The sequence below is a fragment of the Schistocerca americana genome, chromosome 1, assembly GCF_021461395.2.
Source record: "Schistocerca americana isolate TAMUIC-IGC-003095 chromosome 1, iqSchAmer2.1, whole genome shotgun sequence".
NCBI lineage: Eukaryota > Metazoa > Arthropoda > Insecta > Orthoptera > Acrididae > Schistocerca > Schistocerca americana.
In genome coordinates, this window is record NC_060119.1 from 876,384,492 (window position 1) to 876,528,670 (window position 144,179).

Consider the following 144,179-nt stretch of genomic DNA (forward strand, 5'->3'; position numbering starts at 1 on the left):
TCTAAGCAAAGAAGGGAAAGCAGAAAGGGGGAAGGAGTATATAGAGGATCTATACAAGGGCGATGTACTTGAGGACAATATTATGGAAATGGAAGAGGATGTAGATGAAGATGAAATGGGAGATATGAGTAATTCTTTGGTACTTGTTGGTGTTGGAAAGTCCTTTACTGCTGTGGTAAAACAGGGATCCGATTTGACACCTTCCTCACTTATTATATGCCCTAAATATTGTACTTGTGATTGGGCAAAGGCACACTTCTCCATTTTCACACTCATGTGGGCTCCTTTCAACCTTTCCAATAATTCCTTCAATCTCTCTGCGGTTTCCTTCATGGTCTCAGAAAAAATGATAATGTCGTCTAAATATACTAAACATGTTGTGGGTTTTAGTCTGCGCAGCAAGAAGTCTGCAAATCTCTGGAAAGTGGCGGGTGCATTCCTCAAATCAAATGGCATTCTTACAAATTCATATAGCCCCATAGGTACAACAAAAGCGTGCAACAGGTATCTGGTGATATCCAAAGCGCAAATAAAATGTGGTGAAAAACATACAGTTGCCAAGTCTGTCCAAGGTATCATCGATACGTGGTAGGGGATATGTGTCCGGAGTAGTTACTTGGTTCACCACCCTCATATCGACACATAGTTGATAGGCTTTCTCGCGATTTACTGACTTCTTCAGCACGACGACCATGGGAGACGCCCATGAGATTGAGGAAGGCTGGATAATTCCTTCTGCTAACTGATGCTGAATTGTATCTTCGACTGATGATTGCAAATGATACAGTAAACGATATGGCTTTTGCGCAATCGGCCGAGCTTCACTGGTTGGAATGTCATGCTAAAGAAAATCCGTAGCTGGTAGAAACTGCCTCTCTTCAAACAACCAAGAAAACTCTTCTAACTTTGGCTGTAACATCTTTTTCTCCTCAGTACATAAATGGCTTAACTTCTCTGATAACTGATTCCATAATGGCGATGCTACATAATGCACTTCTCTAACTGGAAATTTCTTTTTCTTCCGTCCCTTCTCGTCTTTACTTTGTTGAATCCTGGCTCGTCCTACTTCTTCCAAAATCTCTTGTCCACTGGCGACAATAGTACCTTTCGATATTATAACATCTTTCATGTCAAAATTATCTATACTCACAGGTATTGCAAAAGTTTTCTGTTTTCATTCTGGTCGACAAATACTTCTCTTAATATGAACTAGTTGACGATCTAACACATCATTCTGGATGAGTGGATCCACCAGAATGTCTGTCTTCGGCTGCTTCCGATTTTTGACATCAGTCCAAAGAATTTTTCCACTTCTGCCTCTTATCCTTGCAGGATCAGTGGTTCTTATTGCCCACATTCGCGGTTTTATGGGAGACTGTGAACGTCACTTTCGCTGTCCCCTGATAACGGTGCAGGAGGTCATTCCCTAATATGATGTCGAAATCGCATTTCTTTAGCCTCACTAGTTCCATCTCCTGACTGTAACTATTCTCATCTATTTGCAGGTTCACCACGCACGTAGCTGCAGGGACAATTGTTTCTTCTCCAAGACCACTAATGTGAAATCGGGGTGGCTGCAGCACCCTTCGATCATTTTTATCTACAAATAACACACTAACTTGTGCACCAGTATCAGTTAGAATCTTAACTAATTTGTTCCCGAGTGTGCCACTTGCACTAATATGTTCCACCTCTTTACTCACTCCAGTCCTCACCGGGTGTATTATTCTAGTCGGGGGCGAGGGTGGGTGGCTGAGCCTGCCGCCCGATCGTTTACCTGATCTGACCTCGCGCTGCGGCGGTGACCGCGCATCTGATAAGAAAATAGCGACTTTGTTGCGCAAACATTATTGAGATGGCCTACAGTCTGACAAATAGTGCAGAGAGGTATGCGACAGCACATTGCCATGTGGTTGGGCCTCCCACAACACTGACAAATTACTTCCTTTGCTAATACTGGTAATAGCTCCGGCGGACGCAGTGCGGCAGCGTAGAAGCACAATACATCTTTGCATATCATTGCCAAATGAACAGCATCAAACAGAGAGGCGGGAGAGGCCGCTTTAACTTCTCAACCAATTTGGGGGTCAATGCCACGAATAAACACATCATAGGCACGAGCTTCTGCTTCCGAGCACAAAATCCTATTCTCACTGGCGTTTTCGCCGAACTGGTAGGTAAGACAATATACAGCTCGTATGCAGTCTGCAAAAGCATCAAAATCCTCGTTAGGCTTCTGCCTAAGAGTTGATAACTGATCTCGGTAATATCCAATACCTCTGGTGTCGGAATAATGCGTAATTAAATCATGCATATCACGCAATTCGTCCACTGTCTCCATGAACATTCTTGCTTCCTGTGTCAATTTCAATCTGGCTACGTTGACCAATAGATCTTCCAGCCAGGCACAAGTACGACCCACATCACGAATATTCTGTACAGACATAACCACATTTTCATGGGACATTCCAGAAAATACGGAAATGAAAGAAGCCGCAGAAAAATTGCTTACACTTGCCATGTTTACTGAGGTTGTGGTAGTTGTATTAGTGACAAAATTAGTATTAGCTGTCACGGGTTGTACAGTTGTTACGGGTGTGGAACTAGCCACAGGTACAGAAGTTCGGATGGTGGCTTCCAGTGTCTGTTTCAAGACACGGTTTTGCTTGACTAACTCTTGATTTATATGAATAATTTGATCATTCTAGCATTGATAGCCTCGAGCAGCTGCCTCTCTGGGAGTATCCCATTCCATTGCTCGAGTTCCCATTGTCATGTTTACAAAATCAGGGGGCTCTAGTTACCATTAAATGAATGGTGCAGAAAAAAGAGGGGCCACAAAATAACCTAGTTCAGGGGCGGACACCCCGCGATGCTAAGGTTTGAAGCGACGCTGTGACTTATGTTGAAGTTGAGTCAGCACAACGTGCTGGCGGTGGCGACAGCGTGGTGAAGTGGTGGACAGCGGGTTCGTCGGCGCTGTAATTGATGCAGGCTGGCTGCTACTGGACTCACGGGCGGCGGCGGATGTGTTGGCGGCTAATGACCGTAGCTCGCCCGGCACTCATGCGGCGGTAGACGGCACGGCGACGTCCGTCTCGTGTCGCTGATTTTCTCGGACTAAAGCGGCAGCGTCACTGCAGCGTGCGCCCTGTGTGTTTCCACGAACACAGCCACGTACCGTGTGGTGTGAACGTGGCGGCTGACTGGCGCATTCTCTACGCACGAAATGCTCGGCGCTAAAATCGTAATGTAGTGGTAAGTCCCACCACGGCGTACCGCTCATTGTCCATAGAAAAGTGCTAATAATGTTATTACATAGGGCTAGTGCCAAGATACCCCCCCCCCCTTCGGAAGAATTTAAATTAACGACAAAGTCGCTATGGGAATGAATCCCGATTCTGACACCAGTTTGTGCAGGAATGGCTCTGCTAGGAGTGGCTAAGGCGTTGGGTGAATGTGTTGAACGAAGTTGTTCTGACACCTTTTCTTGAAATGAGGCAATTTATTGGCAGAGAAACCAACATGTGCGAATTCAAATGGGCAACATGAGTCAGGCCTGAGGAGGCGACGGTGAGCCAAGAAGTAGTGGTGGGCGAAATATAGTTCACAGGAAACTTAAGCGAAGTTAAAGAAAAATGGTGGCTACCATTCGGACAAGTCCAAATGGCGTGGCAGCTACAGAAACAAAGTCCTCGGCGCCGCAGCACCGGGAAGAGAAGATGATCTTCACAGTCACAGGGTGCGTGGCAGAGAGCGTTTTCGGCCGACAGGCGGCAGGGTACCTCCAGCACGGCCACGTGATTTCCTCTGTCCTGATTGGCCAGAAGCCGAGAAAACCGCGGGGGCGGCATGGAAAGTTCCGAAGTGTGGCTTGGTTAGCATCGCCTAAGCGGCGTTACCTCGTCAGCACACAAAGGAGGCACATGAACGAGATCGCCCACCACGGTGCTGACTTGCTGCTGCCAGACCATGGGACGAGAAAATTACAGTCAGCTGAAGCTACCGCCTAATGCTTGACTGTAACAAGAGAATGTAATAAACCTTTTGAATTAAAATAAAGATAGCCTTACATTAAATCCTAAAATTTGATCAGCACCATCTACTTTATCCATAAATAATTTTTATCACTTTGGTTAACAATCCTACTTAAAATTTTATCTGCTTTAATATGAATATTTACATTTTTCGAATGAATATATTTTTCTAAATTTTTCAAACTATATTGACCAACAGGAATTTCTATTGTTTCTCCATCAGAATAAAGTTCATTATTTTATGATTTAATATATTTCAGGTTAAAAAAGTTGAATAAAAGCAAACTAGTCAAAAGTTTTTGTAAGTTTTCCTTATTGGGACAGTTAACTGTTTTTTCAGAACACAAGAATTATCACTCAGTTAAAATAATATAATCATTTTTATTACTAAATATTATGTAAATAAATGACAGATTGGGAACCAAAAATAAGAATTCAGGAAAAGAAATCAATAAAATAAACATGGTAAACTTTTACCAAATTTTATTTCATGTGCACTTATAGGACCAAGTGGATGTGGAAAAACAGAATTAATGATTGATGATTACATTTTAGCAACAGGATGGTTAAAAAGGAAGAAATTGATCATTTGTATGTTTATTCAAAAGTTTAGATCAACAAAAATGTCTAGAATTTATAAAAAGAAAATTATTGTTAGTTTTATTAAAAACAATGATGAAATTATTCCATTAGATGAATGTGAAAATAATTCAGTTGTAATTTTTGATGCTTTAATTCTTGAAAATCAAGATATAGTTAGATAATATTAGACAAAGACATAAAGGAATAGATTCTTTTTATTTAAGTCAAGCATATTGAAAATTCCAAAACAATTAGTTAGAGATAATTTTAATTTTTTCAATATTTTTTGACACCATAATACAAATTCGAATCATATTCATCATGAATTTGTTGGTTGTGATCTAAAGTCTGATTAATTTAAAGAAATATGTGGTAATTGTTAAAAAATGGATAATTTCGGTTTTGTAACTATTGAAAAAATAAACATAAAATGTTGAACATTCTAACGGGGTCTTTTGGACAGCCGAGTAAAATGTTATTGAGTCCATTTGCTGTTAGGATGGGATGTGTGGGCGGTAGTTCCGGGTAGTGCAGAATGCGGAACACGGAAAACTTAGTTTTACCATTTATTAATAAAGGCAGTGCGACAACGCATTATGCGTGTCTGGTAACCCGTCTTCACTGTGTCAAGAGCGATACGTGCTCGCACTGGCTGGTCGCAGACTGACTGCTCTTCATAGCCGGTGGCTGCGTACACGCCACGGTGAGCATCTCAGATTGCATTTCCCATCAGCATTCCGCATGATAAGTGCGGCGACTCTGGTGCTGTCCACTACGGCCGTACAATTCTGCCATTACAACATGAACAATAAACATAAAACGTTGAACATAAATCATAAACATGAAAGTTAAATGTAGAACAGATATGATTATGACGTTTTTTAATCTTGATAAATTTTTCCAAAAGTGATGCAGAAATTGTTAAAAAAGCCAAACGAAATGAAAAAGTAAGAACAATTAAAAGAAGAGTTGAAGAAATGGAAAAAAAGAACAGAAAATGAAACATTTGCAATAAAAGATCAACCAGTTAACGATACAATTGAAAAGTTAACAAAGGAATTGAAGTATTAGGAAAAAAGTTTTGAAAGCAATTAAAGAAAATAGAGAAGTCGAAAAACAAATGGTTCCTTATAATCTACATTATTGAGAAAATTTTTATGATATTCTAACATTTAAACAATATGAAAGTTGACATGACAAAATATGACAGTTTGACAACAGTTTAATTGAATCCAAAATAAATAGTTTATTAGAGAATTATGAAAAAGAAAGAAAATTTAAAAACAAAGATTTAAAAAATATGAATATGACTGAAAGAATGTTACAGTTTGTTAATTATATTGAAGATAATGTTTTTGGATTTAGACCTGTTGGTCGATTTAAATTTGTTGGAAAATTACCAGTTAAAGTCAATGGTGATAAATTAAAAATCGATGATAAAGAATATGAGAGAACCAAATGATTTAATGAAACTTATAACTATGAAACAAATAACTATGGATGATTTAGGAAAAGAATTTGATTCTCTTGATTTACACAATTGCGCAAGAAGTTCATTTGATTCAAATGCTGTACATAATGAAAAAAATCTGATTAAAATATAATCAGATAAAGGTATTAAATATGATAGTTCAATAAGAATAATTTTGAAGAATATTTTAGTAGTTTTTCAGAAATCTTGGTGATTCATTTGATAAAGTTGGTGAAGGTTTATTAGGAAATACTCAGAAAAATCAATTGAATATATTTGGATGCATGATGTTAGAAATTTAGTTGATAGATTAACAGTAATTCATTGTGATGAATTAACAAGAATTAAAAAGTAACATAATGAAAAAGTTGGAATAATACAAATGTTAACTAATAAATATAGTGATTTTATTATTAATGATCCAAATGGAATTCCTTATTTAGTTAGATTTTTAATAGTTTATCACATACATTTTGGGAAAGTGATAAATATGGAAAAGTTTTAGTTAATACATTAATTAACAAATTACTATTTGAGATGCATCTTAAAGCCATCGATTTTGCTGCCTGGGAACCAAATTAGAAGAAAGATTAGATACAGGAGATCAAGGAATTAATCCACTAGATGAAGCATATAGAGAACATGATATTTCTTGTATAGAGTATACAGAATTAGATAAATGACATGAAGCTGATAAAAAATTTTATTAGCTGTGAAAGAAAGTATGCACGCAAATGAAGCTTCATTAGCGAAAAAAATATCTACAACTGCAGTTACAGGAACAATGTATAGAAAACGAAAAATTATGAATAGGTTTAAATGTTAATAAAAATGGATAGGGTTTATAAAAAAACCTTTATTATTTTAAGAACTATATAAACGAATAGTTTTTTGATTGATTATACACTGTTACCTAGTGGCAAAACTAAACTAAAATCAATTAAACTTACGCTCGATAATGAACAATTAAATAGTATTGAACCACTTTTAACTGATGTACAAAAACGAAAGGTAGAAAAACGACAAAACACTCCATACAAATACTTTCAGAAACGACTTCCTGACACTTAAATCTATACTCGATGTTAACAAATTTCTTACCATTATATAATCTATATGATACCTTCTAGTATCTCCAGGATCCTTCCATGTATACAACCTTCTTTTATGATTCTTGAACCAAGTGTTAGCTATGATTAAGTTATGCTCTGTGCAAAATTCTACCAGACGGCTTCCTCTTTTGTTTCTTACCCCCAATCCATATTCACCTACTATGTTTCCTTCTCTCACTTTTCCTGCTCTCAAATTCCAGTCACCCATGACTATTAAATTTTCGTCTCCCTTCACAACCTGAATAATTTCTTTTATCTCGTCACACATTTCATCAATTTCTGCATCATCTGCAGAGCTAGTTGACATATAAACTTGTACTACTGTAGTAGGCGTCTGCTTCATGTTTATCTTGGCCACAATAATGCATTCACTATGCTGTTCGTAGTAGCTTACCCACACTCCTATTTTTTTATTCATTATTAAACCTACTCCCGCATTACCCCTATTTGATTTTGTATTTATAACCCCGTATTCACCTAACCAAAAGTCTTGTACCTCCTGCCACTGAACTTCACTAATTCCCACTATATCTAACTTTAACCTATCCGTTTCCCTTTTTAAATTTTTTTCACGCTCCGATCGGTAGAACGCCAGTTTTCTTTCTCCTGATAATGACATCCTCTTGAGTAGTCCCCGCCCAGAGATCCGAATGGGGGACTGTTTTACCTCCAGAATATTTTACCCAAGAGGACGCCATCATCATTTAACCATACAGTAAAGCTGCATGCCCTCGGGAAAAATTACGGCTGTAGTTTCCTCTTGCTTTCAGCCGTTCACAGTACCAGCACACCAAGGCCGTTTTGGTTAGTGTTACAAGGCCAGATCAGTCAATCATCCAGACTGTTGCCCCTGCAACTACTGAAAAGGCTGCTGCCCCTCTTCAGGAACCACACGTTTGTCTGGCCTCTCAACAGATACCCCTCTATTGTGGTTGCACCTACGGTACGGCCATCTGTATCACTGAGGCACGCAAGCCCCCCCACCAACGGCAAGGTCCATGGTTCATGGGGGGGGGGGGAGAGTGGATTTGTTATTATAAAATTAAAGATATAAAATTTGCTTTACCTAAACAACCTGTTAACTGTTTCAGAAAATATAATCTTTACTACAATTTCGAAAGAATATAAGTTTCGATGAAGTAATTTGTGGACATTTGTGTTTATTTGTTTAGAATAATGTTCAGGGTGTAAATTTTTAGTTGACAAACCAGAATAACTCAGAGAAATGTGTAGAATCCAAAGTTGATTATTTTCGTGGGGGATATCTGCTGGTGCTAAAATTAGCTTGCCACACCAGCCCCCTGGGGGGAGGGGAGGCAACTTTAAAATTTCAAATGGAAACCCCCATTTTTTGTTGTAGAATCGGAGTCTACATAAAAAACTACATACATTTTGTCTTAAACCGTTGTTCTATTCTTGGTACTTGGCACTGTAATTCAAGAAAATCCGTGTTCTCATTTTTGCGTGGAAAATGGTTATGGATAAATAAAAAATACTTATTTACTTCGTACATTTTGATTCACTAGAACTAAAACTCTCTGTCTCTCCCCATAGGGTGGGGTTTGGGAGAGAGGTATTGGAGTTTTACTAATGTTGATCCAAATATTAATTTTTTCCGCAGATTTGGATAAGTTTTGTTTGTTTTGTGGTCATGAGGCCACACAACTTTTAATTATCAAACACATTATCTCAGTAGCTAACTAACTAACCAAACATCCCACTTACTAGCGAATGAACTCATTTAACTCACAGAGTAAACAAGTAAAAGACAAACTGGGGAAAAGCCTAACCCACTCGCTAACTAAAGATGAACGTATTCATGTTTAAGATTTGGTGGTCCTGAAAAGGAACGATTTGTTTCGTTTTATTGGTGATTACTTGCAAGTAAATGAATTTCGGGTGCTTGTCCGAAGCGTATACCCTCGCCTCTCACTTTTGGACTGCTTGTTGTCTGTAAATCCCTTGCATCCTACCGTTTTATGAAATCAAAAGTTCAAAGTGATGACCTTCAGCTTCAATTCATTTACTGACTCGTTCTGTAAATCCTTGAACACGTCTTGATAACATGTCTGGTGTAATTGCAGAACATGCATCCCTTATTCTGTGCATCGTGTTTTCGCGAATGGTAGGTGTTTCCTGATAAACGATATCTTCTAGATAACCCCATAAGAAAAAATCTGGCTTGGTAAGGTCAGACGATGTGCCTGGCCAATTCACAGGACCTGCCCTGCCGATCCAGCGAAAATAGCAAAGTCGATCTAGTACACTGTGTGCTACTAATGAATAATGGGCTGGACAACCATAATGTTAAAACCACATGTTTTGTCGATGTTCGATGCTCAAGTCTTCAAGTAGATCTGGCAGTTCATTTTCAAGTAGGTTACGATATTTGTTGCCATTCAAATTACCGTCGATAAAATGTGGACTGATCAGTTTATCGCCATTTATACCACACCAAACGCTAACTGACCAAGGTCGCTGATGGTTGACTTCTCGTATCCACTGTGGGTTCCAGTACTGCATGTTATGTCGATTAACATCGTCGTGGCTTTTGAATGTTGCCTCATCAGAGAAAAGTTAGACGGTTTTGGAAGTCATCGCCATGCAGTTCCTAATACATGGATACATGGTATGGATGAAATTTGTTGAGCTTCAGGATTTTCCAAACTCTCATGTGTGAAATTCCTGATTGCTCTGATATTTCTCTTGTGCTCGCATGTGGATTGTGCAACAGCAGCTAGGCCTGCCACTTGATTGTTTTCTCCACAAACAGTAGCTGCATGGGTTCTTTTTTTCTGGTTCACACTACCTTCTGCAGTAAATTGTTTAATAACTCGAACAAAAGAGGACCGTGATCGTACATGGCCAGGAAAACGCTGCACATAAAGCGCGACTGCATCTTCAAAATTTCTCCCACTTTCTTCATAAATGTACACCATCTCAATTTTTTCTTCCACAGAAAGATAATTCATAATGACATATTCCACCTATTTATCTCAAGAGAGGAAAGATAAGGGGCATGGAGAAAGGCAGGGTTAGAATTTCTACGAGCGAGAAGCGACCCTCTCGGCTTAATTCCACCTAGGAATACTAACTCCTCATCAACCGCAAAATGTAGCGAGCAAAAGCCACGAATGCAGTCACACAAGGTAATCAAACATAAGTCGTCCGAAATAAAATCGTTATAAACGATGTATTGCTGTCTGAATGCTCAGACGGCTAAAAGATACAGTGCGTTAATTACGATAATACTTATAATTTCTAAAGCCCAGTCTTATTACGAGAAAGGGCGAAGTTCTCGTCCCTGCGCTACCTACGGGCAGCACTCCGAAACATTGCACCGCTCATCAGGAAGGGCTGAATAAGAGCATCGATTATCGATCAGGGCTGAGTGGGTTATCGATTATCGTACATAATTCAAAAAATGTAAACGACGCAACAGCCGCGACATTCCGAAATAAAATAAAGATGTGAACAATGTTATTTAAGTCAATAAGTTTATGAACGTCGTTTTCTACGTTTTTCCACCCGAAACTAAAAGACTCAAATGAATCAAGCACCCCAGTTGTGAGGCTTCTCGACAAACAAGAGTGATTACTCCGAATCTAATAAAAAATTAGGTTTGTGAGTCAGGTAGTTTTTTAGTTGATGAGTTCACTCGTTGGTAAATAGGAAGACTGGTTAGTTAGTTAGCTAGTCAGATGATTTGTTTGATAATTAAAATTTGTGTGGTCTCATGATCACGAAACAAACAAAACTCATCCGAATCTGGGGAAAAATTAATATATGGGTCAGCATTTGTAAAACTCTAATTCCTCTCCCTCAAACCCCACCCTACGGGGAGAGGAAAAAGTTATAGTTTTAGCGAATCAAAATTTATGAAGTAAATAAATACTTTTTTATTTATCTGTAACCATTTTCCATGCAAAAATGAGAACATGGTTTTCTTGAATTACAGTGCCACCTACTAAGAATCAAAATAAATGATTAAGACTAATTGTACTTGTTGAATCCGATTCTGCAATAAAAAATGGGGGTTCCCATTTGAAATTTGAAATTTGCCTTCTGCCCCACCTCCAGGGGCTAGGGTGGTGGGAGAATTTTAGCACCAGCAGATGTCCCCCTCGAAAACAATCAGCTTAGGATTCTCCCCTTTTTTTCGTGTGAAGCTTATTTTTCGAGTTATTCTGGTTTGTCAACTTAAAATTTACACCCTGTATATGAATTATAAGTTTAATGATACTTTAAATTTGCTAGATGGGCATTTTTGGAAGCAAAGTCATTAACTATTTAGGAAAAATAAAAGATTGTCAATCATTATATCCAAAAATTAATAATAAATAAATTTCAGAAACCAAAAATATTTAATCCATCATCAAAGTTGTTATTGTTGTGGTCTTCAGTCTTGAGACTGGTTTGATGCAGCTCTCCATGCTACTCTATCCTGTGCAAGCTTCTTCATCTCCCAATACCTACTGCAGCCTAAATCCTTCTGAATCTGCTAAGTGTATTCATCTCTTGGTCTCCCTCTACGATTTTTACCCTCCACCCTACCCTCCAGTACTAAATTGGTGATCCCTTGATGCCTTAGACCATGTCCTACCAACCGATCCCTTCTTCTAGTCAAGTTGTGCCACAAACTCCTCTTCTCCCCAATTCTATTCAGTACTTCTTCATTAGTTATGTGATCTACCCATCTAATCTTCTGCATTCTTCTGCAGCACCACATTTCAAAAGCTTCTACTCTCTTCTTGTCTAAACTATTTATCGTCCATGTTTCACATCCATACATGGCTACACTCCATACAAATACTTTCAGAAAAGACTTCCTGACACTTAAATCTATACTGGATGTTAACAAATTTCTCTTCCTCAGAAACGCTTTCCCTGCCATAGCCAGTCTACATTTCATACCCTCTCTGCTTTGAAGATCATCCGTTATTTTGCTCCCCAAATAGCAAAACTCATCCACTAATTTAAGTGTCTCATTTCCTAATCTAATCACCTGACTTCATTTGGCTACAATCCATTACCCTCATTTTGCTTTTGTTGATGTTCATCTTATATTCTCCTTTCAAGATGCTGTCCATTCCGTTCAGCTGCTCTTCCAAGTCCTTTGCTGTCTCTGACAGAATTACAATGTCATCGGCGAACCTGAAAGTTTTTATTTCTTCTCCATGGATTTTAATACCTACTCCGAACTTTTCTTTTGTTTCCTTTACTGCTTGCTCAATATACAGATTGAATAGCATCGGGAAGAGGCTACAACCCTGTCTCACTCCCTTCCCAACCACTGCTTCCCTTTCATGTCCCTCGACTCTTATAACTGCCATCTGATTTCCGTACAAATTGTAAATAGCCCTTCGCTCCCTGTATTTTACCCCTGCCACCTTCAGAATTTGAAAGAGAGTATTCTAGTCAACATTGCCAAAAGCTTTCTCTAAGTCTATGAATGCTAGAGATGTAGGTTTGCCTTTCCTTAATACTCAAAGTAGCTCATGTAATTAAAAAATTTCAGAAAGCAATAAATGACATTTTTAAAGTAGCTCAATATTATATTGATTTCAAAAGTGGAAGAATAGTTAATGTTAACCATCCACTTGGTGATAGGGATGCAGATAGCGAACGATATTTGGAAACCACACTTTAAGAACCTATACAACAATATGCAGATATGTTAACTACATTTCAAAATTATTATTCCAAGAAAGATATTGAGAAACTTTTATCATATCTTCTTACAAAACCTGAATATACAAATATTTTAACTCAACTCAGTTATACAGGGTGTCCCAGCTATCTTGTTCATCCAAAATATCTCTGGAACAATAACAGCTATTGGAAAACGACTTTCACCGGTATCAATGTAGGGCTGGGGCCCATGAATGTACATATTTGGAAACGTTCTAAAACGAAAGCATATGTGTTTTTTAACACAAACTTATGTTTTTTTAAATCGACCTCCTATATTTTTTCTTCAGCAATCCATAGCATGACAAAGCACATACACAATGGCGTTGACTGCATCACAATATTCCCATTACATCCCGAGATATTAAGACGCGAAGTTTACGCTTGAAACACCTGACATGCGCTGCTAGCGCACGTCCTGAGGCTCAGGCGTGAACCCCATGCTGCCCGTATTCGCGATGTGATTGACATGCGTAATCACACTTCCATACCTATCAAGAGGTCCGAAACGAATAATATTGTCTGCTACCATCCTGCATTAACGACGTACATTCCAGCAGGCATTTATCCCACAGGCTAGGGGTGATGCGGTTCTGTAACATATCTGTGTACCGCAACGTTAGTCACAAAGTTAACTTCACTTATCGTTAATCCATTACTAAACAGGTAACGCCGCTCAACGTTAAAACTTTACTTTACTGTAGATCTAGCGCAAGTGACAGTTAATCATTCACTCGTAATAGTAAAATTCATGTTGATGGTTTTAGTGAAACGAGCAAGTGGACTAAAAGTTTTACCGTTGTTTAGGTAAAAATGTTTTGATTTGGGAAGTTCAGGTAGGACATAGAAGATGAATGTACACATGTTTAACCAATTAGTTTTATTATCACATAATTATCAATGTTATGTTTATCTAATGCGTTAAGTGACAAATTGTTGCAAACAAATATTTCTTAACATCACTGGGTAAAATGGCCCTTTGTAGAAACATCCACTGTGATACCAGCACTACATACTAAACATGGCGCTCACATCTCATGCTCAAAGTGATGCCCATTGGCTTGCATACGTAGGGTCACTCTGCGGATGAATGATGCCCTACTTCGTGCTACTGTTTCCTCTTTGATGGCTGTACAAGCATCAATAATGCGTTGCTTCATGTCCTCTGGTGTTTTTCGTTCATGTTGGTAAACAGCATCCTTCACTGCTCCTGAAAGAAAATAATCCAGCAGTGTAAGGTCCAGATATCGGGCAGGCCACATAACTGGGCCACCTCGTCCAATCCACCTACCAGGGAACTTACGGTTCAGAAGTCGTCGTGCTCGTAAGGCGTTATGTGCAGGGCATCCATCATGCTGATACCACATGACCATTCTCCGGTTCAGAGGTACGGTGTCCTAGAGAACAGGAAGATTGTGTCGCATAAATCTGGAGTATTGTCTGCCATTTTTGATGCCATTTATAAAGAAAGGTCCGATAATGGTATCTCCAATAATCCCGCACCAAACATTAACTTTCAACGGACGTTGATGCTCTACCTGACGGAGCCATTTTGGATTGTCTGCGGACCAATAATGCATATTCCTCATATTGACAATTCCTTTGTTGGAGAATGATGCCTCGTCAGTAAAGAGAACATCTGCAAAAAAATTTGGATTAGTCAGAAGTTTTTGCTGAGCCCACCGACAAAATGTTACCCTATTGCGGAAGTCATTTCCGTGAAGATCCTGGTGTAAATGAACATGGTAAGGATGAAATTTATGACGTTTAAGAATACGCTGTGCACTTGATTTCGACACACCAACTTCACGTTCAATTTGACGCGTGCTGATTTGAGGATTCACAGCTATGGTAGCGAGCACAGCAACTTCAGCACGTTCATCTGTGCGTGTTCTAGGACGATGTCGAGTCTTGGATTTAAGCTTCCCGTTTCACGTAGACGAGATGTGAGACAACCAAACATCTGGCGCGAAGGCAATGGCTTGTCAGGGAATCGTCTTCTGTACAGTCGTTCTGCCTGAACAGCATTTCGTCCACCTACAACAGGGTACAGTACAGGTATGTAGAGTAGGGTAGAAAACAGACATATTAACTTAATAATCATAATGTTCGCTAACAGTACTATCAACAAACAAGCAATCTCATAACGTATTTCCCGTCAACGTACATTCTCCATAGATCAACAGCATTTCTATCCTATCTTCATGTGTGTACATTATACTGTACAGTTTAAGTTCCACAACACAACGTTTATTCATAATGTGTACTACCTCTGTGCCATCACTAGATTACTCTGATGCACGACTACGCTAGCAAGCAGTGTACTGCACGCCAAAGCAACAACAAATGGGATGCTCGGAGGGTGGTGGAGTACAGGAGTTTGCATGGGTCGCAAATCATAAACAAGGCGAAGTGGTAACTGTGGCAGTAGTGGGAACTACGTTGGACACTTGACTAGGTAGAGCCAGGCCCTGCGCGACAGGCACAATGGGTCATATAACGCATTAGATAAACCTTATTTTGGGTGTGCAGGATAAATAAGACAACCTAACGGGTGTACACCGATCGGTACTGGTTCATATTGTGTATGTAGATACGGAAAAGGTGCAAGAGGGAAACCATTATGTGCTTATGAGAGTTGATGGCAGCAGACCGTATTATTCGTTTCGGACCTCTTCATAAATATGGAGGTGTGATTACACATATCAATCACATCGCGATTACGGGCAGCATGGGGTTCACGCCTGAGCCTCAGGACGTGCGCTAGCAGCGCATGTCGGGTGTTTCAAGCGTCAACTTCGCGTCTCAATATCTCGGGATGTAATGGGAATATTGCAATGCAATTAACGCCATTGTGTATGTGCTTTGTCATGCTATGGATTGCTGAAGAAAAAATATAGGAGGTCGATTTAAAAAAAACATAAGTTTGTGTTAAAAAACACATATGCTTTCGTTTTAGAATGTTTCCAAATATTGGGTGGACAAGATAGCTGGGACACCCTGTATATTAATAAACGGGAACTACGTAATTATTTTACAAAAATAAGATTAAAGATTTTTTCAGGAATAAATTTAATTCTGTACTTAAATGAGTTAAAGACCTTAATTTTATAAAGTATATGATGAACAAATTATTGAATTTACTTTTATGATGAGAGTTGAGAAAAAATGTATAATGTTGTTGGTGAAAACATAATCAAAGATTTAACATTTGATGACTTTGTTATTTGGATGAGTGTTGTAGATAAACTTTACAAAATGAAACCTTAGATTTTGGGAATCAAAATAATTCGCAGATGAAATTTTCTAACTGTTACATTAAAAGATTCTGTTGAAACTGCTCCAGGCAACCAGGGACTAATATAACTAATATAATAACATGGAACTAGAGGGCCTGAGGGGAGTTCTAAATCTGCTCCTGAGAAATATTATGGCCATTTACGACATTGGAGTATTTACAGAGACAATGGTAAAAGAGTACACAGAACTGAACATCACAGAATTTCACAATTTTTATGCCTTTGCGATACAGTGCAAGAGAAGAGGAAGACCAGTGGGCCACGTGTTATGCATCATTAAACCACAACTGGCCCGTTTCAAATTTCTACTAAGAGAAGAGAACATATTGGTTGTTACGACAAGGATTGGAGCTATAGTAGCAGTCTACTTTAACCCAGACCACACCGCAACAGACATAATACATAAGCTAGGGATGACCTTCGATTACACTAGATACAAGGACAAGATAATCATTGCAGGAGACCTGAATTGCGCGATAAATAGGCAAGATGGAAAATGCAAAGAAGTAATGGAACATCTAGTAAACGAGGCTTCACAGTATGCAACAGACAGGAGGACTGGACCTACACAGGACATAACAGATCCAGCTCAACAGATCTAATAATCACGAAGGGCATCAGAACAAACTACCCTGCCACTACAGTGAAAAAGAGAGAAGCAGTCATTCATAAGCACATTCCAGTATAAATAAATATATAAACGGTAGAACCATCAAATTAGAAGAAGGCGAAATGTAACTCTTGGCAAAGGGATAATTACAGAAAAACATAAGGTTGAAATAGCAATACAAGCAAGGAATATTGATGAGGCCGCCACATGGCTGAAATCAAATATAATAAATGGGGCCACCACACAAGACACAAATAGGAGAGTGAGGCCATTATTCGACAGAGATTGCTATGAGCAAAGAAAACTGATGCTAAAAACACTGCATAAAACTAGAGGACAAATGGCAAGCACAGCCACAGAAGAAAACCAACGAGAACAGAAGAAATTCAAGGACCTAATAAGAATGAAGAAAAAGCGATACCTGGAAGAAGAACGAAAGAAAATGGTAGAGGAGGCAGAAGAAGACCCATACCGAGTTCAGAGATCGAAAAGGCAATAAATACAGCCCAACATCCCCATGGAAACATAGAAAGACCACATAAGAAAATTAACCTGTTCAAAAGAAACAAGACCTACTTTCAAGACATCTAGGACCCCGGAGGCTGATGAGGTCCTCACCACAGATAAATTTGCGAGAGCGGTACAGAAAATGAGGAAAAACAGAGTACCAGGAGCAGATGGAATGAAAAAACAGACAGCACAATAATGCCTGCCGATATGGACCTCCCTTCTAAATAAACGTATAGAGCCGCGCGGGATTAGCCATGCGGTCTAGGCGCTGCAGTCATGGACTGTGCGGCTGGTCGCGGCAGAGGTTCCAGTTCTCCCTCGGGCATGGGTGTGTGTATTTGTCCTTAGGATAATTTAGGTTAAGTAGAGTGTAAGCTTAGGGACTGATGACCTTAGCAGTTAAGTCCCATAAGATTTCACACACATTTGAGCATTTTTAAATGTATAGAACTAGATAGCAAACCGAGCGAATGGAGAAAGTCAACAATCATACTACTATATAAGGGAAAAGGAGACACAAAGAACCCAAACGCATACAGAGGAACAGCATTGGAATCCACGCCACTGAAAGTCTTAACAGGAATCCTCACCAAAAGACTGGCAGAGAAGCTCGAACCCCTTCTACCACAGGAGTAGTTCGGTTTTAGGAAGGGACCACCCATGACCCTGGCAGTAGAAAACCTGTTGGAACAAATAAAACGGACGATAGGAAGACCTAAGGAAAAACTATATGTGGTTTTTGTTGACTACTCAAAAGCCTTCGACCTGGTCAACAGAAACGTTTTAACAGACAAATTGGAGGAACTAACTGGAAGAACGAGTACAACGACCCTGATCTCGAATATACTGGCAGAAAACCACATACAAATAGATGATGGAATAGGCATATTAGACTGGTTGCCACAGACGAACGGTATTCTCCAAGGCAATCCACTTAATCCTATCCTGTTTAACGTCATCAAGCGCGATGTCACAAAAGGAATGGCAGGAACAAGAACATATATGGCCATCGCAGTGACAGATAAAGACAAACTACAAGTAGCACACTAAGCGAATGGGCAGAGCGAAACGACATTAAGATAAACGAACAGAAGATGGAGTTGGTAGTGTTTAGGAAAGGAGGAAGACTCACTGAATCAGAGAACATCAAATTCAATGGAAAACCACTCAGGAGGGTTAAAAATTTCAGATATCTATTCATCACAATCCAATCAACAGGAAAAAATTTCAGACTACATATAAGATCTAGAGCGGTGATATGAATGAAACCAGAAACATCACACAACTATCAATCAGCACAGCTGTAGACCTGTTCAGGTTAAAGATACTATCTATTCGAACGTATGGCCTAGAATCAGTGGGAGAATACCTCACATACAAACGACTGGAAGAATTGGAGTGGGTAAAAGCTAGATACCTGAAGAGAATTTTAGGAGTCCCACAGAACTCAAGATCGAGTCTGGTGTATGAGGGAGACTTTCCTGAGAGATGATCTAAGATGCGAGCTCATACTCCCAGCTAGTGCCAACATCAAACGGCTTCTACGAGATCTACATAAGAAGAAAAACAACATACTGGAGGACTTCTATGCAACGTCTGCTAAGTAAGACATGACCTGGATGGAAGCTAACCAAGAAATGCGACATGTGATGTGACTGGTAACCCATGGTTTTCACCACAATGTGTGTTGCAACAAATTATTTCACAAAGCAAATGATGAGTGTTTGTGTGAGTTGTGCTTGGAATTTTTTGACCACTACCATATTATCAAATGCAGGAATAGACAGAAATCCATTGTAGGTTATAGCAAAGACAAGTAATGTGAACATAATCCTTTGAACAGCATGCATGTGTTTCCAATAAATAAATTTTCCAAATGTTTTACTTGTAATATTGTATATAAATGGAATTAGTCAACAAAACTTTAAACATGTTATTATTGAATATAATTTTCATTATGCTTATTGTTTCATTAAAGAAGATAGAGTTTATTTTGATATTCCAATAAAGGTTAACAAAAATGACTTAATGTCAAAATAATTTAAAAATTTTATATTTAAGTTGTCTGAATTGTATGATTTTGACAAATTTTGTTTATTTGATGCATATTAAAATTCTTATGAAAGTTACTTTAAATTTGATTATGAAAAACGTACTTGGAAATTTAGTTTTATACTCTACGAAGCATTTCTTAGTTTATTGCGATCTTCATTGAATTGTCCTCATGAATATTCTTCCAAAGTAATGAAATAATTTCGGTAGCAAACAATTCTTAAATTTTCTTTTATTGATATAATTTGCTGAATTTGGTACATAATTAAGTCCTTAAAGTTCTTCACAATTTGGATTCTACTTTTAATAATATCTACTTGATTTTGTGCATTTTTAAATTGTGTTCAAATAACATAATATTTGTTACTGAAATCATGTAACCTTAAAATAATAGAAGTTGGTCTCTCCCTAGTTAAGACCAACCTACAACCTTTGAGAAGGGCTTACAATACCTGAAAGGTTTCGAGAATACCGAGGTTTAACATCCACCAGCTGAGCGATGAGGATTTCGACTTCCAGACACCCTTGAGAAGAGCACGCAGAAACAAGCATGGCCTACTCTTCAAAAGGCTCTACTGGATGCAACTCATGAAACTATACCTGCTTCATCGAACAAAGGCAAGCACCCCTGGTGGACCACAGAATGTGATCATGCTATAGGGGAAAGGTGTAGAGCATGGATCAAGTGGAATCAGCCAAAAATGAGCCCAACCATCAGGCTTTCATGGTGCAGAAAAAACAACAGCGAACATTACCCACAAAACCAAGAGGAACTACAACAGGTCTCACATACTACACACAGAAGAAGACTTCAAGAAAAACAAATCAAGAGATCTCTACAAGAGACTCAAGAAACAGACTACTTCATACACAGCCCAAACCCGGTGTCTCAGAGGGCCAGATGGGAAACTCCAAATGAATAACAAGGACTGCACAAAATCCTTTGCACAACACTTCCAGAAACTCCTCAATGCAGAACAATTGAAAGAGAGACTTGCTTTCACTGAGCCTGCTGTCATTAACCAGGACTCTATACCACCCAAAAGGGAAGAAATAGAGAAGACCATGAAAGACCTGAAGAACAGCAAGACCCAGGTGAAGATGGTATAGTTGCATAAATGTGGAAGCATGTAGATGACCAGTCCCTGCAGTGTATCACCAAGGTAATACAGGAAATTTGGGGAACAAAGGTCTTGCCAGAGGAATAGACCTCACCAATGATCCATCTGCTACACAAGAAAGGAATTAAGATGGACCTCAACAACTACAGAGGCATCTCCCTGTTGCTTATAAGCTACAAGATCTTTTCTAAAGACCTGCAAAATAGAGTCACCAAACAGCTGGACTCCCAGTTAGGTGAATACCAGGCTGGTTTCCATGCAAGTAGGTCCTGCACAGAACAGATCCGAAAATTTCAAGACCATCATCTCTTATAGGAGCCAATTGTGACACCCCTGGGTAGCCATTATGGTAGACTTCCAAAAGGAATATGACTCAATAGAATGACAGACCCTCTTCTCCACCTTGTGGGAACTAGGGCTAGATGGGAAGACTACCAGAGTGATTCAAGCTACGCTGAATAACAGCACATCCAAAGTCAAGTTCAAGGGTGCAAGTTCCATGAGCTTTTCCATCCCAACAGCAGTCAGGCTGGGGGATGGTCTCTCTTGTATCCTCTTCAACTGTGTTCAGAAGAAAATAGTCATCTTTCACATTGTCCACCAGAAGCAGGACTGGAGCTTGGGTACAAGAAAGACAATCACAATGTACGCTGTCTAGCCTTTGCTGATGATCTCACCCTATTGGCCAACAGCATGGAGGAGACTACTCACCAACTACAGAGCCTCTACAGTATTGCAGCAAAAACCGACTTGAGAGTCAACATACATAAGACTGAGTTCATCACCAATATGAAGCAGGCTTCTTCTACAATCCCACTAGGAAACAATGCTATCTTTAAAGTTCCTGCAGTCAAGTACTTGGAAGAATGGATCTCAACAAGTGAGAGTGAAATCTTGACCACAGACACCAGATGCACCAAGTTAGAGAGGGCCTATAATTCCTCTAACAAGGGAACCTCCCCATCGCACCCCCTTCAGATTTAGTTATAAGTTGGCACAGTGGATAGGCCTTGAAAAACTGAACACATATCAATCGAGAAAACAGGAAGAAGTTGTGTGAAACCATGAAAAAAATAAGCAAAATATACAAACTGAGTAGTCCATGCTCAAGATATCCAACATCAAGGAGAATGTTACTGCAGGAGCGCCGTGGTCTCGTGGTTTGCGTCAGTAGCTGCGGAAGGGGAGGTCCTTGGTTCAAGTCCTTCCTCAAGTGAAAATTTTACTGTTTTTATTTTCGCATAGTTATTATCTGTCCGTTCGTTCATTGACGTCTCTGTTCATTGTAATTCGTTTACTGTTCACTGTAATAAATTTAGTGTCTCTGTTTTGCGGCCGCACCGCAAAACCGTACGATTAGTAGACGAAAGGATGTGCCTCTCCAATGGGAACCGGAAACACTTGATCGCAAGGTCATAGGTCAACCGATTCCTCCAGAGGAAAACACGTCTGATATATTCTATACGACACTGGTGACAGCATGTGCGTCACATGACAGGAATATGTTGACGACCCACCTAACTTGTACACTTGACGGATGGGTAAAAAGATTCTTCTACATTGCCCGATTTAGGTTTTCTTGTGGATATGATAATCACTCCCAAAAAAGTGATGAAAACGTAAGAGTTTGTCACATAAACTGAAAATAACAAAATTAAACTTTTCACTCGAAGGAAGACTTGAACTAAGTACCTGTCATTCCACAGCTGCTCACGCTAACCACGGGACCACTGCGACCCTGAACTCACACTGTCCTTGATGTTACATATCTTTTGCATGGACTACTTAGTTTGTATATTTTGCTTATTTTTTCATAGTTCCACACAACTTCTTCCTGTTTTCTCGATTGATCTGTGTTCAGTTTTTCAAGGCCTATCCACTGAGCCAACTTCTAAGTAAATCTGAGGGGGGTGTGATGGGGAGGTTCCCTCGTAAGAACATCTATACCATCTAGTACCTATCCAAGAACATAAAGCTGACGCACTACAACTCAGTAGTAAAACACTCTGCACTCTATGCCTCTGAGTGCCTCTTGATGAATCGAAAGGGCCCACTCGGGAAAATCCTGAGGAGAATACTAGGACCCATAAGAAAGGAAGACAGTACCTACAGAATCAGGCACAATAATGAGCTCTACGAACATCAGGAAGACATAGTCACATGTATGAGATAAAGCGACTGACCTTCTATGGGCACATGACCTGCCTGAATTAATGCAGGCTCACCAACAGGATCCACAAAGTGACAAGTAGGGGAAAGATGTCCAAAGCTAAGTGGATCACCTCTGTTAAATGAGACTTAGAGGAACTGCAGATCCCATTAAAGACAACAGAAATCAATACCGACAGGCCATCCTGCAGGGAGTCTTCCCACTGTCTCTCACAAACAACAAGTGTACAGGCACCACCAGACCTAAGGAGACGGATGAGACAAAACAGACTCACAGCCATAAGATGGAGAAATACTGAGCCAAGAAAGAGGAGAAGACACTCGCTGAGAGTTAAGATGAGCACTGTGATTCCTAGTAGGCCAAAACGAATTGATAAAAGAAGTTGGTCCTACATTTTCATCACTTAATTGAGGAACAAGATGAGGTAATGATGTATTTATTTCTTCCTTTCTTTTGTTTATTATTCCACCTGCATCACGTATTACTACTCTCAAACTTTCTATATTTTATATATTTTCTATTTTTTAACTTAGTTATTTGTTCTTTATACATTTCTTTTACTTCTTTCATAATTGTATATCCTCCATGTTTTCGAATTGATGGAAAACATCATGAGTAGCAAATTTTTGAAATTGTTTTACTGCTTCTTCTTTAGATTTTATAATCCAATAATAATTGACAAAAATGGTTGATTTTTCACTTCTTTTCAAAACCTCCAAATTGTAGTTTCCGAAATTTGCTAATGTTATGATATCTTCATAATCAAAATTGTTCCACTGCTTTATCTATTTTTTATATTCTAGAAGTTTAGCAACATATTTAGTTTTTAAACCTTGGATTATTTGTCATCAATAATTACTCACAGATTTTTGTTATTATAAAAAAGTTTATTATTTTTTGGATCCACAAGCGCCTTCACTTATATATAAAAACATTTAATACATTTTTAATTTTTTTAATTCAATAACTTTTTTGTATGAATGTAAAATGAATATAAAATGATTTGTCCATTGTACACTCAAGGAAAAGAAATTAATAAAGAAATTAAATAAGGAGACAAAATTTGTCTTCAAAATCTGATTGTAAAGGTAAAGAAAGAAACCAAAAGAACTTCTTCATAATTTGCATATTAAAACATTTATTTGAGAAAAATGTGAAAGGAAATTAAAAATTCATCCAAATGTTTTCGTAACTATGTTCATTCAGTAGATGAGAAATTACCTTTCAAACATCAAAAAGATAAATAAATAGTTTATGAAAAGATTGAATGTTTCTGTGGAAACTTTTATATACCAAGACATCAAAAATTACCATATCATGAAAGAATATTTAAAAATCAATTAATTCTTCATTTTTATTTAATCTCCTGTTTAATTCTTTTGAGAAACCATTTTTACCATCTTTTATTGTATTTGGATTTAATTTGTAATGATCATATGGTAATGTATTAAATCCATTTTGTTACACAATATGTTATTCATCAGTATACCTTAAAACAATTTTGTTTATTCGACTGTATGCAATTCATGTTTTAATGAATTAATCAAATTCATTTTACTATACTGATTTAATTTGTCAGTTAGATATATTTTATAATCATCGAAAGTAATTTCATTTTTCACAACTGATTTTTTAACTCCTTTAGATTTCTCTCTTTTTCGCCAACTTTATAAGCATACAGTTTCGATCTTAAACTAATGTGTTCTAACACAATATTCCCACAATTTTCATATTTCATTTTTCCTACGACTTTCTTATTTACTTGCAGAACATAATAAAAATTATCTTTTGGATAATTACTTGTATCAAATTCGTCTATCATTGATTTCATATCTTCATAAAAATTATCAATTCTTATATCATAAAAAAGCCATTAGCATGTACATAACACAAATCAATGTTTCCCCCATTTTTAGGTTTGACATCATAATGAAAATCATTCATTTTTATTTTCGAAATATAGAGAATACTCATTCCAATATAATTCGGTTTATGTAACAGTATTTTAATTTTCTTCAAATGAACTGAACTAAATTTTCTGTAAATTGAGTTGTATGTTCAAATTAAGGTTTTGAAATATAATTCTTATATTTTTTGAATTTGTTACATTTTAATATTTTGTTTATTTCTAAAATTTTCCCTTGTTTACCCAAATAATGAATTATTCATTAACTTGTTTCAACTTTTTTCAAAATCGTTAGTTGCTTTTTTTCTCATTTCTCTATTAAAATTAATATACTTCTTCAACCAACCTCATTGTTCAAATGATAATATTCCATGAATTTCCTTTATTTTTAATCCGAGATTTAAACACAGTATAAAATTCCTACTATATAAAACTTATTGTGACAGTACGTCACATAAATATTGACATTTTAGCAGTTGTAAATCGTAGTTTACGTATTTTATTAATATAATTAGTGTAAAAGATACAGTTAATGTTCTTGAAACAACTGATATGCAGCGATAGCATCTTTATTTAATGTCTCTGAAAATAAATAAGGATCGAAAGAGACGCGATTGTACAGCCGAGGAGGAAGGACGTATTTTGTGGTAGTCACACACTGTTTTGTTTCGCTATACGGAAGGCAGCCATTGAGAGGCTACATATATTTTATGCACGTTATTCATACTTATTGTTAAAATAAACTTGTTATTATTATTACAAAATAAATTTCTTTGTAATAGTTGTCACCTCAAATGCTCGCAGTGGCTAATTATTTGAAATAAGCATTTTTCAGTAATTTGCGCTGTGAGAAGCTCATCTTCCGATGCAGCCTCTGGGCGGCCATTACGCGCCGAACTATTAATTTATTTATCAAAGTGTTAACAGTAAATGTAAATGCGAGAGATTTCGTTGTATGAACCTTTTAAAATTGCAACAGATAATTAATTTACGTTAAAGTTCATGTTTTTAAACTATACAGATTTCATGACTTCAGTAAGTTTCATCTTGGCCACTCCATGGCAACAATCGAAATTCTCTCAAGCCTTGGTTTGCAATCAATAAACAGAAATTAACAAAATTACATTCAATTAAGTTAACAACAACTATATTTTAGTCATCATGTTCAAAATCTAAAGTTCGTACATGAATAACTGAGGCCCTTCAAGAACCCGTTTCATATTTACTTATGCACGTAAGTAAAAGTGATATCAAAAGACAATATCCTTGAGAGAAAGGAGCATGCTAATAAATTAAAAATCAAAAATATATAAAATATAAGTAATAATTTTTTGTATGTGACATAACAAATCCCAAACGGATGTCACAATAATTTTTGTTATTATTTAAATTCGTTGATAATTTACTTCCTCCTTCAGTTGCTAAAGGTAAATCTTTATGTAATTCATATAATTTTCTGGGAAATTCTAAATCAACTATTAAAATATTACCATATTTAGAATTATTTGACATTTAAAGTATTTTTTCAGAATCAAAAGATTTCGGTTCAATCCAACTGAAATTTTTTAATGTTAAAATTTGAGACATTGACCAGACATACTAATAATTTGCAACTAAATATGCAATATAATACGGTTGTGCTTTTAGCTCAATACTTTTTATATGTTTGTTATTTTATTATGCATATCTTTTAATTCTTATTCAAGAAATAAAATCACTTAATAATAGTATAATAAATGTAATTCAATTTTTGTCATTGTGACATAGAATACCAAGATAATATTGGAATTGTAAAATAACAACATGGATCAAGTTTATAATATTTAATACATATATCTCCAAAATATTCAACAATATCAGCTAAAATTAAAACGTCAGATTTTTATGTAATTTTGTACACATCTAAATTTTTAATATTGAATTTATTCCAAACTGTTTCTCCTCTGTTATAATCCTCAGCAGAAATATAATCTTGATCAAATTTTGAAAAAATAACATTCTTTTTCGAGTAATTTGGTTTCATGAAATTTTTCTTCAGAATACGTTTATTCTTAAGGATAAACTCATTTTAATCATTAAATATGATTGTTCAACTTCAAAAATTTTTGGTGTTTCTCTAACTAGTTCTCTTGTAAGATTCAGAGATAATTTGTGAAGCGATAAATGTATCCAAAATCTTAATCAGTCTTCAACATATTTACTAAAAGAAATATATTTTTGTTCATTTTTTCGAATTGTATCAATATCTTTATAATCAATGGCTAATTCTTTGACAAACAAGTGATCATCATAATTCGATAAATTATGAATAAATTTAGGATTCTGGTAATTAAGACTGCAACTCCACGATATTTTCCTGTTAAATGGCGATGACCTTTTCTTACTTTTCACCAACAGTATATTTTTGTCACAAATACAAGTTTCTGAAGTTATAAAATTGATTAAATCGTCTTTAGTCTTTTTCAAGGAATAATTTGTTAACATATTCTAGCAATTTCTCTTGCTTCTTCATTCAACATTTCAAAGATTTTTTGCTGCTTCTTTACCTGTACAAGTAATTTTTATAACTTCCATTAGAATATTTAACATAATAGGCAATTAAAACGTAATTTTGTTTCATAACTGCTACATCAATTTTTCAGGATTTGGTTGACCAAGTACAAATATCTTTTAATAAATATTCGAAATCTACATCAATTACTAAGTGTACACGCAATGAATTATTATTATTTTTAAATTCAATTATTGACCTTTTAAAGACATATTTATTTTTCTTCTTTATGTTCTTTACAATCGTTTTCATGAATGTACTCTCTTTCTTGTGAATAAAAATACCTTAAACATTGATGCTTGTGATTTAATCAATCTAGATAAAACTTTTATCCAACAATAATGTGCATATTTTATTCTCCAATTAAAAGAAGAGTTACATGTTTTTCTGTTTGTTTAGTGTATGGTAAAGAGGATATGCAATATTTTTTCCTTGTTCTTCGTTGTTTTCATATTCATATATTTCATTTCTTTTCAAATTTTGAAATATCTTATAGCTGAAGACGAGAATTAATTTTCTATTTCTCAAAAATTTCAACTTATTCTAATGCAAGATTTTTATGTTTACTAACTCTTTCTGCATCACATTCTACAGGATATAATGCCGACTTTATTGGGTAAAGAAAACACTTTTAATCGGCATTAATTACTGCTCTTTATCCTAAAATACTATTGGTAAATAAATATAAGAAGAATCAGAAATTGGATTGTTCATCATCATCATCATCATCATCATCATCCTCATCATTTAAGACTGATTGTGCCTTTCAGCATTCAGTCTGGAGCATAGTCCCCTTTATAAAATTCCTCCATGATCCCCTATTCCGTGCTAACATTGGTGCCTCTTCTGATGTTAAGCCTATTACTTCAAAATCATTCTTAACCGAATCCAGGTACCTTCTCCTTGGTCTGCCCCGACTCCTCCTACCCTCTACTGCTGAACCCATGAGTCTCTTGGGTAACCTTGCTTCTCCCATGCGTGTAACATGACCCCACCATCTAAGCCTGTTCGCCCTGACTGCTACATCTATAGAGTTCACTCCCAGTTTTTCTTTGATTTCCTCATTGTGGACACCCTCCTGCCATTGTTCCCATCTACTAGTACCCGCAATCATCCTAGCTACTTTCATATCCGTTACCTCAACCTTATTGATAAGGTACCTTGAATCCACCCAGCTTTCGCTCCCATACAACAAAGTTGGTCGAAAGATTGAACGGTGCACAGATAACTTAGTCTTGGTACTGACTTCCTTCTTGCCGAAGAGAGTAGATCGTAGCTGAGCACTCAGTGCATTAGCTTTGCTACACCTCGCTTCCAGTTCTTTCACTATGTTGCCATCCTGTGAGAATATGCATCCTAAGTACTTGAAACTGTCCAACTGTTCTAACATTGTTCCTCCTATTTGGCACTCAATCCGTTTACATCTCTTTCCCACTGACATTACTTTCGTTTTGGAGATGCTAATCTTCATACAGAAGTCTTTACATTTCTGATCTAGCTCTGAAATATTATTTTGCAAACTTTCAATCGAATCTGCCATCACAACTAAGTCATCCGCATATGCAAGACTGCTTATTTTGTGTTCACACATCTTAATCTCACCCAGCCAGTCTATTGTTTTCAACATATGATCCATATATAATATGAACAACAGTGGAGACAGGTTGCAGCCTTGTCTTACCCCTGAAACTACTCTGAACCATGAACTCAATTTACCGTCAACTCTAACTGCTGCCTGACTTTCCATGTAAAGACCTTTAATTGCTTGCAAAAGTTTGCGTCCTATTCCATAATCTCGTAGAACAGACAATAACTTCCTCCTAGGAACCCGGTCATATGCCTTTCCTAGATCTATAAAGCATAGATACAATTCCCTGTTCCATTCATAACACTTCTCCATTATTTGCCGTAAGCTAAAGATCTGGTCCTGACAACCTCTAAGAGGCCTAAACCCACACTGATTTTCACCCAATTGGTCCTCAACTAATACTCGCACTTTCCTTTCAACAATACCTGAGAAGATTTTACCCACAACGCTGATTAAAGAGATACCTCTGTAGTTGTTACAATCTTTTCTGTTTCCATGTTTAAAGATTGGTGTGATTACTGCTTTTGTCCAGTCTGATGGAACCTGTCCCAACTCCCAGGCCATTTCAATTATCCTGTGTAGCCATTTAAGACCTGACATTCCACTGTATTTGATGAGTTCCGACTTAATTTCATCCACCCCAGCTGCTTTATTGCACTGCAATCTATTGACCATTTTCACCACTTCCTCAAATGTGATCCTATTTCCATCCTCATTCCTATCCCATTGTACATCGAAATCTGAAACATTACTGATCGTATTTTCACCTACATTGAGCAACTCTTCAAAATATTCCCTCCATCTGCCCAAGGAATCCACAGGATTCACAAGCAGTTTTCCTGACCTGTCCAAAATACTTGTCATTTCCTTCTTACCTCAGTTTCGAAGACTGCTAATTACACTCCAGTATGGTTTTCCAGCAGCTTGACCCAAAGTCTCCAACCTGTTTCCAAAGTCTTCCCAAGATTTCTTCTTGGATGCTGCAATTATCTGTTTGGCTTTGTTTCTTTCTGTAACATAACTTTCTCTGTCTACCTGAGTTCTAGTATGTAGCCATTTTTGATACGCCTTCTTTTTCCTTTTACAGGCTGCCTTGACTGTGTCGTTCCACCAAGCTGTTTGCTTCATCCTACCTTTACACACTACTGCTCCAAGACATTCTTTAGCCACTTCTAGTACTGTGTCCTTGTACCTTGTCCATTCCTTTTCCAATGACTGTAATTGACTACATTCAACTAACTGGTACCTTTCTGAGATCATTGTTATGTACGTGTGCCTGATTTCCTTATCCTGAAGTTTCTCCACTCTTATCCTCCTACATATGGACGTGACCTCCTGCACTTTCGGTCTCACAATACCAAATTCGCTGCAGATTAAATAATGATCAGTGTCATCAAAGAATCCCCTGAATAGACGTGTGTCCCTCACAGCCTTCCTGAATTCCTGATCTGTTATTATATAGTCAATGACAGATCTGGTTCCCCTGCCTTCCCAAGTATACCGGTGAATGTTCTTATGTTTAAAAAAGGAGTTTGTGATTACTAAGCCCATACTGGCACAGAAATCCAAGAGTTGTTTCCCGTTCCTGTTGGCCTCCATATCCTCTCTAAATTTACCCATAACCTTTTCATACCCTTCTGTTCGATTTCCAATCCTGCCATTAAAATCGCCCATGAGCAGAACACTGTCCTTGTCGTTTAATCTAACAACTACATCACTGAGTGCATCATAAAAACTCTCCATCTTATCTTGATCTATCCCTTCACAATGCGAATATACTGACACAATCCTAATTTTCGTGCTAGGCACTGTCAAATCTATCCATATCAGTCGTTCGCTTACATACCTTATTGCAACTACGCTGGGTTCCATTTCTTTCCTGATGTAAAGCCCTACACCCCAATGTGCTATTCCTGCTTTGATTCCCGTCAGGTAGACCTTGTATTCTCCCACTTCCTCTTCCTTGTTTTGTTTTTATTAACATTTAATTCTAAACTATCTATATAAAATAAAGACCAACCAGATGATTTCTCTTTCATTTCTTCCATTTCAGTTAATAGTTCTATCATCGATTTTTGATAATAATCTTCTAAATCAGTTGTTCGTAATAAAACCTGTTTGGTTGGTTTAAAATTAAATTCTTGTATTTCTTCTTGTCTTTTAAAATTACAAAAATGTTTCACATTAACTTTAATTGCCCTTCTATGTTTTAAAATATTCTTTAATTCTGATTTAAAAATTCAACAATATTACCATTATCATTAATTCTGTAAGATATTATTCTCGGTTTGCAAGCAGAAACTTTTCCATAAATTCGCTTCTGTGATTTGAAAAAAACTTGATCATTTTGAAAATTGAAACCTAGCAAATTTTTCTGATAATTCTTTTGCTTATTTTCTTCATATTTATCTACCATAATTGTCTGAAAAAATTCTTATTATCATTATTAATATTTTTCTTCTTAACATTATTATAAATTTTTTCTCATTTAAATATTTTTTACTCAATCATTATCTCTAAAAATTTTATCTTCAGGTTTTCTGATCAATTAATTGAGTTTTTCTCAGTTTAGAATGTTTTTAATTGTTTGTTTTGCAGTTTTCATGCAGTTCTTTTATTCAGTTCATTGTTATTAACATTTTTATTAATATGTCAACAGTATTTACAATAAGATCGATTAATTTTTGTTTATCAATTTTGGAATAATTATTTAAATGTTTGATTTAAGCAACTGATCGAAGTTCTTGTAAAATTTTATATTTTAGTTCTACCTTTTTTATATCTTCATTTGTGTCTTTCCTATGAAAATAATTAATAAATACCAACAGGTCTTCTCTAGATACATTTCAATAACTATTTTCTTTACAATAATTTTTCTAAATCTTTCTAACTTAATCCATACTTTCCTTCACTATAATTTTCTAAGTACTAAAATATTTCAGTTTTGTTGATTATTTTTGTTTTCATTGTATTTATATAGAATGAAATTTGACTTTTATGTTAATTGAAACATTTTTAGTTAAAATGTAGCTTCCAGATTTAAGGTATGATGGTCCTTACTTATAAAGAATAAAATGTATTAGATTTGAAAATTTTAAATGAGAATCTGAATTTTTCGATGTAGGCAAATCAGTTTTGATGGTTCGTATTTGTAAAAAATGAAATTTCTCGGTTTTGAAAATTTTTAAATCAGAAAATGAGAATTTGCGTTTTTTGATATAGGCAAATGAGCTTTTTTGGTTGGGGTAATTGCGAAATTAGAATCTTGGTTTGCAAACTGGAATTTTTACTCAAAAATTCTCTTTGGTCCAGAATCGTCACAGATATACCACTAGTTCATGCGTATATTGAATGTAGACAGTGATGTAAGACTATAATGAACAATTCTGTTCCAGATATTGATTCTCTTAAGGGGGACAAACAATGTCGGAAATTCCATTGTAGTTTTTTTAACACTGACTACTTGTTTTTCAGTTTCGCATATAGTTGTCTCAGCTAAGTGAATAGAATATATACATATTTCAAAATAGGTTGTCCATACAGCTAAAAAGTTTGGGAGCCACAGCTCTAGAGTATGCATTGGTTACTGCATATGCTGTTGATTTATAGCGCTGCAGTAACAGAGGTTCTTTTTCAATTAAACTGTATTCGGTTTGTAGAGAGGGCCTAGTGAACCCCACAAAATTTACAACACTAATACCTTTGCTCGATTATATGGTTATGAATAACTCAATTTGTAGGGATTCGATTACCAAAGCGATTTTTTTTTCAATTACTTAATATGACTGTCACCGCCAGCAATACTTTGTGTGTATCACAGACTCAAAAATTTTACATTTTCCGATTCTGCACCCAGCTGCTACGTCTCACCTGCCTTCTCAAACATTAAGTTGATTTTTGAATTGGCAAAAGGCATCTGAATATGGTCTCCAACAGCTCCCAGTCTAGCATGACCATTCTTTCCTTTCATACTCTATTTCTGCTGTTCGTTTTTGATTTCGGGGCATTACTGTCAATCACAGACCATCAAAATATAAAAGGTGCAAGACCCATGTTACTGTGCACAAACAGAACGCAAGCAGTGCTCATGGTGGCCTGACAGTCCAACTTGAATATAAGAAAATATCTACTAAAAATAAAGTAGTATAATTTCCTTATTTTATGCACAAAAATTGGGACTTAAAAGTCCTGACAGGCTATAATGATCATAGGAGATATTATGAGTTGTTTAGTTGTATTTACAGAAAGACAAACAGTTAGCAGAATTTTTATATTTCAATGCAATGGTTGATATTAGAACTTGATTTCATTTCGTTCAGACATAAGAGAATCTTGTACATGTTACATTTGATGATTAGTCATAATTCAATATTATTATTGGAGAATGCTTTACAGCATCTGCTAGTTTTTTAAACACATTGGGCACTCCACTGACACTCAGCCTAATGTCACTTGACATAGAGAAACTCTTCCCTTTCCTCCTCATTGTCTTGTTCATGATGTTAGGTCAGTCCTTTTAAAATGTTGCTGAAGCATTTTTCTTTTCCCTGCCTTTCTTCCACTGCTGACATGATTTTTTCCCATCAACCCCTATGCAGCTTGTCTTCTGAAGTGCAGAACATTGATTTTTCATGCATGTTACACTGAATAACATATGCACTGGTGAATACAATGACAGCCTAGATTATTAAGTGCCACCATCAACCCTATACAAAATGAATGAAATTTTCACTCTGCAGCAGAGTGTGCACTGATATGAAACTTACTGGCAGATTAAAACTGTGTGCCATGCTGAGACTCGAACTTGGGGTCTTTGCCTTTCGCGGGCAAGTGCTCTACCATCTGGAAGCATTCTGGAAACATTCCCCAGGCTGTGGCTAAGCCATGTCTCCGCAATATCCTTTGTTACAGGAGTGCTAGTTCTTCAAGGCTCGCAGGAGAGCTTCTGTAAAGTTTGGAATGTAGGAGGCGTGGTACTGGCAGAAGTAAAGCTGTGAGGATGGGGCGTCAGTCGCGCTTGGCTAGCTCAGATGGTGGAGCACTTGGCCGCGAAAGGCAAAGACCCCGAGTTCGAGTCTCGGCCCGGCACACAGTTTCAATCTGCCAGGAAGTTGCAACTCTATACGATGTTCACAGTTGACCCACATAATCTACTCCCCCAGTAGCTTTTTTGCTATCTGTAAGTATACTAGATCAAGGAATATTTAACTTTCGACCATCCATTTGCTTTTTTTTTTTCATTTCCATGGTAATTAGAGGCAAGAGTTACTATTCTGCTGTCCTTCCACTTGAATACAGATATTCAAAAATTAGAAATTTTATTATCAAATTGGCCTCTTTTCAATTGCTTATCCTCAGCCATTTGAGGTGAGCCATTCTTTCCCTTCTAATTGTACAAAATGTGAGGATCTTATATGTTTTCAGCACTTCAGTCATATGGAAGTAAAGTAATTTCCAAAACATAAAACTGAATTTGTACCCATCATGTATTTCGAAAGCATTAGGCTTAATCCTTGACCCAACCCAAATACGAGTAATTCATCCTCACTTTATTCCTCCCTCTCCTGGTAAACAGCAGATTGTGATATGTAGCCTATTTGGTGCTACTCTGATGTCCCAAAATTAAAGTAACAAATGGATATTAGCAAGGTTGCATTTATTTTGCCACAAGACAGTGTAAACAGGTGGTAGAAAAACAGAAATAATGTAAAGAATATAGAATGTAAACAACTGCAACATACAGAAGTGTACACAAAAAGTTATTCATTTTTTCCAACTTAATGGATTTTCACATTCATTCTGACAACTCGTTAATGTCCTCAGTATGGAGTGTGACCACCTGTGGCAGCAATACAGGCCTGACAACGATGGGGCATGCTATGAATTATGTCATCAATATCATGTTGAGGCAATAACGCGCATTCTCCTGCAGAGCTGCTCGCAACTGTTGGAGATTATTTGGCAGATGCTGGCATGATGCAGCTCATCTCCCTAGTGCATCGCAGACATGTTGTGTGGGATCCAATGTACGGGATCCAAATCGAGAAAGCAACCAGGCCACGCCATGTGTGCAATATCTTCTGTTTCCAAGAAAACATCAACCACCTGCATTCAATGAGGTCGAGTATTATCGTCCATCAGTATGAAGTCTGTGCCCACAGCACCTCGCAACAGCTCCACATGAGTCCCAAGATCTCATCCCGATACCTGACAGTAGTTAAACCTTGCTGAGTCACCTGTACAATTTCGTGAAGAGGTTTTTCAGAGATCAACATAATCCCTGCCCACACTATTAGGGATTCTCCTCAATATCACTTCTTTCCACAATGTTTGAGTCCCGAAATCGTATTCCATGTTCCCTCCAGACGCGAATCCGTCGAGAATCACTCTGCAGGCCAGAGAGGGACTCATCTGCGAAAAGAATGTTGGTCTACTGTTCGACCATCCATGTGGCATGTTGACAACTCCACTCTACACGTTCTCTTCTGTGAATACGCATCAGAGTTACACGTACAGCAGGTCGCTGACAATAAAGGCCACTCTGCTGTAGTCTTCTGTACACCGTCTACCTCAATACAACACACCCAGTGGATGGTGGAAAGTCAGATACCAGTTGCTGTGCAGCGCTAATGCTGTATCGTCATGTCCTTCCAGCCAAATAACGGTCCTCTCTTTCGGATGTCACACATGTTTGGCCTTGTCCTGGTCTTTGGGACACAGATTCAGTCTCTATAAACTGTCGCCACACCCGAAAAACAACATAACGATGGACATTTAGCCATTGGGCCACATCAGTTTGCAACTGTCCTTCTTCCATTCTTCATATGGCCCTCCACCACAGAGAGTCTGGTAGGCTTCTTCTCTGTGCCATGATCCATCTTCCGTGACTGTGTACACAGTGAGTGTGGATGTGGGACTACCCGGCAAACACTACCTCGTTCGATAGGTGCCCTGACATAATTGCTGGCTGGCGTGGTTGTCCATTGACCGGAATGCAATCTTCTGTGCACTTTACGATCGTATCTGTTGACAGTTACGTTTTTAGATTTTATTGTGAATTAGACACAGGATGGGGAAATAGTGGTTTGTTGCTTTAATTTTGGACACCAGCGGATAACCTGAAATCACGTTTGATTAGTTTCAGTGCATTGTACTGTTCCATTGAGCTCATGCTCATCATGCTCTCATCTGTAGTAACTCACCGTGTTGATTTATGTATCTTTTTGAAATATTTGTTCAAATTTTCAGTAAAAGGACGGAGTCTGTACAACTTTTCTTTACAGTCTTCTGGTTTCCCTTGGTTGTCATTCAACGATAACACTGACAAAATATTTTCAAAACGGTTCCTGTTCATGCATTGCTTCACTACTGGGTGCCCCAAATCAGCAGAAGTTGACTAATAATGGTTCCAAAAGTGAATTGTAGTCCATAAAGAAATTAATATCAATAAATCTTAGCAGTTCATTGTCCTGTAAGTTTAGCATCTTGTTCTTTCCCATTCCATACAGTTTAGACTAATAGATTATGTGCGTAATTAATGGTTCTAAAGTAGCACATAATATATCAGTAGATGAATCACAAGTCACAAAGGCATCCTCAACTGGGCCTGTAAAACCAAATGAGTGTAATTTTACACGATACGCACTAAAACTAAGCAAATAAATAACAAAAAACCTGAACTATATGTACCTTCAGGAAAGACATATTTCGGCATTTCTGTCATAGCATCTGCATCGTTCCATCTTCTATTTATTTTGAGGATTTTACTTTCACTTTAGATTGGCCTGGTTCTAGAGAAGAACTACTTGTCTCACCTGTAAAATTGTTATAAGGCATAATGACAAAAGTCGTTACATGTTTTTCCTTCCGTTGCTTTTTACTCCAACAAGTCGCTACAATTCACCTGGCGAAATCGTCTACATAGACATAATACAGTCCATTGTTTCCTCTTTCCTGTGAGCAGAGACTTTGTACGATCGCAGCTAGCGAGTTTCATACGACCACTGTCAGAAAGATAGGTCGCAATTGCTTCCTCGGTGGTTAACGACGCCGGAAAGGGCAAGGGAATTTTAAGTCCCGTCAAAATGGTTAAATCATCCAACAACAAACCGAGATGATGGACTAATAAACTTGCATTACTCAATGTGGCCCGGCAACCGCGGTGTCGATCTTCAACGAGAGAATGTCGATAATTTGGTTGTTGCGTTGTTGGTGTTGGGATGTCAGACGTGTTGTAACTTGTAATTATGATGTTCTGTGGTCAACTGTTAGTAGAAGTTTCAGTTTAAGAAAGTGCTGAAGTGTGGCAGAGACAATAAATTCTGGTTTGAACGTGACTGATTTAAAGTGGACAGTATGCCCTGTACGGTTTCATATTAAAAGTGTTGATGATTTGAGAATGAATGTAAAAATCGAGGAAGTAGCGGACAGGATAAGTCACGTGGAAACATTTCTGTCACCGAACGTACATTACATAATTGTTGAGAGTAGACAGAATGAGGATTCGGCAGTGCGGACTGCATCCTGTCTAACGGAGCAATATACATTTGACTGGCATAAAATTATGACTTCGTTGAACCTGTCAGGTAGCTCAAATGTAAATTAGAATTAATTTCTGCTGTTGTCAATGTATGATTTGCAGATAACAGTATAAACTGTGATCAGTGATGACATTGTGGTTATGACTGGCTAGAAAGATCCCATTGCGTGTTGTCATGATATCCGAAAGTGATTATAATATCAGTAGCCTTCATTACACCACTGTAAAATTGTCTAATTCCCGGTTACATTCAGGGGTATGGACCGATTCAGTAACATGTCGGGAAATCAAATCTTTAATGCAGATAGATTCTCTGTAGAATCATATACCGGCGTTATTTCCATATTTGTTTGTGTATGGACATTATATAATATTGGCAGAGACAGTGAAAACGGTACATTTCAAAGAGCGCTGCTGAGTCATTCCATGTCAAATCAACACACTTTAAATAAAAATTTTACTTCACCCTCTTAGACTCTGCTGAAAGTTGGTATACTAATAGTGGGTGCTGAAATTAAGAAAAATACCACATTTCAATTTTTTACCTCAAACCATTCCTGAAATATGGTCATGTAAACTTTTCAAAAACTGGCCAAAAATGTGTGAACAGACTTTTTTTAAATTGCCCTAGGAGCTGCCCTAATTGAGCTAGAGAACTGGGAAAGGTGTCATTTTGCAGCATTTTTCATGCTCTTTCCAGTGATAGACAAAAAACATAGCTTCTAATTAATAACCTTTTTCAAAATGGTAATTAATATTTTGATTTAATTTTTTTACAAAAAGTAAATAATTGAAAATTTTCAAAATATTTCCATAACTACTTCATACTGTTGTAAATCACATGGCAAAATATAAATGTGGGATGATGATGGGTTCATTGTTAAAAAAAAATTATTCCGGACTCTTGTTTTTCACTAACAGCCCTAGTTTGACAAAACTGACCTTTAAGGTAGTACTCGATGTCTGTACAATAATTCAGAGACTGGAGCCATTGTTGAGATGATGTAGTCTGCATTGTTACCTTCTAAGGCTTTGTGTGCCTATAGCATTATTGTGCACTGTGGTTTGAGTGCAAATCAATTGTTACCTATGTGTTGACCAGTCTGTATCTATTATATTTAATAGTTCATTTTCAAGTAAATCTATACATTGAAGGACAGTTCATAAGTGGTTTTTGTATAAATATGGAATCAAGTAAAAAGTGCAGTGCTGTAAGAGTGCAGTGTTGTAATCCATTGAAGAAGTCAAATCATTTTATTAGAGACAGAAAAAAACTGAGAAATGTCACAACATGGATGCCCAAATTATTTCCTCAAATACCAAGTGGTACCAAGATTTGTGATAAATGTAGGAAAGATGTAACCAAATTGAAAAATACACCAGAGCCGATCAGTGATGAAAGTGTTGGAGAAGAATCTTCTGGATCAGAGATAATCATCCGAGACCAAGAACCTGACTTCACTCCAACTTCAGTAGCTGTTAAAACATTTAACACAACACTTCAAGAACTAGATGAGTCCCTAATTGACAAGAGAAAACTAACATCTAGGCATTACGCCAAATCAAAAGTGAAGAAAATCTCATCAATGACACGTAAACTTTTTGTTGCTCCTGAAACTTCTTCGTCAGATACTGATACTGATGAATCCGTTCTTGAAAATATTAAAAGAAACTATAAAAACTCTATAAGTAGAGCAAAAAAACTAATGATTCTTACAAGTTTACCTGAAAAGTGGAGTGTCAGGAAAATAATGAGGGAATTTAATGCTCCTAATTACATTGTTCGGCAGTCCAAAAAAATTTTGAAAGAGAAAGGATTCATGGAAGGTACAAACCCAAAACCAGGGAAGTGTTTACCAACAGAAACTGTCAAAACTGTACATTCATTTTATGAAAATGATGAAGTTAGTAGGGCAATGCCAGGTATTAAAGATTGTGTGACAATTACAGAAACAAGTGGAAATAAAACAAAAATATCAAAAAGACTTATTTTGTTTAACCTTAAAGAAGCTTACAAGCATTTTAAAGACAAGTTTCCTAACATAAAAATAGGTTTCTCTAAATCTGCTGAGTTGAGACCAAAACATTGTGTATTAGCTGGCCAGAGTGGCACACACACTGTATGCGCGTGAACAACTCACCAAAACATAAAATTAATGATAGAAAATGCCAAACTAAATACAGTAACAAACAGCAGCTTAAACAATTATAAGCAGTGCATTGCAAAAATGCTTTGCAACCCATCATCAGTTGATTGCAACATGGGAAACTGTGAATACGGCCCAGGAGAAACTGTCATACGTAAAATTTTAAGACTCTTTTCATGAAAACTTAATTGAACAAGTTCAGTTCCGACAGTGGATGTCAATTGACTGATGTAATCTGGAAATTGTTCAGAAAACTTCTGAAGAATTCATAGATTTATTTTGTAGTAAGATGTCGACTTTGATTCGGCACGAGTTCATTGCCAAGCAACAACGAACATTCCTTACCTCTACAAGAGAAAACCTTATGGAATCTGAATTTGTTGTCATACGTGATTTTTCAGAAATTTATAGTATAGTTCTACAGAATGACGCTCAGAGTTTCCACTGGACAAGACAACAGATTACCATTCATCCATTTGTTATATATTACAAACAGGAAGACAAAATTGAGCATATGAGCTTTGTCATTGTTTCTGATTGCCTGGAGCACAATACAACTGCGGTTTACAGCTTTCAAAAGAAGCTAATTTCATATCTAACAAATAAATTTCAAAAGATTCCAAAAAAGATATGCTATTATTCTGACGGTTCTGCCGCTCAGTATAAAAATAAGAAAAACTTCCTGAACCTTTGCCTTCATGAGGAAGACTTCAACATAAAAGCTGAGTGGTACTTTTCAGCCACAGCACATGGGAAAGGGCCTTGTGATGGAGAAGGGGGGTTCAGTAAAGAGACTGGCAGCTCATGCAAGTTTGCAAAGACCATGCCAAAATCAGATCCAAACCACATGAGATCTATTTGAGTGGGCAGTAGATAATATCACAAATGTTGATTTTGCATGTTCCACTCAAGAAGACTACGCTACTTCAGAAATATTCCTAAAAAGCTGACTTGAAGAGGCATTGACAATCAAAGGAACACAGCAATTTCACGCTTTCATTCCCAACACTACATCAAAATTAATAGTCAAATACTTCTCAGGTGATACGCAAAGTTGGGAGAGGGAAGTAACTACATCACCAGACAAACTGAAGTTACAAGATGTATCAGGCTATGTCACCACTGTATATGGCAGAAACTGGTGGCTTGGGCACATTTTAGAAAAAAACTAAGAACTTGATGAAGTGAAAATAACTTTTCTTCATCCATGTGAACCAGCTAAATCATTCTCTTATCCTGCACATGCAGATGTCCTGTGGGTGTCAGTTGTGGATGTTCTCACAAAAGTGAATCCATTTACTCCGACAGGGGGAACATACATTCTTAATGAAAGTGATGTAAACCAAACCCAATCAGCTTTATTAAAATGTAATATGTGAAGTTCCAAGACAATTTATTGGGAAACTGCTTTCAACTCAAAACTTAATTTTTGTCTCAGGTTAGTGTTAATGTATATTTTATAGAAAGCTGTTTCAAAATTATTGTTAGTACCTATTGCGTTAAATTTAGCTATGTACAGATACCAGTTACTCAAAAACAAGCATTAGGTATTTAATTTGTTTAATAGTTCCATTTCAAACATCATGGACCAGAACTATTGTGTAAATACTTGTACTTATTCATATTTTATTTCAGTTTGTAGTTAAATGCTCAATTTCTTGTTTTTGTTATATCGGTTAATATACTGTTAGTGAAGTTGTATGAAATTAAAATAAGCAATCAACTTAATTATAAAATATGCTGATTAGTTTTGGTTTAATAAGGTGATGTTTTGATATTTCTAATACTTTTTTTACTTACCTTTCAGTATATTTTAAAGATATTCCTGTTTGTTAAAGGTCAATTTGGTCAAACTAGGGCCATTAGTGAAAAACAAGAGTCCGGAATAATTTTTTTTGACAATGAACCCATCATCATCCCAGATTTATATTTTGCCTTGTGATTTACAATAGTATGAAGTAGATATGGAAATATTTTGAAAATTTTCAATTATGTACTTTTTACAAAAAAATTAAATCAAAATATTAATTAGTATTTTGAAAAAGGTTGTTAATTAGAAGCTATGTTTTGTTGTATATCCCTGGAAAGAGCATGCAAAATGACACCTTTCCCAGTTCTCTAGCTCAATTAGGGCAGCTCCTAGGACAACTTAAAGTCCAGTCACACATTTTTGGCTGGTTTTTGAAAAGTTTACATAGCCATATTTCAAGAATGGTTTGAGATAAAAAAAATTGAAATTTGGTATTTTTCTTAGTCTCAGTGCCCACTGTAAGTGTACCAACTTTCAGCAAAATCTAAGAGGGTGAGGTAAAATAGGTGTGTTGATTTGACATGGAATGACTGCTGCTTTCTCATCCAACTCTTGATCCTATGCTAGTGTTACATGGGCCATGTTTTTTTAACAGTGCTGTGCTTGTATTGTTCTGCCATGGGAAGTTCGTAACATTATCTGTGTTGGCAGTACTATCGAAAAGTGTGTAGCCGTTCCTAGTTGCAAGCAAATTCCCATCGTAATATAAAACTGAAGTGTACATCACAGTACTTTCACATGAACAGATGTGATTTTACTGCAAAGTAACACCTACTCTTCTTTAATCAGGGAATTATAAAATTAGCAGTGTGGAGTAATCAGTAAAGAAATAACTTGCATTAATTGTTCCATTGGGAACAAGAACATTACTTATAAGGTTTTGCTGGCTATCTGAACATGTTAAAGTAAAACAAATGGCTGTGCCCATTCCTATAGAACCATCTTGGTAGGATCCTTAATTAATAAACTTCCGTATAAAATTGAAATAATGTAAGGATTTAAGTTGTATTCCCTCTGGCTGCAAGTCTAGCTCTTTAACCTCTGTGCTATGTTGCAGTCAAGCACTCTAAGAGCTTTTTCTGTCCTAAACTTGTATTTTGCTTCCACGGCTTTACTGTTGTAAACCTTTGCATTTACTACCTTCAAAAATGATTTTATGATGTAAAGCACAGGCTATCCAGGTTTATTGTTACATGTTCCCTTTTGTATTATGTTCAATCACGAAAAATGACTCCAAACAAGTATTTCAAAATCTCCTGTACCTTGTTCACATGACTGAAGTGGTGCAATTAAATGTATTGGGACTAAAATTTTACATCTAGTGACAACGGGGTCACCAGTATTTTCTTGTAACAGCATATATTAAAAATTTGGTCCTGTGATCGTTTTGTTTTATGTTTCAGTTCTAATGTTACGTGTGTTTTTAACAGTGTAATTTAGTTATTGTCGGAGATAGCTTAGATTGTTACATACTACATCTATATCTGTTTAGTGGAGATGAGAGTGTGTATTGAAGATCACAGTACTGCTCATCCCTTCCCCCCACCCCCTCCTTTTCTTTCAACAGACTGAATATTAGTTGATGAACGTAATGAACGTGTCAACCATTTCTTTTTATAGATTGGGTACTTGTGGAACTCTGGTCCATAATAGTGGCAGTTAATAAGTACACTGTAGGTACAAAATATAACACCTTTAGTCAGCACGATATAGTGCATTTATCAATACACAATTGTACACTACAAAATCACAGACGAAACTACTCGGAGAGAGAGTATGCCTCCTCATTCTCACTGGCTGTGATGTTACCACGTATTATAAAGTCATGGCATACAGTTGCATCAGTGGTGAAAACTTTTGTTGTTTCACTGTGGTTTAATATTGTCAAGTTTTTGATATGTTATGCAAAAGGGTTCCAATGCATACCTCATGCTCAATTTTTTAAAGTACGTTGTCATTGTTGTTGTGAGTAGCATGTTGTGCGACTTAATAGTCAAGCTTATTGTCAGCAGAGGCTTTTCATGAGTGGAAAATTGGTTTGTGGTCACGCTAATTCATAAAACTGTGAAATAGTCCAAGAATGAACAATGTTGAAGTATGACTTTGCTGCTTTTGCGAGCAGTTTTGCATGTTGTTGTTAGGCACGTTATGCCATTGACAGAGTTGGAATAAGTAGCAGCACATGAATCTGTGTGATAAGTATTCAGATGAGTCTTTTACAGGCAAATAATCCATACAGAGAAGGCTGGGGCCAATATTAAACAATGTTGAGCAAAGATATTCTCTGTGTGTGTGTGTGTGTGTGTGTGTGTGTGTGTGTGTGTGTGTGTGTGTGTGTGAGAGAGAGAGAGAGAGGGAGAGAGGGAGGGGGGGGGGGGGCAAAATACCATTTTTGGGGAATGACTTTCCTTCCAGGCCACAGCAAAATGTTGCTGTAGCAGTCACTGTGGATAGGCTTGACTTCTTCCTGTCCTAGGTTAGGCTACCTCTTTGTGGCTTGTTAATGAGTTTGTGGATACTAGGAAAATCATGGTTAACTGACTTAAGACAGGGAATGAATTGTGTCATTAATCTTTTGAGATTTGAGTGAGACCTTCTACATGCTCTTTGAGAGTTGCTTTCCATTAGAACATTGTAAACGGATTTCCAGCAGTAAAAGGTAGCGTGGGTGGCTAACTAGTGGGATAAGGATATCACATAGAACAAAGTGGGAATTATATCAAAATGTTAGAAGTAGTCACAATCGTGTGCTGTAGCCCATTACAAACAGTATTGTAAGGTGCTTAAAAATGTTATTAGGAAGGTAAAGAGTATGTGGTACGCAAATAGAATAGCAAATTCACAGGATAAAATTAAAACTGTGTGGTCAGTTGTGAAGGAAGTGTCTGGTCAGCAGCACAAAGTCGACCATATAAAGTCAGTTCGTAGTAAAAACATTTCCATTTCTGATAAATCTGATATATGTACAGTATTTAACAAACATTTTCTGAGCATTGCTGGTGAATTGAATAAACATTTAGCTTCTACAGGGAATCGTATAACTCTCTTGGCAAATGCCTTTCCAACATTGATGTCTGAATTGCTCGCCTGAGATACAGACAAAGGGGAGATTGAGTCAATAATTAAATCACAGAAGACTAAGGATTCTCAACGATTAAAGTACTCAGTAGTAAAGCCACTTTATAAAAAGGGAGAAAGGGATAGTGTAGACAATTTTAGACATATTTCTATGCCATCAGTGTTTGTTAAAGTTATTGAAAAGGCTGTGTATGTAAGAATAAGTGGTCAATTTATATCACACAATTTGCTATCAAATGTACAGTTCGGCTTTAGAAGTCGTTTGATAACTGAAAATGCTATTTTCCCTTTTCTCTGTGAGGCACTGGATGGGTTAAACAAAAGGTTTCGAATGCTAGGCGTATTTTTTGATTTAACTAAATATTTCTTCAGAAGTCGGACCATTACGGAATAGGGGGAGTAGCTCAGAATTGGTTCACCGTTTTAACAACACACAGCAAAAGGTCATTATTCACAGTGTTGAGAATGGCTGTGATGTGGGGCATGGTCAGATAAGGGGTACTCCAGTTTCGTATTTATATTAATGATGTGCCCTCTAGTATTATGGGTAACTCTAAAATATTTCTGTATGCTGATGACACTAGCTTGGTAGTAAATTAATTCTAAATTACAGTACGACTCGGTTTTTACCGTTTCTAATACACAATTCAACAAAACCTGATGTTTTAATTTCACAGAATGGGCATATAATTAATGAAACTGAACAGCTCAGATTTCTAGGTGTTCAGATAGATAGTAAATTGTCGTGGAAAGCCCACGTTCAGGATCTTGTTCAAAGACTTAATGCTGTCATTTTTACTATTTAAACTGTATATGAAGTAAGTGATCATTTGACACAAAAATTAGTCTACTTTGCTTATTTTCCCGTTCTAAAAGGATAGTTTTGTCTCAGAAATCGACCCCTGTTAACTAGTCTCGGTATTTGGACATTGGCCTCGTTTTGTGTTAACAATATCAGCTTATTCCCAAGAGTAAGCAACTTTCACTCAGTTAGTACTCAGCATAAATCCAACCTGCATTTGGATCGGACTTCCTTAACTCTTGTGTAGAAAGGTGTGCATCCATTTCCAAAAATTACCACAAGATTTCAAAAATCTTATCAGTAATTCACGTGTTTTCAAATCGAAACTGAAGAGTTTCCTCCTGGGTCACTCCTTCTATTCTGTCGAAGAGTTCCTTGAAAAATTAAGCTGGTTTTTGTTTTATTCTTGATTGTGTTTACTTAAACTTACGGTTTGTCTTTTTTCTTGGATTCATAAGCATTTTATGTTTATCTGTTATTACTTTCATGTTGTAATTTCATATACTGACATGTTCCATGACCTCGGAGATTTACTGCTCAATTTGGTCCTATGGAACTTGACGTGTAAATAAATAAATAAAATACACATTGTGAGAGGGGCTAGTAATCATTAAAGATGTGCCACCTGCTGATACAGTGTCACAACTATAGCGTAGGGACCTTTTTGTGCTGAAAGGGTGGCAGCTATCAAGGTAACGGCACCATTGTGTATAAGAAATGCAGTATGTGTCATGGCAGGGTGGTAGTAGATTTATTTTTCTACATTTCTAACCAGCAACATTTTCTATAAGTCAAGATCACATTAATTCTAGTCGTGCATCCAAAGCAGTAAAATACCACCTAGACCATTTTCAAAGCATAAAATTGCTTACGAAATAAGTTTCTTAGCCCATCTATAAGTAGTCACACGACAACCAAAATTGGCAGTTTGCAGTTGGAAAGCCCACAAGTAAGTGCGTTGGTTAATGGCAGAGTCACACACATTCTGCGTGCAAAAAATATGCATAAAAGTAACTATGAAACTTAATAACTTTAATGTTTAAAGACTTTTGATTACTGTAAACTAAATTAACAACCATTTTAACGGAACTTTCTTGTAATTAATGAGACAGTGTGGAATGATATTTCCTCAAAACAAGCGATTATTGGACAAGATGCTTCACATTGTGGACTGAATTAATGGAGCTACTGTGTTGTATTCTTTTGTGATAAGTTATTAGAGAACAGTACTGATAGATAACTGTGCTTTTACATGATAATGTGGACTGTGTTTTCTTTCAACATTTAAATAATTGACTTCACCACTGTGACAGTTAGGTAGTGCAGGTGCTGATGTCGCTCATTGCGCTAATTTATTTTAGTAGATGACAGACTGGTCGACATTCTTAATAACGGAAATTAGTGAAGAATAAATGTATGTTAGTGCAATTCAAATTATGGTGTGTCACACACATGTCAGAAAACACACCATCCTACACTCATTTAGACTTTCAGCTTAGGTGGTGATCAGGAGCTGAGCTGCTGAAGAGAGACTACGAGAATCAGGTCAGTATCACTACAAATACCATTAATGAGTCTTTCTGTCTCATACTCGATAGAAGCAAGTTGGAAAACAATGTGAAAATGGTAAAGTTGGGAATACTCATAAGTACTGAGGTAGCAGCAGAGCTGCACAAATTTAGTTTGGAGCAGTGGAAATGTAGAAAAGAGATTACGGACACAGGCGTTAGGTGCTAGCAAAGTATTCAAAAATTCAGAACCACACCATAATCCAAATTTGAAGCCAAGTAGCCGTAAGCTAAGTGGAGGATCAAAGAGCGACTCTGTAACATAGACAGAGTTACACAGAGGTATCTGAATGTCATTTACTGACAACATTAAATGTTCATATATCATTATTGGATGGGAGACCCAAATCACTGACTAATGGCTGAGCATTCATAGGTCGTTGAACAGAGACTAATAGATATCTTTGTGGTGACATATAGAAGTTATTTCATGGAATGGAAGAAGATAGCATGTGGAGTAGAGGTAGACGAAGTGAAATATGTTGGTGTAAAATTGTTGAAGTTCAGGAGAGAGAGTATTAGGTTTATCAGTCCTGAGACCAGTTGATAAACTTTCCCTCAATTACTGTGAATGAGGCAAGGGGCATGTTAAGATTTTGGGTGGTGAGGAAAGATTCCTCTAGATGGACCAGAAACATGTTGGCATTGGAAGGTTGTCACTGATTGTTTCCAGTCTTGTCTACAAGCACGTCATCCTCACACGAGGATCTCTGACTCATCTGTGGTCCTTTTGCCGCTTTGTACTATTTTGTGTACAGGAAGAGGATTGGAATTGGTATTCATCGGAAGCATGGTGGCAAAATAAGATAAAAATACTTGGTCTATATTTAAGTGTTCAGAAGACAGAAAGGGCTTGCACTGGGGGTGGCAGTAGGAATTATTTGTCAGTCTAGGAATTTGGTCAAAAAAAATGAAGAGAATATGAGAGGAGGTGGTAGACGTTCATGTGACTGGAGACTGGTCATGGTGAGCAGGCACAGAGGTGGATGGCAGGGAGTTGTCTGCTTTGGCTGGAGCCTCGGTCATGAGAGAGAGAGAGAGAGAGAGACACAACTGAACTCTGCCAGCAACCCCACACGTTCTTGCTCCCCACTTTCCTGTTCATCATATGGTGGTGTGCGTACACCAGTTTATTCAGCAGAGGGCTGAAGGCATCTCCTGTCAGCATCTTTTACTGAAATGAACTGCTTTCACCCAGAAGCAGAGGCTATATTGGCATGTAGGCATTGCAAGAACTCACGCTGGTAGCTTGTTTGAAAAGCTTACAAGAAAAATTTCATAATGGAATTGTGTAATGAACGCGAAGATATTCTTTGACTGGCTGGTCACCCTGTACATTTGTGATACGGAATACTTGTTTTCAATTTCTGTCATAGAAGCCCCTCCGTTACAGAGATTGGGTTAGCGTATGCACCAATGTACTTTCAATTGTTCATGCCTGCCTCTGCCCTAACTCACCCTTTACATTACTGAGAGAACTAATTCCATCCTTCCAGCTTTCAATACTTGTTGCTGGCATTCTGATGTTCTGTTTAGCCTCCCATTAATTTTTCTGTGATTTTGTGTTTTATTTGGAGCACAGAACACATTAAGGGTAATGCAGTGATATAGAATCTCGAAGGTGGTACACACTTCAAGAGGACCAGCCTAGTGGCTTTAAACTTTTATAAAAGACATGGAGAATTTCATTTGGGTGCCAGCAGGTATGGTTCCTGTGAAGACCAACCTAATGCGATGTGGCCTGAAGGAAAATTGATGACATCCTTCGTGAATAGTAGGGGTAGAGGCATGCAGGTTATTTTGGTGTGCACTGCTTCTCTGTTTCTATGTAAGACTGAAGTTCTGTAAGGAAAAAATAAAAGTTCTAGGGATTAACACATTGTTGTGCTAAGAATTGCAAAAGTTGATCTTTCATGGACACAGAAAGAAGACCAGTGACTAGTAGAAATAGTAGACATGCCAGCCGTTACTCATAGAATTTCACCAAATGTCACAACATGCAGTATTATTTGTACAAGTCTGTTTTCTGACCAAGGTCTGCATCTACATGTCTCCTCTTCATTTCACACATAAGTGCCTGGCGAAGTGTTCACTGAACCCTGTTCAGACTAATTCTCTGCCGTTCCACTCCCAAAAAGAGTGTAGGAAAAACTAACACTCGAATGTATCCACATGAGCTCTAATTTCTGTTATTTTATTACAATGGTTTCTCGCTATGTAGCTTGGTATATATATATATATAGTTCAGAGGAGGAGATTGGTGACAGAAGCCTGGCTTATGGCTCAGCGTCCCCATCCGCGTTGCGGGTGCTGGATCCAATCCTACACAGCGGGATACGACTTGCCACTGGTGCCTTCCGGACCAGCCCTGTGGACAGCATACTTGTGGAGGCAGGTGTCCATCCACTGTGGTTACGGCACCAACATTTACTGGCTGCTTATACTGCCCATGTTTGTAGCTTGCCTGGGCATCCAAATTATCGTCTCCTGTTCCCGCAGTCAGTCGTCCATATCGCAGAACATCGGCCCCGGTCGGGTTGTACGATCGCCGTCCGCGTCCGAGAGCTTCTCTCCAGGCTTAGGGTTTTCCCTGTTCCACCTCCTTTCCGGGCCCCTCTGCATACACCCCCGTGGTGTGTGCCTCGCCCTTGCCTTCGGCTCGAATTGGCACAGGACCCGAAGGACTCAGTCGCTCCGGAGGCCTTCCGCCGCTGCTTTTATTCCATCCTAGCCACGTATCAGGGCTCTGGCGTGTTTTACACTGACGGTTCGATGGTTGCTGGTCGTGTCGGTTATGCTCTAACTGTAGGGCACCATTACGAACAACGATCCTTGCCAGCTGGCTGCAACGTTTTCACTGCTGAGCTGGTCGCTATCTTTCGTACCCTAGAGCATATCCGCTCCTGCTCAGGTGAGTCCTTCGTTATCTGTAGCGATTCCCTGAGCAGTTTACGAGCTACCGACCGGTGTTTCCCTCGCTCTCGTCTGGTGATGGCTGTCCAGGAGTCCCTCCATGCTCTTGCCTGTTGCGGCCGCTCTGTGGTTACTATGTGGACCCCGGGCCATGTTGGGATACCCGGCAATGAAAATGTTGACCGACTGGCGAAAGAGGCCACCAGTAAACCATCTCTGGACGATGGCCTCCCGGAGACTGATTTGCAAGCCGCCTCACGCCGCAAAGTTTTTGCGCTATGGGACACTGAATGGCGCAATCTGACCACACCCAATAAGCTCCATGCTATCAAGGAGACGACGACTGTGTGGCGGTTATGCATGTGAGCCAATCACAGAGACTCAGTTGTCCTTTGTCAGCTCCACATTGGCCACACCTGGCTGACGCACAGTTATTTACTGTGTCGCGAGGACCCTCCTCTATGTCGCTGCGGGGCGGCTCTGACAGTGGCCCGCATTTTGTTGGCCTGTCCCCTTTTAGCTGTGGTCAGACAGACATTTGAGTTGCCTGATACGCTCCCTGCCCTTTTAACAGATGACATTGCCACGACAGGCTTCATTTTGCGTTTTATTAGGGCAGGGGGCTTTTATCATTTAATCTAAGTGTTTGTCCTTTTTTGTGTTGAGTCTGGCATTTAGCCTACGATTTTAGACTGAGTTTTTAATGTGTTTCTCAGTGGTTGGCTTTTCCTTTTTTTGTCTCTATGGTCGGCCAACCACCATCACACTGTGTGTGATTTTAATTCGTTTTGTCTGGTCTTTGTCTCAGTTTCTCTTGTCCTTTGTTGTCTGTCATCTTTTCCTTGTTCGCTTTTATTCTCTGTGCGTGTTTTTAAGTTTTGGAAAAAGGGACCGATGGTCCGTTTAATCCTCCAAACCAACCTTCAGGTGGTTCAACCTTGCTGGTGGCTAGTTACGACTGATGGTATCCGCATGTCGACACCCTGCACATAGAACGTATGCGCGAAGATTGTGCAGGCGCGGAAATCATTCATGTGCAATAATTTGCAGATAGATGGTCCCATACTAAAAGGCTCTCTACCGAAAATCTCAGAACGGCTCTCCTGCGCGTGCGCTGTACGCTATGTTTTCTAACAGTTTGGCCAGATGTCACTCGCTATAAAACGATACTAGACCAATGTTATGACGGGTCTGTTATCGAAAACATTTTAATTTTCTCACTTTGATTTAATAGCAGCCAATGCAGGTTTCCAGGGTGTGCTCAGTTGAAATCCTGCATCCCTGTTGTTGAGATTATTGGCTGTACGGATATGTATTGTTTCCTTAATGACGCAATCCCAGAAAGATGATGCTGGGGATAAAACTTCTGCCAGTTTTTCCGGTTGGCGTAGATGTGTATGACACTGATGTTCATTGCAGCATTCTTGTACTGTGCGACATGTCTGGCCTATATATGTTGCCCCACATTGACAAGGAATCTTGCACACACCACATTTCCTCAGGCCAAGATCATCCTTAACTGAACCCAACAGGTTCCTCAGTTTTGCAGATGGTCGAAAAACACTCTTAATGTCATATCTTCCGAGGACTCTTCCGATTCTTGGCAACATGGCACCCAAACATGGCAAAAAGGCCAAAGTGGTGGGTGTCTTCATATCTTCAGTCTGCTCCATATATTGAACTCACTTGGGCCTGAATGCATTAAGTATCTGTCTCTCAGAATAACCATTTTGTCAGAACACTGTCTTCAAATGTTGTATTCCACTCAACAGGCTCTCAGGATCAGATACCACATGTGCTCTGTGAACTAACGTACTTAATGCACTACCGCATTGTACAGGATGATGGCAGATATAAATGTAATATGTATGCCCTGGCTTTCGGTAGATGCTGTGTCCCAAGGTTCCATCTGCTTTCCTTCATACCAAAACATCAAGAAAATATAAAGTACCACTTTTTTCCACTTTCTTTGTGAAGTTTATATTCGGATGGAGTGAATGTAAAAGCTGAAGAAACATAGATAGAGTATCAAGTCCATATGCCCACACGACAAATGGTGACACTGTCCACTTGTTCAAAATATTGGTCATGAAATATGTTGAAGCAAGCACTTGTTTAAATAATGCCACTATATCCTCCTGAAACTTGTTGCTAATGAGCTCTACAGAGTCCTGCAGGGGCACCTTTGTAAAGAAAGACACAACATCGAAACTGAGAGACACGACAATTGCAATCTAAGTGTTTTCAGGCAACCTATGAAATTTTAGGAGTTTTTTGATGGTCACACTTGTGTACGAGAGGTCCCAGTAGTAATGTGTGATATTTGGCAACAAAATAAGTAGGTGTTCCTAGGTTACTTACAATGGGACGAAGAGGCACCCCATTCTTATGGATCTTGGGCAGGCCATAGAGTGTAGGAGGAACTGCAGCCTGTTGACGCAAACCCTGAGTGATTTGCACTGGAATTGAGCTCTTTCTCATGAGTTCCAAAGTCTTTCTCTTGGATTCTACCCGTCAGATCCCTTTTTAATTTACAATATGCAGGATCGTTGAACAGATTGTATATCTTGCTATTATATTCTGTTCGTGAGAGAAGCACAGTAGATTGCAGATTGGATTGCAATCATCAGATCTCTTAGTGAGTATCAATATTGTGTCTTCATTTACAAAGGTGCCCCTGCAGGGCTCATTAGCAACAAGTTTGAGGTGAACATGGTGGCATTATTTGAGCAAGTGCTTACTTCAACATATTTCATGACCAATATTGTGAAAAAGTGAACAGTGTCACCAAGGGAAGCCCTCTGTCTCCTGTGGTGGCCAATTATTTTATGGAGGACTTATGAAGAAAAAGCACTACAGTCATCCACTCTCAAACCCTTTTGTTTTCTGCAGTATGTGGATGATACATTTGTCGTGTGGCCATATGGACTTGATACTCTACCTTTGTTTCTTCAGCATTTAAATTCACTCCATCCAAATATAAACTTCACAAATGAAGTGGAAAAAAATGGCACTTTACATTTTCTTGATGTTTTGGTATAACGGAAAGCAGATGGAACCTTGGGACACAGCATCTACTGAAAGCCAGTGCATACATATTTATATCTGCCATCGTCCTGTACAATGCGGTAGTGCATTATGTACGTTAGTTTACAGAGCACATGTGGTATCTGATCCTGAGAGCCTATTGAGTGGAATACAACATTTGAAGACAGTGTTCTGACAAAACAGTTATTCTGAGTGACAGATACGTAATGCATTCAGGCCCAAGCGAGTTCAATCTATGGAGCAGACTGAAGATATGAAGACACTCACCACTTTACCTTTTTGCTGTATTTGGGTGCCATGTCGTCAAGAATTGGAAGAGTCCTCGGAAGATGTGACATTAAGTGTATTTTTAAACCATCTGCAAAACTGAGGAACCTGTTGGGTTTGGTTAAGGATGATCTTGGCCTGAGGAAATGTGGTGTGTGCAAGATTCCTTATCAATGTGGGGCAACATATATAGGTCAGACATGTCGCACAGTACAAGAATGCTGCAACGAACATCAGTGTCATATACACCTATGCCAACCGGAAAAATTGGCAATTGCGGAACATTGTCTGAATACAGGACATCAACAATTTATGAAAAGACAGAAATTTTATCCCCGGCATCATCATTCTGGGATTGCGTCATTAAGGAAACAATACATATCCATACAGCCGATAATCTCATCACCAGGGATGCAGAATTTCAACTGAGCACACCCTGGAACCCTGCATTGGCTGCTATTAAATCAAGACGAGAGAATTAAGATTTTTTTCGATAACAGACCTGTCATAACATTGGTATAGTATAGTTTTGTAGTGTTAGTAAACATAGCGTACAGCGCATGCGCGGCAGGGCTGCTGTGCGATTTTCTGCAGTGGACATTTTAGTATGGCACCATCTATCTGCAAATCATTGCGCATGCGTGATTTCCATGCGTGCAAATTCTTCGCGCATGTGTTCTATATACAGGGTGTCGATGTACAGATACTGTCAGTCGCACCTAGCCACCAGCAAGGTTGAACCACCTGAAGATGTCTGACAGTAGCTCTGAAGAAATATTGTGGAATTTGCACAACGCCATCCGGAGGCAAACCAGTGAAGACTATTTACAAAAAATGCCTTTGTTTTAATGGTTGCCATCCCCACCATTGGTAACATTTCTGTGACATTGTCTCCCTTATTTCTTGATAATAAAAAATGAGCTGCCCTTGTTTGAACTTTTTTGATGTCCTCTATCAGTCCTACCTCTACGGAACATATATCACACAACAGTATTCCAGTAGAGGACTGACAAAAGTAGTGTAGGCAGTCTCTTTAGTAGACCTGTTGAATCTTCTAAGTGTTCTGGCAATAAAACAGTCTTTGGTTCGCCTTCCCCACAAAACTTTCTGTGAAATCATTCCAATGTTATTTGTTTGTTATTGTAATTCCTATGTATTCAGACGACTGACACAGCCCTTAGACTTGTGTTTAGAGGATTTCTTTTAGTACCCATGTGGATGTTCTCACACTTATCCTTATTTAAGAGTCAATTTAGACTTTTTGCGGCATACAGATATAAAATCTATGCCATTTGCCAATTGGTTTTGACCTTCTGATGACTTTACTAGATGGTAAATGACAATGTCATCTACAATCAATCATAGAGGACTGTGCAGATTGTCTCCTAAATAGCATAGATAGATCAGGAACAGCAGAGGCCTATAGCACTTCCTTGGAGAATGCTAAATATCACTTCTGTGTGACTCGATGACTTTCCATCAGTTACTACAACCTCTGACCATTCTGACATTGAATTATGAATCCAGTAGTGCAACTAAGATGATACTCTGTAGGCACACTATTTGATTAGAAGTCTTTTGTGAGGAACTGTGTCAAAAGCTTTCTGGAAATCTAAAACTATGGAATCAATTTGAGGTCCCCTGTTGATCGCAGTCATTACTTTGTGTGAATAAAGACTTAGTTGTGTTTGCCAAGAACAAAATTTTCAAAATCCGTGTTGACTATTTGTCAATAAATCTCTACCTTCAGGGTAATTCATAATGTTTGAATACACTATCTGTTCCAAAATCCTACTGCAAGTGATGTTAGTAATATTGGTCCATATTTCATTGGCTTATTCATATTTACTTCCTTGAGTATTACTATGATCTGTCCAACTTTCAGTGGTTAGCTATGGATCTTTCATCAAGCAAGTGGTTGTATATGATTATCAGCATTCTGTGGAAGTAATCTAATTAGTATAAAATTAGGACTGGAAGACTGGCCTTTATTAAGTATTTGAGTTGCTTTGCTACTCAGAAAACATTTACTTCTAAGTTATTAGTTTTGGCATCTGTTCAGGGTTCGAGTTCTGGAGTATTTACTTCATTGTCTTTGGTGAAGAAATTTTAGAAAACCGTATTTAGTAACCCCACTTCAGTAATACTGTCACTGGTAACATTACCATTGCTATTGCGCATTGAAGGTATTGTTTGTGTCTCGCCACTGGTGTACTTTACGTGTGACCAGAATCTGCACTTCTACTAGATTTCAAGGCAAAATTTTATTGTGGAAACTGTTAAAAGCATATCATATGGAAGTCCACACTAAGTTTCAAGTTTCACTAAAACATTGTCAATCTTGGAGACTTTGCATTCTTTTAAACTTGGCATGTTTTCATTGCTTTTGCGATAGTGTTCTGGCCTGTTTTGTGTACCAGTTCCATTTCTTACTAATTTATTTGGTTTAAATCTCTAAACTGTCTTCAACACTGTTTCTTTGAATTTAAGCCACATTTGTTCTGTGCTTACATAGTCAGTTTGGAAGGAGGACAGACTGTCCCTTAGGAACAAATCAGTCAGAATTTTTATCTGCTTTTGTGAATAGGTACATTTTGCATTTATTTTTGGTGGATTTGGATGTTCCGATACACAGTCTTGCTGCAATGATCCTGTGAGCACTAAGCTCCGTATCCATCATAATGCTCACCATTTGCTCAAGATTATTCAAGTATGTTTTCACCATCATCTATGCTTCGAATGCGCTCCTGAAGCAATTTTTCAAAATAATATTTGGAGAAAGCATTCAGTACAATTTCAAATGATGATTTATGCCTACCATGGACTTAAAACATGTATTTTTGCCAACATATCAAAGGTAGATTTAAATCACTGCCAACTATAATTGTATGAGTTGGGTACCTATTTGAAATGAGACTGTTTTCTTTGAATTGTTCTGGAATTGTAGCATCTGAATTGGGGAGTCAGTAAAAGGAACCAATGATTAATTTATTCTGGTTGTCAAACTTCCTCACAGAAACTATCTACTTCAGTTTCATGTCAATCATGTGCCTAACATCGGAGCTTCCATCTAAAAGTAATAATACCCTATGTGAATGCGTGGATCGTGCAGGCTGAGTGGCTTCCTCTGAAACAGGAAATGCGACCACAAATAACTCGATATCTTTAACAGCTACTGATAGAGCCCAAAATATGTTCGTCAGACAAACTATGAGGCCTTTCCATTGGCACCAAGGAAAGTCTTTCACTGCCTGCCGCCTGTTGAAATGACCTCCCACTCAACATAGGGTGTGAGATCAACCTCAGTGTGGGAAGTAACTGGGGCAGCCAGACTAGTGGACAGATGGGGAGATGTGGGTGGACACACCTTAGATCCCCACATCTGACCATCACCTTAGATCCCCACATCTGACCATTCGCACAGATGCCCAAACAGCTTGACCAAAGCCAGCGCCACCTGGAGCTGTGAGCAAAAGGTCACGAAGTCATCTCGCATCCGAACACAGCAGTCACAGTCCCTATCCATACAAAAAATGGCAGAACTACTCAATACACAGTTATTAAAATGTGGGACTGTACCTAGTAAATAAATAAATGTGCAAGGAATTTAAGTATATAAATCACAAAACACAAAAGGTAAATTGAAAAGAAGTTGCTCTTATTTAGAAGTTCTAAGTAAGTATTCAGTTACATTCAGCAAATAAGTATTCGGTCATACAGTATATGTAGTACATCACTTCGACAGGGCACCCCTTTGCAAGAAATGTTGTTGGACAGATATTAATAATTAATGACCGGTTTCACTACTTGCCTATTCCTTGAAGGACCTAGAAAAATTTTAAGGACTATAACTCACTTCTCTTGTAATAAGATAGTCTCAGTTTGGATTTCAATGTGGCTCTCTACAGAACACACTTTTTTTTAGTTCCTGAATTAATTTCTACTATGCTTAAATGTAAAAATATCGCCAACTGGCATTTTCTGATACTTCTAGAGAATCTCAGATATCATAGCATCAGAGATCTTGCTGGTTGGTAACTTGTTTTAAACCTGATAAAAAATATGCAGGGTGCTGCATTAAGCAATATAGATTGTGTAGACATTGAAACAATGTTTTCGTAATGGGAGTAGTGACTACAGATGTACTGCAGGGGTCCACCCTCCATGAGTTCTCCCCCTCGAATGCTGACTACAGTTATACTGCAGGGATCTTTATTGTGTGTGTAAGTAATCTGTCTTCATATATCTAAGGAGCAGAAACAGTTCCCTTTGCTGATAATACAGTTTATTTAGCAAGTCCTAATGGGGAAACTTCAGCACCTGAAAATGTAGATAAATTTTGCTTGCTAATTAGTAACCTGTTCTTTGCAAATGTGCTATCACTGAACTTGGGTAAAACACAATACTGGCACCAGAATGAGATTTTCACTCTGCAGCGGAGTGTGCGCTGATATGAAACTTCCTGGCAGATTAAAACTGTGTGCCCGACCGAGACTCGAACTCGGGACCTTTGCCTTTCGCGGGCAAGTGCTCTACCAACTGAGCTACCGAAGCACGACTCACGTCCGGTACTCACAGCTTTACTTCTGCCAGTACCTCGTCTCCTACCTTCCAAACTTTACAGAAGCTCTCCTGCGAACCTTGCAGAACTAGCACTCCTGAAAGAAAGACAAGCCATGTCTCCGCAATATCCTTTCTTTCAGGAGTGCTAGTTCTGCAAGGTTCGCAGGAGAGCTTCTGTAAAGTTTGGAAGGTAGGAGACGAGGTACTGGCAGAAGTAAAGCTGTGAGTACCGGACGTGAGTCGTGCTTCGGTAGCTCAGTTGGTAGAGCACTTGCCCGCGAAAGGCAAAGGTCCCGAGTTCGAGTCTCGGTCGGGCACACAGTTTTAATCTGCCAGGAAGTTTCATATCAGCGCACACTCCGCTGCAGAGTGAAAATCTCATTCTGGAAACATCCCCCAGGCTGTGGCTAAGCCATGTCTCCGCTATATCCTTTCTTTCAGGAGTGCTAGTTCTGCAAGTTTCGCAGGAGAGCTTCTGTAAAGTTTGGAAGGTAGGAGACGAGGTACTGGCAGAAGTAAAGCTGTGAGTACCGGACGTGAGTCGTGCTTCGGTAGCTCAGTTGGTAGAGCACTTGCCCGCGAAAGGCAAAGGTCCCGAGTTCGAGTCTTGGTCGGGCACACAGTTTTAATCTGCCAGGAAGTTTCACAATACTGGCAATTCTGTGCTGCACAAGGCCTGATCACATCATTAGAAACCAAACATCAGGAATAAAACAATAAATGAAACAGAATATTTTATATTCGTAGAGGTTTGTAATTAGAAGAACCTGTACTGCTGAAATGGAAGTTAAATGTTACACGTCTAAGCTTTGCAATATTTTTGCTATGAGTTATATCAGATTTTGAAGATTAAAATGCAAAAGTCAACTGACTTTTCGTATTCTCATTCACTAATGTCTTATGACTTTTCTGGGGTAATGCGTCATTGTGTATGTGTCGTGGAGGGGGGGGGGGGGGGGGGAGAGAGAGAGAGAGAGAGAGAGAGAGAGAGAGAGAGAAAGTGTGTGTGTGTGTGTGAGGGAGTGGATTTTGCCCACAGAGAGTGGTCACAAATATGGTATCTTGTATAATTAGAATCCATTTGTCTGGCATAAGAGAGGAAAAGGGATCTATTAGGACAAATGATTCTGGGTAAGGGAGATATAGCAAGACAGGCAAAAGCCCGAAACTTAAGAACCAGTAGGACTGTGAAGCTTCTGGTGGATACCAGTATTCTTATGGTTAAAATGTGCATGACGACCTAGGAGTTACATAGTGCCGGTGAATAGTTGCCTAGTTGGTAGTGTCGCAGGTCAGAGTTGATGGTTGTATTCTGTTTCTTCACTACTTACTTTGCTCTGTCACCTCTGGTCACACTGCAGATGATGAAAATTGTTTCTGCTACTGATGTTTAATTCTGATGGCTGTTGATTAAATGTTACTGTGCTATGGTGACCTCAGCTCTGGAGGTGCTTTGCTACTATATTGGCTGAAGTTTCACAATAGTATAACACACATAGCCAGTGCCCAAAGTAAGATGCGTATTTAACTGTAAAACCTCTTTGGCTGCTGAGACTGCTCTGAGTTTGCGTCAAGTGAATCATCATGTGGCACACTGGACTAATAAGGTGATACTGAGCACTCGCTTCCTTTTGTCCCAGTTGTTAGATTAAGTTCAGATATGAATGTCACCACTCAGTAATGTTATGTCAGTTTTGAGTCTGTAATTAGTAGATGAATTGGTGAGAGAGTTAGTGTTTGTTATGAAAATGACAAAACTGAAGGATGAATGGGCTCAGGAACGGATCATTGATGTGCAAAATATATTGAAAAGGGTGGATGGAGATCTAATAAAATATGATTCCTTCATTCCTCACCTTCAATAGTATGAAACTCCCAGAGAATATCAAGGCAGGTTTCCTTCATCTGAGTGTACAGCCATATGTTCCAACCCAATGCACTGTTTTCAATGCTAGCGCTTTGGGCACACCACTTGTGGCAAATGTGGTAAGGCTGTCCATGACAGAGTTGGTTGCTCCTCCCCTCCAAAGCGTGTAAATTGCTCTGGGGATCACCCTGTCTGGAGTAGGGATTGCAGTGTCTTCCTTGAAGAAAGGAAGATACAGGAGATTAAGAGATTGAAACACATCCCATATGGTGAGGCCAAGAAGATGTATAAGGCCATGCAGCCTCTCACATTAACTACATCACTTGCTTCTGTCCTTAAAAACACTCTTTCAACAGCCAATGCTTCTACGCAAACAGAGGTTGCTAGTGTCAGCATTAGTACTTGCGTTTGTCAGTGCGCGTCTCAGGCTGTAGTTGTTTCAGAGCCCATAGCCCTCCCGAGAATGTCAGATAAAGCAACAGATGGCACCACTACGAACCTCCCAGTACCTCTAAAGACAGAGCCCAGTAATAAATGTGGCACTGCCTCCACTACTGCTGCAGTAACTCCTACAAAGCCCTCCTAGACTAAAAAAGCTAATGGGAAGATTCCACCATAGGCAAAAAACAGCTTGTAAATCATCATATCATGTCAATGTCGTTCAACTTGATGGCTCTGCTGCTTCTTCTTCTTCAGAGCCAATGCACTGCAAAGTCTGCCCAGGGCAACCATCTTGCCCCAGCAGAAAGATGGGGTGAAAGTACAACTCCTGTGCTAAATGGCTCCCGTAATACAGTGGAACATGAATAGGATCAGAACTCGTGTGAAGGAACTGCAATCCTGACACAGGCATAACCTTGTGCTTGTGTTTGCAGGAAACACATTTAAAAGCTATTGATGCCCTTGTGCCATAGGGCTGTACCCTCCACTGAAGGATGACCTGACCGGGGAAAGAGCCAAAGGAGGGGTTGCTGTGATTGTCAGTAACACACACCGCTCCTCTGCTGTCTCCTTGGTTACTGCCCTACAAGCAGTAGCTGTACCACTTCGTGTGGGTCAGAAGATCACTGTCTGCAAATAATTTATATTAATATATTACATTTAATTAAATTTAAATACTTATAAGTTTATTTTATTATTATTTCTTTTCCTTTAGCCTTAGCTTGTTTTGCTTCTTGTTTGGCCGAAACTAACCCCTGTACTTGTGTCCACAGGCTGCTATAGACTCTGAGACTCTCGAGGCCTTATTGACCAATTCCCATGCCTGATTCTCCTAATGGGTGATTTCAATGCCTGCTCAACAGTGACAGTCCCACTCATCTCTGGCCTGCTACTAGGTCATCCTCAACCGTCAACCTCTCTTTCTGTTCTCCAACACGTGGAGACTTAGCACAGTGGGAAGCATCTGATGACCTTCATTCCAGTGATCACTTCCCACTGTGGATCCACCTACTTGATGGAGAATCATTTGAACAGAAGCCACTGAAATAGATGATCAGCTGTGCTAACTGGATGATGATCAGCTAAATGGCTGTGTTTGAACACAGCGACAGCATACAGGAATAGGTGATCCACATGACACAAATGATCCATCTCACTGCTGACCTATCGATCCCAAAGTCCTCGTGACACCTTAGGAGGCGACTTGTAAATTGGTGGGCTGTGAGGGGTGCTGTTCAACAATCTGCGACAGGTGTGTAGCTCTACGATAGTTTAAATGCCATCCAATAGCAGGAAACCTGACAGCTTCTTGAGTTGTAAAAGCAAAGGCTTGACACGTAATTAAGGAGAGGAGTAAAAGCTTATGGCAAGCGTTCATGGACTCTCTATCAACTGTTCTACTGACATATGGGAAGTCATCTGGAGGATCTGCGGTAAACACAGTCGTTTAAAGATAGCAGCAGTGCTGAAATGGGTGTTTCCAAACAGTGCCCAGAGACATCACTCGGACAATGACCGAGCATTTTGCATCAACTATAGCCACTCCCAGCCAGGATCCAGTGTTTCGCTAATACCATGTGGCTGCAGAGAAAGGCAAATTGGATTTCAAATCCCACAATTCTGAGTCTTACAACCACCCTTTCTCCATGTGGGAGCTGGAATTGCTGCTGTCTGAGGCCCATGGTACTGCACCCAGTCATGACCAAAATAGATACTTCATGCTTTGAAATTTGCCAGCAGCATCAAAGGAAATTCTCCTTGAATGTTTTAATCTTATATGGTAGATAGGCCAGTTTCCCAACTCGGAAGAGAGGCAATTCTAATACCTCTCCTCAAACCAGGAAAGGATCATATGTTCCAGTAGTTACTGGAGTGTCGCCTTAACAAGCTATGTAGGAAAGACCATGGAGCGCATTGATAACAGTTGCCTGGTCTGGTTGTTAGAGACCAGGCAGCTCCTTAGCTGCTGTCAGTGTGGATTCCAGAGATTTTGGTCCACTGATGACAACCTGATCCTACTAGAGGCGGCTGTTCAGCAGGCTTTCATAAACATCACTGTCTCAATGTATTCTTCAGTATAAATAAGGCAATGACACTACTTGGAGACACAATATTCTTGTAAAACTCCATCAACGGGGCTTTTGTAGCCACCTCCGCATTTTCATACAGTCCTTCTGTCTAAGTGCTTTTTTCAGTCTCACGTTGGTGATATGCTGGCAGAAAGTTTTGAGCAGGAGAATTGTGTTCCTAGAGCAGCGTTTTAAGTGTTGCCCTCTTCGCCGTTGTCATAAACAGTATCACGTCTATGGTAAGGAGTCCTGCACACTGCTCCTTACTTGTGAATGATTTTCCTGTTTTCTGTTCCTCCTCTAGTGTTGCTACAGCAGCCCATCAGTTGCAACGTACAGTATGGAAGTTAGAGGAGTGGGCTGCAAAGATGGGTTTTCAGTTTTCTGCAGATGAGAGAGAGAGAGAGAGAGTATTTTCATTTTAATCATTCTTGTAGTATTTTTAATTTATGTTACTTGCATTTGAGGAATACCATTCTACATTTTAAAGACTCGGTGAGGTTTCTAGCCCTAGTTTTTTGCTCAAAATTATCATGGTTACCACACCTGAGGGACCTAGAAGCCAAAGCCCAGAAGGCACTGAATGTCATAAAGTGCCTTAGTCACAGGTCTTGGGGAGCAGACAGGGCATGTCTGCTCCAGTTTTTTAGGTGTTTTGCGCATTCACAGCTAGACTATGGACACGCAGTGTACAGGTCAGCAAAGCATTTTTACCTTGAGCTTATTGACACTATCCACCATGAGGGTATTTGGCTTGCCACAGGTGCTTGTAGGACCAACCCCATATCCAGTCTCTTTGCTTAGGCTGCGGGACTGTCACTCATCTTGTGGCACTCCTCATGGTGCATGAGATACGTATGTTCCTCGCAACTCTGACTTCATCCGCATATTATACTGTTGATCATTGGCCTGTAGAACTCCTTTTCTCCAATCGTCCATTTGGGATCGGCATGCAGTGCGTACTGGAGCCACTTGGTGTGAAGTATGTACAATCCTAATCTTTGTGTAGAGCACCCAGGGTTTTAATCGCCCACTACCTCAGAGGATCAAATTGGTAAAAAGATGAGGGCTAGTAGAAATCCTTAGGTAACAGAAGAGATATAGAATTTAATATATGAAAGGAGAAAATATAAAAATGCAGTAAATGAAGCAGGCAAAAAGGAATACAATCGTCTCAAAAAAGAGATTGACAGGAAGTGCTAAATGGCTAAGCAAGGATGGCTAAAGGACAGATGTAAGGAGGCAGAGGCATATATTACTAGGGGTAAGGTAGATACTGCATACAGGAAAATTAAAGACACCATTGGAGAAAAGAGAACCACCTGTATTAATATCAAGAACTCAGATGGAAAACCAGTTCCAAGCAAAGAAGGGAAAACAGACAGGTGGAAGGAGTAAATAGAGGGTCTATACAAGAACGATGTACTTGAGGACAATATTATGGAAACGGAAGAGGATGTAGATGAAGATGAAATGGGAGATATGATATTCTGTGAAGAGTTTGACAGAGCACTGAAAGACGGTAAGTCGAAACAAGGCCCTGGGAGTAGACAACTTTCCATTTGAGCTACTGATAGCCTTGGGAGAGCCAGCCGTGACAAAACTTTACCAACTGGTGAGCAAGATGTATGAGACAGGCGAAATACCCTCAGACTTCAAGAAGAATATAATAATTCCAATCCCAAAGAAAGCAGGTGTCGACAGATGTGAAAATTACCGAACCATCAGTTTAATAAGTCATGGCTGCAAAATAATAACAAGAATTCTTTACAGACGAATGGAAAAACTGGTAGAAGCCGAACTCGGGGAAGATCAGTTTAGATTCCATAGAAATGTTGGAACATGCGAGGCAGTACTGACCCTACAGCTTATCTTATAAGATAGATTAAGGAAAGGCAAACCTACGTTTCTAGCATTTGTAGACTTAGAGAAAGCTTTTGACAGTGTTAACTGGAATATTCTCTTTCAAACTCTGAAGGCGGCAGGGGCCAAATACAGTGAGTGGAAGGCTGTTTATAATTTATACTGAAGCCAGATGACAGTTGTAAGAGTCGATGGACATGAAAGAGAAGCAGTGGTTGAGAAGGGAGTGAGACAGGGTTGTAGCCTGTCCCCGATGTTATGCAATCTATACATTGAGCAAGCAGTAAAGGAAAAAAATTTGGAGCAGGAATTAAAATTCATGGAGAAGAAATAAAAACTTTGAGGTTTGCTGATGACATTGTAATTCTGTCAGAGACAGCAAAGGACCTGGAAGAGCAGCTGAACGGAATGGACAGCATCTTGAAAGGAGAATATAAGATGAACATCAACAAAAGCAAAATGAGGGTAATGGAATGTAGTCAAATGAAGTCAGGTGATTAGATTAGGAAATGAGACACTTAAAGTAGTGGATGAGTTTTGCTATTTGGGGAGCAAAATAACGGATGATCATCAAAGCAGAGAGGGTATAAAATGTAGACTGGCAATGGCAGGGAAAGCGTTTCTGAGGAAGAGAAATTTGTTAACATCCAGCATATATTTAAGTCTTTTCTAAAAGTATTAGTATGGAGTGTAGCCATGTATGGAAGTGAAACATGGACAATAAATAGTTTATACAAGAGGAGAAGAGAAGCTTTTGAAATGTGGTGCTACAGAAGAATGCTGAGGATTAGATGGGTAGATCATGTAGGTAATGATGAGGTACTGAATAGAATTGGGGAGAAGAGGAAATTATGGCACAACTTGACTAGAAGAAGGGATCGGTTGGTAGGACATGTTCTGAGGCATCAAGGGATCACCATTTTAGTACTGGAGGGTATCGTGGAGGGTAAAAATAGTAGAGGTAGACCAAGAGATGAATACACTAAGCAGATTCAGAAGGATGTAGGTTGCAGTAGTTCCTCAGAAATGAAGAAGCTTGCACAGGATAGAGTAACATGGAGAGCTGCATCAACCAGTCTCTGGAGTGAAGACCACAACAAAACAACCGTGGTTATGCAGAGACCCAGTGTAATTTTAGCTTTGGTGCAATACTGGGGAGATTGCAGTCCTGCATCTGTTTTTAATGTGATATTTTCTGACACTTTAAATGAGCACCACAAATACATAGCCATCTTTACGGGTTGGTCTAAACAGGGTGACTCTGTTGGTTGCTATGTTGTTTTCCCAGATTGTGTCCTCATGGTCCAATTGTCTCAAGACTTTACTGTCTCCAACACAGAACTGTATGCAGTCTTGCAGGCACTTGAGCATACAAGATGTTCTTCAAGCACTGAATTTCTTGACTGTTCCGATTCTACGTGTACCCTTCACTCTCTACAACGTTTGTACTCAGCAGATAAAGTAGTCCAGAATATCCAGGATGCCCCCCTGCAACTACAACAGCTGGGGAAGGAAGTGTCTTTCTGCTGGGTACCAGGCACATGGATATTGCGGGGAACAACGGGGTGGATCTAGCAGCCAAGGAGGCATGTCGTGATCTTCAGTTATTTCAGTGTGCCATACCCCTGCATGCTATAGCCGCACTGTTGAGATCTAGAGTCATGGGAGGATGAATGGCTGGAAGTGACAGACAACAAGCTCCATCTAGTGAAGCCTACAACGCGGCCACAGCGTATCTCCTACCAGCCATATTGACAGGACAAGGTCCTCCTTACTCATCTTCACATAGACCACAGCCCTGTAATTTAAAACTTGTTGCTCCAGCGAGAGGACCCATCAGTATGTGGTGCTTGTAATCTGCAGATAACTGTGTGTCACATTTTATGAGACTGTGTTTTATTATCCAACAAGCAGGCAGCAGCGGATGTGCTGAGGAATCTGACCTCTATTTTAGATCATGTTCAAATGAATGAGGTTAGAGTTTTAAAGTTTTGTGAATTGTCCAACATTTTTCCCAAGATTGTAGGAAGATGGTTTTAATGTGTTAACAGGGTGATTTGCTCAACCATGTTTTTTGTAAGAGGACAGCCAGTGACATTTCCCTGTTTATTTTAACTCCTCCGTCGTTTTACACGTGTTTTAGTTTCCTATATAGCACCTTTTACTCTTTCTCCATTGCCTTAATGTGTGTGATAACATTTTCATAATTTTATCCGCATTAGTTTCTTTTAATATATGTAAGGGCACTGATAGCCTCACTGCTGAACACCCGTAAGCCCCAAACAAAAACGAACAAACACACCCACCCACACACACACACACACACACACACCAGTGCGCACGTGCGCCAGGACAGTTCCTTTGAAAGAGCATTGTCAATTTCCTTTCCCATCCTTGAAACAGTTCAAGGTTCTGCTTCTTCTCTAATGACCTTGTTGTCAACAGGGCATTAAATCCTTCTCTTCCTTCCTTCTTTATGCCTTTCTTTTTGTTGTCTTTTGAGCGTAAGACTTACATTGTAGTGTAAATGCTTGATTTGTCCCATACTCCTTGTTTGTAACTCTATTAACAGTATATTTCATACTAATCACACATTTTAAGATAGCCGTTTTCTGATTAGTGAAAGTCATCTCACTTCAGGCCACTCACAATGTTTACACTTGTTGCCAACCTTAGCTACAGTGTTAAGCAACAAGAAGCCATCATGAATATAGTGTTGAGTCATATGTGGTGTAGGGTATAGTGATTATTAATACTATTTACAAAAATGTGTAAAGAGGTTGTACCTAGTTCTTCCAATCACTCACCACCAACTCCATTTGCTTTGATGATTTCTTTGCGAAAAAAGTGGAATTATGTTTGTAATGGTGCAAGAAAAATGATGTTAAATGTCATTGAGTGCTGCAGCAGAGGAAAGAGGCAGAAAGCACTGCTACATCTGCTCGATAAGTCTTGTAAAAGAGTAGCCATGTATAAGGTGCAAAGCAAGTGCAGCCAGAAAAGGCTGAAGAATTTTACAAGGTTTCATCCTGGTGAATAACCTTCTACTCTTGGCAAGAAGAGGTAATTTTCAGATACACTTGTGTGCAGCATAATGTGTTTGAAGCACAAAAATAATTTTCTGAGATGACTAAATTTGAACCTCAGGTGAACACAGTAAATTGAATATTATGAAGTTAACATAACCCATCAATCAAATTAATACTTTTGTTTATCTATAACAAATTTCTCTCTTAAGTTTAACTTCATTTTTGTATTTTTTATTGTGTTGCGTATAGTGAAATATGTGCAGAACAATTTGGAATTAACATAGCAAATACAGATTTATCATGTCAGGCAGTTCTTCAAAGTATCTTAGCTCTCAGATTTTTATATCTCATCCAGTGCAGTCCCAACAGTGTCTTTCCTTGTCATCCCATCCAGTAAGTCTCCCATGACCCATGGTTCTCGGTGACTTTTCCAAACTCTAACCCTTTTCCACACCTCTACAGTCGTTTCCCTTCACCCCTCTTCCATTCTCTTTAACCCTTCTACCAGAAGAGGCAGCCACTGGCTCTGAAAGCCTGCATAGTTTATGTGCATTTTCTGCTGCCACTTGGTGAGTAGATTTTGTATCTAATCAGTTACATTATATTGTCAAAAACTGATTGTTTCTGAGTTATATTAAGTGTCTATTAGCTGCACAACAACTTCGTGTTTCATGTGTTGACTTTTGGGAGTGAATGTATCAGGCATTGCACCCATCCCAGCACTCGCTTCACTTTCAAATTCTCTGTCACAGAGCAGAGTTACAATGCACATATTGTAGATGTAAAATGCACTATTACTGTCAAACCACCTTCTATGAAAGCATAGTTGTACACTGTATGTACTACAAGTGTGATGTTACACTACCTCTCTTCATTGTATTCAACATAGAATGCAGTCCAACTTTCTAAGAATTCTTTTTCTTGTGGTCCTATTAGGCAAAGAAATTGCAAAGTTGAAACAGTAATTAATGGTTTAAAACAGGTACTTTCCAGTTGAGAAATTTTATACCCTTATGAAAATTTTACCAACTGTCAGTAAATTACTGCCAGCACGAAGAATAAGATTAACTGGAAATTGAGTGCTACCTGCTTAAGAAAAGTATTAAAGACATTTGTTTATCGAAGTTGCAGACATAGTGTTTCTTAGTGCAAATTGGAGACACCGGAGAAGCTCTGCAACCAAAATTTTCTATCTAGACAAGACCTGGATAGATAATAACTTGCTCTCTGGCAAATATTGGTAGAGTGATGGATTGCTGGGAACCACAGTGTGGGGAACTACCCCCCAAGGCTGTTTATGGGAAGCACTGGTTCAAAAAATGGGTTTTTAGAGGAATATCAGCTCCAGTTTTGGACCAAATCCTCACATGGAAACTATTATTGGCAGATGGATTCTGTGACTTTTGAGAAATGGGTTGAGAAAAAAGTACTTCCAAACCTACTGCCACAATTTGTTGTTGTGGTGGATAATGGTCCATACCATTATGGGCAAGTAAAAGTATCACCAAATTAATAAAACCCCAAAGCAACGGTGATCAGATGATTGCATTAGAGATATACAATGTGACAACATGCTGGATGAGGACGTGTATGATTTATAGTTCTTCAAAACAAGATCACTGCAAAGTCATATGTAGTCAACCACGTGCTACAAGCAAAGGTCATAAAAGCATTCAATTGTTGTTGTTGTTGTGGTCTTCAGTCCTGAGACTGGTTTGATGCAGCTCTCCATGCTACTCTATCCTGTGCAAGCTTCTTCATCTCCCAGTACCTACTGCAACCTACATCCTTCTGAATCTGCTTAGTGTATTGATCTCTTGGTCTCCCTCTACGATTTTTACCCTCCACGCTGCCCTCCAATGCTAAATTTGTGATCCCTTGATGCCTCAAAACATGTCCTACCAACAGATCTCTTCTTCTAGTCAAGTTGTGCCACAAACTTCTCTTCTCCCCAATCCTATTCAATACCTCCTCATTAGTTACGTGATCTACCCACCTTATCTTCAGCATTCTTCTGTAGCACCACATTTCGAAAGCTGCTATTCTCTTCTTGTCCAAACTATTTATTGTCCATGTTTCACTTCCATACATGGCTACACTCCATACACATACTTTCAGAAACGACTTCCACACACTTAAATCTATACTCGATGTTAACAAATTTCTCTTCTTCAGAAACGTTTTCCTTGCCATTGCCAGTCTACATTTTATATCCTCTCTACTTCGACCATCATCAGTTATTTTGCTCCCTAAATAGCAAAACTCCTTTACTACTTTAAGTGTCTCATTTCCTAATCTAATCTCCACAGCATCACCCGATTTAATTTGACTACATTCCATTATCCTCGTTTTGCTTTTGTTGATGTTCATCTTATATCCTCCTTTCAAGACACTGTCCATTCCGTTCAACTGCTCTTCCAAGTCCTTTGCTGTCTCTGACAGAATTACAATGTCATCGGCGAACCTCAAAGTTTTTACTTCTTCTCCATGAATTTTAATACCTACTCCGAAATTTTCTTTTGTTTCCTTTACTGCTTGCTCAATATACAGATTGAATAACATCGGGGAGAGGCTACAACCCTGTCTCACTCCTTTCCCAACCACTGCTTCCCTTTCATGCCCCTCGACTCTTATAACTGCCATCTGGTTTCTGTACAAATTGTAAATAGCCTTTCGCTCCCTGTATTTTACCCCTGCCACCTTCAGAATTTGAAAGAGAGTATTCCAGTTAACATTGTCAAAAGCTTTCTCGAAGTCTACAAATGCTAGAAACGTAGGTTTGCCGTTCCTTAATCTTTCTTCTAAGATAAGTCATAAGGTTAGTATTGCCTCACGTGTTCCAACATTTCTACGGAATCCAAACTGATCTTCCCCGAGGTCCGCTTCTACCAGTTTTTCCATTCGTCTGTAAAGAATTTGCGTTAGTATTTTGCAGCTGTGACTTACTAAACTTATAGTTCGATAATTTTCACATCTGTCAACACCTGCTTTCTTTGGGATTGGAATTATTATATTCTTCTTGAAGTCTGTGGGTATTTCGCCTGTCTCATACATCTTGCTCACCACATGGTAGAGTTTTGTCAGGACTCGCTCTCCCAAGGCCATCAGTAGTTCTAATGGAATGTTGTCTACTCCCGGGGCCTTGATTCGACTCAGGTCTTTCAGTGCTCTGTTCAACTCTTCACGCAGTATCTTATCTCCCATTTCATCTTCATCTACATCCTCTTCCATTTCCATAATATTGTCCTCAAGTACATCGCCCTTGTATAAACCCTCTATATACTCCTTCCACCTTTCTGCCTTCCCTTCTTTGCTTAGAACTGGGTTGCCATCTGAGCTCTTGATATTCATACAAGTGATTCTCTTCTCTCCAAAGGTCTCTTTAATTTTCCTGTAGGCAGTATCTACCTTACCCCTAGTGAGACAAGCCTCTACATCCTTACATTTGTCCTCTAGCCATCCCTGCTTAGCCATTTTGCACTTCCTGTGATCTCATTTTTGAGACGTTTGTATTCCTCTTTGCCTGCTTCATTTACTGCATTTTTATATTTTCTCCTTTCATCAATTAAATTCAATATTTCTTCTGTTACCCAAGGATTTCTATTAGCCCTCGTCTTTTTACCTACTTGATCCTCTGCTGCCTTCACTACTTCATCCCTCAGAGCTACCCATTCTTCTTCTACTGTATTTCTTTCCCCCATTCCTGTCAATTGTTCCCTTATGCTCTCCCTGAAACTCTCTACAACCTCTGGTTCTTTCAGTTTATCCAGGTCCCATCTCCTTAAATTGCCACCTTTTTGCAGTTTCTTCAGTTTCAATCTGCAGTTCATAACCAATAGATTGTGGTCAGAATCCACATCTGCCCCTGGAAATGTCTTACAATTTAAAACCTGGTTCCTAAATCTCTGTCTTACCATTATATAATCTATCTGATACCTTTTAGTATCTCCAGGGTTCTTCCAGGTATACAACCTTCTTTTATGATTCTTGAACCAAGTGTTAGCTATGATTAAGTTATGCTCTGTGCAAAATTCTAATAGACGGCTTCCTCTTTCATTTCTTAGCCCCAATCCATATTCACCTACTATGTTTCCTTCTCTCCCTTTTCCTACTGACAAATTCCAGTCACCCATGACTATTAAATTTTCGTCTCCCTTCACTACCTGAATAATTTCTTTTATCTCATCATACATTTCATCAATTTCTTCGTCATCTGCAGCATGAGTTGGCATATAAACTTGTACTACTGTAGTAGGCATGGGCTTTGTGTCTATCTTGGCCACAATAATGCGTTCACTATGCTGTTTGTAGTAGCTAACCTGCACTCCTATTTTTTTATTCATTATTAAACCTACTCCTGCATTACCCCTATTTGATTTTGTATTTATAACCCTGTATTCGCCTGACCAGAAGTCTTGTTCCTCCTGCCACTGAACTTCACTAATTCCCACTATATCTAACTTTAACCTATCCATTTCCCTTTTTAAATTTTCTAACCTACCTGCCCGATTAAGGGATCTGACATTCCACACTCCGATCTGTAGAATGCCAGTTTTCTTTCTCCTGATAACGACATCCTCTTGAGTAGTCCCCGCCCGGAGATCCGAATGGGGGACTATTTTACCTCCGGAATATTTTACCCAAGAGGACGCCATCATCATTTAATCATACAGTAAAGCTGCATGTCCTCGGGAAAAATTACGGCTGTAGTTTCCCCTTGCTTTCAGCCGTTAGCATTCAACTAGCACCTTATAACTGTGATATGAACACAATAGTGTTTGCATGGACATAATAAAAAAAAAAAGTTCAGAGAGCAACACATAACGGGATATGTCCGCCACAAATCTGCGAAACCTCACGGACACTTCTATCAGTTAATTACCAGTGTGTGCCGGAAAGCCTACTGCCAAACCTGCAGGAGGTGGAGGAAGTTATCAAAAGTATGACAGTATGATGCAAATTGCTGTGGACATCATTATCATTAACACAATGTCTGGCAGCACCCCTAAATTGGAAGAGTCAGACGGTCACAGGTGAGAGCAGTGGAAACGATTATAGTTTCACAATTTTTTACTTCTACCCCTTATCTCTTTATATTTTTCATAAGCAATAGTTATTTCTTAGAAGTAAGAATCAATTTTTGATTACCCAAACATTACAGTTATGCATTAACCCATAACACATTCGTTTCTCTTATATTCTGTAAGCTGGCTGCCTTGTGAGAAGTAAGCAGTGCCTGTCTCAGCAGCCAGTGCTCTATGAGGTAGTTGTGAGCTTTCATTCCCAGCATCCTCTGTAAAAGGGCCATCTAAAGTGTTGGAGGGTAAAGTATGGTTAAATTGGTCTTTTCTTAATTACAAATTATAATATATTTTTTGTTGTTAAACGTACAATGGTGAGTTGTTACTTTTACTCCTGCCATTGTTTATAATCACAGTTCAGATCGTTTTACAAGGCATAGAAGAAAATGTCTACAGTGCAAAATTGTTATTTATTTTCCTTAAAGTGTACTTTGTAAGATATACCAGTGGCATTGTTATGTGGTAATTGGGTACCACGGAAAAAAAATATCCTTTCCATTTGTAAGTGTTTAATGTGCTTCATAATTTTGTAATATGTAACAAGATATTTGTGTTGTAGATTGTTGTAATGGAAAGAATTAGCTGTAATGGAACAACAACTTTTAATCTTAGTTTCCTTATTTTATTATTTTTGCAGATAATGTTCACATTCTCAGCCAACCAGTGCATTGGTTCCCTGAAGTTGCTAAAAGAATGTGGCCTATATTTTATGAAGCTCATAGTATTTTAGCAAATGTGGACTCAGAGACCATGGAGTATTTCTGGGGTTTCTGCAGATGGACAGGAAAAGAAAAAGACCTTAAAGAATTGTATGAAGATTTCCAAAGTTATAATGATACAAGCACAGTGGAAGCCATATTATTTGTAACATCTGTTTTGGAACGTTCATTGGGAAATGTAATGGCAGATAAGTTTTCCTTGCTAACTACTGTAACTATTTAGTTTGAGTCTTGATGTTTCATGTTCAGTACAGTCCAAATATTCATTGCCAAGTGTTCATATAGCAATTTCACTGACAGAATTAGTTTTAAAACTGGCAGATAAAAGATGATCTTTATAGGTGGATGTTAGATGATAAATAGATATAGATCTTGTTCTTTCAGAAGCTATTATAGGAATACATTGAGTACATTGGTGGAGGTAGAATGAGTATCCCTGATGCTTGCAGTTAACTCTGTTGTTTCCACCCATTTCTCTTTCAGCTGTCAATTTTTGTGAAGGCATCCTTCAGGTTCCTTCACTTTTAATGCCATCAAACTATCTCTGGTTGCTGTCTCATTTTCATTTGTAACGATCACTTTTAGATATGCATATTCAATATTCGTAGCCACATATTCAATATAGTCTCTACACTGCACATCCTGTCTCCTAAATGCAATTTTCTTCCTTTCTTCATTACATTTTCCTCAAACTATGCTCTTCGCCATCAATCTTCACTCTGCTAGTGTTCAAAAGTCACCAAGCAAGCATAAGTATGTCAGAAAAATGAGGGCCCAAGAGGACACTTCATTTATATCCCTCCTGCTGCACCCTGAATCTCAGTAAACACTTCATCCTTGGATTAGTTTTCTTACCAGTAGCATTTACAAGTTACCAGTCTTACATTGTATATGGGGAAGGATGGCAGCCTTGCTGTATCCACTATCTATTGATAAGTGAGTGATAATGTGCTGCTGCTGTCACTCAACACGTCTATGTTCTCATCATTAATCATTAGCACCTTTATAGAGTTAGTTTTTCTTCTTTGTAACGTAAATTTTCTCACATTTTGTCAAAGCTTTTACATGTCAAAGATTACCAGTTTGTTTCAATTTATTTTGTACTGCTGGTTTCAAGTTATGTCTTAGTAGAAACTTTCACATGTTTAAATACTTTCCTAATTTTCAAATGCTCCTCCATTTGCTTCATTTTTGGTGCCCCTGTGAATGGTCTTGTTGTTCTTTCGTAGTTAAATCCTTCACATTGACCCCTTGTATTGATATCCTCCATCTTTGTCCTAGTCATTCTTTGTTAATCCATCATCCAGATTTGATTATGAATGTGACCTATCCTGGAAACTATGATCTTCATATCTCCACAGTTTCAAGTATTTCCCTGCCCATTCCATAATTTTGCTTGGAGCATCTCTAATGATCAGTAGATTCAGGTTTATGTTAACAGTAAATAAATGTCCTCAACATTAGATATGCTTCGACCCTAAATAACACCTTCGTCAATTTGGAGATTATAGCAGGCATGTTCTGTCACATGGTGATCTTACAGTGAACCAGCTGTATTTGTGGTGTAGGCCAACACTATCTATATGAAATTCACGGAAAGCTGTCTCATGGATTTCCCTGGTATTCGCTTCCATATGAGCCCAAAGCACAAATTTTCATTGCCTTAGGAACACTCACAGGCACTACTAATTTCTTCATAAAAGCTGGAAACTCTTGAAAAAATGCCTCACCTTAATATTATGTTCCATGGTTTAATAATTCCAGTCTGTAAAATGGGTAGTGAAGAGTGAAGATTTTAGAACCTTCAAAATGTGTTGCCGACTTCACTGCCAAACCAAAAATTGATGTTTGTTGTAACAGTGTACATATCAAAAATTTTGCAATAATGTTATCAACAGATGGACATGAACTGTTGCTTTAATTGACATAGCCTTCATTGGAGTTATGGAGACCTCAAACCGTCATTTGCCAGAATTTGTAGTTGCCTTGCAATATCTAATGCCCAGATACTTTAGTGGCAGGGAAACATCAACCTTGGAACACACAGACCTCGCAAAAATGGTTCAAATGGCTCTAAGTACTATGGGACTTAACATCTGAGGTCATCAGTCCCGTAGACTTAGATCTGCTTAAACCTAACTAACCTAAGGACATCACACACGTCCATGCCCGAGGTAGGATTTGAACCTGTGACCGTAGCAGCAGTGTGGTTCCGGACTGAAGCACCTAGAACCACTCGGCCACAGCAGCCAGCAAAGACTTCACAAAACTACCAGATTTCATGCCTGAAGAAGCCATCACTCAGAGAAGTTATTTTGAAAGACACGTTAGATCGTAGGGCTTTTGATGCTCTGGACTTGAGATCCTTTGCTGCCCAATCTTTATTTAGTATCTTGACAATGCTATATTGTTCCAACAGTAGCTGTTGAAAAAATATATTCCGTTAGTCGTTATCCACTCTACCAAACACTCTCTCAGAATTCTAGGTACACCAAGGAATTGGAAAATAATGTACCAGTACATCATTAGTTAGTGTGCTTATCATTACTGTATTTTTATTTTGATTAGTACTAGAGTCAGAAAATAAATGTATTTCATTTGGACCATGTTCTAACTGGGATGTCTCCAAGCTTCTGAGAAAATCCAGTAGAGTAGAGGCCACTTATTTGATTCCTTTAGGTCCTTCTGTTTCAACCCAAGTATAAAAAGCAATTCTTTCCTGTATCTGTGCTAAGGAATGAAGCATTATGCAGAAATTGTATAGCCAAACCAGTCTTTAATACATTACAATACTTCACATCTACAGAGATCTATGGTGTTTGCTGATTCTGTTGAATATAAAAATGTACTATAACCACTGTTGGTTTTTCTTGTTTCATTATTCCATAGAAGTTTTTTGCACAAAGATGATGTAACTTACCAAACAAAACCGTTAGTATGTTGATAGAGACACAAACAAACACAAACACACAAACAAAATTCAAGCTTTCGCAACCCACGGTTGCTTCATAAGGAAAGAGGGAAGGAGAGGGAAAGACGAAAGGATGTGGGTTTTAAGGGAGAGGGTAAGGAGTCATTCCAATCCCGGGAGCGGAAAGACTTACCTTAGGGGGAAAAAAGGACAGGTATACACTCTCTTGCGCGCGCGCGCCCACACACACACACACACACACACACACACACACACACACACACACACACACACACACACATCCATCCGCACATATACAGACACAAGCAGATCCTGCTTGTATCTGTTCTGTGCGGATGGATGTGTGTGTGTGTGTGTGTGTGTGTGTGTGTGTGTGTGGGCGCGCGCGCGCAAGAGAGTGTATACCTGCACATATACAGACACAAGCAGATCCTGCTTGTATCTGTTCTGTGCGGATGGATGTGTGTGTGTGTGTGTGTGTGTGTGTGTGTGTGTGTGTGTGTGTGTCCCTTTTTCCCTCCAAGGTAAGTCTTTCCGCTCCCAGGATTGGAAGGACTCCTAACCCTCTCCCTTAAAACCCACATCCTTTCGTCTTTCCCTCTCCTTCCCTCTTTCCTGATGAAGCAACCGTGGGTTGTGAAAGCTTGAAATTTGTGTGTGTGTTTGTGTTTGTTATTGTTTCTATCAATGTACCAACGCTTTCATTTGGTACTTTATCAAAACAGTATTTCTCTTTTTTGCTTCTTTCTTGATATGCCTTCTCCCTGACAAAGTGGGTTCGAACTGAGCAATAATCAGTAGTTAATGTTGTTGTGTAAACCACTAATTTATTTCTGTTGCTAGTTCTGACAGCAAGTGTTTGCCTACAGTTTATGTTCTTTCTTTCTTTTTGATCGCAGAAGACTCTCTCGCATTATCCTTGGCAATAATGTCCTACGTTGTTAATCTCTCTTGAGAGCTCTCAGAAGCAAAGCACAGTTTGTGTCTATTGACTTTTGCTTTAAGTAGCTAGGAGCAAAAATGGAGTTTTGTAAAAACTCGTAGTTTTCAACACCCTTTAACAACAGCAGTTGTCGACCTTTGACAAAACTGTTTCAGCATATCATGCATGGTAACAAGCTTGGTTTGTAACTCCAAAAATCTAAATTTTGAACAACTGGGCGATTACCAACTTTTGAAAAATTGCTCCTCAGTTGTGTGTGTGGTGCTTTTGGTAACTGTTCTTTATGTTCTGATTCTAGTTTCACAGTAATTACAAACTCTACAACTGTCAAAAAGACATTATTGTCATAAGCCTGTATTTGAAAATTTTGTGATTAAACATTAACAGTTTTAATCTTAAATATCACTTTAACTTTCATAACAGAAAGTGAGTATGTTATTTCTTCGTAGGAAATATAGGATGTTTTGGCCTTATGGGTGTCAATTTTATGATTGGTTTGGTTACAAATTTTATTCTCACAAACATCTATTTTTCTCAAAACTTGGCATGTGTGCCTTTGACTCTTATGGTTCTCAGTGGCGGATTTCTATGTGAAGCAATTTTATAAACTATATCTGTATATCTAATCGTGTTATTTTTTCACCTGTACTGGTACTTCATGTTCCACACTGCACGAAGTCTATGCATTTTCTTATACATATTTGCTTAATTATATTTGATGCTGAAGTATGAACAGTTAATACAGTACTCATTTCACTTAAGAGCAATCACACACATGCAGAGTTACAGTTAACTGATAATAATCTACAGTTTTGTCTGATAAACTACTAACCTAGGTGTGTATACTACCTTACCATAATTAAATTATTTTCTCCACGCACTAACAAATTCTGTTGTCACTGTAAATATTTCCTTTAGTTCAGCAATATTTCAAATAAAATTAAATATAAGGTAAATGTTTTGCTTCCATCCAAGGTTGCTTTTTCAATCAGAACAAAAATAATTTTCAAATTTGGATTCTCCTTTCTGTGAAAAACATTTTACTAGTTTTATGACAGTAAGAAACATACATACAAACTTACTTACTGAAATGAAAGTAATAAAACTGAAGGTTGTTCAGTTGCCACATGACTAATATGTACTTTGCACCCCTCAGTTCTCCAGTAATTAATCACCACAGTTTTCTAAAATGCACAGTTTTGATGTTAAATAGCAATACTTTGCTCAATAGCATTTTATTTACAGGTTTACCTATTGAGAGGAAAAACAGTACCATTTCTACTGCGTGACCTTCTCGCAACATCAGAGTTGAAGTCAATTCTGGGTACTATTCCTGTAAGTAACATCTGTTTTGATTTGTCCTTCTGAAGTTACTTTATACATAAGACGCAGTTTTTCAGCAGTGATTCACTGGATCACAGTGCAATTTTTGTCTGTTTGTTTATTTCATAAAATGCCCATTTACACGAAAGAGAGGAAGAGCATAAGCAGAATGTGATGAAACTTTAACCAGGAATTGTGAAAGCAATCAGTACATACTCCACAACAGCTAATTGATACCCTTACAGAGAATTTCTGAAACAAGGAAGTGTAAAAGCTATACTGAATGTGAATCAGGGATGAATCTTTCAAGGAGTATTAAGAAAAGATTGCAGTTAATTGGTGTAGAAGGACAAATAGCAAGTTGACATTTGGCCTGTGTGTCCAGGAAAACTTAAAATGGCAAACACACATCAGTACAGTATAACTAATAGTAAGCTGAATTAAGTGTGGTACTCCTGAAGCATCCTTACATATTGCACAAGCCCAGAGACTGTTTGCACTGTTTACTGTGCACAGTTTCATAGTGTAATGTAATATGGTATCATATTCTGGGGAGACACCCCACATAGCTCACACATTCCCCTCAATCAGAAGAGAATTGAGAGATCAATGAATAGTGCAAAGCTAACTGACAGCTGCAAACCTCTCTTCTAAATCAATCATTTTACACCTTGTCAATCTGTAAAAATTAGAAATTTTAAGCTTGTAATAACTGACATTGTAAAATTCAGCAAAAACATGATTGTCCATGATCATGGTACAAGACAGAAAACAAAACTCCATGTTCAAGGATCATGTACCTTTGCCTTTAAAATTCACTATTTAACCAAGGCATTCAACTTTGCAACAGTCTGCCATAACAAATAAGAAATGTAAAGTGTCTGTCTTTGTTAAATAGCAATCTGAAAACCACCTTGCTTGATCATTTCTTTTACAGTGTATCTGAATGTTTTGTCCGTATGTGCACGAAGAAATGTGAAATTGATTGCAGAAATGATTTTTGTAAAAGAAGTAAACACTGATGTGAAATGGTATAAAAATGTTTTATGTTTATACCATCTGCAGCCATGTCAGTTGTGCGCTCTCTCTCTCTCTCTCTCTCTCTCTCTCTCTCTCTCTCTCTCTCTCTCTCTGTCTCATGTTTCACAAATTATTATGATGTCAACTCATGTCATCAACCACCACAGCATAATAACTTGTCCAATACCATAAAGCATGTTCTGTGCATCACCATGTGCATGACTGATTCAGAAGACAAATAATAAATACCATTTTTGGCAGTATTATGAAAAGGATATATAACTATTTGCCATATAATGGAGATGTTAAAACACAGACAGGCACAACAAAAAGACTGCACATATGCACACACACGACTGCTGTCTCTGGTTGCTCAGACTGGGCTGGCAGTCCTCTATTACCGTAACTGATGGGGTGCAATTACTGTTGCAACTGCCTAGCTAAGACTTGATCCTAAATGAAAAAAACAATTTTGGGGGGGGGGGGGGGGTCATCGAGACAAGACAGTCAATATCCAGCAGCTACTGGGAAACCACCTGCTCTTTCCAGCAGCTACTGGAGCTCTTAAGTTGTACAAGACTTACCTAGGCAAATGGGATTCTGCATGCATGAACTGAGTAGATTCCTAGCTGCTCATGGAAACAACTGCGTCCTCTGTCTACTAACCTAGACTGTTCCAGCACTGGACAAGTGCAGCTACTAAAGGCTATCTCTCAGGTAGCCTGTTGCACACAACCTGCAAATCACTTCCCCACTTTTGCACATGAGCTCAATACCAAGATAGTACAATAGTCGTATAAGCAGCATCCCACACGTCAACTGTTTGCCCACACCTACTTACTGCTGCCAGTGAGCACCCAGCTGCCTGCAGGCAGGCACTTGAGTTAGAACAGCCTCTCCTAACGGATAACATTCCCAGCCAAATGGGTGTATAATCATGGAGTAAAAACACGCAAAGAAATGAAGGCTTGGGTAGGTAATTCTTCAACCCAGCTCCTTTTTAAGTTGATACCCAAAAAAAAGATAATTCCATTTGCAAATTCTGTGTGTTCAGGAGGGCATCTTGAATGTTCTGAATCGTATCTGTTGGATATGCTTTTCGCAATGGTGGGAGGACACTGAGAGTCTGACAGATTTTGCCAGGGTGACTTCCCATTTTTTCAGTGCCTTTTGGGTAGTATAAAGTTTGGCATGATAAATGCTATACATGTTTCGTGTCTGGGAGTTAGGGGTAACGATATAGTGCACACAGCAGCCAAAGACACTTCTACGAACAGCACAGTGCAAATACCCAAACGGGCTGTAATCTCGCTGACAAGAAGAAAATTATGAGCTAGTGAGAAGAAGAGTGGTTGCAAATAATGAAAAACATCTGCAATGAGCTGCAACCATTAAAGCCCAACATTCAACAATGGTGTACATCCTCACATCCACGGAGATGAAACGATGATGATGCTAACCAGATTTGGAATAGGGCATTGCTCTGAGACCCATAACACCATTTTAGTAAAGATAACCCACGAATATGCACTGCTTGCAATTTTGTGGTGATCATCAGTTTTATGTATGACAATACAAAGTTTACTATTTAATGATAATATAGATGTTGCAAAAGTTGTAAAAGGTTAACTCGATCCTCCCTCCTAAGCTATTAGGGAAAGATTTTAATGTATAACAAACGGAGTGACTGGCTCATTAATTTTTGTCCAGCGATCAGCCAGTTAGGTTAATCTGTAATATTACTTTATCTTTCATTTCCTATTAGCCTTCTTTTAGCCCAGATTTCATTTGTTAGTATTAATAAATGTTTGAATATGCTATCTAACATAAATACTGAAGTGCAAAAGAAACTGGTATAGGCACGCCTATTCAAATACAGAGATATGTAAACAGACAGAATACGGTGCTGCAGTTGGCAACACCTACATAAGACAACAAGTGTCTGGCACAGTTGTTAGACCAGTTACTGCTGTTACAATTGCAGGTTATCAAGATTTAAGTGAGTCTGAATGTGGTGTTATAATCAGCACCCAAGTGATGGGATACAGCATATCCGAGGTAGCGATGAAGTGGGGATATTCCCTTATGACCATTTCATGACTATACCATAAATATCAGGAATCCAGTAAAACAACAAATCTCTGACATCACTGTGGCCGGAAAAAGATCCTGCAAGAACAGGACCAACAATGACTGAAGAGAATCGTTCAACGTGAGAGAAGTGTAACCCTTCCACAAATTGCTGCAGATTTCAATGCTGGTTCACCAACAAGTGCAAGCGTGTGAACCATTCAATGAAACATCATCGATACGGGCTTTCAGAGCCGAAGGCTCACTCATATACTGTTGATGACTGTACAACACAAAGCTTTACGCCTTGCCTGGACCCGTCAACACTGACATTGGACTGGAATGTTGCCTGGTCGGACAGGTCTTGTTTCAAATTGTATTGAGCAGCTAGATGTGTAGAGGTATGGAGACAACTTGATGAATCCGTGGACCCTGCATGTCAACAGCGCACTGTTCAAGCTGTTGGAGGCTCAGTAATGGTGTGGGGTGTGTGCAGTTGGAGTGATATGGGACCCCTGATACATCTAAATATGACTCTGACAGGTGACACATACGTCAGCATCCTGTCTGATCACCTGCATCCATTCACGTCCATTGTGCATTCCGACGGACTTGGGCAATTCCAGCAGAACAATGCGACACCTCATATGTCCAGTATTGCTACAGAGCGGCTCCTGGAACACTCCTCTGAGTTTAAACACTTCCGATGGCCACCAAACTCCCCAGACAGGAACATTACTGAGCTTATCTGGGACACCTTGCAAAGTGCTTTTCAGAAGAGATATCCACCCATCAGTACTCTTACAGGATTCATGGCGTCAGTTCCCTCCAGCACTATTTCAGACATTAGTTGAGTCCATGCCACATTGTGTTGCATTACTTCTGTGTGCTCACAGAGGCCCTACACAATATTAGGCAGGTGTACCAGTTTCTTTGTCTCTTCAGTGTAAAATACCAAGATTTTAAATAATGTTTATTAATTTGATTTGTTGAGCAACCTGTGTTGTTTGCTTGTTATAATTTTAACCTTTGTAATAGTGGTCTTCCTGTTTTATAAAGGTGTAAAGGAGAAGACTTATTTAAGTCTGTATCTACACTATGCGAATGACAGAGAAATGCATAACAGTGCTTTCATTTCCATAATACTGACATGGTTAGTGTAAGAAGCATTAATTTTATACTTTTCTCAATATTCTGTTATTTCCCGATTAGTGTGAGTGCAAATATGTGTGATCATTTCATCTGATATCAGCAACTGCGATGATTCAATTGGTGACATGTTCCGTTTCTCACGAGCTGCACTGATGAGACCAGGCAGGTGAGTGATGTTGCAGCTTCTGACTCTGAACCTAGATGTTGGATGAGTAGACCACTTGAATCGATTTTTACCTTGAAAATATGCAGTACTTGACAGCTGGCTATGTCTCTCTACTGAATCATCAAACGATGGATTATTTGAATCAGAAGAAATTTCTTGTTGAGTCACGATAGGCACAACAAAAAGATTCACACAGTTATAGCTTCCGGCCATTAAAGCCTTTGTCAGCAGTAGACACACGCACATGCGCGCACACACACACACAAATGCAACTAGCACACACGTCTGCAGTCTCAGAGAGATGAACCCACACTGTGAGCAGCAGCACCAATGCATGATGGGAGTGGCTACTGGGTGGGGGTAAGGAGGAGGCTGGGTCGGGGAGGGGGAGGGATTGTATGGTGGGAGTGGCGGACAGTGAAGTGTTGCAGTTTAGATGGTGGGCAGTAGAGAAGGTGCGGAGGGGGGAGGGGGAAGTAACGGAAAGGAGAGAAATAAAAAGAAGAAATTAAAAGACTGGGTGTGGCGGTGAAATGACAGTTGTGTAGTGCTGGAATGGGAACAGGGTGGGGGCTGGATGGGTAATGACAGTGACAAACTAAGGTTGAGGCCAGGAGGGTTACAGTAACATAGCATATATATTGAAGGGAAAGTTCCCATCAGCGCAATTCAGAAAAGCTGGTGTTAATGGGAAAGATCCAAATGGCACAGGCTTTGAAGCAGTCATTGAGATGAGGGATATCATGTTCGGCAGCGTGTTCAGCAACAGGGTGGTCCACTTGTTATTTGGCCCCAGTTTGTCGGTGGCCGTTCATGTGGACAGACTGCTTGTTGGTTGTCATGCCAACATAGAATGCAGCATAGTGGTTGCAGCTTATCTTGTAAATCACATGACTGGTTTCATAGGTAGCCCTGCCTTTGATGGGATAGGTGATGTTAGTGACCAGGCTGGAGTAGGTGGTTGCAGGAGGATGTATGGGACAGGTCTTGCATCTAGGTCTATTACAGGGGTATGAGCCATGAGGTAAGGGATTGGGAGCAGGATGGACAAGTATATTGTGTAGGTTCAGTGGACAGTGGAATACCACTGCAGGAGGGGTCGGAAGGATAGTGGGTAGGACATTTCTCATTTCAGGGCACAATGAGGGGTAATTGAAACCCTGGCAGAGAATGTAATTCAGTTGCTCCAGTCCTGGATGGTTCTGTGGCCAGACTGTGGGACTTTGGGAGGTGGTGGGAGACTGGAAATATAAGGCACAGGAGAATTGTTTTTGTACAAGGATGGGGGGATAATTACGGTCAGTGGAGGCTTCAGTGAGATCCTTGGTATATTTAGAGAGGGACTGCTCATCACTGCAGATGCGACAACTGCGGGTGGCTAGGCTGTACAGAAGGGTCTCCTTGGTATGGAAAGGGTGGCAGCTGTCGAAGTGGAGGTATTGCTGGTGGTTAGCAGGTTTGATGTGGACAGAGGTACTGATGTAGCCATCTCTGAGGTGGATGTCAACATCTAGGAAGGTGGCTTGTTGGGTTGAGTAGGACGAGGTGAAGCAGATGGGGGAGAAGTTGTTGAGGTTCTGGAGGAATGTGAATAAGGTGCCCTCACCTTCAATCCAGATAGCAAAGATGTCATCAATTAATCTGAACTAGGTGAAGGGTTTAGGATTCTGGGTTTTTAGGAAGGATTCCTCTAGGTAGCCCTTGAATAGTTTAGCATAGGGTGGTGCCATGTGGGTGCCCTTGGCCGTACCGCAGTTTTGTTTGTAGGTAATTCCTTCAAAGGAGAAGTAATAGTGGGTGAGGATATAGTTGGTCATGGAGACTGGAAGGAGGTTGTTGGCTTGGAATCCATAGGGTGCCTGGAAAGGTAGTGTTCGATAGCAGTAAGGCCATGAGCATTAGGAATGTTAGTGTACAGGGAGGTGGCATCAATAGTGACGAGCAGGGCACCATGTGGTAAAGGGACAGGAATTGTGGAGAGTCGGTCGAGGAAATGGTTGGTATCTTTTATATAGGAGGAGAGATTCCAGGTAATAGGTTGAAGGTGTTGGTCTACGAGAGCAGAAATTCTCTCAGTGGGGGCACAGTAACCGGCCACAATGGGGCATCCTGGGTGGTTGGGTTTATGGACTTTTGGAAGCATGTAGAAGGTGGGAGTGCGAAGAGTGGTAGGGGTAAGTAGAGAGATGGACTCTGGGGAGAAGTTCTGGGATGGGCCTAAGGATTTGAGTAGTCACTGGAGATCCTGCTGGATTACTGGAATGGGATCATTGTGGCATGGTTTGTAATTGGAAGTATATGACAGCTGACGGAGTCCTTCTGCCACGTAATCCTTGCAGTTCAAAACAACGGTGGTGGAGCCTTTGTCTGCAGGTAGGATTATAAAGTCGGGATCAGTTTTTAGATGGTGGACTGCGGTTCTTTCTGCGGATGTAAGGTTAGTTTGCACTTTGAGAGATTTGGGGAATGATGGTGAGGCAAGGTTCGAAGTTAAGAAATTTTGGAAAGTTAACAGGGGGTGGTTTGGAGGCAGTGGGGGTGGATCACGGTTGGATGGAGGAGTGAACAGAGTTAGGCAAGGTTCAATATTGGTCTTCGGTTGAGTCTGATTGGTCGGGTTGGTGGCAAAAAAGTGTTTCCACTGTAGGGACTGGGAGAAGGAGAGAAGGTCTTTAACTAGTCCTGCATGGTTGAATTTGGGAGTGGGGCAAAAGGTGAGGCCTTTGGAAAGGATTGGTATTTCTGTGGGACTAAGGCTTCTGAAGGAAAGGTTCATAACTGTGTTCCAGGTCTGTTTAGGTTCTGGGTTCTGTGTGGTGGTGGGAGGTAGCGGTGAGTGTAGTAGGTCTGCGAGACAGGGTTTGTCAGCTATGAGGGTCCCATGGGGGAGGTTGTTGTGGAAGTGGTGGACAGTGGTATTCCATGGCAGGAGTAGGAAGTGAGCAGGATGGAGAGCTTTTTGAGCTGGCATTGTGCATGTTGCTCAAGTTCCTGCAAGGCAAGAGTTTCAATGTGAGTTATGGGTTCCAGGAATTTGGGATTACATAGCAGGAGAATTTTGTGGATGGAGAGGATTGAACTTGGTTGATATGGTTTTGTAGGACTATGTTGGTGAGGACTAAGGATTAGTGGAATTTGAACAGATGGAGGTCATTATGGAAGGAGGGGTGGCAACCAGAGATGGGTAATTTGATGTTAAGGCCATTAGGGGGGATTTCATGAGCCAAGCAACAACGCAGGAACAGTATGTGGGAAATGGACCTGGTTAGGGATAAGGAAACTTTTCTGTATTGACGCAGATGGAAGGAGCAAGGATCGATGGTGGTGCAAAAAATGTGAAAAATTACCTAAGAAAGTAGAATTGTGTCGGAAAAATTACGCAAAAATACACCCAAATACGTGTGAAAAGTACGAAAAGGATGAAATGGATGCACCAGGGGGGAAAAAAGAGATAAATCTGAGGAAGACAACGATAGTGGAAGGCAAAAACTCGCTAAAATTGGCAAGAACTCACAAGGGTCAAAGTAGAGAATAACTCATCATTAATAAATATATGTAAAATACTGTGGGTAGCAGGTATGAGGGCGGATAAGCATAAAGAAGGGGGACGGCAGATGTGACTAGATGAGGTGGATTTAATGGATGCGAACAGGGATAGAACGAAGAAAGTGTGGGCGGTGAGGAGGGTTTCGTAGTTAGAAAGTTAAGATTGTGTGGCACCGGAAAAGTGCAAGAGATAACACACAAAAATACAGGAACTGACACAGGGAGCATGATCAGTTTGAAGGTATAGGCTTATTTATATCAGCGGGAGTAATGTGGGACATAAGATGCTGCACCAACAATCTGCGTGGTCTTGAGGCCGTCTGTTGGGCGTGGCTGAGACGGTTGATACAGTGTGGCTCATAAGCAGGGTGTGCAGTATGGTTCGTAAGGCAACAAGAGAAACACAGGAAAGAAAAGAAAGAAGAATGGACATCGAGTATAGCAATGCAAAAGAAAGTAGTTACAAAGGAAAACAGCACAGGGTTAGGATCGAAGAAAAACCGTCAGGCAAAAATCAAACAGTGGAAAATCCAGGATGGCATGTAACAATACCAGAGAAGGAAAGTTGCTACTTACCATATAGCGGAGATGCTGAGTTGCCATAGGCACAACAAAAAGATTCACACAGTTATAGCTTCCGGCCATTAAAGCCGTTGTCAGCAGTACACACACACACACACACACACACACACACAAAAACACACACACACACACACACACACACACACGTCTGCAGTCTCAGAGAGCTGAACTCACACTGTGAGCAGCAGCACCAATGCATGATGGGAGTGGCTACTGGGTGGGGGTAAGGAGGAGGCTGGGTGGGGAGGGGGAGGGATAGTATGGTTGTAGTGGCGGACAGTGAAGTGTTGCAGTTTAGATGGAGGGCAGGAGAGAAGGTGCAGAGGGGGAAGGGAGTAAGTAGCAAAAAGGAGAGAAATAAAAAGAAGAAATTAAAAGACTGGGTGTGGCGGTGAAGTGACGGCTGTGTAATGCTGGAATGGGAACAGGGAAGGGGCTATAATTGTGTGAATCTTTTTGTTGTGCCTATCGCGACTCAGCATCTACGCTATATGGTGAGTAGCAACTTTTCTTCTCTGGTATTGTTACATTCCATCCTGGATTTTCCATTGTTTGAACTTTCTTATTCTGTATTTTCATTGTCACTTATGTCATCATCACTTATGATCTCTTAGTCACAAGGCTGAAAATCACTTAAAGATTCTGTGTTTGAATAATTTTCACAGATTTCTTTTTCAGTGAGATCCTGCCGCATTGTGGCAATAAAGTTCTTGAAACACCACAAAATAAGTCAGTATACACAGACTAAAAAATCCCATATCTGGAATCGCAGGTCAAATTGGATCCAGGGATGACACTTACCTCCACTTCCAGTAAATTTCAAGCAACAAGCTCCCGGTCCCTGGTGCACCTCACAATGTACTGAGATTACACTGGCGCGCAAAACAAACTCCGTGCCTTTCCATTGTTAGATGGTTTTATTGTTGTCAGCCGGTCCAAAATCACCCACTATTCTGGTTAAGGGTTAAGAAGACCAAGGTTGAATTTCAAATTCGTGTCCTTACCTGTCTCATAAATGGTTCAGGAAAAGTGAATGAGAAACCCATATTCAAAATTAATTCTTCTTCTGTGCCAGTAACTTCACTGTTGTTCATTCTGGATTTATATGAGAACCTATAATCATGTGAGTATTCAAAACATCTTTAGCAGAAAAGACTAGAGTGTGCAATAAGTGAAGTGTGGCATTACAATAAAGCAACTGTGGTACTACTAAATTTTAGAGTTGTAGTGGACTGCTGTTAATGCGAGGTAAATAACAAAACAATTTTCTTATCACTGTGAGTCTCTCTCAAGAAGGATTCACCACTTTCATATCTTTAGTTCAGCTGAGAAACAATTTCTTCCTCAGTAAAGAGAGCATCTTGTGGAATGCTATCAATTTTCATGAACTGAAGGTAGAACCAAGGAACCACTTTCGAACACCAGAAGATACATAGTAAGCAATTTACACAGTATTGTTTACTAAATCCAAAACAATCTAGTTACGCAGTATTTCATTGTTTTGCACTTATGCTGTATTTTCATTTATTTTTTTGCTCTGCCATATACACGGTACTGTTTTAGTTCATTTCATAGGTATGTAATTTAAACAATCAGCATTCTGGAAGTAAGAGTAGAAGCACTGAGAGTCAAGGATATGAACTGACTGAAAAATGCAAAATCGATAATCTGTCAGTTACGCGGTATTGTTTCTCCATCGACGACATGTATTTATTCATAATTGGAAAGGACACTGACTTCCATGCCATTCATTTCCCTAAAACCAAAATCATAATTATTATTTCTACAGCTTTCCTTTACTCTCTTAACCCTTGTCCCTTATTTACTCTTACCAGTTCCATTTTCAAACCATGGTCTATCCTAGACAGTCACTCACCTTAACTAAGTATCAACAAATGTGTGCACTAAGCTTATGTTTCTTAGTCTGAGTTATAATGTTCTGGTCCGTAAGTTCAGGTCCTTATAGTGAGCATTGTCTTTACTCATCAGTTATTTATATTATATCAAGTATTTGACACTACCACATTGTTTATACAATAATGATCAAAACATGCACACTTATACGAGGGTTGGAACTTAAATAGTGGCAACTATTTATTCACAACTGATACAAAAGAGTTACATGTTTGCACCTGTTACTGTCCTTCAGAGAAGTCCCCAGTGTTGTGTAGAACCCAGCAATGTGAAGGTGTAGTGTACCATTAGCAGAGCCTGTTCTGTTGATGCTGCGAATGGAGTGGTCTAAAGTTTGGTGATTCTCGTGTACGACTGTGATGGTGTTATCCTAAGCATTACGTTCCTCCACAGTAGACCGTCAGTGCACAGTATTACTGTTCGTTTTTGGAGCATCACCTGCAACCAGCTTTGTGTAAGAAGCGGCGACACTTTCTGCGCAACCCACCTATCATATAGCACGACAATGCGCGGGCGCATGCAGCGCAAGCTGTGGCTGCTCCGTTCTGTTGATGGGACTACCACCCACCATACTCCCCGGACTTAAGGCCTTGTGACTTTGATTTGATTCCGAAGATGGAGGAACCACTTCGTGGCATTCACTTCAGAACTCTTCCAGAGTTTCGACAGGCAGTAGACTGCTCCATTTGCACCATCAATAGAACAGGCTCAGCTAATGGTATACTACGTCTTCCACAACACTGGCAACAGGGTCTACACGATGCTGGTGATTACTTTAAAGGACAGTACAGGTGCAAACGTGTAACTCTTTTGTATCGGTTGTGAATAAATTGTTTCCACTATTTAAGTTCCAACTTTCATATTTAACCAGCATAAAATATGGCACCTGAATTGTTGCAGATAATTCTAAACATTATGTATGTAGTTAAAATGTAAATTAAGATTTTTCTATGACCATGCATTATCTTCTGAGATTTTAGAAATACCAGAAAGTAATGTAAAGGTTTGTACCCAAGCCATATAATAGTCATTTCTGTGTAGTTTTACATTATTTTATCTATCTTTGTCTTAGAATGAGTTATATACCAGTCAACATTATTTTCCTACTTCTGGGTCTAAACTTTTAAACAGTATGTGGTGCACATTTCTGAACTGTGTAATGTAACATGATCAGTTAAGTGTTCACTTATTTTTCAGACAATATTCCTACAGTTACTGGTAGGCACTCCACTGTCTTTTAATGTGCGTAACCTGGTATGGCATGGGTTTCTTCATCCAGCTGAGATACCCCCATCACTGGCTACAGCACTCTTCGTTACAGTTGCCAGTATAGGGCAGCTGCTGTCTGCTGAGCTTACAATTCCCCGCAGGCCTCAGGCCAGCGATCTATCTGAGCTCGCCGAACACATGGAGCCACCTCCTGGTGACCTCGTACCACACGCAGTCCTGTCTGTTCTTACAGAATCTCCACTTATTCCATCCCGACACATCAATTTTTGGACATCTGCTTTACAGCACTATCATAGGGGTAGGTGAGTAAATAGACTTTCAGCTTCTAATTGCTATATACTTGTGTATGTTGAAATAAATGTTATTTATCACGAAGTGCTGAGCTTTCAGAGTGATGATCAAATATATTTCCTTTCTTATGATTCTCATGTGCTTTTTAGATGCTCAAAATTTCCACCAAAAATTTTTCCCACCCTATATTATACAAATATGGGCTTTCTAGAAAATGGTGCAAGGCTTTTTGGTATTTTTTTTATTTTAGGAACTTAATTCACTGGAAGTGTTTTAGCTTTGAAATAAAATGAGTGAGAACTAAATTGAATGAGTGACATCCACTGCTAATAGTTCCTTCTAAATTTTTTCCAAGCATTATGGTCTTCAGTGATACATATTCATGCTGCTCTTACAAGTTTTCTAGTATCACCTACCAGCATTCCATGGAACGGTTGGCTTGGTGCTCTCTCTTGGAATCCAGCAAAAAACTTCTTTTGTCTGTCTAACAGCCATTCAACTGACCTAATGTTCCGTTCATTTTCATTATGTGGTGATAATTATGTTTTCAATCCCAGTTTATTCTCTGATACATTCGCTTGTTCCCGTTTCTTCCCATATTTCTCAGTTCATTGAAAAGACTCCAGGCTATTTTTAATTTTCTGTTTATGAATTTTGCCAAACATCCAGTTGTCTTCATTTCAGCCATATGTAAGGACTCATCAATGGGAGGGGGAGGGGGAGGGGAGGAAGTGCACATGCATGCAGCCGTGTGTGTGTGACAGAGAGTTTGTGTATTCTAATTTATAGAAACTAAAATTTCTACAGATAGTCTCATCTTAAAATTCCATATCGGTTTTGAAGACTATTCAATTTCCTAAGATAGAAATGCAAAATATTTTTTATATGCAACTACGGAAAAGCTTTGAGTTGAGTTACATTTATTGAACAATAAAGAGTTGATCCATTTTCAATAACATAATAAATGTATTATGTAAATGCGAACTGGTTTCATAATTTTGCAGTTCTCTGGTACCTGAATATATCTGTTGCAGTTGGGGTCGGTGCTGCCTAGTGGCCCTGCCACAGCTTGAGCACTTGGCACGCGTGGCTTACTGTGTTGCTCACAACTGCCCATCTCGCTTGCTCACTGCTGAATCAACAACTCGATATCTTACTCTGGATGATCTCCTAGATACATCTGATACCAGCATGCTGTCTTTACTTGGGGAAGGTCTTCTGCAGTTACTTAGAGATTTACTGTCCCTACCAACAGGTCCCAGATTGAGAGATCGTCTCAGCCACGGAGAAGTCGACCTGGCAGATATTCCGAGCTGTTTAGCAGGGCACTTGCTTGGTGCTGCAACAGCCATAGCCTTCCGGTTCAGGGCCAGTTCTACACAACCATACAGCAATTACACATCTAGGTCTGTAGTCTTCTTTCTTGTTCTTCATGTTTATTTATTTATTTGTTTTATTTATAAATATTAAAAATTGTTGAAGCAAAATATTATTAAATGTTTATTGAGAGAGTTATTTAAAGCAATGACTGACACACGTTTGAAGTTTAATGTGAACAGTCAAGCAAAATATTGTCTCATAGAAATAGGAATCATTTACTGAATTTGATGGCAAGGTCGCTAGTTAAAGCCAATGCTAGGCACTGAAAGTGAGGTCATTATATAATCACAATAAAGGCACAAACAGTTGGACTGTCTCCAGAATGGTGTGTGCGACTGTCTCCATAATGGTGTTTGCCTGTGTCTAAATAGAATATACAGTAATACTTTATGATTAATGGAGAATACTCACCGAAAATCAGAAGCATTGAGTTGTCACTAGGCACATACACAAAAGAAAGAAAACGTACCTACTTTTGGATGTATCTGTTGATGAGCAAGAGTAAAATACACACACACACACGCACACACACACACACACACACACAAAATAAAGCTGTGCTGTTACAATGAGGTGTTGTTCCTTCCTTGTTGAGGTCACGTTGCTGACTTTACGATTAAAGTTTCTCACTTGCGCAAGGTAAAGCAATCATTTCCGGGCTTGTTCTGCTTTCCACAGTGTCTGTTTTTTGTCTGTTTCCTACTTTGGCTGTGACATGTGGCTTTGGCCTGGCTTGCCCTTACTTTGTGCCACCTGGAGAAGACTTGGAGAAATTTTTACATTGCTCCATAATACATTTCCACTGTTTAACATTCCTCTTCTTTAAAAAATTTGTCCAGAACTTTTTTTAGTTTGTCTCGGAAACACTACCGTGAAATGTGTGTTGCATAGGTAATTACATACTGTACAACTTCCTGGTATTTAAATTTTCAGAAGGCTTATTCACAAAGGTTTTTGATGTTTTATTAACTCTCTAAAATCTCGCTCTATTTTACACTTTTTTTAAATCTTTATTGCCACTATTTAGCCATGTGACAGGTATTTGATGGCTTGGCGATTCAGGTGGATGAGTGGTTATGCCTGAAGAAAAGTAGAATGTGCAAATAGTTAGTAGAACCATGGCAGCCACGGTAATGGAAATGCTAATGGTCATGATGATGATATGTAGTTTTTTATCCCTATAAGTCTGAATATGCTGAATGTTTTTTCTGCAATAGTTACTGGCCATTTTTGTGATGCTATCAGTTCATCTAGTGAGTGCAATGTGTTTAAGCTGTTGTTGGAGAATGTGAAGTTTTGTTTGGGTAACACTTCTAACAGTTTTTCTGGTCAATGGAACTTAGGTTTTGAGAACTGTATCATGGGTGTACTTGCGACACTAGCTGGAAGATGAAATTGTGCTCCTACCATATCACAGGTTGTGCCATTTATTAATATGTCACTGTTTCATAGTTCAAATTTGGTCATGCCCATGGGTTTTCCATTTTGGTAATAGTTTACAATAAGAACTTCCAGTGTGAAAACTGAACAAATTCAACGTGCTCCCCATCATTGTTACATCATTTTGAGTGAAACTCTGAGACGCTCAAAAGTATAAAGCGTTGAAAGCCTTCGATATTTTGGTAATAATAATGTTCTTTAAGCCATGTTTTAGTGGTCTCAGATGTAATAGTTCCTCTCTATAGATACCAATAGAAGTTGATATAAATTCTTGATGCTGAGTTAATCTTGGCCCGCAGTAGATTGTGAGGTACAGAGGAAGCAGGAAGGAGACCTTTGTTGCCACTTTGAGTAGACATAAGAGGGGGGAATGTTGTCTGGCTGCTATAGAATGATAAAATGATGCAACTTTAGGCAAGCATGCGGCATAGATAATCATCAACTATGGTCTATAAATTACACGTGGAAGTATAAGTTTATATGATTGAATACCGTTCACATTTAAACACACTTGTTACATTGACACAACACTCGGTTAGGTCACTGAAGTTGGCACCAATCATAGAGATAAGACAGTTGACAGGGAGTGTACCGAAATGTGCCTATAACAGGTTGGGAGCCGAAGCCCAACTTACTGTTGACAACTTATAGAAATTGTTCCACTTCTCGCTGCTCCCAAACTTTGCCGTCTAACAGTCATTGAACGTATTCAGTTGGCAAATTTAATTTTGTAGTCATTACAATGAATACTTGCTCTTATCTCGTACCTTCCCACTCCTCACATCTACACACTTGTCCACCACTAATGGCCTTGCTTGCTTTCCTTCCAATATTATTATTCTATAAGATAGCAAGTATGAAGAGGAGAAGAAAGATGCTTCTTATTTGCTCCAGAGGAAAGACAGTGATCTGCAGTTGAGACAATCATTACTGCAAATTGGGCTGAAGTGAATTTTTTCAATCTTGCTATCATTGTGTTGACATAAAGTTTAATGCAGTAAGTTACTGATGATATCTATTTCTGCCACCTGTCAGTCAGATACTAGTCTGGAAAATTTGACATTGCTCAGCATACTCTTTAAAGGCTTTCCATCCAAAATTAATATATTTTCTGCATTTGAAAATGAACTTTGCTTCTGCTTCTATTTGAAGGACATTAGGCTTGTCTCTTTTAAGCTGTGTAGTTTCTTGGCATAATATGTTGAAAGTGTGTCCCAATGAAAGTATTTTGTGTTAGGTTATAATAAAACAATGGAAAATCCAGGATGTAATGTAACAGTATTATGAAACGAAAGTTGCTACTCTCCGTATGGTGGAGAGGGTGAGTCATAAATAGGCACAACAAAAAGACTGTCACAAATAAAGCTTTCAGCCAGCAAGGCCTTCATCAACAATAGAACACACACACACACACACACACACACACACACACACACACACACACACACAAAACTGCAGTCTCAGGCAACTGCAGTTTTGTGTGTGTGTGTGTGTGTGTGTGTGTGTGTGTGTGTGTGTGTGTGTGTTGGGTAGACTGCAAAATGTACAGTTTGTCCATTGTAACTTAATGCTTTTACTGGGGACATCTGGAAATAGAAAACATTGTCACACAGAGGTAACAACAGATTCATTTAGTCATATTAGAGGGAGGACTCAAACCCAGAACCTTTGCCTTTCATGGGTAAGTGCTATGTCAACTAAACTACCCAGGCACAACTCACAACCTGCCTGCACAGGTTTACTTCTGCCAGTACCTCTTCCCTACTTCCTGAACTTCACAGAAGTTGTTCTGCATACCTTGTGAGACTAGCACTCCCAGAAGAAACAATATCATAGAAAAGTGGCTTTGCTACAGCCTAGTGGTTATTTTCTGGAGTGAATTCATGCTTTGGCATATGGTTGTAATCGGACAGGAAGTTTCAAATCAACATGCACTCCACTGCAGTTTTAAAAAAAGACTAGTGCTACAGTTGCCATATTTTGAGCATTTAGTAATGATACAGTATTTATTTCTGCAAATTATGTATCAAAGAAATAAAATAGAATTCAACATTGGGTAACACAATGTTCCTGCTCATAGTATTGTTTCATAGCTATGTTTGACAGCAACTAAAATTAGTCAATACCAGCCCAAAGTCATCTGACATATATACTGAATCCACTTCAACATTTGCCCACAGCAAGATTACAGAACCTGTGGTGCACTTTGGTTGAAATAACCTGGCGATTGACATAATAGTGAGATGTGGGTAACTGGAGTTGCCTGCTCTACAGAAATAAAACATTGAGAATGTGGCATTGTTTGCTCTGCATCATGCCCGAACTGTTCCCATGGCCAAACTGCCTTAACAAATGGCCATTTCACTTTCATTATTTGTCTAGTGTGTATGAAACTAGTGCATCCCATTGCCATCATTGTATGTATGTATGTATGTATGTTGTTTTTGGTGTGGTTATCATGTCTGGTGAAATGTGAAACATAGGGGGCAGATCCAGGATTCAGGATCCAAACACGTCAAGAAAGAAAGCAGGAAAAGGAATTGTGTTTAAAGGACAATCATGACAACTCGTGTGCAATTTGTGGGAATATTTTGAGAGGAAGGTGCAAAATGGAAGACCTCTGTTAACCAGTTTCCAAAATAGTTCCCAAAGCACTCTCATGGTTAAAGTTGGTAAAATAACCGTACTTTGTATTGGTAAAGAAAAATACAAGAAGAAAGGAAATCAAACGGGCTTCAGTTGTCTTCATACGCTGGGCAAGAAGAAAAGTATTCAGAAACATTGAACAAATCTGGATCCTTCTGCACAAGAAACAATTCTGGTCAATCAGTGTGAAGTGATCCAGTGATGGTTGATTGCCCTATATTTGAGAAGTTCAAAACAGTTTGGTTTTTTTTTTTTTTTTTTTTTTTTTTTTTTTTTTTTTTTTTTTTTTTTTTTTTTTTTTTTTTAAATAATTATCTTCTACCTTTACTGGATGGCAGCCATTTTTATTTGAGGGTGTGCTACGATTTTTCAGTCTGGAGACATTAGCGAAAATTTGAATATCTCTGCACTGGGTTCAGTTACTACATTGCAACTGATATGATTGTTTTTAGAAAAGTGTCCTCTACAACATTGTCTATTACACAAAATACCCTAAATTCAAAAATAACCAGTCAAAATGACCTCCAAAGTTTGGTATCCAAATTTTCAAAAATCCACATCTTAGGCCCAAAAATAACAAACAAGGAGTGATTTATGAGAGTCTATTTTTTCCTATAGTTAGATACTATACACTGCTAGCCTCATAGAGAGCAAGAACACTTACAAATGTTTCCTTAATTTTTTCTGAATTTTTGAAATTTGAAAATTTCCATTTTTTTAAAGCTTGGGGTTAGTTATCCCAGGTGGGACTGAATATAAAAATATGATTTTTGCAGTTCGGACACCTAAATGATAGCAATGTACTGTAAAAATTTTAACATTGATATCTAACTGTGAACAAAACTATGAATTTTTGAAAATGAGGAGATAATTCACATTACTCTACAACTGATCTTATGGCTGTTGCATATTTAAGTGGTTTATTGTTTCATTGTAATAAAATTTAATTGTGACATATATTTACTTAACACTATTACCCAATATTCATTTAGTTTATTTATTTTTAATAATGCAATATTAAACAATAGGAGATTTCGCTTTTGTTCTATGATAATAAAAATGCCCATTTACATTTAGGTTTATTGTCAATAAAGAAGTATGTAATTGCTGGGTGTGGCATTGTAGAAGTAAGTACATTATTGCTGGGTGTGGTATTGTTTTACTCAGTCTGTTGAAACCTCTGTTAGAGTGGATGTACATACTTCATCGAGAGTGTAGAATGTGTTATGTGCTTTGTTCTGTGTGTAATTTGTAATTAATTTCTAGAGATTAACTGGAATGCAATAACATGGATGAACAGTGCTCTGTTGGAGAATGAAGTGTATCACAAAACAGTTTACAGTTCAGTTTCAAAAAACTTGAAAAATGTCAATGACTTTGATGAAGTTAGACAAACTTTGTTTAAATTTCGAGTAAGTCCTTCTGTAACATCAGTGTGTGACTATCATGAGAAGAAATATATTATGAAGTACAACTACATTTTTGGAAGTAAGTGCTGTGATCCACTTAAAGTTCATAAAAAGCCTATGACTAAAACTTTAAGGGAAATAAAACTTAAACATTTGTCTTTGTTGTGTGAGAGTGAAACAGCTTCCCCAGTGAAACATAGTGTGATTCCTGGAAATTCCCTGTGCCCAAATTGTTACTCAAAAATATTTGTTGTGATTCCAGAACCAGAATCATGTAACCTTGTTAATGACATTTATATTCTTAATGAGGAAGTTGTTAGCATATTGGATTTTGCTTGTTCTAAGTTAGACATATCTCCTGCTTCAAAAATATTAAAATTGAGTAGCAGAAAAAGAAAAGCAGCTATTGAAAATAAGGTACAGCAAATTTCAAACAAAATTAGAAAAGACTGGGAATCATGCTTTAATAATACAGATACCAACATTATTTCTGAAGAGGAAGAAAACCTACCACCAGCATCATCTGACACTGAATATTTGAGCTTAATAGAGAAATTAAAAATTAAATCTTCAGTGACAAAAAGTAAAATTTTAAGTTTGCTCCCTGACTCATGGTCAAGAGAAAAAATAGTTCATGAATTCTACGTTTCTCATTTTTTGGTTAAACTATCCCAAAAATTAGTGAAAGAGCAAGGCATTCTTCCAGTTTTAGGAAAGAAGAAGGGAGTAGGTATAAGTGAAGAAACAGTTAAAAAGATCCAGCAGTTTTTTGAAGATGATGAAAACCGTAGAATGTGCCCAGGTTGTAAAGATAGCAAAAGAGTTGTTACAAATAGAGTTAAAGTAACAAAGCAGAAACGACTAGTGCTGTCAAATTTAAATGAACTTTATGTAGCTTTCTCGTCCTGAAAGCAAAATTGTATTTTGGCTGGATCCTCAGGGACACACTCCATATGTGTTTGTTTACATCATCAAAATGTCAAACTGATGATTGCGGGTGCAAAACTCAGTGGACACTAACAGTTAGGACTGCATGATGAGTTTGTGTAGTAAATGCCCTGGTAAGGGAACTGTTATTGAATTGTTTCACGAATATGATGAGGAAATGCCACACAGTATTACCTTCAAACAATGGGTCACAACTGACAGGGCAGAAATGATAACAGTGGTTAAATCTCAGGAAGAGTACTTGGAATCTTTAATTGATAACTTACAAAAACTCAAAAGTCATCACTATGTTTCTAAAATCCAAAGTAAGTTTTTGAAGGACAAAAAAGCATAACTTCATGAAACTGAATGCATAATGCTAGCTGATTTTGCAGAAAATTTTACATTTGTGATTCAGGATGCAATACAAGGGTACCACTGGGTCAATGACCAGGCAACAGTGCATCCATTTATACTCTACTTTAAAAATGAGAAAGATGAAGTTTGGAGTTCTTCAGTTTGCATTCTAAGCGACTACTTGTAGCACAACACTTTGGCTGTACGTGTGTTTCAAAAGTATATAATAAATTACATAAAAGAAAATTTTCCCAAGGTTGAGAAGCTGATATAATTTTCAGATGGAAGTGGTAGTCAGTATAAGAACAAAAAGAATTTTTCAAATCTGTGCAACTGCAAATTAGACTTTGGGTTGGAGGCTGAATGGCACTTTTTTGCATCTTGCCATGGTAAAAATGCATGTGATGGAGTAGGAGGTACAACAAAACATGAAGTAAGTAAAGCCAGCCTACAAAGACCAACCACAAACCAAATTCTCACAGTACATGACATGTATGTCTTTTGCAAGGATAATATTAAAGGCATTACCTATTTTCTGATCAAGAAAGAAGTGGTTCTCCATATGAAAACAACACTTCAAACCAGATTTGAAAACTGTATAGCAATAAAAGGAACAAGGCATGTCCACAAATTCGGTGGCATTGCAGAAAACTTAGTTCGATGCTATGTAACATCAGAACTGAAATTTATGAGGATCATTGTGTCAGTAAAATTACATCTCTGTCTTTAACATTGAATGACAGTGGCATGTGTGTATGATGGGCAGTGGTGGCTTGCAGAGGTTGAAAGAATAAGTATGGAAAACAAAGATGGTTTCGTGCATTTTTACCACCCTGCTGGCCCAAGAACATCATTCAAGAAATCTACTAGTAACAAAGTTTGGATACCAGTCGAAAATGTTTTAAGGAAACTTTTAGTGCTTGAACTTAACCACAGCAACTGGGAGGTCTTATTGAAGCTGTGTGAAGAAATAAGTGTTCTTAACATTCACCATCAGGTTGAGGAACAGTCGCATCTCAAAGGTTGTCGATTAAAAATATTTATTTTAAGTATGTCAGAATAATGCAAATGTTAATTTCAGTGATGTTTCAGTACCTTACTTCAATAATAATCGATTATATCCCGTCAGTATCACACATGAATAGGCAACAGCCATAAGATCAGTTGTAGAGTAATGTGAATTATCTCCTCATTTTCAAAAATTCGTATCTTTGTTCACATTCAGATATCAATGTTGAAATTTTTACAGTACGTTGCTATCATATAGGTGTACAAACTGTGCCAAAAATCATATTTTTATATTCAGTCTCACCTGGGATAACTAACCCCAAACTTTATAAAAAATGAAAATTTTCAAAGTTCCGAAATTCATAAAAAAATTAAGGAAACAGTGGTCTTGCTCATGATGAGGCTAGTAGTGTATAATATCTAACTATAGGAAAAAAACAGACACTCATAAATCACTCCTTGTTTGTTATTTTTGGACCTAAAAAGTGGATTTTTGAAAATTTGGATACCAAACTTTGGACGTAATTTTGACTAGTTATTTTTGAATTTAGGGTATTTTGTGTAATTGACAATGTTGTAGAGGACACTTTTCTAAAAACAATCATGTCAATTGCAATGTAGTAACTTAACCCAGTGCAGAGATATTCATATTTTTGCTAACGTCTCTAAACTGAAACATAGTCGCGCGCTTAAAAACGAAAATGGCCACCATTCAGTAAATGTGAAAGGAAATTAAAAAAAAAAGACTGTTTTGAACTTCCCAATTATAGGGTAATCACATATAAAAAAATAAAATATTTAAAAATGGCCAAGCAACAAACTTAATTTTTATTGGACCACTTCATTTGGATTGACCCATTTAGCATCACATAAAAGATAAGTATTCAGAAACTGGATCCTTTTGCACGAGATGTGACTTGGCATCACCTATACACTTTGTCATCGTCACAGATATAAGTCCACATTAGATATGTTTTGTATGACATTGTGTGAGCCCGAACTTTTTGAAGGCAGTATATCATCATTGCAACTGGTTCTGCAGGGTCTCGGATTTAAAGACAGAAATATTCCGGGCCATAAAATCTTAATACAATGAGCAGATGTAGCTGCATAGTGATGCAGAATTTTGCATGAAGCAAAAGACATTAATTTTGATGACATTCTTTGGATCAACGAAACATGTATCTATGCTGTTCATGCTGCTACAAAAGGTTGGGCTCATGACAATTGAGAATAATTTATTTTTAACTATCTTAAAGGTATTGCATTTAAATTTCAACATATATTATTATTATTATTATTATTTCTTTACTTTCTCAGACGTTAAGTCTGGTTAAAAATGGAAAGTGACGCGGACCTTGATCAAGCGTCACCTCCTTTTAACTGTATGGTATGTGTTATATTGCATTTACGAACTTTCGGGTAATTGAACATGTATCAATAATTACAGATTTCTGTAGTTGTATATATAAGTTTGGATGTAGCTGTATTGCATTGATGTACTGGTGGATATTGTATGGTATGACTCCTGTAGTAGATAGTATAATTGGTATAATGTCAACTTTATCCTGATGCCACATGTCTTTGACTTCCTCAGCCAGTTGGATGTATTTTTCAATTTTTTCTCCTGTTTTCTTTTGTATATTTGTTGTATTGGGTATGGATATTTCAATTAGTTGTGTTAATTTCTTCTTTTTATTGGTGAGTATGATGTCAGGTTTGTTACGTGGTGTTGTTTTATCTGTTATAATGGTTCTGTTCCAGTGTAATTTGTATTCATCGTTCTCCAGTACATTTTGTGGTGCATACTTGTATGTGGGAACATGTTGTTTTATAAGTTTATGTTGTAAGGCAAGCTGTTGATGTATTATTTTTGCTACATTGTCATGTCTTCTGGGGTATTCTGTATTTGCTAGTATTGTACATCCACTTGTGATGTGATCTACTGTTTCTATTTGTTCTTTGCAAAGTCTGCATTTATCTGTTGTGGTATTGGGATCTTTAATAATATGCTTGCTGTAATATCTGGTGTTTATTGTTTGATCCTGTATTGCAATCATGAATCCTTCTGTCTCACTGTATATATTGCCTTTTCTTAGCCATGTGTTGGATGCATCTTGATCGATGTGTGGCTGTGTTAGATGATATGGGTGCTTGCCATGTAGTGTTTTCTTCTTCCAATTTACTTTCTTCGTATCTGTTGATGTTATGTGATCTAAAGGGTTGTAGAAGTGGTTATGAAATTGCAGTGGTGTAGCCGATGTATTTATATGAGTGATTGCCTTGTGTATTTTGCTAGTTTCTGCTCGTTCTAGAAAGAATTTTCTTAAATTGTCTACCTGTCCATAATGTAGGTTTTTTATGTCAATAAATCCCCTTCCTCCTTCCTTTCTGCTTAATGTGAATCTTTCTGTTGCTGAATGTATGTGATGTATTCTATATTTGTGGCATTGTGATCGTGTAAGTGTATTGAGTGCTTCTAGGTCTGTGTTACTCCATTTCACTACTCCAAATGAGTAGGTCAATATTGGTATGGCATAAGTATTTATAGCTTTTGTCTTGTTTCTTGCTGTCAATTCTGTTTTCAGTATTTTTGTTAGTCTTTGTCTATATTTTTCTTTTAGTTCTTCTTTAATATTCGTATTATCTATTCCTATTTTTTGTCTGTATCCTAGATATTTATAGGCATCCGTTTTTTCCATCGCTTCTATGCAGTCGCTGTGGTTATCCAATATGTAATCTTCTTGTTTAGTGTGTTTTCCCTTGACTATGCTATTTTTCTTACATTTGTCTGTTCCAAAAGCCATACTTATATCATTGCTGAATCCTTCTGTTATCTTTAGTAATTGGTTGAGTTGTTGATTTGTTGCTGCCAGTAGTTTTAGATCATCCATGTATAGCAAATGTGTGATTTTGTGTGGGTATGTTCCAGTAATATTGTATCCATAATTTGTATTATTTAGCATGTTGGATAGTGGGTTCAGAGCAAGGCAGAACCAGAAAGGACTTAATGAGTCTCCTTGGTATATTCCACGCTTAATCTGTATTGGCTGTGATGTGATATTATTTGAATTTGTTTGGATATTAAGTGTGGTTTTCCAATTTTTCATTACTATGTTTAGGAACTGTATCAATTTACGATCTACTTTGTATATTTCCAATATTTGTAGTAACCATGAGTGGGGTACACTATCAAAAGCTTTTTGGTAATCAATGTATGCGTAGTGTAGCAACCTTTGTTTAGTTTTAGCTTGATATGTCACCTGTGCATCTATTATCAGTTGCTCTTTACATCCTCGTGCTCCTTTGCAACAGCCTTTTTGTTCTTCATTTATAATTTTGTTCTGTGTTGTATGTGTCATTAATTTCTGTTTAATGACTGAAGTTAATATTTTGTATATTGTTGGTAGGCATGTTATGGGGCGATATTTAGCTGGGTTCGCTGTCTCTGCTTGATCTTTAGGTTTCAGATATGTTATTTCGTGTGTAAGTGTATCAGGGAATGTGTATGGGTCTGCAATGTAACTGTTAAATAATTTAGTTAGATGTGAATGTGTTGAGGTGAACTTCTTTAACCAGAAATTTGCTATTTTATCATTTCCAGGGGCTTTCCAATTGTGAGTAGAATTAATTGCTTGGGTGACTTCATGTTGCAAAATTATCACTTCAGGCATTTGTGGTGTCTGTTTCTGCTTGTATCCATCGTGCATGCCTGTTATGTTGTACCGGGTTTGACCATATGTTGCTCCAGAAGTGTTCCATGTCTGTTATGTTTGGTGGATTGTTTATTTTAATGTGTGTGTTATCTATTGTCTGGTAAAATTTCTTTTGGTTTGTGTTGAATGTTTGGTTTTGTTTCCTTTTTTTTCACTTTTTTTGTATCTTCTGAGTCGTTTGGCTAATGCTTGTAATTTCTGCTTCTTTTCGTCTAATTGCTCTGTCGCTTCTTGTTGTGAGATTTTACCTAACCTTTTTCGTTTTTTTTCCGAGATTTCATTTCTTATAAATTGTGTTAGCTGTCCGATGTCTTTTCTCAGTTTTTCTATTTTGATCTGTAGCCTGTGTTGCCATGGTGGTTTTGTGGGTTTCTTCTGTGTGTTGGTTTGTTCTGATCTCTGCCTAGTGTGTATATTTAGTGTAGTGAGTGCTCCTATATAAACCAGTAGTTGTAACTCTTCCATAGTTGAATTTTCATTTATTTTGTTGTGTATGATTGTGTTGATAGTTTTTATTGTTGTTTCGACTTGTGGGTTATTTGGTGGTCTATGCAAGAATGGTCTAATGTCTGTATTTGTGTCTTTGTATTCTATATATGTTAGCTGAAATTTTTCTTCTATATCTAACATCTGTGTCACTTCGTGTTCTATTTGTGCTTGTTCTGGTGGCTGTCTTAAGATTTCGTTTTCCTCTGATTGTTTGATTGGTGCGTGTTGTTCTTTGTTTGTTTGCTCTGGGATGTTTGAGTCCATTACTGTATTTTCTTCTTCTTCTGATTGCACATTATTTTGTTCCAGTATTTGTTGTACTTGTTGTTTGTTGTTTTCTAATTCTGACTGGGGTATCCTGTTATTTTTTATTATTACACGGATCTGATCAGCTAGTCGTTGTTCTGTTAAAAAGTTTAATTCTGGGTATCTGGTAATAAATGTTGTGTATACTTGTGATCTGTATCCAGTTGTGTTGGTTCCTAGGTTTGTTGCTTGGTAACAGAACATGAGGTGTCGATTAACTTCATCTGACCATCTCATCCTCTGTCTTTGTTTTCCTTCTAGGGTGGTTGCAGGAAGCATATCCTGCAAAACACCTCTATTTGGATTTAAATCATTTTCCAGTTGGCTAGCAGTGTCGTTACCATTGTGGGCGGGCATAGGGTTCAAGCGTCGTCCCCGACCATGACGGCGCTTGTCCGAGGCTTCTTTAGTTCTGTCCTGAACCAACTAATCACACTAAAAGGGGGGTTAGCCCTATTAGTGGTTTGTTCTTTTCGTCGCCTTTTACGACTGGCAGAACATACCGGAGGCCTATTCTTTTCCCGGGCCTCCATGGGGATTATTATTATTATTATTATTATTATTATTATTATTTAGTGTGGAAAATTGTGAAACAAGGTTCCAGGCATAATGCAACACAACACTGGTAGCATATCTCTTTACAAGAAGCCCTGTCACTCTCTCTCTTGCTTCTGGAACTGCATAAATGACACACACAAGCAGCACATTTCTTAGTAGTTGGAGATACGTGCTTCAAAAAATGCCTCTCTGTTAGCTGGCCTAAAGTTCCTTCATTTGAAAGGGCATGGCTGATTTTCTTCCCCGTCCTTCCCTAATCCGATGGGACCAATGACCTCGCTGTTTGGTTCCCTCCCCCAAATCAGCCAATCTGTTCCTTTATTTCTTTGTACGACTTCATGTGTATTACCTGCAACAAGTTGAACTGCGAGCATTGTAATAAACTCTGTTTTTATCAGTTCCTTATTGTGCAAAGATAAGTTTAACACGGACCAAACGTGTTAAAGTAACCTTGCAGTGTTTTGCACTAAATTAAAAGCAGCAGCCCATAAAATTTATGGGCCTTGTGATTTTTGCGTGACTCGAGGCCCATAAATCGTACGGTTTGGTGCATAGTGTATTAAAAAATTTCATCTACTACTAAAATACACATAAAATTTGTTGAAGTTTTTGATGAAGGCTGGTACAGAACTACCGCAACTAATTCCACAACTGTCAGTGGCAAAATAATGACTACCTCTCTGTACATACAAAAGTGAAGCAACCATGATGCTCTCACAGGTTACTGAACATTAGAAGACTGCAGATTCATAAGAAACAAACAAGTGACAGCCAAATTTTGTTCTTACAGTAGCTGTCTGCGTGACATGGTAGCCATTTTTAAATTTCTCTAAGTTTCACGTTCAGAAAACTGCAGAGTATTTTTTTAAGATAAAAATTAAAAAATTGATTATTGATCTTAATCTTTATTAGGGTAATATGGGCTTCTGTATGCTAAATGTGCAGTAGTGATCATCTTTGCCTTTGATGTTTAGGTTACTAACACTTTACGGAAAAGAGTACTCAATTTAGTAATAAGAGGTTCAGTTTTTTTCTGACCTAAAATGTCACAGATAAGACGAATGCTCGGTGATGCTTGTACTTCTGTTGAGCACTCAACAGTGTTTCAGTAAAAATTAGGTAACTGCTGAATATTATTGAGCTATAATGACCTATAATTAAGCAAAACAATTCTTTCATAACTGCTAAAGGTAACTTTTAACTTATGTGCTTCTATTGTTTTTAATGTTGTATTTTATAGGAACACTTGTGCGCTGTAGCCTTCTGTCATCACAGTAGATATTAATCTTTAATATGTGGTAATTAGTTAATTGTGTTATGAACACTACACTAAGTGGGTTTTTTTCATTCATTGTTATTGTATTATATTCACAGATTCCATAATATTGCCATTTTGAAGACAGCTATATTGCAAACAGCGAAGAGTATTACAATGTGGAAACAGTGCCCCAGGCCTCCAGAAACACCGTGGCCAAGTTGGAATGATGTGGTTAAGGTGAACCAAGATGTTTGTAGCCTTTATCAACATCTAACCAAATACGTAACAGCTACTTTGACTCATGAAAAGCATGTGGATGATGCTGATAACTGGGGTAGGCTTGAAGACCTACCAAATATATTGGAAGTATTTCTGTCCAGTGTACATATCCCTATAATGCCTATTCCAAAGAGTAATACGGAAGCCATCACTTTACTCAGGTGGGAACTGCTACAGCAATCAATTTTTGCATTAAAATTTATAAGAAATATGTGTTATAAGAACAATTAAAAGTGATTCTACTAAGAGCTGGGGAAGAGCCCTTCATTACACCATTGTAAATATTAAGGGGGCCAAATATGGCCGGCCAGAGTGGCCGTGCGGTTCTAGGCGCTACAGTCTGGAACCGAGTGACCGCTACGGTCGCAGGTTCGAGTCCTGCCTCGGGCATGGATGTGTATGATGTCCTTAGGTTAGTTAGGTTTAATTAGTTCTAAGTTCTAGTTGAGTGATGACTTCAGAAGTTATGTCGCATAGTGCTCAGAGCCCTTTTTTTTTTTTTTTTTTTTAACCAAATATGGCTGTTCCCATTGTCCCATTCAGACACTCAAACTGTGGGACTACGTGGTACCAATTAGGTAACCGTCTTGATATATCATTTTGTAGGAAACAACTATGGATTTGTTGCTCGCCAACTCTGCTGAGCCAAAGTCTATCCATTGGACTAAGATGCATATGTATAACACAGTGACTGACTGCTAAATTACTCTTGACTTAAAACTTCACTGTCAGATGAACAGTGTATTAATTGGTTCTGTTGGAAACAATTTATGTTTATGCATCAACATGCATAACAATTGGGAGGTAGAAGTGTTATACAAATCAATAAATGAAAGTATATCCCATTTCAAAACGGTGGTTGATTTTATTTTTAAAAAATAAGACAAAATTTAAAGAACTCTTCAGCAGGAAACTTCGAATATAATACCAAGAATGACAGATCTTATGTGTTACTGGAATTTGTTTAGAATAACCCTTTTGTGCTTAATACATTCTTCCAGGAAAAGGGTATACAAAAAGAACCAAATGGACCTAAAATTGAAATTTCTGTATTTTATCAAACAACAAAGACATTTTGGTGATTGTAATAGTCGTAAATCATTTTAGAATTTAACGTGCACAAAGGCTAATAATATACAGAGCAAAAATACACATAAATGCATAGTCTCATGTGTTAATAAATTAATATAATTTTGTCAAGCATTCAGTCATATCAACTGCCTGAACTACTACTAGTTTTTAGCTAAGTACTGTCGATGACATGCCAGCCAGTGACTACTTAACGATGGCAGTGAAGTATTCCAAAATACTTGCCTGAAGTGGTGAGCATATGGCCATCTTTTAATTATACGGCCCTGGTAATCAGCATGTAAATTTTTATGTTGGGTAGTTGGTGCTGATGGTCTTTAATTCATAGATTAATTATGGACTTTCAGTCCAGAAGTCACTATTGTTACTATTATTTTTATTATTATTAAATACTAGCATGGAACAATGAAGTATTCTCAAATTATTTGTATATTGTCCTACTATGCTTTCTGGAAGTTGGGAGCTATGCATCAAAGTCAACTAATATCAAAGGGCTAATGACAGGAGATACTTCCAGTGAATTTTGAATTTGCCACCAGTTTTATAATCCGTGCCACGAGAGATGGTCCTTTTGATTTCTGTCAGAGAATTTTTGGCAACAAAACCTGGTCATCTCACATCACCACGGGACTAGTCTAATCCGACTATCAACTCAACAATAACCTGTCAAAAGTCTTACATCCATCATCAGTCTGCATATGTTTACAGCACTGTAGATAGTGGCAGTCTAATCCATTTACTTTCCACTAATATTGTAATTGTGCTATATTCATCATATTATTGACTATTTTGGAGGAAAAAACTATATCCTACCTGTATTATTTTTCATGGAAAAAGGTTCTTGTCTTGGAGAGTATCAATAGTGCACGTCTGTTGTAGCCTATTCATGCATATTTTTCAACATTCCCAATAGTACCAAACAAAGCATTTAATTCTAAAAGACAAAATGTTCATTAATGCTACTCTGTGGATTGTGGTAAAGTGTAGTTTGTAGCATTTGTTCTTAATTTACTTACCATGCAATACAGTGAGTCAGTATAATGTACAAGGGCAGATAAAAAGCCTACTCACCAAGCGGCAGCAAGAGAATGCACACACAAAAAGGTTTAATTTCTAGAAGCTTTTGGATCCAGTGACCCATTCTTCTGGTGGAGAGTTAATGGGAAGGAATAGGGGTCAAGGAAAAGGACTGGAGAGGTTTAGGGAAAGGGGCACAGTACAGAAAAGTCACCCAGAAACCTGTGTCAGAGGAGACTTACCGGACCGGATGAGAAGAAAATTTCCTTCTCATCCTGTCTGGTAAGTCTCCCCTGATTCAGGGTCCTGAGTGACTTTTCTGAACTGTACCCCTTTCCATTAATCTCTCCAGTCCTTTTTCTTTACCCCTATTCCTTTCCCTTCAACTCTTCTGCCAGGACGAGGAGTGGCTGCCTCCAAAAGCTTGTGTGTGTGTGTGTGTGTGTGTGTGTGTTCTCCTCCTGCGGCTTGGTGAGTGGATTTTTTTTATTTGTCCATGTACATTATGTTGTCAGTTATTGATTGTTTTCATTGTAATAATACAGTAATTCAGTTTATTAAAGCCTTTGCATAAAAATAAATTAATAAAAAAATTCTAATGTTTATAAGGCAGTGAATGTGTATTAGGCATGATTACTTTGATGGTATATTCTTAAAGAAGAAAGAAGACTCCTAATGCCTGCTTGTTGTTATTTATAGGCAAACAATAGACAATATAGAAGCAATAAATGCCAATGTCACCTCCAGTCTTGAAATGAAAATCCAGCTTCTTGTTACTCACAAATTACGTTCACGACAGCGAGTTACATATGGTCGTTTTCTTAATGTTGTGCCACGGCTGGAAGCTGTTTTGAAGTGTGTAATTATTATAGTCAGTATGCATTTGCTTGAAATGTCTATGGTCCACACCATCACAGAAAGAGACCAAGCAACATACATCAGGTCAGTGACATAAGCATAGTAATGTAGTGATGTATTTCCATTATTGTAATGTGTGTAAGGTGATGGTAGAAACTACTAACTCACATCTCTATATTTGGGGAAGGGAAGAAGTTTATAAATGATCAGCAGGTAGGCATATTTACAAATTAATTTGTACTGTGAATGATTCATTCCACATCGTTAACTGACATTTGCATTTGTCTTAAAACCAATTCTGTGACTGATATCTGTGAAGCAGCATAGGCTATGTTGTGTATTTGAAAGCAAGGATTACACAAAATATCTTTGGAGGTAATTTGCACAGGGTAGTTTCCTATCAGACAGGCTGATACACTAATGTAATCACAGCAAAATGGTCTCTAGTTTGTAATACTTTGAGATACTGAGGTAAAAGCAGTATTATAGTTTAACACAGGATTTGCTCAGAAGTAATTCATTTATTTTGGAGAATTTAAATTAGTAAAGTAGAGAAGATAGAGATATACACAATCTTCCTTCGATTAGTTGAGTTCTGGTATAATTGCCTGTCTATAGCTATTGGAGACATTGTGACAAATGCGTATAACTCAGCTGTAGTGGTCTACTAAGCTTTGGGTGACTGTTAAAAAGCAAACGGAATCATACTGCAAAAAACACAAATGAGGATTGGCTATGAGTCACACTTTTCCAAGTGTCTCCAATCTTCCTTTGTACAATTAGCGGTTTGGCCATACAGGTTTTTGATGTCTCTCTAAGCCACTGCCTTGGTGACCATACTCACCACCAGGACACAAGCGTTGACCTCTTGTACAAAAGTCCTGCTGGATAAAGGATGTTGATACTGGATGGGATTCTCTGGTTCTGCACTCTCTGTGAAATTAGTAGAACAAAGCACAATTTCCACATACACCACTATGGGCCAGAAGCAGCCTTCCTGGATAGTAGTGGTATCGGTGTTGACAACCACTATGTTGCAGAGCTGCTGGTCTATGAGCCTACCGCAAACCTTATGGTTCCAGGCCTCAAGCCAGTGCCATCAAGGTACACCACCACACTTTGGCCCCAGAAAGGACTTTGCAGACACAATATTTTTACATTTGGTGTCAGAAGAAAGAGAAACAGTGAGAGACCAAGCAGAGCACTAATCTGAAACATAATTTAAATGTTGTGAATGAAAAAAAAATACTACTCTTGTTCCCATGTGATTGGTTCAGACATGTAGGTGTCTCATCTCCTAGACTGTATGATTTGATGGAAAGTTCATCTGTCAAAAGGGGACTCAGTAAGTGTAGTGATTGCAAGGCATACAATAAGGGGACAGATGGCCGTTTGCATCCACTTATGTATATACCGGGTTATTACAAATGATTGAAGCGATTTCACAGCTCTACAATAACTTTATTATATGAGATATTTTCACAATTCTTTGCACACACATACAAAAACTCAAAAAGTTTTTTTAGGCATTCCCAAATGTTCGATATGTGCCCCTTTAGTGATTCAGCAGACATCAAGCCGATAATCAAGTTCCTCCCACATTCGGCACAGCATGTCCCCATCAACGAGTTCGAAAGCATCGTTGATGCCAGCTCGCAGTTCTGGCACGTTTCTTGGTAGAGGAGGTTGAAACACAATCTTTCACATAACCCCACAGAAAGAAATCGCATGGGGTTAAGTCGGGAGAGCGTGGAGGCCATGACATGAATTGCTGATCATGATCTCCACCACGACCGATCCATCGCTTTTCCAATCTCCTGTTTAAGAAATGAAGTGCGGCTTCAGTCGAACAAAACTTTATGAGTTTTTCTATGTATCTGTAGTGTGTCGTGACCATATGTCAATGAATGGAGCTACAGTGAATTTATGAAATCGCTTCAATCATTTGTAATAGCCCTGTACAATGTAACTTGGCAGGGCACAGTGCTGCATGCACCCACTTATTTACAATAACTTGCTTTCAGTGTGTGAGGCCTGGACATTATGCCAGGGACTGTAGGGAATGCCCACATTTAGCATCAGGTATATAAATGAGGTGTGTTTAGTGCCAAGAAACATGAATATGATATTGATGTTCATTCCTTTACCATTTAATTCTCCTTTTTATTGTGGACACAGTCTTTACAATGAGTGAAACAAGGGTAAAGAAGACAGTTCAGATATTCTTAAACTAAATAGTACAAATGCAAGCAGGCAGTATAGGGTTGCATAAGCAATAAGATGTGTTGAGAGGATAGGTCCCTGTCCAGTATGTCAATACCCATCCTACATTCTAGTTCATCTGCCCTGGTTTCTCTTTAGTGCGATAAGGCAGGGGAGGATGTTTAATGTTCGTAAATGACTTATTAACAACTCCTAAAGTTGGATGGTTATTGTAAGAACAGCTTTTACATATGGCCAATTTATGTTGGTGGGTGATGCTGAAATGCACGTAATTAACATAAGGAATTGACGAATGGTCCATCACCTGAAATTATGACCGGGGGGGGGGGGGGGGGGGGGGGGGGGGGAATTACAGTTATAGTGGTATAGCAGGAAGAATAGCTGTATTACATGATGGAGGAGGCTAGCAATGTGTCGCAAAACACGGGGTGCCATTCAGAAGCTAAATGTCAATATACGCAAGTTGAAAGAAATTGATTATACCAGTAAGGTCTTTCTTCGAGAGGCAGAACAAAGACTGCTGCACACATCATTTTTTTTTTTTTTTTTTTTGCGGGGATTGCCACATAAGGTGTCAGGAAAAAGTGTAGGCAGAGTGTCCTAAGAACACAGCTGGAGCAACTGTGACAGCATTGGAAGAGAGAGACATGGTGGCTAGGGTTCAGGATAGAAAAGGAATTTTTACCACAAGTGTTGAGTGACACAGATGCAGAACAACTGGCCACATAAGGCAGGAACACTATGAGCCACAATGTTGGAAATGCAGATGAATAGGGCATCCAGAATGGGATTGCAGGCAAAAGCCTGACATGGGACATGATAAGTGGACTCAAGATGGGAATTAAACAGTTCACAGTTAAACAGCAACTGATGCTCCAGACCCACTGTGCAGTGCTCACAGTGAATATAAACACAGCCAGACCACATGGAGTAGCAGAATTTTCGTTAGGTGGCTTGATGGATGGAAGGGAAGACAAATTTTTATTGGTCATGGGGTTGCAGGTGTCTGTGGCAAATTTGGACCTCATTGTGGAAAGAAGGTTGGGTCCATCACATTGTAGGTTAAGTGATGTGGATATAAGTGATGTACGATCTCTGGATTCTGCGACATTTCTTTGGATTAATTTCTTACTTAAACATCAAACTAAAGTTGGCCTTGATCATGTATGGTAGAACTCAATTGGTCATTGTTCTATAAAGGAGAAAAGTGCTGACAGTGCCACACTGTTACAAGGGGAACCAATTAAGCTGCGTACAACATCACTAAAGATCAGTTCGTGCAGTAATGTACTGCAGGGTATGGGAAAACTATTGTGTGTGAGCATTGGAAGTAATTTGCTGGTAAACATATTTGGTAGACCCACTAAAAGAACATGAGGAGTTGGACAAGACACAGTGTTTCATATGCTGGAGTGATATATGTGCACAGGAATTGGATGGTGAGCAGATAGTGCCCATTGGCATAGTCAGCTTTGGGACTGAGGAAATGGAAATGTCGAGAAGGTGGATGGTTGCCATTTTGGAGATTTTAGGTGGTGGTGATTTGGATAAAGCAATTTGGACCCTCATCTTAAGCAAACTGGGAGTTAGTAGCAGCCTTGGAAGGATAGCAGTGGAACAGTTGTTGTTGAAGTTTGAGGATCTATTTAATCCGTGGGGACCTTTACCAACAACCCGAGTGACACAGTGAAATGTTTCTTCCTCTTTTACTATTTTGCTACAGACGTTGATAGGTAAAACAATTCCTTAGTCAATCTGTAGAATTTTCGTAGGTTAATTTTTCAAAGTACTTGCACTGTATTTTATTGGTCACCATATATCTTGTGCTGAAAGGGCCTCTAATCAGTGGCCCTTTAGCAGTGGATAATCTCTTATCAGTGGACTACTACTCCTTTTGTGTCAAAAGGTGCTGGAAGCGATTTCTGCTGTTTGATGTACCTACTAGAATAACATGGCAAGGTAGTTTGAATTGAGGTGTTGTCTATAATATACAATTCTAGATGATGGCAGATCAACGACATCTGCATACAAAGTGTGATTGGAAAGTTTTAAGAATGGATCCGCTACGGCTTACTGGTTTGGCAGCTGGTACACAGAGGGTGGGGAGTGAGTCATTGCCTTGTCCTTGAATGCCCTCTGACAGGAAACTGCATTTCCTTTATTCAGTTCATTGTGGCAGCTGGTTGAGTGCAAGTCTGTTAGGGCTTGTTGCCAGATTCCGTCTGTGTAAAAATGGAGCAACAAGTTTGTGTGAAAAACAGCTTTTGGAGATAATTGTATGAGCCAGTCAAACGTTTTTGTCTGGTTCAACAGATTTAAAAATGGCCACAAATCACTTGAAGATGAACCACAGTTGGGCCATCCTTCCACATCAAAAATGAATGAAAACGTGAAAGTTCGCGACAGTATATTAAGGTATGTTTATGAGGACCATAGAAATTGCATATTGCTGACAATATTTTCTCCAATAGGATTGTAGCCACACGAAGTTCAGCTACATGTACTGTAACATTGGTGGCCCACTATTGTCTGGCAGTATTTGTGGTAATATATTTGCTGGCCAGAAGTGTATACAAGGAGCCACATGAGAGAGTGAAAGTGAGTGCAGCTCTACTGCTTTTACATCACACAAGGAATAAAATTAGAAACAAGATAAATCAATCTTTATGGATGTTCTTTTTTAAGTGAGCAGAATAGTTCAGACTAAATTTAACTTTTGAACTGACTGAATATGTATCTTTCCCAAAATTTTACCAGAATCTGGAAAAATGATTTACACAAGAAGTTGATCCAAGAATAGAAATATGAGTGTGTGTATATCAGTTACAACCCGCTTGGGAATCATCCTTGAGTTTTTAGCTACTGATGATTTGTACAAAAGTTTAATGTACTGTTTTAAAGTCCACTATTTATCAATAAGCCTTTTAGTACCAAAATTATGCAGTGCTTTGGTAGGAGGATTGAAGAATTTCATTAAGGTAAGTTTGAAATAAGAATATGTCATTTAAAATTTCTTTTTGTTCATCAGCAACAGATTGCTAACTAACTTTGTATACATTACATATAAAAACAAAGATGAGGTGACTTACCGAACGAAGGCGCTGGCAGGTCGATAGACACACAAACAAACACACAAAATTCAAGCTTTCGCAACAAACTGTTGCCTCATCAGGAAAGAGGGAAGAAGAGGGAAAGACGAAAGGAAGTAGGTTTTAAGGGAGAGGGTAAGGAGTCATTCCAATCCCGGGAGCGGAAAGACTTACCTTAGGGGAAAAAAAAGGACAGGTATACACTCGCGCGCGCACACACACACACACACACACACACACACACACACACACACATATATCCATCCACACATACAGACACAAGCAGACATATTTAAATATGTCTGCTTGTGTCTGTATGTGTGGATGGATATGTGTGTGTGTGCGAGTGTATACCTGTCCTTTTTTCCCCCTAAGGTAAGTCTTTCCGCTCCCGGGATTGGAATGACTCCTTACCCTCTCCCTTAAAACCCACTTCCTTTCGTCTTTCCCTCTCCTTCCCTCTTTCCTGATGAGGCAACAGTTTGTTGCGAAAGCTTGAATTTTGTGTGTATGTTTGTGTTTGTTTGTGTGTCTATCGACTTGCCAGCGCCTTCGTTCGGTAAGTCACCTCATCTTTGTTTTTATATATAATTTTTCCCATGTGGAATGTTTCCCTCTATTATATTTGTATACATTACTTTTGAAATCCCATAGCCTTTTATCATTGGTGATTATCATTGGTGATTTGCATTTATGAAATTCATAGTTCTCTTGTTTGTCAACTTCTCCATTACTTTCAACAACAAATAACTAACAAAAAAGGTGACTATAAGTATGCACGGAACCTTTGGGATAAAAGTGAAACAATATTGTTTTCACTCTCTTATCAGAACCTCTGTATATAGGCTTTCTATTGGACACGTGACAGCACTGTCAGTGAGAGGAGTAGGAAACAGAGGTGAATGTGTTGCATTCACAGGCAAGGGCAGAGATAGATATTGTCCTGCAATACAAAATGTTCTCCATCTATGGTGGACAACACCAGCAACCCTTTGGCAGTACATTGGCACTGCCTGGAACATGAGCCATATTTGCCAAGCATATGGCAGAAATGCTGTGTCTTGCAGCACTGTTGATGACATTATTACAGCCAAATATTGCTGTAAAATATTCAGTGGTTCTGAATGCTTATGCCATGTTATGGTATACGTACAAATGACAGAGTGCTGCTTAAATGGATTATGATTCTTTGTGGGAAAGGGATATAAAGTGCTTTATCCCTAAAATTCATCTGGCTTGTTCAGCATCTGTCAACATTATTAGGACCACTTTCAAAATTCTGAAACACCAGCAGCACGTATTCAGACACATCTAATGCATAAAAAAAGGCTTGCTTTGACACTGCAAAGACTCCCCCTCAGTGAGTATCTCCAAACACACATCTTTTGGTTACAATAAATGTGACATGATAACACCTGGTACATACCAGACACCTCCAATTCAGCTTAACAAGTAATAAGTAACATTATAACAACACTCTTCTTTATGTCACAAATAAAGTAATCTTAAAGGTGATATGCAGTAAGTCAGTCTTTTCAGTTCTGTATATAAAGGAAATAAATTTAAAAGACTTTTAAATGTAAAGCAAACTGTTAATTTTCCCATTTCAGGTTCCTGAGGACAGTTCTGCAATTTGTTGCACTTACAGCATCAAGTTCTACACAGGAGAAAAACAGGTGGGAAGAGATTGACACCTTGTCACGGCAGTTTTGCCAACAAATGTTGGAAAACAAACATCTTGTCCCCATGAAGCACACAGTTGGGACATGCAAATAAGGACCATTTTACAGCTAAATTTTTGTGCCTCATGAAGTTATTTGAAGCAGTATATATTGCTGGGCCAAAATTGCAAAGTATTTGCTTCACACCACTTACCGTATATAAGTTTGAAGTTTGTTTAAATCTCTGTTTTGTCACTCGCGCTTTGAAATGTGTGTATTTCTGGAGGGGGATCTGCAGTACAGTGTCCATCAGTTATAAGAGAATAATTCAATATGTAGACTGCTGTGCCCCTAAGTATTGTATCAACAAATAATAAATGATACCAGATGAAATTTGCCATCTGTCTTCCTTGCTGTATTGAAGATGCGATTAATTCCTAGTACACTAAAATAACAGAGTACTTTTAAAATTTAGTGTTCACTTCAAAATAACAGGACTACAAAGCGTATGAGGGAGGTTACATATCCACATTTCATTTAAGCCTGTCTTTTATGTTTGTGTTTCAGTTGCAAATGATGCCACAAAAATGGTAAAAATATAAGGAGTGTTCAAATGAAAAGATACAAAATGTCGTAACAACCAGACTGGTTGAAATTTGAATGTGTCACTTGGAATAAAATAGTGAAACATCTAGGAATACAAAACATGTGTAGTCACTGCCCTAAAAAAATCATAACTCTGCCTGAGCAGGCAAGGTGATGCCCACCACCTTTTGTGACTTCCACAGTTCAATAGCCATTAACAGTGATGTATGTTGTGAGACACTCCATAGCATACACAGGACCATCAAGAGCAAACGGTGTGGGCTGCTCAAGGAGTGAGTGATTCTGCTCCTTGATAAAGTTTGTCCACACGTCTCCAAGGTTACACAAAGTGTAGGGGACAAGTTCAAGTGGAAGTAGCTTGAACATCCACCCTACAGCATGGACATGCCATCCTGCAACTTCCATGTGTTTGATGCACTAAAAAAAATCTCAAAGGGAAATGGTTCAACTTGGATGATGAACTGAAGGATAAAGTGGAGGGCTGGCTCCTCCCATAGCCACAGTAAGTCTGAAAAGAGGAAACCCTTTGGCTTGCAGAACAGTGGGATATTTGTGCTCTGGCCTCTGGTGATTACTTTTAAATAAAGACTTCAGTTAGGTCCACAGTGTTGCTTCGTACCTTTTCCTTTACTCATCCCTTACAGATCAAAATTGTGGATGTATTCCCACAGATATAAAACACCATTTCTTCATGATCAAACCTATCAACTTTTTATTTTTGTTTACTACACTCCTTTAATTTCTGTAACTTCGATCTTGGTCCGCACACCAACTCTCCAACACTCTTTCCATTCTTTAAATGTGTCTTAATTCAGTATATTTGCCAAACCACTACAATCCAAGTAGGTTCCTCAAATTTACAACTACAGAGTAAACATTAAAATGTTTAATTTCTTCGTATGTAGAAACTATACTCATAAACACCTCTTCTCCCAGAAAGATTTATTTCACATCTTCCAACATTTCTACAGCAATGGTGTTTATGTATAAACACACATTTCTCTTTCCTTACTAAAGATGTAGGTACACTCATCCTATTCTTTCTATACTGTAAGGGTCTACAGATTGCGCGCAGCTGTACAGTGCATAATACGCACTCGCCAGCCGACCTGTCTGGAATGCTGACACTTTGCTTGGTCAGTAGACGTGCGTCCAACCGCACTGCAACACAGAGTATGCCGCTGGCCACCGTCCGCAGTGTGCCGTATTAATTAGTGCAGCCTCGGGTGTGAATATGTCTCTTTTTCTTAGCTCACCATGGAGCATTTTGATACAACCATAATTAGGATGTCAGACACAGTGATGATGGGTGCATGTAGTGTGCGTATTTTATAATCCGCCTTTGTTAATAAAACTGTTTAGACTTACTTCCCGTGTTCGCGTATTGCCGTACCTCAAGAACCCACCGCTTACAAATCCTGACAAATATTTCACCTAATTATCATCCGGGGCAACAACACAAACAACCACCATATAGAAGTGATGTCAGAATGGAAATAATTATGGAAACGTGAACTTCAAGCAGCAGCAGCATGAACATCTTCAGACTATGCGGGGACATCCAACGCTGGAATTCAGATTGGTCTACACCAGTTTGGCTAGAATACGAAAGGCAGTGATGGATTTTTATTTTACAATTGAGTGACTCATTGGTGATAAATTAGATGAAGTGTTGCAATCCAGTCCGAGTAACATTGTCGACCTACAAACTGTTATTAATGAACTGCAAGAAGAGATTTGGCAGTTAAAAGCAGAAAGAAGCAAGTGTAACATTCTGAAAGACTTGGCAAATGAAAGTTCATGCAGTACAGATACAACTACAATAAAGAATTTTTCATTATTGCCATCAGTACCAGTGTTTAGCGGGAAACCCAAAGATGATGTGAAAGTGTTTTTTCGTCAACTTGAAGGTGCCGCTGTGTTAGGATCATGGACAGAGTCTGATAAGCTAGTGGTTGCAAAATTAAGAATTCAGGGAACAGCACAAGATTTCATTTGTGCGGAGCCTACTTGCGTGAAAACAGAAGATTACAATGAGTTTAGAACGATTGTTGTTCAGAGATTTAAACGTAAAAATGTGATCAGATTCAACAGAGCAGCTTCACAGTTTGCAAATGCGACGAGACGAATCTATCAAGCAGTTTGCCGAAGAATTCGAAAAATCAATGCTCAAATGTACGAGTTGGTAGAAAATGAAAATCGCATTCTGTTGTTCAAAGCCAACCAGAGAGCCTTGGACACATTCATTCATGGGTTGCACGGAGAGGAAGTAAGCAAAGCTGTTAGATTGTTACTATGTAAAATGTTTCAGGAAGCAGTAGAATCAGCTGTTGATTTTGTTGAAGCACTAAGACGACCAAATGAGATGCAGAAACAAGAATGCAGAGTTTTCAACACAACAGTACAATGCTACAGATGCAATAAACTGGGTCACAAGCGTAAGGATTGTAAAGAGAATCGAATCTGCTATCATTGCGGGATGCAGGGTCATGTTTCGAGAGATTGTCGCAACAAGAAGAAAGGTAATGCGAACAACAGGCAATCTGCCAGATCTTTAAACGAGTACAGGGATCTATGGGCCACCACTCTGTCCGCCCCTTGCCAGAGACAATGATTCCTGTTAGTTCCAGTGAAAATCAGACCGAAAATTACTTCGTGATAAGTGCTGTATATCATGAGAAAAACATCGAACTACTTATTGACACAGGAGCACAGACTTCATTAATGTGGTGTTGCATAGATAAACGGGATAAATTGAAACTGCCGCTATTAAAAGTGCGAGGTTTAAATGGAGGAAAGCAATGTAACTATGGATAAGTTGACGTATAAGGTGAAAATAAAGATAAGGATAAAAAAAATACATAGCACGGGGGCAAGTAGTTTCAAATAACGAAATGCGTTACGACGGTGTACTTGGATACAATTTCTTGTCCACTAATCAGTCTAGGCTGTAGCAACTACAACCTAGGAAATTGTTCTTCAGATCATACTCAAAGGAGCAGCAATACTGACATCATGGGAATGGACCACCCAAACGATGCATCAGTTCAAACCATCCGAGTCGATGTTCAGATTGATCAGCCTCAGCAAATTCCCAAGGGAGCAGGAAAGACAATCTACGTTGAAGTTAAGTCAGCCCGAAGAAAGGAAGGAACTTTGTTATTAATTGAGCAGTCCGAGAAAAGTGAGTTACTGGATACAATTCATTGTTATATTGCTAGAAGTGTAGGTGTTGCTACAATGTTGAGACAGAATGTCGCAAAAGTCCCAGTGGTGATATTACTTTGTATTATAATTATTAATAAATTTTATTGATTGGCGACTCCATGTTGTCATGTGCACTACGACCAGATAACAGGTATACTTGAAAAAAGAGACAGCATTGGTCGTATATTTTTTACTATTGCAAAATCAATTTTCTGTCACTGAGTGACCATCTTCAGTGCTATATTGTATAACTTAAATTGGGATGCACTGTTGTCACTAAGCTTACATAGTCTATGTGATTGCCGTAAGCTTAGTGACAACAGTGCATCCCAATTTAAGTTATACAATATAGCACTGAAGATGGTCACTCAGTGACAGAAAATCGATTTTGCAATAGTAAAAAATATACGACCAATGCTGTCTCTTTTTTCAATTATTAATAAAGTTTTATCCTTGACTCCTGTTACCGGGGGCATCAGCCGAGAACCGCTAGGTGTACATCTGGTAATCGGGGGCTCAAGGATGCAACATTTTTAAAAAATTAATAAAGCATAGTGCCGCCTAGCCTGCTGGTTACGCAACCCGTTTGGCTCGGTGCTAGGCCAGTGCACCAGCAGACGCGTGCTGCTAGTACTACAGCACGCGTACGGGATAACGTTTTCTCGCTGGTGCCTGCAGAGCCTAAGTCTGTTATCAGCACTTTATGTAACCAAGGTCACTCGCTGTGTATATAAGCAGGCAGTGCACGCCAGCGGAACCATTCTGCTGTGAGCTTGATCTGCAACAGCATTGAAGCACTATGCCTCGTCGACATGTGTATCGTCACCGCTGCCACCGCATGCCAGCCTACAAACACATTATCAGCCTCAAAAATAAACTTGGAGGAAATTGCACTGCACAGTCTGTTATTCTTAATGGACCTATCTTTTTCCGTGGATTCAGTTTTACGAGGGTTCACCCCAACACAAGCACTTGTTTACCTTGATGATGTAATAATTTTTTGTGAAAACATGAAGCAGCATACTGAGAGACTTCAAGCTGTTTTTGAGCGTATAAGAAGCGCAAACCAGTCTTTATCAACAGATAAATGTCATATAGGACAGACAAGTGAAGATGAATCTTCCACTGCTCACATTAGAGGACTGTACCTGGTGCCAAACAATCACAGAGTGGACGATATCTGAACTATGTGTAGACAATGAATATAGACTGATTCCGAGTGATTTACGTGTACATGTAATTCAGTTATACATATATGAATAAATGGTGTAGGGCTCTTACTATCTAAAATGTACAAAAGGAGCTTACTAGATTGCAAACCAGTGTCAGAAAGGATAATAACAGCACACTTTAGAACAAATGTGTGAAATATCACTGTAATTCATTGTTATGCATCTACAGGTGTAGTTGAATGAGAATTAAAGATGCATTTTAGAGAGAGGTAAATGGAGTCCTTGGAGAAACTAATTGTAGAGAAATAAAAATTTTAATGGGAAACTTGATCAAACAATGGAAACTCCAGGCTGGAATATTAACAATATTAGGAAAAGGATCAACTGCTACTCATCGTAAATATGATGCTTTGAGATGCAGACAGGCACAATGAAAAGACTGTTACAGATTATAGCTTTTGGTCAAAGCTTTCATCAGCAAAGGTCACACACACACACACACACACACACACACGACCACGACCACTACCACCAGCAGTCCTGACTGGAATATGACTGTCATGTGAATAGTAATCTGGAGTGAGCCAGGGAAAGGAGAGGGATAGCAGGGTGTGGGTCAGGGGAGAGAGGACCACGGCCTGATAAGACTGCCAGGCACAGTGTCATGAGGTGGATTGTAGAAATGGGGATGGAAAAGGAGGAGAGCAGGGTAAGGGAAAGGAGAGGCAGTTGCATTGGCATAGGGTGCCACACAATGAGGGTGGGGACGTGAAAAGGGAAGAGGTAATAGGAGAGAGGGGGCAGAAACTGTCGGGTGGACGCTGTGAGGACAGTAGGTTGAAGCTAGGATAATTTCAGGAGCAGAGAATGTGTTGTAAGGATAACTGCCATCTGTGCCTTTCAGAAAAGCTGGTAGTGGAGAGGAGGATCCAGAAGGCCCCAGGTTCTGAAGCAGCCATTGAAATCAAGCATGTTATGTTCAGTTGTATGTTGTGCCACTGGCTGGTCCACTTTACCGTTGGCCATATTTTGGCCGTGGCCATTCCTCCTAGTGGACTGGTGGTGGTGGTGGTAGTGGAGAGGAGGATCCAGAAGGCCCCAGGTTCTGAAGCAGCCATTGAAATCAAGCATGTTATGTTCAGTTGTATGTTGTGCCACTGGCTGGTCCACTTTACCCTTGGCCATATTTTGGCCGTGGCCATTCCTCCTAGTGGACTGGTGGTTGTGGCAGTCATACCAATATCAAAGCTGTGCCATGGTTGCAGCAAAGCTGGTGTATGACATGGCTGCTTTCAAAGTTGGCTCAACTTTTGATGGAGAAGATAAGTCTGTGACAGGACTGGAATAGGAAGTGCTGGATAGGTGGATTGGGCAGGTATTGCACATAGGTATGATAACTGTGGCAAGGATTTGGGATTGGGAGTGGCATAGGGGTGGGCTAGGATGATGTGGAGGTTGTGTGGGCAATGGAACAACACTTTAGGTGGGGTGGGAAGAGTCTTTGGTACTATGTCTCTCATATCAGGGCAAGACAGGTAACCAAAGCCCTGATGCAGGCTGTGGTTCAGTTGTTAGAGTCCATGGTGGTACTGGGTGACGAAGGTGGCACTCCTTTGTAGCTAGCTCTTGGAGGTGATGGAAGGGTTGGGTGTGTTTGGGGAAATGGTATGGGAAATCTGTCCGCAGATGAGGTCGTGGGGTAGTGCCTGTCTGTGAAGGCCTTTGTGAGACTTTCAGCATACTGGAAAAGGAAGTTCTTGTCACTGCAGATAGGCCCTCCACAGGTGGCCAGGATATATGGCAGGGATATTTTGGTGTGAAAGGGATTTCAGCCATCAAAATGCAGGTACTGTTGGTGGGGTAATGTGGACAGAAGTGTGGATGGAGCCAACAGAGAAGAGGAGATCAATGTCTAGGAAGGTGGTACGTTGGGTTGAGGAGGACCAGGTGAAATGATGGGAGAAAATGTGAGGTGGTGAAGGAATGAGTATAGGGTGTCTTGGCCCTGAGTCCGAATCATGAAGATACACTATGTGATCAAACGTATCCAGACACCCCCAAAAACACAAGTTTTTCATATTGGGTGCATTGTGGTGCCACCTCCTGCCAGGTTCTCCATATCAGCGACCTCAGTAGTCATTAGACATCGTGAGAGAGGAGAGTAGGGTACTCCATGGAACTCACGGACTTAGATGGTCAGGCGATTGGGTGTCACTTGTGTCAAATATCTGTACGCGAGATTTCCCCCACTCCCTAAACATCACTAGATCCACTGTTTCCGATGTGACAGTGAAGTGGAAATGTGAGGGGACATGTACAGCACAAAATCGCACAGTCTGACCTCGTCTGTTGACTGACGACAGAGACCGCCAACAGTTGAAGAGGGTCGTAATGTGCACTAGGCAGACGTCTATCGAGACCAACACACAGGAATTCCAAACTGCATCACGAGCCACTGCATGTACTATGATAGTTAGGCGAGGGTGAGAAAACTTGGATTTCATGGTCGAGCGGCTGCTCATAAGCCACACATCACGCCGGTAAATGCCAAACGACGACTCGCTTTGTGTACGGAGCGTAAACATTGGGCAACTGAGCAGTGGAAAAACGTTGTGTGGAGTGACGAATTACGGTACACAATGCGGCGATCCGATGGCTGGGCGTGGGTATGGCGAATGTCCGGGGAACGCCATCTGCCAGCATGTGTAGTGCCAACAGTAAAATTTGGAGGCGGTGGTGTTGTGGTATGGTTGTGTGTTGCTTGCACCTCTTGTTGTTTTGTGTGGCACTATCACAGCACAAGCCTACATTGATCTTTTAAGCACCTTCTTGCTTCCCACTGTTGAAGAGCAATTAGGGGGTGGTGATTGCATCTTTCAACATGATTAAGCTGCTGTTCATAATGCACGGCCTGTGGCAGAGTGGTTACATGGCAATAACATCCTTGCAACAGACTGGCCTGTAGTCCTGACCTGAATCCTATATAACACCTTTGGGATGTTTTGGAATGCCGACTTCATGCCAGGCCTCACCTACCAACACTGATACCTCTCCTCAGTGCAGCACTCCGTGAAGAATGGGCTGCCATTCACCAAAAAACCTTCCAGCACTTGAACTTACATATGCCTGCGAAAGTGGAAGCTGTCATCAAGGCTAAGGGTGGGCCAACACCATATTGAATTCCAGCATTACTGACAGAGGATGCCACGAACTTTTAAGTCATTTTCAGCCAGGTATCCAAATAGTTTTGATCACATACTGTATCATCAATGAGCCTGAACCAGAGCAGGGGTTTTGGGAGGATAGGAAAGTTTCCTCCAGATGGCCCAGGTTGCCATAGGAGGGTGCCATGCGGGTGCCCATAGCTGTGCTTCAGATTTGTTTGTAAACCTTCCGTTCAAAGGAGAAGTCGCTATATGTTAGGATAATGTTAGTTAGGTGCTGTGTCTGGAGTGAAGGATGTTGGAAAAGTTAATCTTTGATTGCAGCAAGATCATGGGTACAAGCTATGTTGGTGTTTACAGATGTGGCGTCAACAGTGACCACTAGGTTGATTTGGTTAAGGAACTGATTAGTATCTTCCATGCGGGAGGCTAGATTACAGGCAATTTGTTGGAGGTTTTGGTCAATGAGGGCCAAAATTCTTTCAGTGCAGGCACAATAACCAGCTACAATGATGTGGCCAGGACTGTTGAATTTTTAAATTTTGGGGAGCATGTAGAAGGTGGGTTTGCAGCGTGTCAGAGGTGAGGAGGGAAATGGACTTAGGGGAGAGGTTCTGGAAGGGCCTAATGCTTTAAGCATAGATGAGAGGTTATTTTGGACTTCTTGGATGGGATCATTCTGGCAGAATTTATAGGTGATGACTCAAACAATTTTCTAATGCTTTCCAAGAGATAACCACTGTGACTCATCACAACAATGGTGGAGCCCTTGTCTGCAAGGATGATTAGGTCAGGATCTGTTTCGAGATTCTGTATGGCTGTCCTTTCCTCTACTGAAAGGTTAGCTTTCTTAGGAAGGGGCATGGGGAAGAATGGTGAGGCCAAAACCCATGCCATCTGGATTGTCTGCTCCACCAACAGCTTTATTGAACTGTGCAGATGGGAATTTCCTTACAACACATTCTACATTCCAAATTATCCCATCCTCAACCTACTGTCCCAACAGTTCCACCCCATTTGTCCTATTACTTTCTCCATTTTCACATATGCCACCCCCATTGTGTGCCACTTTCTGCCATTGCACCCACCTGTCCTTTCCCTTCCCCTTCCTGCCCCTCTCATCTCTTTCCCTTTTTATCCCCTACAACCCACCTCCTGGCACTGCACTTGGCAGTCTTGTCAAGCCACCATCTATTCCCTGCATGCCCCGCCAGACAACACTCTTCTCTCCCCCCACCCATATAATGGAAGACTTGAATACAAAAGTTTGCTAAGAAAATGAATGGCTCGAATACAGTACCATTGCACACAGCATAGCAAATACTAACGCAAATGATGTGTGTGCTGAGCGTGAGCTTATCATTGCTGGCACAGACATCCACATCGCAACTGCCTTAAGATAATGTGGGTCTCGTTACCAAATGTCAGAAATAAGAAAGGAGTGGATGTCATCAGAAGAAACCACCACCTAGTTTTGGCTGACTTCAGATTGAAGACAGTGGCAAACAGCGCTCAATCACAGGAGCAAAAACATACAAGTGGTAAAGTTAATCAAAGAAAGATTCACCTTTAACAACAAAACAGATTCCAGGTCCTCTCTGACAAAACTTTATGCATGTAGGAAGTGAAATAGGTTGGCAAAAACTTAAAGACAGCTATCTAGCTGTCAGAGAGACAATATTAGGATTTAAGTCATATCAAAAGAAAGGCTGGATCTCTGATGACATGTGAGAAGAAATAGGCCACAGGAGAGAACGAAAAAGTTAAATCTTTGCAAGACAAGAATGTAAAACATCAAAATGCGTAAAGAGTACACAGAGAAAAATGAAACAGAGAAAATGTCTTATCGCTACGATAAAAGGAATGAACAGGTGCCCAAGCACAGTTAGCAGAAGAGGCAGCAAGACTGGAAAATATAAAGTAGCTGCACAATATCACCAAACGAACTTTTAGGCATGAAGAACCAGTTAAGAGAAAGGATGGGGGCTGATTACAAATGAAAAGGCACAGCTACAGAGATGGGAGGAGCAGTCCCAAGAGGAACAAGTAAGGGATATTCCAGAGAAAGTCATACCAGATCAAGATATAAATCTGCAGTATCCCACAATGGGTGAAATTAGGAATGCTTTGAAAAGCCTAAAAAAAGGCAAAGGCTCCAGGGCTAGACAAAATGGCACAGAGCTGTTGAAAGCTGATATCAAAAGTGCCATTAAAATATGCTCCACTCCTTGCTGAAGCATGCTCCACTCCTTGCTGAAGCATATTTGTCTCTTAAACATCAAAAGGAGTGGAAAAGTGGACTGGAGGTAAAACTACCAAAAAATGGCTCATGATTGCCATGGTATTACATAGCTGTCAGTGCCCAATAATGCCCTCATTCAATTGAAAATAAATTGCACAAAGAACAGGCTGGTTTTCGGGCACAACTCTTAGGATCATATCAGAGCAAAGCAAAACATTCCAGGCAACCATGAACCTGTATTTTGAAAAGGGCTTCAATAGCGATCAAGTTCTGTGGCAAGTGTTACGAATGGGTGGTATACCACAGAAGATTCTAAACATAATCAAACATCTGTATAATGACTAAAAATGTGTACTCCATGAGGGAAATCTCGCAGGTCCAACAGAGGTAACAACCACAGTCTGGCAGGGTTGTATTTTGTCACCGACACTCTTCCTACTTGTTCTTGACTCAATTATGAGAAGAATCACAGTGGGCAGGAGATGAGGAATACATGAACATCTGGAGGATTTGGATTTTTCACATGATAGTTTCAATAGCTCAAAGGCTGGTGGGTATGAAAGTTAAATTAAACTCACTGAGAAAAGCAGCAGAGATTGCTAGGATCCGGATAAATGCGGGTAACACAGAAAAAATGAGAATAAATTCTGGGAACATGGAAGTGCCACTGCTTGTATGGAACCATCAAATTGAGATTAGTCAGTTCATACCTATATCTGGATAGTGTGGTTGTGACATTATTGTTCATTTATTTTTTTTTGTAAATATTTTATTGAAACTGTTAAAGCAGAAGTAGAGACATCTCGTTTGAAGCGAAATGGATACTGAAACTCTTTGATAGGATTAAAGTGAATGTACATATTAAGAAAAAGGGTGTAATATTTACTTTTAAATATTGTAAAGATATCTATTTGTTATAATTATTAAATGTAAAAAGGTGCTATAATGTAATTATCTGTAGTAGTTACTGGCACTCACTTAGGGCTGTATGAGATATGTGTAGTATAAAAGATGGAGGAACGGAAAGCTGTGTAAGTGTAGGAAAAGGTGGGAGCGGAAACGTTTGGCGCGCTTTGGCAGGCGCAAACAAAGTCAGTCGGTGGCCAGAGATCTTAGAGGCAGCACATACAGTGCCAGCATAGTGTGGAGTGTGCCATATTGTTGCATTTTGCCTTGGTATCATCGCTATGAAGAGGAAATAAGTCTGACATGGATAACTGCTCTTGGCCGCTCTGATATTAATGCAGTTGTTTGCCACCATCGCTGATCACAGCTTACAGGGTACGACATTTTAGCTATGTATTATAGTGTGTGCCAGGAAGTTAAAATGTGCTTTTAGAATAATAACCATCATCCAAATTAACAATTATGTCCACCTGGTAATTTATCCCACTCATAAACCAAGCAGGATCCTAACCTGGTAAATGAAAATTCCGAGTGACCTGTATTCAGCCAAGACTGTGAAATCTAATATATTGTTGGCAAATCAGTGAAATAATTGATGCAAATAACTGAGAATTTCATAATTAACATTGCTATTATTTTCTGTGTTAAAATGATTACGTAAGGTTATGCCAGATTCAGAGACCACATTAGATAAATTGTTTGCTGCTTTCACATTACGTATTAATGAAAGGGAATACTAAGTTGTTGATTAATGGTGATAAATAGTAACGTTAAACAGTTTATAGTGAATCAATGAAATGTTGAGTACCAAATATGTTGATATAGAAACCTCCCTCCGTCCAAATTTACTTTTGCTTTTGTGAAATCAGTCTGTTTGCTTAAGCAATTGGGTACTGTAGTTTTGTTTCAAGCGGCTAAACTTTTATTGTATTGCTGAACCATCTTTTATTTAAATCTAAAGTGAAGTCTGTTAGGTAAGTAGGGAGTTGCAATCTTTTCTGCTATCCTACTCAGCTTCATTACATGTGCCTAATTAGACTGGCGAATAATAGTGTACCACCAACCACATATATTGTTATTGATGCAGAATAGTAGTCTAGCTACTGTTATTTGCCATACCTCTGAACTAATGACTTATTTGAAGAAACGAGTTAAAGTCTGATGCTTATTCCTTAGGTTAACACACACGGTTATTACACTTGTTTTTGTGGTTTTGCTGTCCGGATAGGTAACTGTATTTCTGTTTGTTACATTGCTTATTATGAACAGTATAGTATAAGAATATTACAGTTGGCTTTGCATGACAGTATGTTTTGTAAACCAATTCAGAGAATTTGTATACACGCAGGTATTACATCTGGTTCTACATATCAGGACAGTAAATCACACACACAACATAAGGAGGAATATTACATGGTGACTGAAGACAGTCGAGCTAGAGGTAAGAAAAAGAAAAAGCCATATGCAAAAGTAAACATATTTTTAATACAAATGTAAAGGCTGCCTTCCTATACACCAGTGAAACTTGGTAAATAGGTACAAAGATAACTTCACAGTTACAGTGTGTCATAAATAGGAGTCTCTGGGGCATAATGAATACCTGGTGCAATGAAAAAAAAAGACAGACACCTATAGAAGAACAGATACATGAGAAAAAGTGGAGATGGCTGAGGCATACATTGACAAGCCAGATGGAGCAATCAAAAAGAAGGCATCAGAATGGAATTAAGAAGGAAGAGAGGCAGGCCTGGATGTACAGGAAAGAAGACAGTGGAAGAGGAAGCAAGAAGAGTTGGCAAGACCTGAGCGGAATTGAGGGATATGGCCACGGAAAGACAGTTGATGAATTTTCCTGGGTGCTTTATGCCTCCACAGAAGCCAAAGACATTAAGTAAGTCTCATACATAATTCAAAATTAAAAATAACCAGACATAAAACTTACATTTTGGCAATAAACAGAGAATGAGTATAATTTTGAAAAGTTACTCACATATGTTGCACTGCCTTGTACGTAGGCAAATAACAATTACTCTCATATTCCTGGTCTGTGCACAATTCATTACCATTGCTACTGTGATTGACAAGTGTTCATAATGATTTCATCTACTGCCAGTTCGACTATACATTTTCATCTCTAGTAATCTTCATCCGGTTGTTGAACTTTCCTGCAGTACCATTTGCATTCATCTGCAGTTACTGACATAAGGGAGTCCCTTGCAGTGTTTAACATATTGTTTCCGTCATGTCCCCTGAAATGCTACACTTCCTAAACAATCATTTTACTTTTGCCAATACCAGTTCTACCGCACTCAAATCACAATTATAGAGTGGCATGCGGACAACTGTATTGCCCTTCTCTTTTGCCATTTCATCGAACACATCCTTTTTTTTTTAGCAGGTCTATGTTCTTGAATTAAAGTGAACAGAGCCTGCTTCCTTATGCTCTCATTACACACAACATACCTCTTTTGCACCCAATGTTATGACCACCTGTCTCTTGTAGTATTCAGCATTGCCCACCACACTTACTGATCTTGGAGGAAGATTTGGCAGATACATATTTGCAAACCACTTTTCGAAGTTTCCACAATTCATTTGATTGTCGTAGTCACCTTTAGTGGATTTAGCCAAAACAAACCCCTTCCTTGCTTCCAATGCTTCCAAAAATAAGTCTTTTAGAGGAGGTTTCTCACTCCTTAACATCGACATAATCCCCTTTCTGACAACATTTACGAACTGCTATATTACTGTCTGTCGAAGTCTGCAGACAGAGCAATCTTCTGCACCAAGTAGAAGTCATTGATTGTCTCAAGACACCCCTGTCAAAGTTATCCAACTTATTTTTCCAATACATCTTGGCCTAAGTGAAAGAGAATTTAAAAAATGAAGTAGGATGTACGGTCACAAATAATAAGGAGAGATCCCCAGGGAAAGGGCTGACTTCCACATATACAGTAGTGTAGGTTATGGTTCCAGATATCACACTATGTAGCCACAATTTAATAAAAATAATGAAAACAGTCATTTCTATTTAAAAAAAAAAAAAAAAAACTTGACAGGTGACAGGACTCATGCCAACTAACTTCAGCATACCAGTCAAATATCTAAGCGATTACACCACATGAGGGTTTCTAAAAAAAAAACTGACATTTATTGCAACTGTAGCCACTTATTGTATGAAAAGAAATATTTTCCATACACACAAAAAATAATCATTTTAAAGTAATTCAGACAAAGGGGAAGCCAGTTTCAAAGCAATGTCCAGCTGAAAAATTTCAACAAAATTCACCTCTTTGCCAAGAGTTTCTGGTGATTTCACAGCATTATCACTACAAAATTTGTGAATTCTTTTCGTAGAGCTGAAGCTTGCTCCTGTGTACATCACTGTTCTTTTTGTTGGCTGAGAGAGAGTGGATCAACTCTTCTTGTGCTCCTGCTTGCAACATTCAGTGAAATCAATTATTTTTCTTGCTCCACTGTGATGTACTGCCCCTTGCTCTTCTCCGAACCACTTCATCACTCATCAAAGATTGCATTACTTTACTAAGTAATAACACAGAAAAATGGTCATCTCCTATAGCTACGTACTCAAGGTCCTGTATTAGATTACCGAGGTTGGTAGCAGTTGGACTCAAAAAATTAGTGGACCTAAATCAATTGACTTTAGCCAATTCATAACTAGGGAGCCTTCATTCTTCTCTTTGTGAACAAGCTGTATTCATGCTGATATTATTTGGTTTGGGTCTGAGTGGAGATGTCAACTTGTGGGGTTTTCTTTATCATTGAAGCAAAGGATGCTGTGACAGTAGAAGGTTGCATTGTCTTTTAGGTTTTGTTCACTACCATTTGGGACTTTGAGACAAAACAAGCACTGCATGATTTTAAAGAGGTACAGACACAAGCAAGTGTGCTGTTCACAGCTACCAGTACTACATCGTCGTAACGCGCCTGTGCTCAGTGTACAAAGGACTACACCATAATCTAAGAGTAAAATTAAAATAACTTTTCTAAACTTCGTGAGTGTATGCCTCAGTATATTATGTTACTACTGTAAGATCTCAGGACAATCAAACGAATGTGTTATGCAAAATATACGATCTAAAATAATAAATGGTGCTAAATAATAAGACTAAAAAGCTAAAAATTGTTCAGAATTTGTAAATGTATGTCAATTAAAAGTTACAAGTCTCAGCTCGATCAGAGCAATATTTGGGTCAAAACTGGCATTTTTACGAAAAATTGAAGGTGCTAAATATTACACTCAAAAAGACGAAAACTCATATCTAGCCTCAGTTTCATATAAAAACATTGACTATGTGACATAAGTAAAGCTACCTCTATTACTTTTCAAGTTATTTACTAAAAACCAAATCTGGAACAAAAAGTGTTGTCGTGATAGCGTAAGTATCATTTGTATTTGTAACAAGAAGTTCTAATTACAGCACTCAATGACATTCTTGCAATAATATATCTGTTCCAAGTATCAAGACTTTATTGTAAATAGCTATGGTTACAAGGAATTTTAAAGAGGCAGTTCAGAGGTCATGTTCTAATATCGGTTCCACTCTAAAAATTCTGAGTGAATGCAGTCAAGCTAAAACTTTTTCAGTTACCAAAGCAAATTTATGCTAAAATTAAAAAGACTGTAAACTGTTAAATGACAGAGCCACTAATTAATGTGTGTCTGAGAAGGGGCCATTTGGATCCTGCCACCTATGCCTAGTGCAGCTGATGGCAGATGTTTCTTTCAGTGGTCTGCTGCACCCATATATAAACACCACCAGAGGGGCAGTGGGAAGAGAGACTTTGCACCGAGATAGCAATCTGTTTGCTTCTGTAAAATGCCCACATGCATTGTGCCTTGGATAATGTGACAGCTGGGTAACTTGAAGGCATTCTCGGTGAAAGTAGGAAGTGACCCCGCAAGGACTGTACATCGTCCTGGACTGCTTATATTTCATAGAAGTAACTGTTTGTGTGAAGCCCGAAATGATGTTGAAACTGTATGGCAAGTGGCGAAATTCTTTTCCACTTTTAAGGTGAGCAATTACCTTTTAGTGATCAGAAGTTAGAGTGATAGACCATTTTACTTGGAATTTCCTCCAGAGGTTGCCTCTGAGCTGTTAATAGTGCTGTTTCTGAAAGGGATATTATTATTATTATTATTATTATTATTATTATTATTATTATTATTATTATTGTTGTTGTTGTTGTTGTCTTCAGTCCTGAGACTGGTTTGATGCAGCTCTCCATGCTACTCTATTCTGTGCAAGCTTCTTCATTTCCCGGTACCTAATGCAACATACATCATTCTGAATCTGCTTAGTGTGTTCATCTCTTGGTCTCCCTTTACGATTTTTACCCTCCACGCTGCCTTCCAATGCTAAATTTGTGATCCCTTGATGCCTCAAAACATGTCCTACCAACCGGTCCCTTCTTTTTGTCAAGTTGTGCCACAAACTCCTCTTCTCCCCAATTCTATTCAATACCTCCTCATTAGTTATATGATCTACCCATCTAATCTTCAGCATTCTTCTGTAGCACCACATTTCGAAAGCTTCTATTCCCTTCTTGTCCAAACTAGTTATCGTCCATGTTTCACTTCCATACACGGCTACGCTCCATACAAATACTTTCAGAAACGACTTCCTGACACTTAAATCTATACTCGATGTCAACAAATTTCTCTTCTTCAGAAACGATTTCCTTGCCATTGCCAGTCTACATTTTATATCCTCTCTACTTCGACCATCATCAGTTATTTTGCTCCCCAAATAGCAAAACTCCTTTACTACTTTAAATGTCTCATTTCCTAATCTAATTCCCTCAGCATCACCCGATTTAATTCGACTCCATTCCATTATCCTCATTTTGCTTTTGTTGACGTTCATTTTATATTCTCCTTTCAAGACACTATCCATTCCGTTCAACTGCTCTTCCACGTCCTTTGCTGTCTCTGACAGAATAACAATGTCATCGGCAAACCTCAAAGTTTTTATTTCTTCTCCTTGGATTTTAATACCTACTCCGAATTTTTTGTTTGTTTCCTTCACTGCTTGCTCAATATATACATTGAATAACATCGGGGAGAGGCTACAACCCTGTCTCTCTCCCTTCCCAACCATTGCTTCCCTTTCGTACCCCTCGACTCTTATAACTGCCATCTGGTTTCTGTACAAATTGTAAATAGCCTTTCACTCCCTGTATTTTACCCCTGCCACCTTCAGAATTTGAAAGAGAGTATTCCAGTCAACATTGTCAAACGCTTTCTCCAAGTCTACAAATCCTAGAAACGTAGGTTTGCCTTTCCTTAATCTAGCTTCTAAGATAAGTCGCAGGGTCAGTATTGCCTCATGTGTTCCAACATTTCTACGGAATCCAAACTGGTCTTCCCTGAGGTCGGCTTCTACCAGCTTTTCCATTCCTCTGTAAAGAATTCGCGTTAGTATTTTGCATCCGTGACTTATTAAACTGATAGTACGGTAATTTTCACATCTGTCAGCACCTGCTTTCTTTGGGATTGGAATTATTATATTCTTCTTGAAGTCTGAGGGTATTTAACCTGTCTCATACATCTTGCTCACCAGATGGTAGAGCTTTGTCAGGACTGGCTCTCCCAAGGTCGTCAGTAGTTCTAATGGAATGTTGTCTACTCCTGGGGCCTTGTTTCGACTCAGGTCTTTCAGTGCTCTGTCAAACTCTTCACGCAGTATCTCATCTCCCATTTCATCTTCATCTACATCCTCTTCCATTTCCATAATATTGTCCTCAAGTACATCGCCCTTGTATAAACCCTCTATATACTCCTTCCACCTTTCTGCCTTCCCTTCTTTGCTTAGAACTGTGTTTCCATCTGAGCTCTTGATATTCATACAAGTGGTTCTCTTTTCTCCAAAGGTCTCTCTAATTTTCCTGTAAGCGGTATCTATCTTACCCCTAATGAGATAAGCCTCTACATCCTTACATTTGTCCTCTAGTCATACCTGCTTAGCCATTTTGCACTTCCTGTCGATCTCATTTTTGAGACGTTTGTATTCCTTTTTGCCTGCTTCATTTACTGAATTTTTATATTATCTCCTTTCATCTGTTAAATTCAACATTTCTTCTGTTACCCAAGGATTTCTACTAGCCCTCATCTTTTTACCTACTTGATCCTCTGCTGCCTTCACTACTTCATCCCTCAAAGCTACCCATTCTTCTTCTACTGTATTTCTTTCACCCATTCCTGTCAATTGTTCCCTTATGCTCTCCCTGAAACTCTGTACAACCTCTAATTTAGTCAGTTTATCCAGGTCCCATCTCCTTAAATTGCCACCTTTTTGCAGTTTCTTCAGTTTTAATCTACAATTCATAACCAATAGATTGTGGTCAGAGTCCACATCTGCCCCTGGAAATGTCTTACAATTTAAAACCTGATTTCTAAATCTCTGTCTTATCATTATATAATCTATCTGAAACCTGTCAGTATCTCCAGGGTTCTTCCATGTATACAACCTTCTTTCATGATTCTTGAACCAAGTGTTAGCTATGATTAAGTTATGCTCTGCACAAAATTCTACCAGGCGGCTTCCTCTTTCATTTCTTATCCCCAATCCATATTCACCCACTACATTTCCTTCTCTCCCGTTTCCTACTACCGAATTCCAGTCACCCATGACTATTAAATTTTCGTCTCCCTTCACTATCTGAATAATTTCTTTTATCTCATCATACATTTCTTCAAATTCTTCGTCATCTGCAGCATGAGTTGGCATATAAACTTGTACTACTGTAGTAGGTGTGGACTTCATGTCTATCTTGGCCACAATAATGCATTCACTGTGCTGTTTGTAGTAGCTTACCCGCATTCCTATTTTTTTATTCATTATTAAACCGACTCCTGCATTACCCCTATTTGATTTTGTATTTATAACCCTGTATTCGCCTGACCAGAAGTCTTGTTCCTCCTGCCACCGAACTTCACTAATTCCCACTATATCTAACTTTAACCTATCCATTTCCCTTTTTAAATTTTCTAACCTACCTGCCCGATTAAGGGATCTGACATTCCACACTCCAATCCGTAGAATGCCAGTTTTCATTCTCCTGATAACGACGTCCTCCTGAGTAGTCCCCGCCCGGAGATCCGAATGGGGGACTATTTTACCTCCGGAATATTTTACCTAAGAGAACGCCATCATCATTTAACCATACAGTAAAGCTGCATGCCCTGCGGAAAAATTACGGCTGTAGTTTCCCCTTGCTTTCAGCCATTCGCAGTACCGGCACAGCAAGGCCGTTTTGGTTAGTGTTACAAGGCCAGATCAGTCAATCATCCAGACTGTTGCCCCTGCAACTACTGAAAAGGCTGCTGCCCCTCTTCAGGAACCACACGTTTGTCTGACCTCTCAACAAATACCCCTCCGTTGTGGTTGCACCTACGGTACGGGTATCTGTATCGCTGAGGCACGCAAGCCTCCCCACCAACGGCAAGGTCCATGGTCCTTTGGGGGCGGGAGATGATTATTATTATTATTATTATTATTATTATTATTATTATTATTATTACTATTACTACTACTCTTTCTTTTGCTGCAGTCCAGAACCGCGCGACCGCTACGGTCGCAGGTTCAAATCCTGCCTCGGGCATGGATGTGTGTGATGTCCTTAGGTTAGTTAGGTTTAAGTAGTTCTAAGTTCTAGGGGACTCATGACCTCAGATGTTAAGCCCCATAGTGCTCAGAGCCATTTGAACCATTTTTGAACTCTTTCTTTTCTCAGACGTTATGTCTGGTCAAAAATGGAAAGTAATGCGGACCTCGATCAAGCGTGACTTCCTTTTAACTGTACGGTATATGTTACATTGCATTTAGGAACTTTCGGGTAATTGAACATGTGTCAATAATTACAGATTTCTGTAGTTGTATTGCTTTGATGTACTGGTGGATATTGTGTGGTATGACTCCTGTAGCTAATAGTATAATTGGTATAATGTCAACTTTATCCTGATGCCACATGTCCTTGACTTCCTCAGCCAGTTGGATGTATTTTTCAATTTTTTCTCCTGTTTTCTTTTGTATATTTGTTGTATTGGGTATGGATATTTCAATTAGTTGTGTTAATTTCTTCTTTTTATTGGTGAGTATGATATCAGGTTTGTTACGTGGTGTTGTTTTATCTGTTATAATGGTTCTGTTGCAGTATAATTTGTATTCATCATTCTCCAGTACATTTTGTGGTGCATACTTGTATGTGGGAACGTGTTGTTTTATTAGTTTATGTTGTACGGCAAGTTGTTGACGTATTATTTTTGCTAAATTGTCATGTCTTCTGGGGTATTCTGTATTTGCTAGTATTGTACATCCACTTGTGATGTGATCTACTGTTTCTATTTGTTCTTTGCAAAGTCTGCGTTTATCTGTTGTGGTATTGGGACCTTTAATAATGTGCTTGCTGTAATATCTGGTGTGTATTGTTTGATCCTGTATCGCAATCGTGAATCCTTCCGTCTCACTGTATATATTGCCTTTTCTTAGCCATGTGTTGGATGCGTCTTGATCGATGTGTGGCTGTGTTAGATGATATGGGTGCTTGCCATGTAGTGTTTTCTTCTTCCAATTTACTTTCTTCGTATCTGTTGATGTTATGTGATCTAAAGGGTTGTAGAAGCGGTTATGAAATTGCAGTGGTGTAGCCAATGTATTTATATGAGTGATTGCTTTGTGTATTTTGCTAGTTTCTGCTTGTTCTAGAAAGAATTTTCTTAAATTGTCTACCTGTCCATAATGTAGGTTTTTTATGTCGATAAAGCCCCTTCCTCCTTCCTGTCTGCTTAATGTGAATCTCTCTGTTGCTAAATGTATGTGATGTATTCTGTATTTGTGGCATTGTGATCGTGTAAGTGTATTGAGTGCTTCTAAGTCTGTATTAGTCCATTTCACTACTCCAAATGAGTAGGTCAATATTGGTATGGCATAAGTATTTATGGCTTTTGTCTTGTTTCTTGCTGTCAATTCTGTTTTCAGTATTTTTGTTAGTCTTTGTCTATATTTTTCTTTTAGTTCTTTAATATTTGTATCATCTATTCCTATTTTTTGTCTGTATCCTAGGTATTTATAGGCATCTGTTTTTTCCATCGCTTCTATGGAGTCACTGTGGTTATTCAATATGTAATCATCTTGTTTAGTGTGTTTTCCCTTGACTATGCTATTTTTCTTACATTTGTCTGTTCCAAAAGCCATATTTATATCATTGCTGAATACTTCTGTTATCTTTAGCAATTGGTTGAGTTGTTGATTTGTTGCTGCGAGTAGTTTTAGATCATCAATGTATAGCAAATGTGTGATTTTGTGTTGGTATGTTCCAGTAATATTGTATCCATAATTTGTATTATTTAGCATGTTGGATAGTGGGTTCAGAGCAAGGCAGAACCAGAAAGGACTTAATGAGTCTCCTTGGTATATTCCACACTTAATCTGTATTGGCTGTGATGTGATATTTGAACTTGTTTGGATATTAAGAGTGGTTTTCCAATTTTTCATTACTATGTTTAGGAACTGTATCAATTTAGGATCTACTTTGTATATTTCCAATTTTTGTAGTAACCATGAGTGGGGTGCACTATCAAAAGCTTTTTGGTAACCAATGTATGCATAGTGTAGTGACCTTTGTTTAGTTTTATAATGGAAGGAAACATTCCACGTGGGAAAAATTATATATAAAAAAACAAAGATGAGGTGACTTACCGAACAAAAGCGCTGGCAGGTCGATAGACACACAAACAAACACAAACATACACACAAAATTCAAGCTTTTGCAACAGACTGTTGCCTCATCAGGAAAGAGGGAAGGAGAGGGGAAGACGAAAGGAAGTGGGTTTTAAGGGAGAGGGTAAGGAGTCATTCCAATCCCGGGAGCGGAAAGACTTACCTTAGGGGGAAAAAAGGACAGGTATACACTCGCACACACGCACATATCCATCCACACATACAGACACAAGCAGACATATTTAAAGACAAAGAGTTTGGGCAGAGATGTCAGTCGAGGCAGAAGTGTAGAGGCAAAGAAGTCGTTGAAAGACAGGCGAGGTATGAGTGGCGGCAACTTGAAATTAGCGGAGATTGAGGCCTGGCGGATGACGAGAAGAGAGGATATACTGAAGGGCAAGTTCCCATCTCCGGAGTTCGGATAGGTTGGTGTTGGTGGGAAGTATCCAGATAACCCGGACGGTGTAACACTGTGCCAAGATGTGCTGGCTGTGCACCAAGGCATGTTTAGCCACAGGGTGATCCTCATTACCAACAAACACTGTCTGCCTGTGTCCATTCATGCGAATGGACAGTTTGTTGCTGGTCATTCCCACATAGAATGCATCACAGTGTAGGCAGGTCAGTTGGTAAATCACGTGGGTGCTTTCACACGTGGCTCTGCCTCTGATCGTGTACACCTTCCGGGTTACAGGACTGGAGTAGGTGGTGGTGGGAGGGTGCATGGGATAGGTTTTGCATCGGGGGCGGTTACAAGGATAGGAGCCAGAGGGTAGGGAAGGTGGTTTGGGGATTTCGTAGGGATGAACTAACAGGTTACGAAGGTTAGGTGGACGGCGGAAAGACACTCTTGGTGGAGTGGGGAGGATTTCATGAAGGATGGATCTCATTTCAGGGCAGGATTTGAGGAAGTCGTATCCCTGCTGGAGAGCCACATTCAGAGTCTGGTCCAGTCCCGGAAAGTATCCTGTCACAAGTGGGGCACTTTTGTGGTTCTTCTGTCGGGGATTCTGGGTTTGAGGGGACGAGGAAGTGGCTCTGGTTATTTGCTTCTGTACCAGGTCGGGAGGGTAGTTGCGGGATGCGAAAGCTGTTTTCAGGTTGTTGGTGTAATGATTCAGGGATTCCGGACTGGAGCAGATTCGTTTGCCACGAAGACCTAGGCTGTAGGGAAGGGACCGTTTGATGTGGAATGGGTGGCAGCTGTCATAATGGAGGTACTGTTGCTTGTTGGTGGGTTTGATGTGGACGGACGTGTGAAGTTGGCCATTGGACAGGTGGAGGTCAACGTCAAGGAAAGTGGCATGGGATTTGGAGTAGGACCAGGTGAAACTGATGGAACCAAAGGAGTTGAGGTTGGAGAGGAAATTCTGGAGTTCTTCTTCACTGTGAGTCCAGATCATGAAGATGTCATCAATAAATCTGTACCAAACTTTGGGTTGGCAGACTTGGGTAACCAAGAAGGCTTCCTCTAAGCGACCCATGAATAGGTTGGCGTACGAGGGGGCCATCCTGGTGCCCATGGCTGTTCCCTTTAATTGTTGGTATGTCTGGCCCTCAAAAGTGAAGAAGTTGTGGGTCAGGATGAAGCTGGCTAAGGTGATGAGGAAAGAGGTTTTAGGTAGGGTGGCAGGTGATCGGCGTGAAAGGAAATGCTCCATCGCAGCGAGGCCCTGGACGTGCGGAATATTTGTGTATAAGGACGTGGCATCAATGGTTACAAGGATGGTTTCCGGGGGTAACAGATTGGGTAAGGATTCCAGGCGTTCAAGGAAGTGGTTGGTGTCCTTGATGAAGGATGGGAGACTGCATGTAATGGGTTGAAGGTGTTGATCTACGTAGGCAGAGATACGTTCTGTGGGGGCTTGGTAACCAGCTACAATGGGGCGGCCGGGATGATTGGGTTTGTGGATTTTAGGAAGAAGGTAGAAGGTAGGGGTGCGGGGTGTCGGTGGGGTCAGGAGGTTGATGGAGTCAGGTGAAAGGTTTTGCAGGGGGCCTAAGGTTCTGAGGATTCCTTGAAGCTCCGCCTGGACATCGGGAATGGGGTTACCTTGGCAAACTTTGTATGTGGTGTTGTCTGAAAGCTGACGCAGTCCCTCAGCCACATACTCCCGACGATCAGGTACCACGGTCGTGGAACCCTTGTCCGCCGGAAGAATGACGATGGATCGGTCAGCCTTCAGATCACGGATAGCCTGGGCTTCAGCAGTGGTGATGTTGGGTTTAGGATTAAGGTTTTTTAAGAAGGATTGAGATGCAAGGCTGGAAGTCAGAAATTCCTGGAAGGTTTGGAGAGGGTGATTTTGAGGAAGAGGAGGTGGGTCCCGCTGTGACGGAGGACGGAACTGTTCCAGGCAGGGTTCAATTTGGATGGTGTCTTGAGGAGTCGGATCATTAGGAGTAGGATTAGGATCATTTTTCTTCGTGGCAAAGTGATACTTCCAGCAGAGAGTACGAGTGTAGGACAGTAAATCTTTGACGAGGGCTATTTGGTTGAATCTGGGAGTGGGGCTGAAGGTGAGGCCTTTGGATAGGACAGAGGTTTCGGATTGGGAGAGAGGTTTGGAGGAAAGGTTAACTACTGAATTAGGGTGTTGTGGTTCCAGATTGTGTTGATCGGAATTTTGAGGTTTTGGAGGGAGTGGAGCTGGAAGTGGGAGATTGAGTAGATGGGAGAGACTGGGTTTGTGTGCAATGAGAGGAGGTTGAGGTTTGCTGGAAAGGTTGTGAAGGGTGAGTGAGTTGCCTTTCCGGAGGTGGGAAACCAGGAGATTGGATAGTTTTTTGAGGTGGAGGGTGGCATGCTGTTCTAATTTACGGTTGGCCTGTAGGAGGATGCTCTGAACAGCCGGTGTGGATGTGGGGGAGGAAAGATTAAGGACTTTTATTAAGGATAGGAGTTGACGGGTGTGTTCATTGGCTGAGTTGATGTGTAGGTGAAGGATTAGGTGGGTGAGGGCAATGGAATGTTCAGTTTGGAACTGGTATAGGGACTGATGGAAGGAATATGCGCATATTTTATTTTCTCAGGCTTGTCTGACATTTGGCATTACCCCCAAAGGCCTCACACTCAAAGTTCCCATCTCTGGCTGCAACCCTTCCTTCCATCAGTCCCTATACCAGTTCCAAACTGAACATTCCATTGCCCTCACCCACCTAATCCTTCACCTACACATCAACTCAGCCAATGAACACACCCGTCAACTCCTATCCTTAATAAAAGTCCTTAATCTTTCCTCCCCCACATCCACACCGGCTGTTCAGAGCATCCTCCTACAGGCCAACCGTAAATTAGAACAGCATGCCACCCTCCACCTCAAAAAACTATCCAATCTCCTGGTTTCCCACCTCCGGAAAGGCAACTCACTCACCCTTCACAACCTTTCCAGCAAACCTCAACCTCCTCTCATTGCACACAAACCCAGTCTCTCCCATCTACTCAATCTCCCACTTCCAGCTCCACTCCCTCCAAAACCTCAAAATTCCAATCAACACAATCTGGAACCACAACACCCTAATTCAGTAGTTAACCTTTCCTCCAAACCTCTCTCCCAATCCGAAACCTCTGTCCTATCCAAAGGCCTCACCTTCAGCCCCACTCCCAGATTCAACCAAACAGCCCTCGTCAAAGATTTACTGTCCTACACTCGTACTCTCTGCTGGAAGTATCACTTTGCCACGAAGAAAAATGATCCTAATCCTACTCCTAATGATCCGACTCCTCAAGACACCATCCAAATTGAACCCTGCCTGGAACAGTTCCGTCCTCCGTCACAGCGGGACCCACCTCCTCTTCCTCAAAATCACCCTCTCCAAACTTCCAGGAATTTCTGACTTCCAGCCTTGCATCTCAATCCTTCTTAAAAAACCTTAATCCTACACCCAACATCACCACTGCTGAAGCCCAGGCTATCCGTGATCTGAAGGCTGACCGATCCATCGTCATTCTTCCGGCGGACAAGGGTTCCACGACCGTGGTACCTGATCGTCGGGAGTATGTGGCTGAGGGACTGCGTCAGCTTTCAGACAACACCACATACAAAGTTTGCCAAGGTAACCCCATTCCCGATGTCCAGGCGGAGCTTCAAGGAATCCTCAGAACCTTAGGCCCCCTGCAAAACCTTTCACCTGACTCCATCAACCTCCTGACCCCACCGACACCCCGCACCCCTACCTTCTACCTTCTTCCTAAAATCCACAAACCCAATCATCCCGGCCGCCCCATTGTAGCTGGTTACCAAGCCCCCACAGAACGTATCTCTGCCTACGTAGATCAACACCTTCAACCCATACATGCAGTCTCCCATCCTTCATCAAGGACACCAACCACTTCCTTGAACGCCTGGAATCCTTACCCAATCTGTTACCCCCGGAAACCATCCTTGTAACCATTGATGCCACGTCCTTATACACAAATATTCCGCACGTCCAGGGCCTCGCTGCGATGGAGCATTTCCTTTCACGCCGATCACCTGCCACCCTACCTAAAACCTCTTTCCTCGTCACCTTAGCCAGCTTCATCCTGACCCACAACTTCTTCACTTTTGAGGGCCAGACATACCAACAATTAAAGGGAACAGCCATGGGCACCAGGATGGCCCCCTCGTACGCCAACCTATTCATGGGTCGCTTAGAGGAAGCCTTCTTGGTTACCCAAGTCTGCCAACCCAAAGTTTGGTACAGATTTATTGATGACATCTTCATGATCTGGACTCACAGTGAAGAAGAACTCCAGAATTTCCTCACCAACCTCAACTCCTTTGGTTCCATCAGTTTCACCTGGTCCTACTCCAAATCCCATGCCACTTTCCTTGACGTTGACCTCCACCTGTCCAATGGCCAACTTCACACGTCCGTCCACATCAAACCCACCAACAAGCAACAGTACCTCCATTATGACAGCTGCCACCCATTCCACATCAAACGGTCCCTTCCCTACAGCCTAGGTCTTCGTGGCAAACGAATCTGCTCCAGTCCGGAATCCCTGAATCATTACACCAACAACCTGAAAACAGCTTTCGCATCCCGCAACTACCCTCCCGACCTGGTACAGAAGCAAATAACCAGAGCCACTTCCTCGTCCCCTCAAACCCAGAATCCCCGACAGAAGAACCACAAAAGTGCCCCACTTGTGACAGGATACTTTCCGGGACTGGACCAGACTCTGAATGTGGCTCTCCAGCAGGGATACGACTTCCTCAAATCCTGCCCTGAAATGAGATCCATCCTTCATGAAATCCTCCCCACTCCACCAAGAGTGTCTTTCCGCCGTCCACCTAACCTTCGTAACCTGTTAGTTCATCCCTATGAAATCGCCAAACCACCTTCCCTACCCTCTGGCTCCTATCCTTGTAACCGCCCCCGATGCAAAACCTGTCCCGTGCACCCTCCCACCACCACCTACTCCAGTCCTGTAACCCGGAAGGTGTACACGATCAGAGGCAGAGCCACGTGTGAAAGCACCCACGTGATTTACCAACTGACCTGCCTACACTGTGATGCATTCTATGTGGGAATGACCAGCAACAAACTGTCCATTCGCATGAATGGACAAGGCAGACAGTGTTTGTTGGTAATGAGGATCACCCTGTGGCTAAACATGCCTTGGTGCACAGCCAGCACATCTTGGCACAGTGTTACACCGTCCGGGTTATCTGGATACTTCCCACCAACACCAACCTATCCGAACTCCGGAGATGGGAACTTGCCCTTCAGTATATCCTCTCTTCTCGTCATCCGCCAGGCCTCAATCTCCGCTAATTTCAAGTTGCCGCCACTCATACCTCACCTGTCTTTCAACGACTTCTTTGCCTCTACACTTCTGCCTCGACTGACATCTCTGCCCAAACTCTTTGTCTTTAAATATGTCTGCTTGTGTCTGTATGTGTGGATGGATATGTGCGTGTGTGCGAGTGTATACCTGTCCTTTTTTCCCCCTAAGGTAAGTCTTTCCGCTCCCGGGATTGGAATGACTCCTTACCCTCTCCCTTAAAACCCACTTCCTTTCGTCTTCCCCTCTCCTTCCCTCTTTCCTGATGAGGCAACAGTCTGTTGCGAAAGCTTGAATTTTGTGTGTATGTTTGTGTTTGTGTGTCTATCGACCTGCCAGCGCTTTTGTTCGGTAAGTCACCTCATCTTTGTTTTTTTATATATAATTTTTCCCACGTGGAATGTTTCCTTCCATTATATTGATATCATTGATTTGAATCCAACAATTACGTTTGTTATTGTCACTGTTCCATTTCGAAATCTTTTCTGTCGTCTTATTTTCCTCTTTCTGTTTTTGCCAGTAGTTTCACTTTGTATTCACCTTCTCCTTTTTACCGTAATCTGCTATACTATTTTATCCCGCCTATATATATACTCAATAATACGTAACCCACTTCCAAACCATAACCAAAAAATATTTTTTTTGCCGCTTTCAGCACTACCGCCGCTATAATATCCACCGTTTCTAGTTCACAAACAGCTCCTTTCACCTTTTAAACAACCATTTCGGCCAGTTCTAATAACTTTCACTTTATTTCCATTTCCGTTTTTCCCATATCACTGATCATTTTTAGCCGCTTCCCACAGGTTTTAACGCCATTATTTCTTCGTCAGACAATTGTTAGCCTCATTTTCATAATCTGCCACCACAATACCACTCCTTTTAATATACTACACGCAGTTTTTTCGAAATTTTTCCCGAATTTCTCCGTCCTTTAACGTGTTTTGGCGGCAACACAACCACCTAACCTTTATGCACATC

At 39.3% G+C, this 144,179-nt stretch overlaps 1 protein-coding gene across 2 annotated transcripts; it reads left to right on the forward strand.

The window, feature by feature from the left end:
- Positions 1-36,681: 36,681 nt before the first annotated feature.
- LOC124614072 (endoplasmic reticulum membrane-associated RNA degradation protein-like) lies at positions 36,682-115,764 on the forward strand. 2 transcript variants are annotated; one of them, XM_047142913.1, is made up of 8 exons: positions 36,682-37,285; positions 72,423-72,682; positions 77,625-77,714; positions 89,350-89,684; positions 90,708-91,079; positions 105,284-105,607; positions 108,252-108,494; positions 115,333-115,764. In XM_047142913.1, the coding sequence occupies exons 1-8, from the start codon at positions 37,099-37,101 to the stop codon at positions 115,496-115,498; spliced, it is 1,977 nt and encodes a 658-aa protein (XP_046998869.1). In that variant the 5' UTR covers positions 36,682-37,098; the 3' UTR covers positions 115,499-115,764. The 2 variants fall into 2 exon arrangements, with proteins under 2 accessions (XP_046998869.1, XP_046998871.1); XM_047142915.1 differs by lacking the exon at positions 108,252-108,494.
- The last annotated feature ends 28,415 nt before the right edge of the window (positions 115,765-144,179 follow it).

Coding starts and splice junctions, on each gene's coding strand:
- LOC124614072 (XM_047142913.1), top strand. CDS start 37,099: ATGAATGTAAAAATCGAGGAAGTAGCGGACAGGATAAGTCACGTGGAA. Junction 77,715..89,349: donor CAATTCTGGGTACTATTCCT/GTAAGTAACATC, acceptor CTTATTTTTCAG/ACAATATTCCTACAGTTACT. Junction 105,608..108,251: donor GAAGCCATCACTTTACTCAG/GTGGGAACTGCT, acceptor TGTTATTTATAG/GCAAACAATAGACAATATAG.